We start from the raw sequence: 144,179 nt of genomic DNA, 5'->3' as shown, positions 1-144,179 counted from the left end.
TAGGAAAGAAGGAGAAGGGCGAGAGAGCCAGAGTGAGGGCGAGAACGAGAGAGCCAGGGCGAGGGTGAGGGCGAATGGTGGGAAAAAGAGAGATCGAGGGAGACGCAGAGAGAAGGGTTTTTTGTGGGGCTGGGAAAAAAGGAAGAGGACGAGCTAGAGAGCTAGAGAGGGGGGACTTGGGGATTTGGGGGAGGTTTGGGGACTTAGAGATTTTGGGGAGGGGGCGAGCAAAGAGGCGGGGGAGATTCCCGCCTCTTCAATTTATTTAGTTTGTTTAATATTTAATAATTAAATAAAAATAATATAATTTATAAAAATAATATTAATAATTATTTAATTAATAAAAATAAAATAATTTAAATAAAATCTTATTATTAAATAATTTAAATTATTGTATTTCAAATTAATATTTATTTAAAAATATAATTATATTATAAATCTAATAATTATAATAAATTAGTTTGATATATTAAATTATTTATTAATAATTTGTTATCTCAAATAATTAATTTGTTTTCTATAAATAAAATTATATTAAACGAAATCTGCAGATCATCTACAAATTATTAGGGTAAATCTCGAGTTTCATGAAAACAATTTAAAAAATAAAAATTCAAAACTTTCATCGCACTTAGGGTAAATCTCGAGAGAGGGATCTGGAATATACATAACACTTAAATTTCAAAAATAAAAATTAACCCCCTATAATTTTTTTATAGTATAACTATTAAAGGAGAAAATCATTCCATATTTTCGTTCGAAAACCATTCCGAACTTATATTGATATTATCTTATTCTGCTAATTTTAACAAACACTACCTAAATATATTAAATAAATATTTTTTTTATTTTTTAACAAGAATAACACATGTCACTTCTCTAATTGTTTATTATGAATGACTTAATTGTACATTTAATTGTGTTACAATGTCTATATATATTAGATAGTGATATATGATATTGTTATCAAATATAAGATAAAATATCATCCATATATTATGGTTTTTAAATTTTTTAGCTTAGCAAAAAATTCTCCTATTTATAGAGAAAAATAGATTGACAAGATAGTTCCTAGACTTCATTCTATATAATGTAATCCCTCGATATTGTTTCATTTTATGATTTCTAAAATTTAAAATAATAAAATTTTTAATAATATTATGATTTTTAAACTTTTTATTTATTTTTCAAATGTAGTGTTTAATTTCATGCCCGATAATTTTTATTTTATTTTATGATTTGAATTAAAAATTTTAGTCATTAACGACGGGAAAATGATATATTAACGACGATTTATTTTTTCTGTTGTTAAAAATTATCTTATAACAACGAGATTTATATTTAGTCGTTAATAATACTACATTAATTACCAAAACTAATATCATCGTTAATTTTTTATTGTTAATGCCTGTTTTTGTTATAGTGCAAATTGCATCTAGGTTCCACAGAGGAACCTACATAGGAACCTACATTTAGGATTTAAGGTTCCATATTAGATTAGCTCCATGGAGGAACCCTAATTTCATGAGTTCCTTAATTATAGCCAATACTAGTGGGTTCCATATCTGGTTGTGTTCTTTAATTTTATATTTTTATTTTTTGTTTTAACAAAGAGAAGGAAAGTAGAGGAGGATTGCATTTTCAAAATTTAAAAAAAAAATTAACCATTGTTATTATACGACAAGGGCAGGGCCAACTCAAGGGTTGGTGGGGCCCTAGGCGATAAATAATAAAAATTATAAAAATTTTATTTTTTTTATGTTTTGATATATAAAATCACTAATTAAATTTGTGTATTCTAATTTAGAAAATATTTTTTTTAATATTTCTTATGAACATAAATAAGATTTTATTAATTTTAATTTTAAAAAAATTCTTTTTGCTGAAACTACAGTAATATGAATGGTTAATAATATTATGTAACCTATCTATGCATTTGGAAAAGAATTTATTTATTTTTTTGTAAAATTTAATCCTAACAGGTGGTTGGGCTGCTGCAATTTTTACCTGTGAAGCAACGAAGCTTCTGATTGATATTATTTTATGAAATTGAAATAAAAAGGCCTTTCCTTTATTATGGAGTCCGTTTGATAAAAAAACTGCCAAATATAAGATATAATTAAGTGTTAGAACTTAGAAAGGAGAGGGAAGGGGAAAGGGATGGGGGTTGTATTAATGCTTTCTCATGCACATTTCCTTTCATTTTTGTCCTTTTGATATTGATATTTTTCTAACGCCCTCTCATTGAGAAAAACATTTATAAATGTTTTTCTCAATGAGAGGGCGTTAGAAAAATATAATAAATTTTTTTTTCAACGTATTCATACTTTTTGCCTTTCATTATCTAATTTAAAATTGTTAGCCAATACGGAATAAAATATAGTATTTTAATTGTTAGCGAAATAATAAAATAAAATACAACACAATGCAAAAGAAAATAAATGCATAATAGTATATGAAAATAAACAAAATTAGTGCAAGGGTGAAAAAATCAAGTCTTGTGTGACAATTTTTTTAAAACAGATTCAGCGCCGCCTCACTAAATGTGCTAGAGGCTAGTTGGCATTTGTTTATCAGTGTACAACGGTTTACAGACTGATAAATTAGCACAAATTTTAGAGTATAATAGCGAAGTAGAATAATAGTTGAACACTAATAAAACTAGAAGAGTATGAGAATTTTTAGAAAATAATTCCACAGTGAATTTTGTTGTTCCTTTTCAATGGAGTAAGCCCACTACTTATAGAGAAGAAAGTAGAGAAGAAGAAGAAGAAGGAAGGAAGAAGCCGGAAGAAGGGAAGAGGCGAGTGAGGCTGCTCTTCTTTATTAAAAAATACAATATATTATTTATATAATATTATATCTTTATTGTTGATTTGTGTGATTCAAAATTACTTAAATGATTTTTCATTTATATTTTGATTTATCAAATCTGATTGCATAATTTTCATTACAAGAAAGTTGCTATTTAGCTACGGAATTAATGACGAGAAAAAATCCTTCCCTAATTTGTAGGACCCCGACCCAGGTCCCCCAGACTAGCCACAGAACCCGAGCAGGTGTCCCAAATAATGAATACAAAACATATCATGCATGCAACTCACATTCAAATATACTTGATCGTGAATATGAAAAATTTGAAACAAAATCCAAAACACCCCATGCATAACAAAACACCACAGGCCTGACAAGGTTACATTTACAATCCCTGGCCAAAGACAAATCCAAACCACAACCCTCCACAGAAGACGTTGTAATCCCCAAAGTCTCAAAGTACAAAAAGCCATAAGATCAAGCTAACTCGACCTGCCCTGTACACCATCTACGAAGAAGTTAAACTTCACTGGGACCATCCCCGATCTTGTCCTTGCCCTTACCTGGAATGAAGAGAAGCAAATGAGTGAGTCATAAGACTTAGCAAGCTCATACAAAAGGACCGGACAACAAGAATAAGCACTACAGATACCCTGCACCTAACATGCAGTATCCATGCAAAGCATGTCCATGTCAACAAACAAATGCCAGGTATCTCGTGCATAAAAGAAATGCGCACCTACAGGGTCTTGGGGCCCACAAAAGAAAACATTGGCGCCCAAACCCATGATATATACTTGAGTGAGCCAGTGCAAACTGAACCTGCAACTTGTAAAGAAAACCTCAAGTGGGAGCGACCTCACCGAGTCACAACACGCCAACCCAAAAGAACTCGCGTGTGTGGAAATATAACTAGCGCGGTGTACCCGACATTGTCACAGTTGTGGTCTCAATCTCAATCAAAAGCCGGCATCAAGCAACAAGTAAATGCACACATATAAAATACAGTGGCACATGGGCAGAAACCTGATACAAGGCCCCCATAAAACCAAGCATCAAGTCACGCCCGCCCACATAGGAAAATACACTCAATGCAGTGCTCATGACTAGCTAACTATTGGATAAAATAAACAGCAATGTATGCACGTGGCCAAACATTCAGTCACATGAGTCCCCCAATGGATGCAGCCCAAATCCCGGCACACAATACCCTGATATGCAAGATGTCAAAAAGGTGGGTTACTGACAGTATTAGCTGTCATGACTCGTCTGTGGCCAGTCATGATAGTCGATAGTTGGGCCCATATCACCAACCATCATCTACCAGGATGCAGCGGTCAACAACCAGTAGCTTAATACTCATCACCAAAATAGACCGCTCTCTCGAAGGGAGAACATGACCACACCTAAAGACTTGGCTAACCCTGAAACCAAACTCGGCCCTAGGTTGGATACTACCCCGAGGATAACCTAACTTCATTCTGCTTAGGAAGTAAAGAGTGAACAAACTTGTAATACCTCATGTTCGTATGAGGTTGCCACGTAATTTCGATAAGTGTAAAATACCGAAAAATTGATTTTATAGCAATTTTAAGTACCGAATCAACTGCAGGGAATGCCTCAGAGTAAAATTGTCTGAGGAAAATTATATGGTCTTGACGAGCGTATCGAGATAGGATTTATGGTATCGAAAGAAATTGAATTCGGAACGATTTTCGGTACAGCTAAAATACAGCTGCCATTTAAGCTGTGAAACCGAATCGTTGTATGAGACTCCCGAAAAATCAACGGAACCCTAGGGGGGGTTCGATTTTACGTAATGAGCAACCCTTTAATGGTTTTAGGATGAATCGACAGTCCGGTAAGGACATTGGGGCAAAATCATCTATATCAAGTAAAATTTATTAAGTTATTAATTGTGAATTTTTGGTATTAAAATGCAAGTTTAATCGGTGTTTGAGGGCATGGCTGCAATAAGAAAATTACCCAAGTAATATTATGATAAAATTGGGTTTTAATATATAATTTCTCTTGATTTAAAGTATAATATATAATTATATATATATATGTATTTATATGTATGTGTGGCTGTGGGCGTGGATGGCCAAGCCTCTGTGAAGCTGCAATGGCCAATATTGGAAGCTAGATTTGAGGAAGAGAAAAGATTTGAGAAGGAAGCATTAAATGTGATCTATGTGAGCGTAATGAGGCCATGCCTCTGCAAAAAATTTATGGCCGAGATTCACGCAAATTGGAAGTAAATGGCAGCAAGATTTGAGGCGAGATTTGTGGATTCTTTCTGATATGCGTGGCAGGCAAGCATGCAACAGTATATATATATATATATATATATTGGAGAGCAAGAGGATAAAGGGCCGAGTGGGAGGCAGTAGCTTGCGGCAGCCATGGCTGCAAGCTCGAGCAGAGCAGCAACACGCGAAGCAGTGGAAGCTGGTCGCGAAGGTTTGCGGCGAGGGGCGGCTTGCTGATGGTGGCGCGAATGTCGGCGGGGTCGTTGAAGGCTTGGGAGGCGACCCGAAGCAGTGGAGCCGCGGCCATGGCAGCCATGGCCGCGAGCTCCAGCAAGCTGGACGCGAGGCTGAGGAGCTGCCGCGATGGCAGCTTGCGGTGGCAGGCTGCGGTGCGACCGGTGCAGTGGCTGGGAGAGGCAGAAGCCGCTGGCGGTGGAGGCGTGCGGAGGCGTTGGCAGCAGCGGCGGCCGCGGGCAGTGCTGGTTCGGCCATGGAGGAAAGAAGAGAAAGGAAAGAAGAAGAAGAAGAAGAAGAAGAAGAAGAAGAGAAGGAAGAAGAAAAAGAAGAAAGGAGGAAGAAGAAGAAGAAGTTGCAGGCGCAGGAGGCGGGAAGAGGAGGAAGAAGAAGAAGAAAGGAGGAGAAAGAAAAGAAAAAAGAAATAAAAGGAAGAAAAAGAAAAGAAAATTGGAAAAATGTCAAAAAATCCTAGAAAAATTCTAGAAAATAGGGAATTATATTTCGGTAATATCCTGGATATTTTGGAGAAGAAAACAGCCTGGGCACGCATTTCAAGGAGATGACACGCATATCGAGGAAATCGGAGATACTAAGTTAAGGTGAGTAAAATTTCCTAGAAAATTCCAGAAATTTCATAATATTATTTTATGAATTATCGTAGTGAAGTATTTGAGAAAATATTTTTAGAAATATTTAATTTGGAATTATTGAGGAAAATAGGAAGAAATAGAGAGAAAATTATAGAAAATGCCAGAAATTATGGAAAAATAGGTTTTAATGTTTATTTAAATAATTATGGTGAATAGGATACTTTGAGGCTTAAGTTGAAGTGACTCGTGCAAATTTTGAGGTTGGCACGCAAATCGAGGTGGGACACGAATATCGAGGTAGTCCGATAAGCTCTAGAAGGTAAGTGGTACTTCCTCGATAATGATTTCATCATATTGACATGCCCTGATATGTATCCATCATGTAGACTGCATACATGACTATGAAATGCATAAATACACGTTGATATCATCGATCACACGAATATGAGGCCGTAGGGGGTACGAACTGGCATCGCTGCCTTACCAAGGGTGCACCCATACACTCCGGCTTCGAAAGAGGTGGCCGCTAAAATGGTAGGTAGCATGAGAGGTGCAGTTGACACCTACGATGAAAGACATTGCATACACTCATGACATAGCATTATGTACCCTTACTTAGATGGTTCATCATCTAACTTGGGTTCGCTCCTGGAACATTCAACGTTCTAGTCGGGACTTGCAGAGATGATTCCGAGATTGGTGAGATGTAGTGACGCGAGACATCGAGAGGCGAGTAAATGTACCATGTTATGTTGTAATATGAGTAGTTTAAGAATTATGTACATTGTATTTATTGTCAGACGCTTATGAATTAACTTTGTAATGAATGTCATGTCCAGTATGAGCAGGTTCGATTCAGCTTCCGCTTTGTATTTATTTTTAGTGTAGATATCTCGCACTAGATAAGGTCTTAGGGAATTTCGGGATAATGTAAAGATAAAAAAAAAAAAAAAATATATAGACCAAATTTCCTAAGGCATAACACGCCCTAAGGAGTGGGCTGTTACAAAACTCTCTAGAAATGCAGTCAAGACACGCTGGGTATATTTACAACTTCTATGGTTTTATTAAACTATACCTTTATTTTATAATATCTCAATAAGTTATTACATAGAATACATAACTATTAAAAATATATTATAATATATATATATATATATAATTTAATGAATTATGTCACACAATACTTGTTATTTACTAATATTATTTTATTATTATTTTTAAGAAAGAAAGATAATAATAAAAATAATCTTTACTAATATTATCTATTACTATTATTATTTATTTAGATAACTCATATTATGCTTATAATCTTTAAGCAACATTTACATAAATGTATAAATATATATATATATAAACACACTTTATACTCCCAAAGACATAAGGACGCTGCTGCCTACCACTTTCATCTTTCATCCTTCAACATTATATATATATATATATATATTTATCACTCCAATGTCTCATTTTTATATAAGAACCTTCACATCACAGTGAGCAATTCACTCCTCCCACTCACGGCCAAAGGCCACTCAGCTTTGCTCACACACACACTCAAACACTCACTGCACCTGCACATATATACACACACTGGACACGTTCAATATTATGCCAATATTAATAAAAATCATAATATTATTTGCTCATATTATACTAACAATAGTAAAACCAATAAATATATATACATATAAAAACTATGCCTACATCCCACAATCGCCCCAGCACGATACAAAGCAGCACCCCCTGCTCGCTGCACACACACACACACACACCTGCACCTACATGAACACACACACACACACACACAGATATATATATATATATATATATAAATCAGCACCCACACTTAAAACACTCACAGCGAACACCCCTTGGAAAATAACAGTAAAATTCCTCATAAAGGCCTACCCGAGAGCTGCTATACAGAGAATAACCATATATATATATATATATCTACATACCGCACCCATACGCACACACCCTCACTGCAGTGGCCATTCTCTTTAACATAATTTGGACTCACTCTCACACATAGCGAACTCACATTGGCTCCCAGCAAGCTTACCCACAGACTGCACACACACACACACACACACACAGCAAACTACACGCTCGCGGCCAACAGTTCACCCGCCAACACACACCCTTACATATATATAATAAACTCCTCTGTTGCACAGCCCGCATGCTACAGTTTATATATATATATATATATAGTCAAGACAACTATTTACAGCATTGCTCACAATCACACTGCTGGATGACAGAGATTTAAGGAGGAGAAAAAGAGGAAGAGCTTGCCTATTTGCAGAATCGAAAGCAACAGCAATGCACCCGAACCCTCTCTGTTATGCAATTCTTTCTTCCTCCTCTGCTTCTTCTTCGCTTTTCTTCCCCAGTTTTCTGCTTAGCCGAGATCCTCTCTTCTTCTACCCACTCTCTCTCTCTCTTTCCACTCACTTATCCACTAAACTCACCACCTCAATTTGCATAACGTAGTGGCTTAGAAACTTGGGAGCAAATGGCGGTGGGCAACAAAATCTGCTGGGAATGTTCTCCGACTAATAATAATAATAATAATATCTATATTTACAATAATAGTAATAAATAAATTTGGGTTATTACATAATTAGCGATGGATTAGTGACGAATTTCAGTTACTACAATTTTTAAATATTTTTTTATAATTTAGTGACGGAATTAGTGATGGAAGGTCATCACTAAAGTTAGCGATGGGTTATTCTATCACTAAATAATTTTTTTTATTTTTTATAAATTTAAAAATTTAGCTATGGTAATATCCGTCACTAAAAAGGGAAAAAAATAAATTAAAAATTAAAAATTTAGCGACGGAGGTACTTGTCACTAAAAAAGAAAAAAAAAATTTAAATACAAAAGCCGCCAAAAAAGAAATAAAATAACTAAAAAATAAAAACTTTAGCGACGAGGTTTACTTGTCACTAAAACATGGGGAAAAATAATATGAAAATTAATAATTTAGTGACGGGTGATTCTCGTCGCTAAAAATTGGGAAACAAATAATTTTAAAATTAAAAGTTTAGCAACGTGAAAACCCGTTGCTAAAAAATAAGAAAAAAAATAAATGTAAAATACAAAAGCCGCTAAATATATATATATATAAAATTAAAAAACCTTAGCGACGGGAGTTGCATGTCATTAAAAAATGGGAAATAATAATTTTAAAATTAGAAGTTTGGCGACGGGAGGGCTGTCGGAAAAATGGGAAAAAATTAAAATACAAAATTTAGGGACGGGAAATGCCTGTCACTAAAAGAAATTAAATTTAAATTTAGTGACGAATGCATCTGTCGCAAAAAAAAATTAAAATACAAAATTAACTTAAAAAAGAATTAAAATAAAAAAATAAGAATTTTAATTTTAAAATTAGAAGTTTAGTGACCAGTTATACCTGTCGCTAAAAAAATAAATTATTTAAATTTAGCGATGGGATAAGCTCAACGCTAAAGTTAAGAAATTAAATTAAAAGTTATTGTAAATTAAAATTATTTTTCATTAATTCAACAAAATTATTAAAATATGACATTGAAATTTAATTTCAAAATAAGAACAAAATTTTTTGCTGCAAATATAATAATTTATAAATTTATATTTAAATTAGTAATCAAATAAAATTAATAAATATTAATATTAAAATTAAATTTAATATTTATTTTCCTTTACTAACATTAATATTAATTAAATAAGTTTTGAAAATTTTGAAGTATAAATATAATTTTTGAAAATTTGAAAGAAAATGTTATAAATATAATTTATACAGGTTCATAACTAAAGAGGCCTTTTAGATCGGCTAATTTGTGCGCACGTATAGAGATTCTTGGTGCTTGGAGGTTGGGGGTTTGATTCCAAGGTGCAACACTTGGAATTATTGCTGGAATTAATATCCCAGCGCTGCCACTCAACGCGTGAATGAGAGGAAGGTGGAGGCTGGTGCGCGTTCAATTTTGGGGCATGCGCTGAATTTAGTGATGAAATTCGTTGTTAAAAAAAAAGAAAATAATAAAAAATTAGTAATTAAATTTATATTTTTGACTAATTTAATTAAATATATATTTTTTAATTTTAATAACTCAAAATTGTCGTTATTTTGATTATATCTATGTACTTGTATTTATCTTTTTTTTTAAACGTTAAAGTAAAGTGGTTAAATTAAATTAAAAATACAGACATATATAAAAATAAATTTAACTTTAAAATATAAATAAATAAACGTAATTAAAAAACAAAAAATTCAAATGACTATACAAAAAAAAACTTAGTAGTACATAAATAAAAATAGTATATGTGCCCCATATACGCATACATTTATTAAAGATATTTATTTTCATTATTGAGTAATATGTTATTCTTTAGTGGATACTCATTTTTTTTAAATCAATAATATGCAGATAGAATAAAAATAATATCCACAATATTTAGATGATACATTTTACTTATTTTAAATTTCATCATTAACTATATAATGTCATGCTATATAATTCATGAACTTAGTAATGTTGTTAAAATTAACCTTTAACAAAACATTAATCAAAATTTAATGTGAAATTCATAAAATATTTAAATTAAATTTAAAATTTGATTTGAACATGAATAAATAAGACATTCAGATTAGCTCATGTACGTTAAGTTTTTGGAGATTGGGAGGTATAGGGTTCAATTCTTGAAAAAGGCACGAATGACTCACTCGCTAGGAAAATAATAATTCCCGGGAGTAAGACATATTTTTATTAAAAATGGAATAAGACGTGCACATTAACGGATACATAATTTTAATTATAATATCATATATATTAAAAAATTATATTTAATTAGGTAACTATATTTTTGACTATGCTACACTCCAATTAATTGTATAATTGAGATGAATAATAATTTTTGATAATATTTTAAGTATTTTTAGTAAAAAATATAAAAGCAAAACTACAAAGTCTTTTTTGTTACTATATTATATCTATATTGTTTTACTCATTTGAATAATAATACAAAAATTTATTCTTTAATCAATGAAATGATATTCAACTTTATTTCAAAGAGAACACTTTTAAGTAGATTATTATTTATTTTATTTTTCTCTTAAGAGACTTATTCTATCCAGAAAATAGGTTTTCTAGCAATAATGCTAGATGATACAATCTCCTATAATACATATAGGGCCTATATATAGCACTTGTGTAATATCCTCAAATTTTTGGAAATAATAATAAAAGAATAAATTAAATTAATTTAATTAATTTGTGTGGTAGTGCGCGTGTGTTGGAGAACAAGCATAAAAAAAAATGATATTTTTTTCTCACATTGAGAGTTGTGGTCGTGAAGCAGAGGAGAGAAAGAGAGAGTGAGAGTTGGAAATGGAGAGCTCGGGAGAGAGCTTCAGGCCAAGAGTTGATGCGAGAGGGATAAAGAGATAGAGAGAAGGAGATCGAGATTGAGAAGGAGAGAGAGAGAGAGCTCAGCCGAGAGGGAGAAAGGGAGCGGCGGCCATGGAAGCTGGCCGAGCTTTGCTTGGCCATGGCAGCCGAGCACCCAGCAGCGACGGTGACGCGGAGCAACGGCGACGGTGACGATGCGAAGCAGTAGCAGCGGTGGCGGCGTGTGCGGCTGTGGGAGGCGGAGCTGGAGGCGGCGGCGGTTGGAGGAAGGAGGCCGAGGCGGTGCTGGTTCAGTCGCGAGAAGAAGAAGAAGAAAGGAAAGAAGAAGAGAAGAAGAAGAAGAAGAAGAAGAATGGCGCGCAGAGCAGAGTCGGGGAAGAAAGAAGAAGAAGGAATGAGAAGAAAGAAAAGAAAAGAAAAGAAAAGAAATGAAAGAAAATAAAAAGAAGGAAAAATAAGAGAAAAATAATAGAATTTTGGGATTTTTCAGCAAAGGAAGTGATCAGGTACGTGGGTAAAAATTAATAGAAGCGTGATATGTTTAAATTATAAATTTTACGTGATTAGAATTAATTAATTTAAGTCTCGGTTGTGTTATTTGCTAGGAAATGATTTAATTTGCACCAGGAATACAAGAGAGCCTGAAAGCAGCTAATTTCAAGCAAGCTCCTAACCCTCGCCTTATGATCTTTAATTTTCGTGAAAGACCCCCTGATTTCCTATATTTTATCACGTCCCTTACGTTAATTCGGCGTTTAGCCTTATTTGTTGAATTATTATTCATTTGTTTTAATTTAAATTAAATCCAAGGCTTCTAGAATTCTATTCGTTGTGAGTCTATGGGGGTTTGTACCAACCCCACTCCTTTTGGGAATGATGCTGAACCAGTCTGGGGACTAGGTTCCTAGACATGCGGGTTTATTTACGATTTTTCTCAGAATTATTTATAGTTCGATTAGAGCTATCGAGCAGTAGGGCAGGGGTCGGTTGTTAGTGACGTTGGGGTAGACTATTGTACGGCCCTGAAGTGGACCGTAGGGTGGACACTCCTAGTCACTGGCCGTTGACCGGTGCCGGGCACTGCTGACTAGCTCTACTAGTATGTGATTTACTGCACGTTTAGATTCATTATATTACTGTTCATGATTTGATATGCACATGGGTACGAGTTGCATGTTGGGATATTCATTTATTGAGTATGCTTGGATACGGACATGCTAGCTTGGTCAGGTTGCATCCAGCACGGGCATATGCATCGCGTGTGGTTTACTATATGGGCGGAGCATGGCCTGATGCCTGAATGTATGGGCGTCATGTATCATGTTGATGCTCACTACGCCATTGTATTTTTATGTGCATTGCATGGTTACTGGTAGTATATAGTTCTCGGACGGGAGTACCGTTCCGAGGGAGCTTATGGCTCGAGTGTCGGGAGTACCGACATAGACGGGTGACGAGAGTACCGCCCCGGGACAGCGCGCGCAGCTTTGTTGGAGATACATGTTGCCTTTCAGGGCAGCGACAGGTTAGTATGGGATTTGGGTGTCGTGTGTCTTGTGTGGGCCCCAAGGACCGATATGTGTTTTTATTGTGCTATGCTATTGTGTTGTAGCGTCTCATGACTTGTGTGTACCTGGGATTTTATTCTGGGGAGAGTTTATTGGATCTATACAGCCTCCAGCCTTTATTTCTTTATGCTTGCTGAGTCTCTTGACTCACTTTGCTTTCCATCATTCCAAGTAGTGGCAGCGTGGGTCATGGCAAGGGAGTTATCTTTTAGTGGCAGAGTCGGTATGGTGTACAGGCAATCCCGTCAATCCCTGTCAACTCTGATGTTTGAGTATGATTTACTCTATTAATTTGTACTATGCCAGGTCTTTCCTCGAGTCTCGTGTATGTCAGTATAGGAGTCTGTGTTTATTTATTTATCATGTGATCGCTGTAATAGCGGGGTACCCGTAGTGCATGCATACGTTTAGCTTCGTTTCCACTGTTTTTATTTTTGCATATGCATGCTAGAGTGGTTTTCGATCTTGTGTTCATTCTTTTTCTCCTTCCGTAGGCGCTCCCGTTCGGATAGATCGGGTGGTTGGGATGTCCGGGCGGGGGTGCTTACAACTTGCTATTGCTAAGTAATACAAAAAAATTTGCTTCATTCAAAAGAGATAATATGAGAATTCAACTTCTCAGTTATAATATTTTTCAATTGATATAAGACTTAGAAAATAAATAATAATAATGAATGCAATAATAGCATGGGAAAAATTGTGTCAATTTAAAGCATAAGAGATAAAATATAAGAACTCGTAATTTAGAACACTTGAACACTTATAACGAATGTTCTCTAACTCCATAATTAATGCTACGCTATCTAAGTATTTACAGTTGACGGTTGAGCTGCATTAAATGCACTTGTTAAAAATATTTTTTTGTTTAAATAATATATATAATTTAAAACAAAAAATTAATTAGTCAAGTAATTTATATAATTATTATTATTTATAATATAAAACTATTGAACATTTAAAAAATAAAAGATTAATCTTCACCTCCCATTTTAAAATTAAGAATAAACTTACATACTATTAAAAAATATTTTAATTAAAAAATAATTTATTTTCTTCTTAGGCATTGTACTTCAAGTACACTTCAATGTTTTATTTCTATTACTTTTTTTTCCTTATTTCTTTATCTCTTATACTTATTTTTTTAATTAATGTGAAGTTGTAAAATCAAATATCTATAAAAGAACTATATTAATTTTATTATCATTTTTAGTTTCCTCTCAAAAGACTTATCATTTTTAGTCTACAAAATATATGTAATTTAAAATTATAAATTAATTAGTAAAATATTTTATGAAATTATTATTATTTATAACATAAACATTATTAATCATTTAAAGAATATAAAATAAATTTTTATCTCTTCTTCTAGAATTAATAATAAATTTACAAATTATTAAAAAATATTTTATTTATTTTTCAGTTATTGTTCTTTATATATTTTTATTAATTTTGCTTCTCTCTTGATTGTAAATTTTTTTTCTAATTACTTTAAAGTTATAAAATTAAATATCTATAAATGAATTATATTTTAAAGTAGTTAAAAAATATATATTTATTTTAAAAATAATATATTGATTTAAATTAATTAATTCAATTCAATTTAGTTTAATGTTGTAAAATTAAAATAATATTTTATTTTGATATATATTTAAATAATATATCATTATTATTCAGCGATGGGCACGTGCCCGTCGCTAGAGGTGTCAAAAGGATTAGGCGACTTGTGCTCGTCACTGTTCAAACGGGCTGGGTCGAGCCTGGCCCCTATAGGGGGCCGGGAAGGGCCAAAGAAATTTGGCCCACGGCCCGGCCTAGCCCGTGGCCCACTGGGCCCAGCCCGTTGGGACCCTATGGGTCGAGCCTGTGAGGCCTTTATGGGCCCAGTCAGTTAGGCCCTTACTTATTCATTTTTTTAATTATGTTATTCTTTATTAATTATTGATATTAGATGCTAAAAAATTTACATTTCGCAATATATATAAATAATAACCACCAATATATTTAAAATTTTCATGCTAAATCTTTTATATATTTAAATTATAAATAAACATTCTCCTTTTTATATGTGCATTGTTTTTCATATCAATTCATAAGAAAATTTATAAGGCATATAGAATTTTGAAATATAAAATGATGAAATAATATTTAAAACTTAAGATAGAAAATTGTTTTAAAAGGAAAGAAAGAAAAAAAATAGTTTTTATATATGCATTATTTTGATATTTATATATGTATATATTATATGCATTATTTAAAAAAAAAAAAGAAAAAAAGGGTCGAGCCCACCGAGTATGACCCGCTAGGCCCTGTGGGTTAAGGGCCAGACTCGGCCCTCTAGCCCACGGGTTGGCCCGGCCCGATAGGGAGCCGTGGGCTAGGCCAGGCCTTATCCAGGGCAAAAGGGGCCGGGCCCAGCCCAACCCTTTTATTCCCAGCCTGGCCCTTTAATAAAAGGGTCGGCTCGACCCATTGAAAAAGCCCGTGGGCCGACTCGGGTCGGGTCGGGCCAGGTCAGACTTTTTGACATCTCTACTCTTCGCTGAATCAAGGGCACTGCCACCGCTTCATTGGGCAGAGGGGGCTGTTAGTGCCCCAGAACCAGCGACGAGTATGTACCCGTCGCTGGTTTTTGCTTGGGAGGGGGGGGGCTCCTTCCCTCATGACACTTGCCTCCCTCCCCAACGCCCCCCTCCCTCCTCTTTAAAGCCTTCCCTCCCCCGCGTTCGCCTCAATCTCTACTCTTCTTTGATTTTTTCCTCACTGTTTTGCTACTAAGTTCATTCTTCTTCATGCTGTTTTGGTATGATTTAGTCTTGACTACGAAGGTACCAATCTCATCAAGAATTGAAGGTATTTTTTATTTTTAGTTGTTAATTATTTAAATTTTAAATTACAGTATTAAATGTTTCTTACATAATAGATATTATTTGATTTATTGTTAAGTAGTAAATAGTTGCTTATTACTTGATTAATATATTTGTTAAATTATTAATTGTTAATCTTAATAGTTTTGTCATTTATATTTATTATATGTTTATTATTATTTATTTCATATTTATATTGTTATATATTATTATTAAATATTCTATATAAATTATTATTATGTATTATGTGACTTAAATAAAAATTTTAAATTCAAAATAATAAGTAGTTAAAAGAATTAAAAAAGTGTATTCAGTGGGAGGCGGCAGTTCACATGTAAGGGTTTTTTTTTTATTTAAATTATAAAAAATAAAAACTAAATACAAAGGGGGAGTTCAAATTAATTTTTTTATTTAATTTAAATTATAAAAAATTAGAATTAAATAATGTTAAATGTAAAATTTAAAATTTAAACTCCACCCGTTGGGGGGGGGGGGTGTTCACAGTGGGTGGTGGGGTAATTAATGTTAAATTTTAATTATTAAAAATTAAAATTAAATAATGTAATGCCCCGTTTTTCAGGGCGCATTATAACTTAAGACAATTTCGAGATAATAAAATTTTTTTTTTAGACACTAAAGTTAAATCATATCATCCCTCGAATCTGTCCCAGAATTCTCATTCATTTATCTTGAATGAGAATTATTATACACAACAAATGCAAAAGCAAGGATCGAACCTGATATCTTAACATTAATCGAAATTCAGATTTTACATTATCGTACCTCAATATAACTTAATACAAAGCATAAGTTTTCAACATTAACCCTAAATAGAATTATACATCATCATTCTTTAAAACGTTTAGATTTAAAAGTAGAAGAACTTAAATACATGGACTACATAACATACATTTTATTCTTCATGCACTCTGCTAAGTGCTATTTCATGCCTCATTTATTCTTGTATCTGCTACAATCTCTATCTGGAACGTTTGAATATTTTAGGGACAAAACCCAAGTTAGATGATGAATCATCTAAGTAAGGATACAGAAAACATATTTTGTGCATGAATGCAATGTCTTACTCATCGTAAGGGTCAACTGCACTTTTCATGCTACTCACCATTTTTGCAGCCACTTCTTTCGAAGCCGGGGTGTATGGGTGCACCCTTGGTAAAACAGCAGTATTAGTTCGTACTCCTTACGACCACAATGTGAGTGAACAATGATATCAACATGTATTTATGCATTTCATAGTCATGTCATGCATGCAATCTACGTGATGGATACATATCAGAGCATGTCAATATAATGAAAGCATTCCCGATGATTGAGTTTTTAAACATAAATCACTTACGAACCAAGCATTTTTCATAAAACTAAATCCAGTTGGGAAGTATCACTTACCTTCTCAACCTTATTGGACTACCTCGATATTTACGCATGTCTCGAAATTCGTACATCGCCTCGATTTGCGTATCAACCTCAAAATTTGCACGAGTCACTTCAACTTAAGCCTCAAAGAATCCTAATCACCATAATTATTTAAATAAGCATTAAAACCTATTTTTCTATAATTTCTTGCATTGTTTTTATTTTTCTCTCTATTTCTTCCTATTTTTTCTCAATAAATCCAAACTAAATATTTCTAAAATATTTTCTCAAATATTTCACTACGAAAATTCATAAAATAATATTCTTGAATTTTTTAAATTTTCTAGAAAATTTTACTTACCTTGACTTAGCCTTTCAGGCTTCCTCGGTATGCGTGTCATATCCTTGAAATGCGTGCCCGGACCATTTTCTTGTCCAAAATCTCTGAAATATTAATAAATCTCCAAATCCTATTTTTCTAGGATTTTCAGCATTTTTCTCCAATTTTTTTTCCATTCCTTTCGTTTTCTTTTTCTTCTTCTACTATTCATCATCTCACTCTTCTGGCTCCTGCGTGCACACCACCTGCCCAGCTCCCTTCTTCTTCATTTCTTTTCTTTATTTCTTTCTTCTTTCTTCTTTTTCTTCTTTTCTCTTCTTCTTCTTCTTCTTTCTCTTCTCTTCTTCTTCTTCCTCTCCTCTGCTTTATTCTAACGCACGAACAGCCATGGCCACGTGCATAGCCCACCTTTGCCGATCGCTTCTGCCCACGTTGGCCGCTGCCTCCGCTAGTAGCCTCACCGAGCTTCCAGCCGCCCATGCTCGCTGCCCGTGGCTCCTGCGCGCTACTGCCGTGCCGCCAAGCTGCTACAATGGCAGCTCAACGGCTGCCATGGTTGCTTTTTCCCACGCCGGAAGCCTTTCGCACCTCCACCGAGCTCGCCCGTGCTGCCTCAGAACCGCTGGGGGAGCTGCTCCATTCTTGCTGACCAGCCGTTGAGCTCGCGGTTGCTCTCTCTCCTTCTCTGCAACTTTCTGTTGCTCTTCTTCCTTTGCTCAAATCTCTCAATCTCTCATCTATTTATAGGCAATTTTCACCCCTCTTGCCCCATCCCTCCTAGCGAATAACTCATGCAATTTTCAGCCAACATGTTTGCAAAGCATGGAGATTGCAGAAGCGTAGCTTCAAATTTGCAACGCATGGGTGAAAGTTGCAGGGCATGGCCAATGAATGGCCTCACGCACGCCCATATTTATATATATATACACACTATATATCATACTAATATATATATATATATAAAGAAAATTGCACATTAGTCCCTAATTTTATCATAATATCACTTAGAAATTTCCTTTATTACAACTATGCCTTTAAACCTCAAATTAATTTGCATTTGTAATACCCCATTTTCATATGAGGTTGCCACGTAATTTTAATAAGTTTATAATACTGAAAAATTGATTTGATAGCAATTATAAGTACCGAATCGACTGCACGGAATGCCTCGAAGTGAAATTGTTTATGAAAAATTATATGGCTCTGATGAGCGAATCAAGATAGGATTTATGGTATCGAAAGAAATCAAATCCGGAACAGTTTTCGGTACAACTAAAATACAACTGACATTTAGGCTGTAAAACCGAATTATTGTAGGAGACTCCCGAAAAATCAACGGAACCCTAGGGGGGTTTCGATTTTGCGTAATGAGCAACCCTTAAGTGGTTTTGAGATGAATCGATAGCTCGGTAAGGTCATTGGGGCAAAAATCATCTATATCGAGTAAAATTTAAGTTATTAATTGTGGATTTTCGGTATTAAAATGTAAGTTTAATCGGTGTTTGAGGGCATGGTTGCAATAAAAAAATTACCTAAGTGATAAAATTGGGGTTTAATATATAATTTCTCTTAATTTAAAGTGTAATAAATAGTTATATATATGTATATATATATATATGCTTGTGTGCGTGGCCAGCTTCTGAGAAGCTTTAAATGGCCGAGATTTGCTGCAATGGGAGAGATATTGGGAGCATGAATTGAGGAAAAAAAATCTCCAAGAGACATGGTGTAGGTAGGACAGGATGATTTGATTAAATGTATCATGCAAAATATATAAATATATATACGCATCCGTGCGCGTGTGTGCGTGAAAGAGAGCTTCTGTGAAGCTTCATTTTGCTGCATTCAAATGATTAAGTGATGGACCCTCTGCAAGATTTTCATGGCCAAGCGAGATTTGTGCAAAATGACAGCGGGATTTAAGGAGATATAGTAGCCGAATGTGAGAGATTTTGTTATTAATGTAATGTACTATATATATTTATATATATATGAACGTTGGAGAGCAAGCCATGGCTGCCTATAAATAGGTAAGAGAATCGGCCGATTGAGAAGCAAGCAAATGAGATCGAGAGAGAGAGAGGGGGAGAGATTGTGAGAGAGTTGGAAGCAACCAGCTCGCGGCAGCCATGACCGACGGGCAACAAGCAGGGCAGCAGCAAGGAAGGCGGTTGCGGAGGCTAGCGGCGGTGTGGCAGCGAGATGAGAGCTCGATGGAGGCTCGGGAAGCGGCAACTCGCGGCCATGGCAGCCATGGCCGCGAGCTCACCATGCTGGGTGCAAGGCAGGGGGCGGCCGCGGGCTTGTGCAGCTTGGCGGCGGTGGTTCGACGAGGTCGAGGCGGCCGGCGGAAGGTCGGGTGGAGGTCGGCAAAGGGCGAGGTGGCGGCGGCCGCGGGCGCTGGGCGCGGGAAGTTGCAGGTTGCGCAAGAAGAAAAGAAGAAAAGGAGGAGAAGAAGAGGAAGAAGAAGAAAAAGAAGAAGAAGAAGAAGGAAAGAAGAAAAGGAGAAGAAGAAGAAGAAGAAGAAGAAGAAGAAGAAGAAGAAGAAGAAGAAGAGAAGGAAGAAGAAGAAGAAGAAAAGAAAGAAAAAAGAAAAGAAAAGGATGAAGCATGGGAGTTGCAGGTCGTGCAGGCAGGAAGCAGGGGAGAGAAGAAGAAGAAGAATAAGAAGAAAAGAAAAAAAGAAAGAAAAGAAAAGAAATATATATATATATATAAATGGGAAAAATGTCAAAAAATCACAGGAAAATTCTAGAAAATAGGGAATTATGTTTTGATGATATCCCAGAGATTTTGGTGAGAAAAATAGTCAGGGCACGCGTTTCAAAGATAAGGCACGCATATCGAGGAAATTCGAGATGCTAGGTTAAGGTGAGTAAAATTCCTTAAAAAATTTCATAAATTCAAGAATATTATTTTATGAATTATTGTAGTGAAATATTTGAGAAAATATTTTAGAAATATTTAATTTGGATTTATTGAGGAAAAATAGGAAGAAATAGAGAGAAAATTATAGAAAATGCCAGAAATTATGGAAAAATAGGTTTTAATGTTTATTTAAATAATTATGGTGATTTGGATACTTTGAGGCTAAAGTTGAAGAGACTCGTGAAAATTTTGAGGTTGACACGCAAATTGAGGCGATGCAAGAGGCAAGAGGCAAGGCACGGATATTGAGGTAGCCCGATAAGCTTGAGAAGGTAAGTGGTACTCCCCAATTAAAGTTAGTTTTATGGAAAATGCTTGGTTTATGTTCCTCGAAAATGTTTTCACTATAGTGACATGCCCTGATATGTATCTATCACTTAGACTACATACATGACATGACTATGAAATGCATGAATACACGTTGATATCATTGATCACTCGCATTTGAGACCGTAGGGAGTATGAACTGGCACCGCTACTTTACCAAGGGTGCACCCATACACCTCGGCTTCGAAAGAGGGGGCCGCAAAAATGGTAGGTAGCATGAGGGGTGCAGTTGACACCTACGAGGTAAGACATTGCATTCATACACGAAATATGTTTTCTATACCCTTACTTAGATGATTCATCATCTAACTTGGGTTTTGTCCTTAGAATATTCAAACGTTCCAGATGGAGATTGTAGCAGATAACGATGATGAATGAGGCATGAAATGACACTTAGCAGAGTGCATGAGAAATGAAATGTATATAACGTAGCCCCTGTATTTAAGTTTTGTTACTTTAGATTTTGAAGGTTTTGAGGAATGTTGAAGATGTAAGAATTTATTTATAATTAATGTTAAGATATCAAGTTTCGATCTTGCTTCCGCATTTGATGTGTATAGTGATTCTCTTTCGAGATCAATGTATGGGAATTCTGGGATAGATTCGAGATATGATGTGATTTAGAATTAAGTTTGAAGAAAAAAATTTATTGTCTCGGAATTGTCCTAATTTATAACGCGCCCGGAAAAGCGGGGCGTTACAGCATTACAATACCGAAAACGCAAAATTAATAAGTTCAAAGTTACTCGATAATGTCGATTTTACCCTAGTGTCCTTACTGGGCTATCGTTTCATCCCGAAACCACTGAAGGGTTACTCATTACACAAAATCGGAGCCCCTATAGGGTTCCGTTGATTTTTCAGGAGTCTCCTACGACGATTTGGTTTTGCAGCCTAAATGACAGCTGTATTTTAGCTGTACCAAAAACCGTTCCCGATTCGATTTCTTTTGATACCATAAATCTTATCTCGGAAAGTTCATCGAGACCATATCATTTTTCTTAGATAATTTCACCTCGAGGCATTCCCTACAATCGATTTGGTACTTATAATTACTATCAAACCAATTTTTCGGTATTCTAAACTTATCGAAATTACGTGACAATCTTATATGAACATGGGTAACAGACTTCCCATTCATTACAAAAGAGTATTTGTCAGTGTATCCATCATGCTTGACCCACCTATCAAACTACCATGTCCTCCCTAAGAGGATATGACCAGCTTGCATTGGCACAACATCACAAAGAACCTCGTCACAATACCTACCAATGGAAAATGAAACTAGCACTTGTTTATTTACCTTAATCTCACCACAATCATTCAGTCATTGTAGCTTGTATGGCCGGGGATGTGTTTGAGTTGACAAATTCAGCTTCTCCACCAATTCCGTGCTAGCTACATTGGTGCAACTTCCTCCAACAATAATAATTCTACACACTTTTTCTTTGATGTGGCACCTTGTGTGAAAAATGTTAACACGTTTGAGAACTTGTGAGTGCTTTGTATGTTCAAAATGTACAATTGATGATCTTCAAAACGAGCTTGGGGCATTTATAGGCATTTGTTGAAAAATACTCTAGTGTGCTATAGCAAACGGTCGAAATACTGTTGCAATCGTCAAAGTATTGTAGTAACTGTCAAAATACTATAGTAATAGTCAAAACTTAATTAGTAGTTAAATGGAGCAAGTTGGCTCAACAGTTCATGTTAAAAGGGATTAATATTCTTCTTATGTTTGACTCCCTAAATTAAAACAACATTTTATACTAGAAAATAAACAAAACACCAATCCATGATGTGCTTGTGCGATGGTAAGGTAACTGGAAAAATAAGGATGAAAATCGTTTCTATACATTAGGGCATGCTAGAAAGAAAATGGTGACATTTAAATTAATGTTTTCTTATCTTCAAAATATGTTTGAATTTCTTTCAAATGCACAAAAATCTCTTGGTGTTGGCACACATAGTTCTCATGTTGGATATAGCTGGCCTAAATTTAAGCTTTGGAAAGACAAGTAGGAGGGGATTGACTCATTCACTGTTACCTACCATAATTATTGACTGAACAACTTCTGTGGAACATATTTGATACTCACTAAGCTGTCTGCTAAAATCTGCACACTCTGGTCCATCTACCTACCTTTTCTTTCTGTTAATTCTTTCTTGGAAATAGTGTATTTTACAGTCTTCTTTCCCCAATACCTAGAATTTATGCTTTACAATTGTGATAAGCCATCTATCAGCACCATGTGACAATATCTAATATGACCAATCAGGCCAGGTGTCAGTCTTGTGGAGTAATGCCCCCTTAGAATGTCACCAACTCAAAAGTGTCATGATATCCGTCAAGCACATGTATAATGTGGAATACCTCAGCCACTCGTTTGGCTTAGATAGATAAATCACATTTTGCATGCACTTTCCCCGCTCGGCTGGGTCACTTGTGCTCTAAGGCATAATTGCATCTCCTTACAGCTTCGTATCATTGGGCAGATTGAGCAACCCCACTTTCCATGACTTGTAGCAACTGCCTAACTATTCTGAGGATCCACTATCACCTCAAAGCGAAGGGTCAATGATCCGTACCAGACCAAGAGAGTGAGTTACCTAGCCCATGTCACCGCACAAGCAAAAGTACTTCTAATGCGAATTAACCTTTGAGGTCCAGTTTCCATATAAATGGCTTTGCAGTTTGGAATGTCATTCACAGATTATTCCCATTATCCACTTATTCTCATATAAGACACACTGGGACTCTCTCTCTCTCTCTAGGCTCCCATCCTTCCCATCTCTAACAATCTTCTGGTGGTCTCAGATCCCATCATAGCTTCTTAGAAGATGTTTTTTCACCCTCTGTTGCTTGCCCCTCCAAAATAATCCTTTGACCAAGAAGTAGAATCCACAACTAATTTCTTACAAGATGTTCTAATTTGAATTGTACAGAGGATATATGTAATACCTCGTATTGGTATAAGGTTGCCATGCAATTTTGAGGAGTTTGGAATATCGAAAAGTAGGTTTGATAGTAAAATAAATCACCGAATCAATTGTAGGGAATGTCCCGAGACTGAGATTCCAAAGGAAAATGATATGTCATTGCTAAGCATCACAAGATAGGATTTTTAGTATCAAAAGAAATCGGATCGGAGTTAATTTTCGATACAATTTCAGTTCGGGTTGAAAATTGAATTGCCGTTATGGAACACCTCGGAATTTAGAAGTTTAAAAGAAATGATATATTAGATTATAGTTGTTTTTAATAAAAAATATTATAGTTTATCATGTTAAAAAAAAAAAAATAGAATTACAACGAGAGGTATGGCCGCCATAGCTGCCACCGTCCATCAAATCAGCAAGTAAAGGTATGGTCGAGAGTTTGCATCAAAGATTTTACTTCGGATTTCTTACATTTGGGAGCGAATCAGAGGTCGAGGATAAGGGGCTTTTGTTCCCTAGGTTGTGAGAAGCAATTCTGGAAATTTTGAGAGTTTTTGGAGTAGTATAGGGGGTGTTTTCGCATATATATATTTGGCCGCCTATATATATATACTTATTGTGTGAGTGTTTAAATCAGGTTGTAGAGTGATCAATCGAATGATTCAATAAGGGGCTTTTGGTCGCAAAGCTATAGGCAACTAGTTTGAAAATTTTCGTGTCAATCGAAATTCGAATCGGAGGTCAATTTGGATCACCGGAGTTCGGTGGCGGGCGATTTGGGCCGACAATTTTTGGCCAAATCGGAGAGCTTCCAGTGGTGTTTTCTAACCAAGAGGGTACCATTGGGATCGACTATGGGAGAGGAGCAGCCTGGTGTCGTCGGTTCGATTTCTCGGTGTGCCGTCGCCAGAGAAGATGATTAGAGATAATTTCTGTATTTTTTTAAATATTGAAAATATAGGAAATTCAAGAAAAAATAGAATTAAAGGAAATAAAATTCTGAAAAAATATTCAAAAATTTAAGAAAAAGGAATATTTTATTTTATGAATTGTTATCTTGAAAATTTCTCGAGGAGATAATTATTTTGGACTTTTGAAAAAAAAGGTAAATTTAAAATAAATATGAGGGATTTTTATAAAATTACGATAAAATTCCAGAAGGATAAGGAATTTATTTTATGAGTTTTGGTGATTTTTTATGGAGGAGATTCGAATGAAATCAAGGAAAAATAAATTTTTTGAAGGAAAAGTAATTATGGAAATTTGAGAAAATAGGAGAAAAATCTGAAAAATTTCCAGAAAATTTCAGAGGCTTATAAATATTTTTTTAATAATTCTTGTGGAGAAAAATTTGGAAAAAAATGCTTAAATAGGTATTTATTTGGAATTACCAAGAGAAAATTAGGAAGAAATTAGAGAAAATTAGAAAAATAGATATTGATTTTCCTTTGAATACATATGATATCTAAGGTATCGTTGATGCTCGAAGTTGAATTATAGAGCGCCTGACACAAGAATCAACGTTGGGCACGTATTTTGAGGAATCTTGAATTTAGCCCAAGGTGAGTGGTTCTACCGAAAAAACTTGTTTGTGGCATGTGAATGGTTTCCTGTGAGTTGTTCAATTCAATTCCTGTGCATATTCTTGTTACTTTTGATCACTTTTGATTTATCATGAGTGGTTGGTTTCGTGCGATGGTTCGTCCAAACGATTATTTACACATGCATTGAATTTCGTATGGTAAATTGCATACATTGAAATGTTGATTTTATGTTATGCATGATATGATTTTTGGCATTGGCATGTTATGTGTTTTCCATGTGGGAAGTGGGTTGTTAACCTATGACGTGACCCTTGAGTGACAGCACTCGGGATGCGTGCCGAGGATTGATGCTATGTGACCCACTTGGGATGGGGCTGAGACAGACTTCACCCTACAGTACTCAAGTGGCGGGGCTGAGAGTGGACACCACCTCGGTTGTTGGCTCAAATGGCGGGGTTGAGAGTGGGCACCACCCTAGGTTCCTTTGAGCGATAGCATTAATACCGATGTGTCATTGATTCCGGGGATAGTGCTGATGTGATACTCTTGGGACTAGGGTTGCTTTGGATTTTGGAATACTTTTGAGTAGGAGCGTAATGCCTAACAATGATAATGGGGTGATTCCCGAGTTTATATGTCGAGGTTATCCCTCTTAAGCAAGATTGTGTTTGCCAATGGGTCGATGTGATCGTGTCGCCTTTAGAGAGATTGCATTTTTCCCGATTAGGGCTAAGTGCTTTGTGGGATTCTCTTAGGCTGGGGCATGTCAGGATTTGTTGGTTTTATATATGATTTTACATATATTTATGAAAATGTTTTTGAACTCTCACTTAGATGATTCAGTATCTAATTTGGACTGTGTCCCTGGAATATTCAAATGTTCCAGGTGAAAGTAGTGACGCCAAGGGAAAGGATGTCGTTGAGATGTAGCTGTTATGTTTAGTTTTCATAGGTGTTTGTCTATGATTACGATGTTCAGAGCTTATGTAATATTTTGATATTTTCATGTGAAACATCGATTTGGTTATTTAACTGTAAAAGAAATTTGTTGGTTATATATCATTGAGGTTTCGATCTTGCTTCTGCTGATGTGATTGATAATACTTGTCTTAGTCTATTAATTTTTTTAAATTTTGATATGCTCAGAAGGTATAATCGAGATTGTCGGGAAATGATTATGATGAGGGTATTTATATCGAGAGACTTATGTTATGTGTATGATGTTAAAAAAAAATATTTCAAAAATCTTGAGATAATGCGCGTTCTGAGAAGACGGGCGTTAAAATATATTTGATAATTTGGAGATACTTGAACTTGAGTTTCCTTATCAGGAAAAATATTTGAGCAAATATGTCAACCATATATATGAGTCAAACCAATTAACCTTTTTGCCCTTTCTTTGGGAGGACTTTTCACTATGTTGGAGGGATCTATTCTGCTTGACTGACGTGCATGATTTCTTTTCATTATTATTATTATTTTTTATTTCCTTGATGATCAAAAAACTAAATTTATTCAAATTTTGGTCAGATCATGGTTAGAACTCATTTCTGCCTTGGTGTTATTTCCCCTGCAAACGACTGTCGACGCAATATCAATAAGATAGGAATTTGGGTGCTGGCCAAAATCAATTTTTCACTTTATTCCTTGTATGCAATTCCATGGTTCTTTTGTCTAGTATTACAGTATCAGGGTTTATTTGTGAGGCATTTGGATATATCCCTGTTGTAAGTGAAGCTTAAAAAACGACACCGTTTCTGGCAGGGGCAGGAGGGTCTTTTTGGTAACCCCTATGACTGTCCAAAACGGCAGTGTTTTGGGCCCAAGGTGGAGGGCCAAAACGGCAACCTCCCTGCAGTTTCATTTGGTGTGTTGGTTCTTGTCTTTTAGCTTGCCTATCTCTCGATCGTCCATGCTCTGCTATTTCCTTTATACGACTCAATCTCCATCGCTTTAGTCGCCTTTATATCAGCTACAGTCTCCTCAGGATCAGAAGGACGACGGCCTCCGATTATCTACTGCATTAGGGTTTGTTCTGATTATTCTTCTGTTCTCATTCTCTTAGTTTTTGGATGTTCTCTGTTTTTGCTCTATTCTCTAAGTTGTAAGCCTCTAACCTTAGATTGTGGTTATGGGGTCGAGCTAATTTTCAGAGGGTGTTTTTCTTTGTATAGTGAAATCAGAGAGTTGTTGTTTTGGTTTTGTAATCGGTGGCTCGCTGGCTGTAAATTTTTATCCCTGTAGTGCAGTGAACTCCTTTTGTCGGAGCTCAACGTGGACGTAGCCCTCTTTAATGGGTGAACCACGGTAAATCTCTTGTGTTTATATTGTGTTCATTATTTTATGCTTGTTTATGGTTCTCTGTCCATTCTTTTGTATATGTTTTTGGTCGTTGCTATTTGAGTATTAAGGGGGTTGATTATGGTTGAGCTTTCAACTCCTCCCAACAGTGGTATCAGAGCCTTTTATACTCACTGTACATTCGACTAAGTTTTTTTTGTCTCGGTTAGGGTTTATTGGTGTTGTGTTGTCTTTTTGGGATTCCTAGGGTTTACTGTAAGTCTCTCGTCGGTCTATTATTTTTACTGAGTGAGTTTGGTCAGTGTCTAGGGTTTCCTAGGGTACCTTCGTGCAAAGCGAAGATGACATCAACCCGATTTGAAATCGGTACATTCGATGGAAAAAGCGATTTCTGTAGTTGAAAGAAAAAGATGAGAGTCCTGCTCTCTCATCATAAAGTGCTTATTGCACTTGAATCCAACGAAGAGAAATGGACAGCAGAACAGCTCTCAAGAGCTGATGAGGTAAGGGAAGAAGCATTCAATCTTATTTTCTTGCATCTTGGTGATAGTGTTATACGTAAAGTAGATGGCATGAATACCCCCCTTAAACTGTGGAATAAACTTGATTCATTATACTCTGTTTTATCTGCTCCAAATTTAGTTTATTTAAAAGGTATGCTATTTAACTTTAAGATGAATGTTTCTAAATCTATGGATGAAAACATAGATGAGTTTACCAAACTTAGCTTATTGTTAAGAGGAACTGATCAAGCCCTTGGTGATACCAGTGAGGCTATGATCCTTTTAAATTCTCTGCCTGATGAATACAATGTGGTTAAACATGCTTTACAGTATATTGATATATATTGTGCCTAGCTTAGATCTTGTTATATCAAGAATTAAGGCAAGAGAATTAGAATTAAATGCATCTAAGAAACCAGCTAACATTCTGTTTGTTAAAGGTAAATCTGATAAGAGAAATAACATAGGAAACAATAACCAAACTGTAGGTTCAGGTTTTAAGGGTAAGGGTAAAAAGGGTAAGCAAAAGCCTAAATGGAAATGCTACCATTGTGGGAAAGCGGGTCACATAAAGAAATATTGTTATGACTTGCTAAAGAAATAAAAACAAGGGGGGGATGCATTGGTAGCTACAAGCAGCTCCAATAACCTAGCTGAAGTTCTTACTGTTTCTAGCTCAACTATTGATAATGAATGGATAATGGACTCGGGTTGTTCATTTCACATGTGTCCAAACATTGAGTGGTTTCAAAATTTTAGTAACAAAGAAATAAGAACTGTTTATATGGGTAACAATCAAACTTGTTGTGTTCAAGGCATGAGTGATATATCTTTGAAAATGCATGATAACAAGATTAAGATTCTTACAAATGTTAGATATGTGCCTGGGTTAAAAAGAAATCTTATATCTCTTGGAACCTTAGATGAATTAGGTTATTCTTATAAAGCAGAAAAATGGAATATACATGTCTTTAAGAATAAACAACTAATTCTCACTGGTACTAAAAAACATGGCCTATATGTTTTAAATGGTTATTCATTACCCTCTGTTAATTTTTCAACTGCATGCATGGCTAAAGCTGATAATACAGATCTCTGGCACTTGAGACTTGGTCACATGAGCCAGAAAGGTCTAAAGGCTCTATCAAACCAAGGTTACCTTAGTTCAGTGCCTACATATCCTTTGAACTTTTGTGAGTTATGTATCCTAAGCAAGCAACACAGGATGAGTTTCCATTCAGGAACTCACTTGGCGAAGGTATGCTTAGAGTATGTGCATGCTGATCTGTGGGGTCCCTCTCAAAAGCCTACTATCGGTGGGAACAAATATTTTCTATCCATTGTGGATGATTTTACAAGGAATGTTTGGGTTTTTCCTCTTAGAACTAAGGATCAGACTTTAGACAAATTTAAAACTTGGAAAGCCTTAGTAGAAAACCAATCAGACAAAAGGGTTAAAACCCTAAGAACTGACAATGGCTTAGAGTTCTGTAATAGAGACTTTGATGAGTTTTGTGACTCACATGGCATTGTTAGGCATAAAACCGTGAGGAATACACCCCAACAAAATGGGGTGGCTGAGAGAATGAACAGGATCTTGTTAGAAAAGGTTAGATGCCTCCTCTTTACAGTTAGCTTACCTAAAACCTTTTGGGGAGAGGCTCTCTCCACTGATGCCCATTTGATAAATCGTAGCCCTTCCACTGTTTTGAACTTCAAGTGTCTAGAAGAAAAATGGACAGGCAGAAAATTAAATCTCAATTATCTTAAGGTTTTTGGTTGAGGCATATGCCCACCAATCAGTGGGAAAATTGGATCCTAGATCCATAAAATGTGTTTTTGTGGGGTACCAAGATGGAACAAAAGGATATAGATTGTGGGATAGGAGTTTAGGTGGAGTCAAGATAATAATTAGCAGAGATGTTATATTTAATGAATCTATCTTCCCTTGTAAATCAGAAAATTTGGAAGACTATCCCACACCTGGCACCCTAGATAACTTCCCTATAACTGGTAATACCCAGAATGAGGTGGAGCAGCCGGCAGATGTTCCTGATCTGCCAGCTACTTCCTCCTCCGATGTTTAAAACCCTGAAGTTGACTTACCCTCTGATCATGAGGAGCCATTTGTAACTCCTGAAGGTGAGGAAGAGCAATATGACTCTCCACACCAGAACCTAAGGGACTACCAGCTGGCAAGAGACAGAAGCAGGAGGACTATAAGGCCTCTTACAAGATATTCTCACTCAGATTTAGTTTATTGTGCCTTAGTGGCAGGTTTGGAGATGAGGAGTAGTGAGCCTACCTCCTATGAGGAGGCTGTCAACTCCTATGATTGTTTGAAATGGCAGCTAGCTATGGACGAAGAGATGAACTCTTTGATGACAAACAACACTTGGGAACTGGTCCCAAGACCTCAGAAGCAGAAGCTGATAAAATGTAAGTGGCTGTTCAAAGTTAAAGAAGGTATGTTACCCTCTGATCCCTTAAGGTTTAAAGCTAGATTAGTAGCTAAAGGGTTTACCCAGAGGGAAGGTATTGATTATACTGAAATATTTTCTCCTGTTGTTAATTTAAAACTATTCGAATGATGCTTGCAATAGTTGTTCAGTATAATTTAGAATTAGAACAGCTGGATGTTAAAACTGTTTTCTTACATAGGGACTTAGAAGAATTAATTTATATGGATCGGCCAGTAGGCTATGTTAACAAAAAACATCCTGATCATGTTTGTTTGTTAAAGAAGTCCTTGTATGGGTTAAAACAATCTCCACGTCAATGGTATAAAAAATTTGACAATTTTGTATTTGGAATTGGTTTTAACAGAAGTGAATATGATAACTGTTTCTACTTCATCTTATCTGAGACTCCTGTTTATTTACTACTGTATGTTGATGACATTCTATTAATTAGCAAGTCTAAGTCTAAAATTTGTGAGTTAAAATCCTTGTTAAATACCAACTTTGATATGAAAGACTTAGGACCTGCTAGAAGAATTTTAGGAATGATTATCGAAAGAGATAGGAATAACTCTTGTCTGAAAATTCATCAACATGATTATTTGTTAAAAGCTGTTCAAAAGTTTGGCATGTCTGGTTGTAAACCAGTAAATGTTCCATTGGCTGGTCACTTCATCTTATCTAAAAAATAGTGTCCAATGTCTGACTCTGAAATGCTTAAAATGGAAAACATCCCATATGCTAATGTCATTGAAACCATAATGTACTCAATGATTAGTACCAGGCCTGATTTAGCTTTTTCAATTTCTCTACTTAGTAGATTCGTGTCTAATCCTGGTAAAATTCATTGGGAAGCTTTAAAGTATGTGTTAAGGTACATTAATGGCTCTGCTGATATTGGGTTAATTTATAAAAAGAATTGTGATGTTTCTAATTTTGTTGGATATGTGGACTCTGACTTTGCTAGTGACAGGGACTCTCGAAAATCTACAACTTCTTTTTTCTTTACCCTATGAGGGAACTGCATCAGCTGGAAGTCTCAGTTGCGGCCTTTGGTTGCACTGTCTTCCACTGAGGCAGAATATGTGGCTGTCACTGATGCCTTCAAAGAATCCATCTGGCTCCAAGGTTTGTTAAAGGAAATTCATATGTTACAAGGTAAGGTTGTAGTATTTTCTGATAGTCAGAGTGCCATACATTTATGTAAAAACCCTGTATATCATGAGAGAACCAAACATGTAAATGTAAAGTTTCATTTTGTAAGGGACCAAGTAGCCAAAGAGAATGTAATTATTCAAAAGGTCCCAACAGAAAACAACCCAGCTGATATGGGGATAAAGATTGTGATTGCAGCCAAGTTCAAACACTGTTTGGACTTGCTGCATGTCATAGCTGGTTGAAAGACCAAACATCCTGAGTGATGATGACATAGGTTGTAGCTTGCTGCACTTTTAGTGGATTGTCCCTTAATGTTTGAAGCTTCAAGGCGGAGATTGTTGTGAGTGAAGCTTCAAAAACGGCACCGTTTCTGGCAGGGGCTGGAAGGTCTTTTTGGAAACCCCTATAGTTGCCCAAAACGGCAGCGTTTTGGGCCCAAGGTGGAGGGCCAAAATGGCAATCTCCCTGCCATTTCATTTGGCATGCTGGTTCTTGTCTTTTAGCCTGCCTCTCTCCCGATCGTCGATGCTCTGCTCTTTCCCTTATACGACTCGATCTCCACCGTTTGAGTCGCCTTTATATCAGCTATAGTCTCCTCGGGATCAGAAGAGCGACGGCCTCTGATTATCTTCTGCATTAGGGTTTGTTCTGATTATTCTTCTGTTCTCATTCTCTTAGTTTTTGGATGTTCTCTGTTTTTGCTCTATTCTCTAAGTTGTAAGCCTCTAACCTTAGATTGTGGTTATGGGGTCGAGCTAATTTTCAGAGGGTGTTTTTCTTTGTACAGTGAGATCAGAGAGGTGTTGTTTTGGTTTTGTAATTGATGGCTCGCTGGCTGTAAATTTTTATCCCTATAGTGCAGTGAACTCCCTTTGTCGGAGCTCAACATGAACGTAGCCCTCTTTAATGGGTGAACCACGGTAAATCTCTTGTGTTTATATTGTGTTCATTATTTTATGCTTGTTTATGGTTCTCTGTCCATTCTTTTGTATATGTTTTTGGTCGCTGCTATTTGAGTATTAGGGGGGTTGATTAGGGTTGAGCTTTCGACTCCTCCCAACAATCCCCAAGACTGGTGAAACCATAAAAGTAATACTTGAAAAGGAAAACCAAGAAGAGCCTGATGAAAATACTGAAGCACCAAGATCATTAAGAAAAACACCAAATTTTTAAAGTTGAGGTATGCCGTTCAGCCTTTTTCTTGCAGTTCTCGGGTAGTTTCTTCACCTGGTGCAGTATTTTATGATATTTTCTAAGAGCTTTTCTCCACACATTAGGTTTACATGATATCTTGTTATTGAAGTCATTGGTAGTGATTTCCATTAAATGTTTTCCGTTTACAACATTGTGAGATTTCCATTAAAAATTTTGGCATTGAGTTTTTGGTTAATAAATTAGGTAGAATTTTTTTTATTTGCTTCAGAATTTTGTTTTACCCCACCTAGGAGGATTAAGGGTTGATATGTTGTCAAAATTTTGTTTCAATTAAACTACACTTGTGATCTGTAAATTTAACAGGCTGCCATTTTCAAGCAGTTCATAGTTGTTTGTTCGGTTTTGATTAGTTGTTTTGTCAATTATTGATTCAACACAAGTTGAATAGCATGAATTTATATTATTGTCACCTAAATTTTATTTATGCCATAATGAGCTTCTTGCTTGGGCTGTTTATGTGCCTGTGGAGAGAGAGTGTGATTCCTGGGTTATGTATCTCTATGATAAGTTTTCTGTGCATTCAAGGATGATAATGGCTGATTTGCAACACAGAAAACAGAACAACTCTTCCATTTTATTTGAGTTCCTGAAAAGAACCCTAGAAAACAGGTGGGCATGTAAGAATAAATTGAGAATTAGCTTTCTAGTTTCAAGGAATGAAAGGTTGAAAAATAGGGGAAAAAAAAGAAGAAGAAGAAATTGGAAGATGATGGGAGAACGCTAGAAGGAAGCAGGTTTTGCTATATGGTCTGTCGAAAGTTGCGCAAAATAGTTCTTATTAGTATAGCTACTGTGCAAGATATTAAGAAACCTGGTTTTTTGTGCATATTCTTCCTATAATATGTTGATATAGATCAATGTTTAATTGCTCCATATGAAAGGCATAAAAAGATGACTTCCTATAATAGCACATTTTTTATTTTCTTAATTTTTTAAATCAAAGGAAGCATGAAAATTTGTTGCTTTGGCAAGAGGATTGTCCCCCCCCCCCCCCCCCCCCCCCCCTTTCTTTTTTTCTCCTTTTTTAGGTAAATTATAGCTGGTACCCTTGAGGCTTGACTAAACTACAGCGAGTACCCCTCACATTTGGAAAATTACACTGACCACCCAATAGTCAAAAATTGTTAAGAGATCTGTGTAATTTTATAAAACATTAGGGCCGCCCTGAGTAAATTTAACCTAAGGGAGTAATCTGATAAAACTTTTTAATGGTTGGGGAATTTAGTGTAATGTTTGAAAAGTGAGGGATCTCTCTCTCTCTCTACACACACGCACACGCACACGCACATGCACATGCACATGCACACTCACGCACACACGTATAATTGTATCCCACCTAGTGAGATTTAAGCCATGGTGGTGTTTTTCTTTATAATTGCTCAGTAATTTGGCAGAGCGCAAAGACAACAGATACACAACTGTAATTGGTCATTCAGTTACTTTACTGGTTGTCATGTTGTTTCTACTGCAGATATTAGCGGGAAATGCTAGAAAGGTTAGTGCAGTTCGGTTTGAGCGTGTATACGGTGCCGATGTGGCATTGGAGTCAAAAGACATAGCGAACTTGGTTCCCAAAATCATGAAAAGGCAATGGAATAGCGATCAAGACTTTGACAAGACAGAGTACCATGAAGTTCCATACCAGAACAGAGATGACGGCGACTCTTCTGTTGGCTTTGCAATCAGTGAACATGATCATGAACATCCCAGTGAACAGTAGTTACATTGTTCACATGTCATTCCTTTCATACAGCACCAAAAAAGAAGGTAGAGTGAGACGGTAAAACATCATTAAGGCGGGAATAACAATAAGACAACATGTATAAATGCTTTTTTCAATGAAGAGAGAGTATAGATTTCTGAGTTGTCATTGTTACTTGATCCGTACATGACTGTCTGTATGCAGTAAATTTGCTAAAGGTGGAAGTCTTGATGATTGACACTATGGAGATCAGAACACTTTATCTGAAAGATTTGTTGGACCGTGGGAGGACCTTGACGTGGCAGCCTTGTCGTGGAGCGTGGCAAATAATCTGGATGGGTCATAGCACGCAGTTGAATTGGCATTTTGGGATTCAGTAAGTTCTCGCTTCTCTCCCATCTCCATTGCCTAGCGCAACTGTGTGACCGTTCCTAGGAGACTAGCAATGGTGGAGTGGCAGAGAAGGACACTTTGGTTTTCTGCACTTGTTAGAGGAATCCAACTGACAATGTTGGCTTAAGACTTGGTGTGTTGGCTGCTGCTAGGGGTTCTTAAAAAAGATTGTAACCCTATTTTATATAGGAAGAGACGGATGTCATTTAGGGCTATGCAAATAGTATTTGAAATAGGGGAATCAGCAACTATTGTGCAAACATCCAAGAAGAAAGTTACTACGTACATCAAAATCTGTTCACGCCAGCTACCATGGAAGAATTAGAATGATCAATGGTTGTTAGGTTGAGATAAACAAATTGCGTCATCCTTGCGTAAGACAGATAAAAAGATTTGTCTTCTTGTCGGGTAATCATTTTCTCTAACCAGCTAATATATTTTGCCGCGTAAGACATTTTTGTCCTCTTGTTGGGCCTTTGATTAGGACTTGGTCCTATTTTAAGGCAGACTTGCGAAGAAAGGGAGGAAAATTACAAAAAAATAAAGAAACAGAGAGAAGCAGGAGAATGGGGATGAATGAGGTGTCGGCCACAGCTCATATACTGACAAATTAATTAATCATTGTCTTGTCAGATATACCCTATTATTTAATATTTAAAATAATATAAATATATATATATATATAAATTAAAAGAGGATCTAGGTCATAGAAATATTAATTTTTATAGATATTTGAATTTTTTTTTTTACTTGAACTGTCGATAGACATTGTTGGGATTGAATCAATAATAGAAAATTTATACATTCTGACTTAAGTATTCCTTTTTGCTCTTCAATAACTACATAAAAGTTATCAATAAGGGCAAATAAGCACAGCTTTTTATTTAAATAAAAAATTGAATTCTAGATGAAAGAATAGATGTAATCCTAAGATCTTTTTTTAATAGAACTTCTCATTAAACAGCTCAATAATTTATAGTCTCTACATCTTTTAATATCACACAAAATTAAATATTGAAAAATACTACTTGGCCCAAATTAGTTGAAGCACGGGATGGCTAAAAGTATTAAAAGACGAAAACACCCTTATCTTGAATTTCATCTTAGATGAAGTCTGTCGAACCTTGGCCAAGCGGGCTTCATTCTGTTCGGTCATTCCGTGCGTCAACCATTTGGGCACTGTAGCACGGCTCTTAAATATTAAGATGAATTTAAATATAAAAACTTAATTAAATCACATTATTGAGTTTTACGAGTCTTGTCAACTTATTTTTTCACAACTCAAAAGAAATATCTAATCTAGACAAATATTAATTAAAGTGAATATATCGTCTAATATTTTCTATCAATTAAATAAGATTTCGAATAATAATAACGTTAAAAGAAAACAAAAATAGAGTTAGAAGTAACCTGATTGTAAAGTGAGTCTTTTTTTCACCTTCTTTCAAGTGAATTATTTTTTTTTTTTTTGTTGCCCTCCTTCTTAAGTAACTAAAAAATTGCTCAGTAGCAATTGGTGTAGATTCAATAGATTGATTTTGCCTATTAAGAATTGAATTTTTATTAGTTTAATGATCTCTCTTTCTAAAAAATGATAACAATTACACATATTATACATAGAATTATTATTAGTTTAAGATCAATTAAAGAAAGTAGGAAACATAAAAAATTGGTCAAATAAAGGACAAAAATTCAGAGTGATGGCTGACGAGCCAATTAAGAGAATCATAGAAGAGAAAACATGCTAGTTGTACTTATTTGGGCTCGGATGAAGTAGATTTGGAAGTTCTAAGGGGCCAAAACCTTAGGAGATAAAGATCAAAGGCGACGAGAAAGAAATAAGAGAGAATTAATGGGGGGTTCTACCAGGCAGGGTGTTAGCTGAAGTAAGCGAGAACGAGAAAGAAGCAACAAGCCAAAGCGAGGGCAAGCAAGTGAGCGAGCAAAAGCAAGAGAGAGGTAGCGAGGGTAGGAGAGAGGCAACGAGTGCGAGCGATGGAGCAAGAGAGAGAGAGAAAGGTTTGCTTTGTAGAAAGGTTTGCAAAGGGGGTGGGTTGCAAAAAAAGATATTATTTTATTAGGTTGATGAGCCCATTTTTTAAAAAAAATTGGTGGGCTTAGCCTACCCTGCCCATTGGTTAGATTCACCCATATGGGTTAGGTTGGGCTATTATTAAAAAATAATTTTTTATCATAAAAATTTAAATGTGATAGTAAATTGTCTTGGGCTTTAGTCCAGGACAATTCATATGCAGATTCGCCTAGGACAATTCATATGTAGATTCGCCCCGCTTGACTTCTTCTTCTAAATTTATTTTATTTTAAAAGCTATATAAACTAAGTCAATCTAATGTTAATCAAACATTAAATTTGTTAACCAAGATATAGGTGGAAAAAAGTATAATATGAAAAGTATTTCAGACAAAAGTATTTTCTAATGTATTTATTAAATTTGTCTACCGATCCTTATAATAGAAATTACGTGATTTCTTATCTAAAATTTTTCAAATAAATTTATTTCTCTTCATTCTAGATAAACTTATTTTAGACCTTTCAGATAAAAAAAAATAACCCATACATTTTTAGTGTATTTAAAAAAATTAATTTAATAAAAATTTTAGAATATTATCCAATATGATTATTTTATATATTTGTTTGAAAAATATTACAATCTTATCTTGATATAAATTTATATTACTTATTTTAACAAGATTAATACCATTTATCTAGATTAAAAATTTATTTTTAATTTAAATAAATAATATTATTCTTTTAATGAATACTACCTTAGTCAAATGAGCTGGGGGAGATAATTTAGCGATTTATTTAATATTTACTATTTTATATAAATACAAGTCAAACCAACGATAACATCAAGCTTTGATTAGAGAGAACTAGGAACGTAAAGCGCAGCTTCAGTGTAATTCTTGAGCTAAATCAAAAAGGTGTAATTCTTCAGCTAAATCGAAAAGGTGGTTGGACCAAGCAAGTGAGAGCACTTGGTCCAACCACCTTTCTCCAAATGGAAGTCTACTTTCCAGGAAGAAAATCATCGGTTTGTCACCCTAATTTTCAATGTGAAATTGCGCCGAAGCAGCTGCTTTGATTAGACAGCACTTTCATATGGTTGACGAAGAAAATCGATTCTTTACGCACTATTCTATGCATGTGAGTGAGGTAAATCATGGTATATGACGACTCCTTAAATAGAAGACATAATATATGGTGTCCATAAAAAATCATTCTTACAGGAGATGAAACTTCACACTGCAATTATCATGATTTGAACTTGTATTCTTGTATGTAATCTATTACTCGAGTACTAATCGTGCTACGCCTGTGGAAGCGACCAAGTTTAAAGAGCTGCTCGTAGGGGCTGGTTGATGCATTAGTGTACTTTTCATAGCTAAAATATTGGTGAAGAATTGAATTGATTCTTACCCAAATTTTGTGCATACAAATGCACCTAATTAGCAGGGGATGATGGGACCGATCACTCGAATTTATCTTGATCCGAGTTCTTTAGAGAAGATAAAAGATTGGATTCCTCGATTAATTTAGCCTCTAACATGTAAGTTAATATATATAGGTATATAAAAAGCAAGACGAGTTAGTTTGTGCTCTACGATTTCTGCTCCTTATGTAGCTATAGGTTGGATGAGACAAGGTTCTCAATGTTATTTTCGAGATTTTTAAATTGACAAATATGAGCTAGCTAGTGAAGGATTTCTCGAACTGGATAAAGAAGTTGTAAATTGGGCAGATGTGGAGCTAGAATATTTTAATAAATAAGTTTATTATTATATTTTAGTAACAACAGTACTAAAAAATGTAAGAATCAAAACATAAAATAATTTATATTTAATTGATGATCATAAAAAACATAAGATATTTTAATCATTTACATCAAACTCAAACTTCTTTTTGTTTTTTTTTTTTTTTGGATACGTACACCTGGGAATCACATATTATAAGTTCAGCTTAATTTTGATATATTATGGTTCCACCATTAATCACTAGGATTGGGTTGTCGCTGTAATGTCCCGTCTTCCCATAACGCACGTTATCTTGAGATTTTAAGAATATTTTTTTTTTCAATATCATACACACAACATAAGTCTCTCGATATACATACCCTCATCATAATTATTTTCCGACAATCTCGATTATACCTTCTCAGCATATTAAAATTTAAGAAAATAATAGACTAAAACAGGTATTATCAATCATATCAGCGGAAGCAAGATCGAAACCTCAATGATATATAACCGACCAATTCCTCTTACAATTGAATATCCAGATCGATATTTCATATGAAAATATCAAAATATTATATAACCTCTGAACATCGTAATCATAGACAAAAACCTACGAAAACTAAACATAGTAGCTACATCTCGATGACATTCTTTCCCTTGGCGCCACTATTTTCACCTGAAACATTTGAATATTCTAGGGGCATAGTCCAAATTAGATGCTGAATCATCTAAGTGAGAGGTCAAAAATATTTTTATGAATATATGCAAACTTATATATAAAACTGATAAATCCTGACATGCCCCAACCTAAGAGAATTCCACATAGCACTTAGCCCTAACCGGGGAAAATACAATCTCTCTAAAGGCGACATGACCACATCGACCCATTGACAAACACAATTCTGCTTAAGAGGGACAACCTTGACATATGAACTCGGGAATCACCCCATTATCATTGTTAGGCATTACACTCCTACTCAAAAGCATTCCAAAATCTAACGCAACCCTAGCCCCAAGAGTATCACTTCAGCACTATCCCCGAAATCAACAATACCTCGGTATTAATGCTATTGCTCAAAGGAAGTTGGGGTGGTGTCCACTCTCAGCCCCGCCACTTGAGTACCGTAGGGTGAAGTCCGTCTCAGTCCCGTCCCAAGTAGGTCACATAGCATTAATTCCTAGTGTGCATCCCGAGTGCTGTCACTCGAGGCTACGTCACAAGTTAACAACCCACGCCCCACATGGACAATACATAACATGCATATAAAATCAACATTTCAATGTATGCAATTTATCGTACGAAATTCAATGCATGTGTAAATAATCGTTTGGACAAACCATCACAATAAATCAAGCCATAGGGGTGAACACTCACAATAAACCACTCACATGCCACAAAGTGTGATATGCCTCGATTTGCGTGCCCACCTTAACTTCGCACGAGTCACTCCACCTTAGCTTCAAGGCACCCTGAGCATCATATTTGTTCATAAAAGCATATCAATATCTATTTTTTCCAATTTTCTTCTTATTTCCTCTATATTTCTCTTCCAAAAATTCAAATAAATACCTACTCAAGGTTTTTCCTTGATTTTTCTTCACAATAATTCATAAATCAATATTCCCTATCTTCTATAATTTTCTGAAAATTTTCCTATACTTCCTTCTATTTTCCATAAGCCTCATTTTCTTTGAAAATTACAAAATGACCATTTCCTCCATCATTCTTCAAAAATTTCTTCCACCATAATTTCTAATTTATTTTTCTTAAAATAATAAAAAAATTCCAAAAATACCTGAACCTTCACGCACCCTCACGCACGGGTGAGTAGTGCTGCGCGTGGCAGCTACGCGTGCAGTGCACGCGCGTTGTCTTCTCCAGCGAGCAGTTCGCCGGCCGGCATCAGAATCTGACCCCGATCACACCTCCTGGAAGCCCTCTTCTAGTTGATCACGATGGCACCAACCCCCGGCCAAAACCACACTAGAAAACCCCCCGATCAAGTAGTTTCAAGCATGGCGCGGCGGTCCGCCTCGCTTTTCCGATCAGCCCTCGAAACACTCTTAAAACACCTGAAAACTCACAAAACTTACCAGAAACGCTCCTCTCGCCTCAAGGATCGAAAGCCCCTTATTGGCTTCCTTCGATTCACCCTCAAACTCGAGCAATTTGCTGCTCCAAATTCGGCCAAAAACCCTCGCCATTTATAAGCCAAAACCGACCCCCACGTGGTCAATCTCGGGCCATATCTTCTCCCACACGCCTCCTAGACCACCATTGGCCTTGCCCTGACGAAGCTAGACAGCCAAATCTCTGGATTTTTTGGCCAAATCCGCGGCCAGATCTGCCATGCATGTGTAGATTTTTCGAAAATTGCATTTTGGCCCCCTTGAAAGTTTCTTTTGCATTTTGGACCTTATCCTCAAGCCCATGATTTTCCCAGCACCATCACTAAGACCCACAAGATTAGTACTTCTCATTTCTTCCTTGAAATTTCTGAAAAATTACCATTTTGACCTCCCTCGGGCAAATTTAGAAAATTGCACTTAGTCTCGACTGATCGTTTTGACCCTAAATCCACTTGATTCAACCCGAAATCACTTAAGGGTTGTTCTATACATAAAATATTAGTCCTTGACATGCTCTGTTGACTTTTCGATGTCTTGTAAGTCGATTCAGTTTTCTCAGCCTGGTCGACAGTTGTACTGAAAGTTATTCCCGATCCAATTTCTTTCATCACCAAAAATCATAACTTATATTGCTTGATGATACCATACCATTTTTCTTAATTGTTTAGGGTCCGAGATACTCCCTTCTGTCGATTCGGTGATCTATTTTACTATTAAACCTATTTTTTAGTATTTTAAATTCATCTAAATTACACGGTCACCTCACATAGATATGGGGTATATATTACAGTCGCCACCCCACCAAATGATGGCTCTAATTTATTAGCTTAAAGTATCTAACTATAAGTGTACACATATTAATTAATTAATTTTAACTCCAAACCATAAAATTAATTCTTTAAAGAAGATGGCTCATCTTCTTTCAGGAATTAGGTCCAAGTCTGTGTGGAAGAAGATGGTTCATCATCCCCCTCATTTCCTAGAAACTACAGTCTTGTGGACTAGATCTATTATCATATTATTTATTATAAAGAGACCTAATAAAATCTTGCAACAGACAGCTTAACTATATATATATATATATATATATATGAGATGTGTGTCATTAAGTCGTGGCAGCGGGTCTTTCATATGATTTTATAATCATATATTGTGAATGAGAAACCCCAAAATGTATAACCGACGTTCATGGGATGCACCAACTTCCAAAGGGACTTTTTGTTTTTTTGTTTTTTCTTCGGACTAAAAAGGAAAAGTTTTGATGAGCATTAGGAACGTATGACGTCCTTTGATTATTGATTTAAGGAGTATGTTTTCTATGTTTAATATTAGGAGAGTGTATAGACCCAGAGCACTAATTCAATAACATTATGATTCTTATATTGGTTGATCTAATAATATACTATTATTATTTATTATTACTGTTGACTAGTTGTAGTGGTCTGTTGTCATTGTTGTCTTCGCCATTGGAGTTGTCACTTGGGATGGACAACTTTTTTGACTCAAGCAAGGAAAAATAAAACTTGCTAGTTTTAATAAATTTATGAACGAGGGACTTTATGCACAAATTAACTCAACTCTTCGAGCATTTCATATATTTGATATAAACTTATTCATCCAAAATTACAGAGGTAAGTAGACATTCAAATGCATGGTTTGTGCATATCATATTTGAAAACCCTATATCTTCATCACTATCATCTCTAAAATAATATTACACAACATCATATAGACTTACATTATATATCCATAATGACAAAGGGAAGAAAGATGACATGCATGGTTCAGTACATATCATATTTGGAAACCCTATATCATCATCATCATCATCATCTATCTATGGCATGCACTAGCTTTTAAATAGACTTTTCACATTATCATCTGGACTTCTTTACCTATAACTAATTGGACTTCTTTACCTATAATTACAAAGGTGCATCACGAAAGATCCCATGGATGGTCATATACATATTATATTTAGAAACCCACATCGTCATTGTACGTCATCATCTGCTGCAGATGATGAAGCCTTCTATTTGGCAACCCGTCCAAGGGGGAAAGAGAACCCTGCAATTCCCACACATAGGGCCCATTGTTTGAGATCCAGCCTTCCCATATGAGAGAAAACTGGCATAATCTCCATGAATGCTATTTGCAGGATAACAATGGCCGCAAGAAGGACCCAAAACATGTTATTCTCCATTCTTCCATATTGGATTCCTCTAGCATTGATCAACACCATGACCTGGCAACTCACGTAACAATTGAAGATCATGGCTTCCAAGACCTTTTGATTTGTGCCCAGAATCCATTTCCCCTTAAAGTAAAGGATCAATACAACAGCGATTTGGTAGCAAGCTTGAACAACTATGTTTCTCCACACCCTCTTGGTTAAATATTGAAATCCTTTTTCACCAAATTTTGGTGGGTCCATTGCAATCTCTGTAATTGCTGGTGGCTGTGCTAGAGCCAAGGCACCAAAAATGTCCATAATTAGGTTAACCCACAAGAGCTCCAAAAGCCCAATTGGCTCCCGCATGTTGGAAAGTAGGAGAATGTAGTTTATGGTGAAGGAAGAAATATTGAGAGTGAGCTGCAACTGCACAAACTTTTGGATGTTGTTGCAGACACACCTTCCAAACCCTAAAATGGGGAAGATATCAGTGACAGATTTCTGGCCCATTATGATGACATCCGAGGCCTCCTTGGCCAATTCTCCAACATTTTCATCCACTGAAAACCCTAAATCTGCTTCTTCAAGCACCGGAGAGTCCCTCGAAGAGGCTCCGGCAACAGCAACGATTTGGCCTTTCTTCTTTAGGCGCTGCAACAACAGCAGCTTATCGGACGGGGAGGAGCCGGCCATTACATGGATCCGATCTGCCATGTTTAATTGGTCTTTTTGGGAGAGGTTTCGAAATTCTGAAGCTCTTTCAATCACTATTCCGTATTCCATGTGAATTCGAGACTTGTTGGCCATGAAAGTTTCAGTGTTCAGATCATCATCTACAACCAGCTTGATATCTATGCCATATTCTTTACATGCTTTCATATTCAAGTTCACTAAATCGCTGGTTTTTCCCAAGAAAATGGTGGTGATCAAGCCCAGTGTTGCAGAGGCTGCAACTTTTTGGACTTTGGCTTGATACAGCTCCATTAGTTTACCTGCTGCATAAGCTAGAGAGAGAGAGATTCCCCAAGGCAACCCATCTCTCGAAGAAAAGATCAATAAGCAAATCATTGCAACCAAGCGATAAAACCTGAACCCTTGCTTCATCATTAGTTTTGTGAACTCCTCCATTATCTCCTCGACTGTGTCCTTCACCCCTATGGGATCGGGATTATGATCTTTATCGCATTCGATAGATCCACAGACAAAGCATTTCATCGCTTGCACTGCGAGATAAAGCAGTAAGGCAATCAACCAGACCATTTCCAAGCGAGAGTTCATCTTCCGAATGGAAATCTCCAGTTTGGATGGCTCGTTTTGGTGGCCAAAACTCTGTGATTTTGTCAGCTTGCTCTTTTCTGTGTTCTTCCCAACTGATGTCACCAGCATCCGGCAGTTCCCTTCCACCACCTTGAAACGATAAATAAAATAAATTGGTCATCACCTCAAAATCAGAAAATTATCTGCTTCAAAATAAATATGATCTTATGGCTGTGAATACTGAGTGTGTGGGGATGTCTCCATGCCCAATGACACTTTCTGAATTCTGATTTAACAATTCTGTTATTGCTACTCACCTTTGCACCCGCGAACAAAGTTGGCTGATTCCGGTACCCATCACACCGATCATCATCCAGCTTTAAAGAATCGCAGGCGTCGATCAGCAGCCCGTCGGCCGGGACACAATCGCCGGGCTCCAGACATATTACATCACCAACTACCACTTCAGGAACTGGTAGCAGATGAACTTTCCCACTTCTAAAAATCTTCACAATTTTTTTCGCTTTCCTGGGCAACCTCCTCGTCCTTCTAGCCTTCGCAAACCTTAAAATGGCCCCAAAGTTGACCGCTATGAATATGGGAAGAAGTACGATGGCCCCATCAAGAAACCCTTCTCGAAGCCCATTCCTTTTGATCCCAATCACAGTAGAGAGCGCTGCACAGCACAGCAAGAGGATGACTGGTGAATCTTTGAGAGCTTCGAGAATGAGTTGGTGGAATCCTTTGGCGTCGACAAGAGAAGACCGATATTCCAAAGTGTTGGATCCGAATACTAGGGTTCTTCGGATGAGGTCTGCAGAGGTTCCAGATATTCCAGAATCAATGTTGGTGTCTAAAGCAGCAACAATTTCAGTGATGTTGTTGTCTTGAACCAGCTCTTCCAGTCTTTTTGGGCTTATTGTGAAGGAATTGGAGGCATCTTCCATTGTTTCAGCAACTCGGGATTGGCTAAACTTGGGCCCAAGAACCGAACAAGAATGGATCGAAGATAATGGAGCGGCCATGAAATGAGAAACTGAGAGACAATTGTTGGTTAGGGCAGAGAGAGGTAATTGGAAGCACCTGGTCTGAAGAGAGGCTTGAATGGTGCCTTAAATAAGAAGTGGATAATGAATCCGGGGCCAAGTGTGAATGAAAGCGCTTCATCACAAAAAGAATAGATGAGAAAATGACAAAAGTACACCTAGTAGTGCCCTATTTTCCTCCCTCCTTCTTCCTTTCCTTTCTATTTTCATTTCCTTTGCCCCCTAAAGTACTCCCTATTAGTGCCTAGCTTCACCTTCTCTCTCTTATTTAATATTTGCTTTTGTCACCTTAACCTTTTCTCTCTTAATTAATATTTTCAAGTTTCCTCCATTTACACGTAAATCTAGGTAAAAAGCGACGACCTTTTTACAAATGGAATGCGAAAGGGATAATCCTGGCGAGAGGAAAGGCCGTTAGGTATTTTCATGGAAGGGGGAAAGATGATGTGACTTAATTTAACGTAAATCTATGGGACTATTAACGTAGGTGCTGGTGGGGAGAGACAGAGAGCTCCTGTCCTCCCCTCAACAAATGAAAGATTATTTAGTTTTGTTTCCAATCACTAGAGGTGGTCGATAATGATGTTCGTCTGTTCATTCTTGACGTTGAAAGGACAAATCACCCGTCTTGGAGGATAAGCATCAAATGCTGACACGTTGAAGGAATAGCCACATCTCCTTTTGACTTTAAGGATGTATTTGATAATATGAAAAATATATAAAAATATTTTAAAAATTAAATTTTATATTTATTATTTAATATATTATTTTTTTTCATAAAATTAAATTTTATGATATAATTATTAAAGTATCATTTATTCTTTTTTCATGAAAAAGTTCATCTAGTGAGGGTAGTTTTTATTTTTTATTCAAATTAAAAAATATATTTTTTTCAACTAAATACTATAAAACACATCCTTAAATTAAGTTCTTAACATAAATAAATTATTAGAAACACAATAAGAACCCATTCAGAAATACTTATATAGATTAAAACTATCATAAGTACTATAATCTATTTTTCTTTCCTAATAAATTAATAAAAAAGTCAATATATATTAAATTAAATTATTAATATAATTAAAATCTTATATATACAATGAAATATAGAATAATTTAGAATATCAATGTAATTAAAATCTTACATATACAATTGAAGTTCTACAATTTTAATTAGTCCAACAATCAAAATCTTGCATTTTTAATCATTGCAATCGAAATCTTATTTATACAATTGAAATCCTGTTTATACAATCAAATACAAAATATCATTTATCATACAAAGTCACTATATTTCTGAATTTAATGTGGTGTATCATAAACATTCGTTCCTCTACCATTATGAAACTGATTCTGCTGGATATGAAGCATCAAATGTCGTCATCCCTCTTAGCTGGATTGGAGGGCCACGTGTTGCAACCGCAGCTTGCCAATTGGCAGCTGTTGGATGGCAGCACGTGGCAACCATCCGCAGCCTCAGTTGGCGCCCGGTTGATTTCTCCCATGTCCGATCTTATTCCCTGCTATTTCTGTTGGAATATTCAACCGTGCTTGCATGATTGAATCTCAGTCATCCTTCAGTGCTTTATGAGAGTCAATCCCAGCCATTCCTTATAGCTTTTAATCTCGCATCGGGATGTGTTCAATTAAGACGAAAGATCGAGAAAAAGGTGAGAAGAAGAAGAAGAAGGATAGGTCGGGTTCTGTGTGGTTGGCTCTCGCCCTTGGGCTAGGGTTTGAATTGATTTTCTCTCTGTTTCTTTTCTTCTGTAAATGCTTTGTATAGAGCATGTTTATAGGGTTCGATTAGGTTGCCTTTTAATCTGTATTAAGTGATTTTAGGGCAAGTTTCGTTTCATCGAACCATTATATGTACAGAGCGATCGGGAGGTTTTATATGTGGGTGTAATCTCTGATTTTTCCTCATAGTTCAGTGAGCTCTCCTCACTAGAGCTCAACGTGGACGTAGCCTCGGTTTTGAGGTGAACCACGGTAAAATCTCGTGTGTCTCTTTTTCGTTTTGGTTTCAGTTTCGTGTATGTTTTATTTCTGCTTCTAGTTTTTGTCCATCAATAGTCTGAGATTAAAAGTTGTAAAACCCTAAGGTTTTCAATCATTTTTGTTAGCTCTCAACAGTGGTATCAGAGCCGTGTTAAGTTCGGCTCTTAGGGTTTTCTGTAAGGTCAATCGTTTTTCGAACCTAGGGTTCTCTAAGAAAGTCCGTGTCAGCGGGTGTTTGCTGCATTGATTATTTTCAGTGTCTAGAGCCCTCTAGGTTACCTTCGTACAAGACGAAGATGAATTCTACCCGATTTGAAATCGGTATATTTGATGAATTCATAAAATATTATGAATTTTATATAATAATTTTTTTTTATTCATATCAATTTTATTTTTAAATATAGTCTTAAAGGGCTACTTAACAAATTTCGCTTGGGACTCCTAAACGGCGGTCATGGAAGACTACTGTTAAAGTTCCAGATTATGATCGACCCCTTAATCCTGTGTTGGAGGTGTTCAAGCATTCTGATGCTTCTTACCTGATTGCAATCGAGTCCTTTGATGCTCCTCTTCCATTACAACAACTTGCGGAGGAAAAAAAAAAAATCCTCGACCCAACGTTTGGGCTCGAATCATGCTGTGTCAGTGAAGATGGATCACGCGCAGGTGACCTCGGGGTCTAGTGTGACTGGAAACATTCCTCCATCCTTGTTGCCACCGTCCCCTTCGATTTCATTATCGGTTTGTCTCCCTCCGGTGCCGTCATCACCTCCGTCACCTCACTCGCAGCCATCGACGGCCTTAACGGTGCTGATACTGGATTCTGGTACGTCGGTTATTCCTTCGCATGACGCTGTTGTGGAGGTCCCCTTTCACCCTTCATCATGCTCTTCTCCTCCATCTCGTACATCCGCTCTTGTGAATGCTTCATTGCACCCCCCCTGCCTATCTGGAAGATCATCCGGCGGAGCCACCGTCGTTGTCATCGAATAGTTTTCCCCCGCTGCCTTCTCGGGCTTCTACAGTTGTCCCTAGTACCAGCTTCTCCTCCAGGTACTAAGCAGCCATTTTGTGCTCCTGACAATGGCATGGATCGGGTTCAGCTTCCCTGTAGCCGTGGGGCTTTTTCTCGTGGATTGAGAGGTGCTTATCAACGTAGGCCTTCTCCACGTGGGCTTAGTTTGGATCCTCGCCCTAATGCAGGTGGCAGTGAACCCATTCCTGAGTCTGCCCCAGCTTTAGGCCATGATCTCCCTTTAAATATTGAAGTTACTCCTTCTCATCAAGTCAAAGCCAATCCAGTTCTTTTAACTAATATGAATTCTAGTTTGCTTGTGAATTTCTATAGGCAAATAGCCTCAAATTCTAGTGAAAAAAGTGTTGCATTAGATAGTCGATAGTTGGCTTAAAACTTATTATAGATCAAATGATGATAAGAATTTTATAAAAAAAAGTTCAATTATAAATAAAATTGATCAGCGAGATAAAATATGTGTAATGAGATAAGATTAAAATTTTATATGTTTTTGTTGTACTAATTACAACTTTGGCACATCCATCGCACTTGTAAATTAACTCGTGAAGCAATTAATCTTCACACCATATTGCATTAGGTAGCGGAAAATTAATTGAAAATGATCATTTTACCATTAATATTTAAGATATTTTTTATTTCTCTCTCATCTATTCACTCTTTTCCTTTCTATTCTCCTTATCTTTATCTTTGAGACCAAAAGGTAAAATCCTTCATCTTAAGGGCTCCCCCAGTTCAGCCCCAAGATTTCTGCAAGAGAGGTAAATCACAGAACCTAACAGTGAGATTTGAACATGGGATCTGTGACTGACTATATAACAGATAGAATCCAAAACTCTTTGGGACCGACACATGTACGGTCTCAATCACTAGACAATGCCCGTGGGGGCTCCTTATGTTTATCTTTCCACTTTGTCATGTTGTCAACGGTCAGTAATGGGAAGAAACCCTTTTGCACATTTCTCTCTATACATATATGCGCGTGCACACACATACATCTTGATCACCAGTTATTGTCAGCATGAATTTTCTATTTTTCTCTATGTCAACCTATTGCCAATGGTCTTTCTCTCTCTCGATATACCCATCGTTGTTAATCTTTCTGTCTCTGTCTCTCTTTCTTTCTCTCTCTCTCTCTCTCCATATATATATATATATATACATATATGTCGTTTAAACTTAGACGGATTTAGGTTTATAACCCAACACTACAAAAAAATAGGTTTTAATGACGAGAAAATCAGTCGTTGAAAGTTGATTTTCGGTTGTTAAAAAGTTGTAACGATAGGAATTTCCTATCGTCGGTCGTCGTTATTGCCTCCGAGGATCAAAGTCTTTAACGACGAGAATGATAAACCCGTCGTTAATTGTATTAGCGATCGTATGATTCCCGTCATTAAAAATAATTATTAACTACCAAATTATAACCCAGTAACGACAATATTTCCCGTCGTTAATTGTATTAATGACTGTATGATTCCCGTCGTTAAAAATAATTATTAACTACCAAATTATAACCCAGTAACGACAATATTTCCCATCGTTAATAGTCTAAACAATTAACGACCGTATGATTCTTGTCGTTAAAAATAATTTTTTGTTATCAAAACATAAACTAATAATGACAATATTTCCTCTCGTTAATAATGTGAACAATCAGTGACAATATGATTCATGTAGTTAAAAAAATATTTTTTTTTATTTTTTTTAATAGTATGAAAACAATTGCTAGTCATCCTTGACAAAAACATCTTGTTTTGATATAAGCCACAAAACCTATATATCATTATCCATATCAAATTGGAATAACACTCATAAAATTAAACATGTCATTCAAACAACACCAAAGTAATCATTATCCATTAGCATTTTCACACCAAAAGTAGTATATATATAAGTATTAATTGCCAACAAATTATACCAAAAAATATGTTCAACTAAAAATAACACTTTGACAATTGTATATACTATTAAAAAATGTACACAAAAAAAAATATTCAACTAAAAGTAACACTTTAACAATGATATATACTATTCAAAACTAATATACAACAAAACACCATATAGTCATAAAACTGTTCATGTATTCCAAGACAACAGTTGCTTCCTTTAGAGTCTTGTTGTCTCATTGACCTACAAAAAAATAAAATAAAATATAAAATTAGAGTCAAAGAAGTGTTCATGTTTTCTTTATAAAATGTTAGAAATAGAATTAACAAAGCCCAAAATGTCTCCATCACAAACTACATAGCATACAATCACTAAAATGTATCAAAACATAGAAACCCTTAAATATAAGTAGATTGAGATGTAGATTAACAAAAATACCAAGCCTTAGTTCTATAGAATGGGGCCATCTATATGAATTCTAATTTGTGAATTATCTTTATCCATGACCATATCTTCTATAAGATCATTAGTCCTATGACCCAACATAAAATATTTGGAAGATGACAAGTATATCATTTTTGAATTCATGGCTAATCTCACAAATCAAAAAGCCACTTTCTCTTCGTGCAACTTTCAAACATAAAATCTCCTTCCAGCAATCCATGAATCCATATTGGAAGGATTCAGATTCTATATTTCAAAATTCTCTCTTTTTTTTTTTTTACAGCATTAGAAATCACTAAATTAGATCCTATATATATTAAAGTTTTAAAGGTTTTTTAGGTTTTATGTAGATATATATGTATGAATCATAATTGATACATTAATTCTATATCTACGAAGACTCAAAATCTGCACACATGTTAGCTTCCCTAGCATCTATATAATAGCCTTTGTAAGAAAGTAGAGGAAACATCCAATAGCCATTAAGCATGGACATTCCAAAATAGATGCTGTAAATGTATTCAACACGTATGCCCATGTGACACGCTAAATATGCGTTCTACAAGCACAAGCTGACATTATATATAAATATCAGATACATAATATAGTTATTGTCTTATATAAATAAGTGTTAATGGTATTGCTTGCGACTTTTGCCAGCTTCAATTTTAGGAATGCGCAAGTGAGGGTTGCTCTATTACATTCACAATTCTTCAAAAAACATTATTAAGATCTCCTAGCTTTGTGTTGATAGGTATAAGAGCCTTTATTCCCATATCTTAACTTACCTAGGGAGTAAAAATTATGTGTTTTGTGTCACTAGTTTTGATCAATTTGAACGGTTATTTACATATTTAGTTTTCTTCAAAATTCTTACAAATTAGGGAGATTTTGTGAAATTGGTAAAATTTTATTCTAGAAGTTTTGGTAAATTTGTTCCATTTTTCCTAATAGTTGTGACTGCTGTGTATCTTTATCACAAATTCAACAAAACTAGCTCTATTTGGCGATGCAATTCTAAACGACCTTCCATTGTCTACAACCACCCATTTTTTGCATTCATGGCAATTCTAAATTTCTTTTAGTTTAAAAAGAAAAATAAAGATTTCTAAAAACTAATTTAATTTCATGCCCGATATGTCATCAACGAAAGCTATACTTGCAAAAATCTAAAAAAAGGTTGGGGGGTAAACAGAATTATTTATATATGATGTTTATAGGCATGGAAAAAAAACCTATAACAAAATCTTTAAAGGAATCTTATGAAATTTTTTAGAAAAGAATGGAGCATGAGTTGTTTATTAAAGACATACCCTATGTAATATAATTAATCATTTGACAACAATTTATGTTAGGATTTATGAAGAAGAATTTGAAACTTTTTTCAATTATAAGTGGATTACATCAATTATAAGTGGATTATATTATAAATACAAATATAATAAAGCAAACACCCTTCAAGTGTAGTATACCTGAAACTTAGGTGAGCTCAACCAATGCACGAAATCTCTACATTACTCTCTCTCAATGTGTGCTGGACCCACTTGATTTCTCTCATCTGTGGTGTACACGTCGTAGTATTTTGCGCCATTTAACCTCTTATTCACTCATAACTTACTTTTGACATCTAACAAGCCCACATACAACACATTATATAAAAATATAATTAACATCTAAGGCTCACTAGACGAATCGTTACATATTAAATCTTATCACTCACAGGATACATATAGTATTAAGCATTAAAAATTTTAAAAAATGGGTGATCGCCCACAACTCGGAGGGAGTGATTAAATCCTCTCACTCACAGAATATATATAATACTAAGCATTAATAATAAAAATAATGGGTGATCACCTACCACCCGGAGGGAGTGATTAAATCTTATCACTTACAGGATACATATAATACTAACCATTCAAAATTTAAAAAAATTGGTGATCACCCACTACTTAGAGGGAGTGATTAAATCATATCACTTACAAAATACATACCTCGAACAATGTTGGTATCACAAATAATTATCAACTCCATTAACATACTGGTCAGAAAGTCTATCATCCAATTACATCCACTTCATATCCATCGTACTAGATACAACAAAAATTGATAGTATTAGAAATAGATTAAATTACAGAGCATGAGAATATGGTATAAAAGCACTACCAGTATTCATGTACATATATATATACATATACATATATATATATATATCTATCAACCTAAAAGAAACAAAGCTCTTATATTAGTATTCTTTACATATATATTAATAATTCAAAAAAGTTAAAACTTTTGGTAGATAGCAGTTCAAGCAAAAGTATATGTATAGAATTCAACAAGCTGAGAGTAAATAATTATCCCTAACCTAAACAGTTGAGACAGAGCACTATAAATTTAAAATGCCTTCCACAGTAACACAATCTAACAAAATAAATAAAAATAAAAATAGCCAAGGAGCTTAGATTCAAATTTAAGTAAAAAAGAAACATTAATTATTACGGTACTTAAGTGTGGTCATTTGCATTTGCAGAAGCTGAGAGCATATTATCTTAATAAAAAACATATTATGGGTGTTTGATGGAAATATTAATGAAGAAAACAACCTAATCCAACTCTTTACTTTACAAGAACTTAAATTTGTGATTAAAAAAAATAATAAAAATATCCCTAACTGTAATTGTGAGTAAATACAACTAAAATAAATTACTTACAACACTTCTTCAATAAATTAAAGATGAACATAGAAAAGATTTTGAGCACCAATGCTTCTCTTATTTTCTTTAACACGTGAGATTAATATATTTAAACAATACTTGAAATTGATAGATTACAAAATGTAGCTGATAAGTGTCTTTTATACACTTATTTTGGTCTATAAACTTAGCATTTATACATTCAATGAGCATGATTTCTACTTGATTTGGTTCTATATATGGTTATGTAGATGTGGAGCATGTGTTAAAGCGGACATGGAGCAAAAAGAGTGATTTTTGGTGCATGATGGGAGTGAAATAAAGTTTGGAGGCATGGTCAGGTTTCGAATTAAAAAAAGAAGCAAAAGAGTATCGAGAACAAGAAGTTGAAGATGATAAAGCAAGAGGCCAAAGAAGAAAGCTAGCGGGCTTAGAGCGGTATGCATACCGTTGTAGCACCGCTATAAGACTTATTTTCTGGAGCTCACAATTTTACAGCGGTATGCATACCGCTGTAGGACCGCTTTAGAAATTATTTTCTGGAGCTCACGGGTCTGCAGCAACAAGCATACCGCGGTAGGACCGCGGTAGGACCACGGTAGGGTTCAAAGCTTCGTGACAAGGCCGTTTTAAGCCCGTTTTAATCCAAATAAAAGGGAAATAGACTCCTTCAAGGTGAAGGAATTTGATAACCTAAAGAGGGCTATATAAAGGCTTATTTTTGGGAGATTGGGGAGTTTTTGGAAGGAGGAGAAGACGGCAAGTCGAGGCAAAAAGAGGAGATTTTCTTGAAGAGCTTCGGTTTTGGTTTTATTTTTCTGTTCTTTATTCTTTGCAACATCATGAACTCCGTTTTTATTACTTTTTTGTTGGTTGAAACTATGTTAGGCTAAGTACTTTGTGGCTAGGGTGATTGATGAAACCTAGTTCAATGATGGTTTAATTAAAAGTATTTGGGTTTTATTTTATTCTTGTCTTTTGAGTTGATCGTTTGCTATGCATTAATTCCGTTTTGATGCTTGGTCGCCATTAGAACGTGTTTGTGATTTATATTGCTTTCGAGAGATTCAATATAGATTAGCACTTGATAATAAATGACATAAGGTTCGATAATAGGTAGAGATACCGTTATGTCTTGTGAAATCTTATTTTGATGATCATTGTGGATAAATGCATGTTTTTATATTTGCAGATTAATTAGAGATAATTAATCTCATATGTGAGCATAGATTCTATTGACCATCGAGAGAGGCTTTTGATTAACTTAGGATCATCGATTTTCAGCTCAAAGCAAGAATTATAAAACTCAATCACTGAGAGATTAAACCAAATATAGAACTACGGTGGATTCATGAACCCTAGCGCATTAGATTTCCATATTTAAAACCTAAAGAATTATTGTGTGTTTTCCTTTGGTGAGTTAGTTTTAATTTATATAAAACTTCCATTGAGTATTCTTTGAATTGTGTGTGGCTTATTAAAGTTAATAGTGGTTAAAGTAGGGACCAAAAACCAATCCTCGTGGGAACGATACTTGATTCATCATTATATTACTTGTTACGATTCCATACACTTGCGGGAAGAAAAAGTCTAACAAGTTTTTGGCGCCGTTGCCGGGGATTGGTTATTTTGATTACTACTTTAATTAAGATTAGCTTTAACACTTGTGTTGCTTTCCTTATTCTTGACGCTGAATTATTTCAATTTTTGCTGTGTTAGGATTGAAATAGTGCATGCGGCGTTCAGAATGTCTTGATCTTGTCGAGTTTGATCCAGAGATTGAACAAACCTTTCATCAAAGATGTCGTGAACAAAGAGCAAAAAGGGAACAACAACAAAGCACAATGGCCGACAATGAAAATCAGCTTGTTCAAGTAGAGCGTACTGTTGAGATCAATGAGAGAGATATCTTGATGGGGGATTTCATGATGCTTCCAGTCGTTGAGAACCGGTCGAGCATAGTTTATCCTCCATATGGGCACGATAACTTCCAGTTGAGACCGGATGTGATAAATTTGTTCTCCAACAACATTCCATTCTATGGGAGAAGTGATGAAAATCCACACTACCATCTCTCTCGGGAACATAAATCAGCTCTTGGATGGACTATAGCTGATATAAAAGGTATTAACCCATCTCTTTGCATGCACAAGATATTAATGGAAGACACTTACAAGCCGGTAGTGCAACATCAGCGACGGCTAAATCCTCATCTGCAAGAAGTGGTTAGAGCTGAAGTACTGAAGTTACTAGATGCTGGAATTATCTATTCTATCTCAGATAGTGCTTAGGTTAGTCCGGTTCAAGTGGTGCCTAAGAAGGGAGGTATTACAGTGGAAAAGAACGAAAATAATAAGCTCATTCCAGTTCGACCTATTACAGGATGGCGGGTTTGCATCGACTATCGTAAGTTGAATGATACAACGCGAAAAGATCATTTTCCCCTACCATTCATTGATCAAATGTTGGAGCGCTTAGCAGGTCATTCCCACTATTGTTTCCTTGATGGCTATTCGGGATACAATCAAATTCCAATAGCTCCAGAAGACCAAGAGAAGACAACGTTCACTTGTCCATATGGTACATTCGCCTACCGATGGATGCCGTTTGGTTTGTGCAATGCCCCTGCCACTTTTCAGCGGTGTATGATGTCAATCTTCTCCGATATGGTAGAAAGATTTATTGAAGTGTTCATGGATGATTTTTCGGTCTTTGGTTCTTCATATGACGAATGCTTAAAAAACTTGACACTTGTTTTGAAGCGTTGTGAAGAAACAAACTTGGTGCTCAATTGGGAGAAATGTCACTTCATGGTCCAAGAAGGAATTGTATTGGGACACCGAATTTCAGTTAGGGGTATTGAAGTTGACAAGGCAAAAATTCAAGTGATTGAGAAACTTCCTCCGCCAACATCAGTCAAGGGTATCCGCAGCTTCTTGGGACATGCCAGATTTTATAGACGATTTATTAAGGATTTCTCCAAGATTACAAAACCTTTATGCAACTTGTTGGAGAAGGATGCAAAATTTGAATTTTCTGAGGAGTGCTTAAAGTCATTTACCACTCTAAAGGAAAAGTTAATTTCAGCACCTGTTATTGTGGCACCAGATTGGAATATGCCGTTCGAAGTAATGTGCGATGCTAGTGACTATGCAGTTGGGGCAGTTTTGGGACAACGAAGGGACAAAGTCTTATATGTAATTTACTATGCTAGTAGGACTCTCAATGATTCCCAAATGAACTACGCCATAACAGAAAAAGAGCTCTTAGCAGTGGTCTTTGCTTTTGAAAAATTTCGATCATATCTCATAGGTTCAAAGGTGATTGTTTATACGGATCATGCCGCACTGAAATATCTATTTTCAAAAAAATAGGCAAAACCAAGGCTAATCCGTTGGGTCCTACTTCTCCAAGAGTTTGACTTGGAAATTCAAGATAAGAGAGGATGTGAGAATGTGGTAGCCGACCACCTCTCAAGATTGGAGCAACAAAATCAATCCGAAACAGGGGATATTAATGAAAAATTTCCAGATGAGCAGCTTCTAAGAGTGGAACGAGCAAGCAGCGAAACAGAGGTACCATGGTATGCCGACTATGTCAATTACCTTGCAAGTAACATTGTACCTCCTGATTATGATTACCATCAAAGAAAAAAATTCTTCTTGGAGCTCAAATTCTACTTTTGGGAAGATCCCATCCTTTATCGGAGAGGAGCAGATCAAGTAATCCGGAGGTGTGTTCCAGAAGATGAGATTGAGATGATCTTAGAGCAATGCCATGCCTCCCCCTATGGTGGACATTTCGGAGCAACAAAAACAGCAGGTAAGGTACTCCAATCTGGGTTTTATTGGCCAACTCTATTTAAGGATGCTCATACCTTGGTAAAAAAATGTGATAAATGCCAAAGAATGGGGAACATCTCCAGGAAGCATGAGATGCCATTACATGGCATTCTTGAGGTGGAATTATTTGATGGTTGGGGCATTGACTTTATGGGGCTGTTTCCATCCTCGTTCTCCAATTTATACATCCTAGTGGCAGTGGATTATGTCTCCAAGTGGGTCGAAGCAGTAGCGCTACCAACTAACGATGGCCGAGCTGTGGTAAGTTTTCTGAAAATGAACATCTTTACTCGTTTTGGAACTCCTAGGGCCATTATCAGTGATGGGGGGAAGCATTTTTGTAACCGGCATTTTGAATCTCTATTGGCGAAGTACGGGGTAAGGCATAAAGTTGCTACACCATACCACCCCCAGACGAGTGGCCAAGTGGAAATTTCAAATCGAGAGATAAAGAAGATCCTTGAGCTTACCGTGAGTACTTCTCGAGAAGATTGGTCTAAGAAGTTGGACGATGCATTATGGGCATACAGAACGGCTTTCAAAACTCCGATTGGTATGTACCCATATCGCCTTGTTTTTGGCAAAGCACGTCACTTACCTGTTGAGCTAGAGCACCGAGCGTATTGGGCAATGAAGAAGCTGAACTTTGATCTCAAGCAAGATGGTGAGAAAAGGTTGGTACAGCTAAATGAAATGGATGAGTTCCGATTGGAGGCCTATGAGAATGCCAAATTTTATAAGGAGAAAACCAAGAAATGGCATGATCAGCATGTACACCGAAAACAGTTCCAGGTAGGGAAAAGAGTGTTGTTGTTCAACTCGCGTCTCAAGTTGTTTCCAGGCAAACTACGTTCGAGATGGTCAGGCCCGTTCACCGTGGTCCAAGTATACCCATATGGTGCAGTTGAAGTGACGCATAACACCAAGGGCACGTTCAAAGTGAATAGGCAGAGGCTCAAACCTTATCTTGGCGGTGATTTTACAAAAGACAAGGTTTCCACCGTGCTGAGCAATCCGAAATGAGCAGCAGCACAGTCAAGGTAATGACTCTAAACAAGCGCTTTTTGGGAGGCAACCCAATTTTCTATCCTTTCATTTCTTTTTATTTATTTGTGTTGGTTCTTTTATTTTCTTTATTTTGCATGTGTTAGAGAGTGCCTTGGTTAGGAAAATTCATCCTTTAGAGCCTAGGCTATAATAATAAAAAAAAAAAAAAATTTCAAAGGGGGTAGCTCGTAGGCGAGTCGTGGCATGCATGTCTCGGCCGCCAGCGCGAGCCAGCAGCTTCTCTGCTGCTCGCGGGCGAGCCGCGGCATCCATGCTGCGGCCATCCTGCGCCACAGCATCCTTGCTGTGGCTCGCGGGCCAGCCACGGCATGCATGCCGCGGCCGCACCGCGGTCCGGGTCGGCCTTAATAGGCCGACCCCCCCTCATTTTATTTCCCCTTTGCTCTTCCCTTTTCTTCTCCCTCTACACTCTTTCCTCACCCCTCTCTCTCCTAACACTCCCAGCTTGCTTCCTCCCCATTCTTCCCTACTTCTCCCTCAAGGCCCTCCTTTCTACTATCTCCTACTTCAATATCAAAGGTATGTTTGGAATTATTTGAATTTTTTTTGTTTATGCAATTTGTTCCTTTTTTGTGGAAATGGGTGGTGAGTTGCTTGTGAATGGGAGTAATGAAGTTATGGTTGGTGATGTTGGGGTTGAATTATTGCTTGTTTATATGCTTTTATTTGGGAAAATTTCATGGATCCTAAGCCCTATTTTCTGTTTGTCCTCTCAGCATGCCCACCAAGTGTTCGCTCAAATGCCCCACCCACACATCTCCACACATTTGCACGCACATTGCATTAGAAATTGAGGGAATGGAATGAATTCAGTTTTGGGGGGATCTTGTGGCATCTTTGGCTTCTCCAACACATTTAAGTCTTATAAAATAAATAAATCAAAACAAAATCAATAAATCAACAAATAAATTAACGGAAAAAAATAAATGAAAAACAAAAAAAAAACAAACAAGCCACGAATTAATTGATTCTTTCTTCTATTCATTCTCATGTTTGATTTTGTGCTTTCAGGACCGAGCCTAAGCAACAATGGCACCCAAAACCCGCTACACTCCGGCCTCAAATAAGGGTAAAGCAGTTGCAACCAGTTCAAACACCTCCAAGCGGTCGCGAGTTGATCCGCCAACCTATTCCATCTACCTCACTGCCAAAGCGGAAGAACGAGCTCGAGTGATAGAGTCATGGCCTCTCCACTGAGAGCGGGAAGTTGACTTGGCTAGCATTGAGGTTACTGGGGTTTTTGAGGTTATTCATGCCAAGCAGTGGCTCAAATTTTGTGCCAAGCCTCCCAAGATATATCCCTCCGTGGTTCGAGAATTCCTCGCCAACTTCAATGACAACATCCTTGGAGGTGACGATGACGATGAGGAAGTTCATGCCTTCCATACCTATGTGCGCGGAGTATGGGTACCATTTAGTCCCGACATCATTCAAAACTTCTATCAAGTGCCATCGGGGGCAGATCTCGCGGACATAGAAGATTGGAATCAAGTGGCTCGCCTTTGCTTTAATGAAGACATCCCACCGGTGTGGCCAAGCCACAATGTGGTGCTCCATAATGAGCTTAACCTCAAGGCGAAGATGTTCCATTACATCTTATCTTCTAACATCGCTCCATCTTCACACATGACAGAGATATACCCTCTATGGATGCAACTTCTTTATGCCTTGACTGCTGGATATGAAGTGAATTTTGGTGAGCGTATTTTCCAACAAATCGGAAGCCTCGCCTTGACCAAAGGTAATAAGAAAAGGATTTACTTCCCAGCTCTCATCTCAGCATTATGCAAGCAAGCCAAAGTCCCTACATCTGCATCTGAGCTTGACAAGACGAAGCCCGCACCGATCAATTTATACACTATTCAGCAGTCACGTACTCAGATTGCCTAACACCGACATGCAGCTCGCATGAGAGTCACAGCAGCAGAGGCCAAGGAGGAAGATGAAGCCGATGAGTACATGGAACCCGAAGCACCACCAGCAGTGAGACCACCACCCCGACGCCGACCTGGAGAGGTCAACTTTGGCCCCACATTGGAGGCAATGCAAGCACAAATCCAAGAAAATCGAGCAGAACAGGATCGACAATTTCACATACTGCAAGCAGGCTTGGATGTTCTCAGGGCCGACCTTCATACCCAGCATGAGGAGATGCGATCCATGTTTGCCCAGCTACTCCGGTCACAGTCGCCGCCACCTCTCAAAGACCATTGATTCACTTCGGCCATCCATGCACTGACTCTTCTGCCCAGGTACCTTCCTTCTTTTTTAATGCCTTTCGAGCCCTTGGGACAATGGCTCATTTTAAGTTTGGGGGGGAGGGTTTTGATGATCCAATCATGCATTATATGTTAATCTACTTGGTCGTCTATAAAAAAATATATATATATAAAAAAAAATTATTTTGTTGGGTAGACATGCCATCAATGATGAATCTTATTTGGTACTATTTTGATGAAACGAGTAAAGATAGTGATGCTACTCATTTTGGTTTTGTGATTCACTATCCATGTTGGACGACTATTTGAGCACAAGTGTCAGGAGGTTAAATGCATAGGTTTCCATATAGACTTTCGCCCTTAAACCCACTCTGTGAGCAATTCAATCATCAAAAATTATGAAAAGAAGAGTTTGGGGAAGATTGAGCCATGGTGGTAAATGTTGAGGAATGTGTCGACTCCGTGCATGTTAAAATTTGTGTGGAATGTGTTAGGCATACTAAGAGAAGCTAGGCAATGACCATAGGCTAGTGATCTCATCCCTATGTCACTATGTCGTGCATCAAATTAAATTTGAGCCTGCATATATCTTATACCTTTCTTCGTAGCCTGAATGACTTGAGTGATTTTGCCCGTAGAGGTATCTTAAAACCTGGTGCCCCGTGGTCATCTGGCTTGGGAGTCATCGGCTGAAAACTCGTTACAAGGGTCATTTAGAAAGCTTAATGGAGTGAAGGCTTGCACATAAGATATCAAAAAAAAAAAAAAAAAACGAGATGGAGCATAAAATGCACTCGTTTAGCAAAAAAAAAATCTCAATAATGGTGCCGATATTTGTAACTCTTAGGGATTGAGAAAACTGGTGGGTTTGACTGTCTAGTGGATGTTAGCATGACAAAACATTCAAAATAAAAGAGAGTCTTCACAAACCAAGACAATGCCATTTTTAGCTGAGTCCAACCAAACTTGAACAAGAAAGAAAAGAGTGATTGAGAGCACCTAGGGACTGAATGAAAAGACCAAGTTTGGGGGTGGAGTGAATATTATAAGCGAGAAAGTGTACAGGACCATCGAAGGGTCGGGATACCAACAACCTTATGCATGATATTGTACCTGACAGGATTCGCACACACACACGTCAAAACATGGAATAGGTCCAAAACATTTGTGTAGCATTACTAGAAAACTTTGTGTGAATTATGAATGATACCAAAATCTGAGGCTACCTGGAAGGCTATCCAACTTGTAAATTGATTTTGAAATATTAACTATTTTCTACTTGAGGGGTGATTTATTTGAGTCAATAATCTTGCTCGGGACGATCAAGAGTCTAAGTTTGGGGGTATTTGATAAGTGTCTTTTATACACTTATTTTGGCCTATAAACTTAGCATTTATACATTCAATGAGCATGATTTCTACTTGATTTGGTTCTATATATGGTTATGTAGATGTGGAGCATGTGTTAAAGCGGACATGGAGCAAAAAGAGTGATTTTTGGTGCATGATGGGAGTGAAATGAAGCTTGGAGGCATGGTCAGGTTTCGAATTAAAAAAAGAAGCAAAAGAGTATCGAGAACAAGAAGTTGAAGATGATAAAGCAAGAGGCCAAAGAAGAAAGCTAGCGGGCTTAGAGCGGTATGCATACCGCTGTAGCACCGCTATAAGACTTATTTTCTGGAGCTCACGGTCTTACAGCGGTATGCATACAGCTGTAGGACCGCTTTAGGAATTATTTTCTAGAGCTCACGGGTCTGCAGCAACAAGCATACCGCGGTAGGATCGCGGTAGGGTTCAAAGCTTCGTGACAAGGCCGTTTTAAGCCTGTTTTAATCCAAATAAAAGGGAAATAGACTCTTTCAAGGTGAAGGACTTTGATAACCTAAAGAGGGCTATATAAAGGCTTATTTTTGAGAGATTGGGGAGTTTTTGGAAGGAGGAGAAGACGGCAAGTCGAGGCAAAAAGAGGAGATTTTCTTGAAGAGCTTCGGTTTTGGTTTTATTTTTCTGTTCTTTATTCTTTGCAACATCATGAACTCCGTTTTTATTACTTTTTCGTTGGTTGAAACTATGTTAGGCTAAGTACTTTGTGGCTAGGGTGATTGATGAAACCTAGTTCAATGATGGTTTAATTAAAAGTATTTGAGTTTTATTTTATTCTTGTCTTTTGAGTTGATCGTTTGTTATGCATTAATTCCATTTTGATGCTTGGCCGCCATTAGAACGTGTTTGTGATTTATATTGCTTTCGAGAGATTCAATATAGATTAGCACTTGATAATATATGACATAAGGTTCGATGATAGGTAGAGATACCGTTATGCCTTGTGAAATCTTATTTTGATGATCATTGTGGATAAATGCATGTTTTTATATTTGCAGATTAATTAGAGATAATTAATCTCATATGTGAGCATAGATTCGATTGACCATCGAGAGAGGCTTTTGATTAGCTTAGGATCATCGATTTTCAGCTCAAAGCAAGAATTATAAAACTCAATCACTGAGAGATTAAACCAAATATAGAACTACGGTGGATTCATGAACCCTAGCGCATTAGATTTCCATATTTAAAACCTAAAGAATTATTGTGTGTTTTCCTTTGGTGAGTTAGTTTTAATTTATATAAAACTTTCATTGAGTATTCTTTGAATTGTGTGTGGCTTATTAAAGTTAATAGTGGTTAAAGTAGGGACCAAAAACCAATCCTCGTGGGAACGATACTTGATTCTGTTGAGTGTAGATTTTGATGATTGATGATTGGCATGTGTGAATGTGAATTTATATTTTATGTTCTAACAAAGCATGAAGCCTTCATAAGGCTACAAAGCTATTCTTTAGTGATTTCATGACACAGGTTATATATGGAAACTTCTTATACTTATATAGAGATTTCATTATATATGGAAACAAGTTTTTAGAGAGCTTTCTAGAAATTTGAGTATTTGAGCTATGAATGGAAAGTTCTTCTTAGAATGGAAAGTCTAGAAGATATATTGAATCCTTGTTCATATATGGGAAGTTCAAAAGATATATATGGAAGTTTTTGAGGAGATTGGAGTAGTCCACTATATGGAGTTGCCATATATGTAACTTGGCGACATGGCATTGTTAATGTGGCATTTTGATGACATGGCAGCCACATGGAGCACACTCATCAAGGTTACATCTTCTCGTTTGTCTAAATATGGTAAGAGAATCATGGAGTAAATTTAAAGGTTCTTAGAAGCTTCTTTACTTAGTTAAATATGGAAGAATTTTTGAATTGCATTCAAATGGAGAAGTTAAAGATTCAGCATTATTGTTCATCATTAATGGAGGAAATTAAGGTTTGAAAGTTAAACCTTGATTGATATTACTTTCCTTTATTGTTGATTCTATCTCATTAAAAGGATCCTCTACTCAAATCATGGAATCAATTATCCTACTCATTATGACTAATTGATATCTTCATTATGGGAGAATATTCTAAGGATATCTTGCATATATTCAGCTACACAAATTGATTCTCTTCTTGTTGTCAACATTTTTAGTATGGAAACTTGATCAATTAAGGGCTTTTAAAGTTATGATTGATATATTCATTGTTGGACAAATTTGCTTCATTATTTGAGAATATTTGGATGGATTTTCCACCATTTGGAGGTTTAAATTCAAATTTCAAATTAGCTATACTTGTTATGGAAGCTAAGGAGCCAATTACACAATCAAAGGTGATTGAAGATTCAACTAGAAGTCAGAATTTATTATTTCTTATTTATGGTCGATTTTTCACGAATTATGAAGGATTTTGTTGATATTTTAATCCTTAAAGTCAACCATGCATTATTGGAATTGATTTGCTCATTCAAGGCTGATTGGAGATCAACAAAAGTCAAAGATCTTGATGATCAATCAAGTTAGCTGATTATAGAAGGTAAATCAAGAATTCAAATGAAGGGCTGAGATTGGCTTGAAGACTTGACACATGGAGGGCTGAGATTGATCAAGGAAAGCCTTCTCTAGCACTATATAAAAGGGTCTCTTGAAGACTTTGGAACAACTTTTGGAAGCCCTATCATTTTCTACATCATTAGCCAAGATTCTCATTCTCTCCAAGTCTTTCTTTTCCTCTATCTTCTTGAGAGAAAACTAAGAGAGTTCTCTACACTTCATTGTATTATTTTTGAGAGAACCCTATTTTTCAATCTCTTCTATCTTGTAAAGAGCGTACAAAATCCAAACTAGTGAGTGTGAGACTCCAGAAATAGTTTGGTGGTGGTGAAGCCAAGTGAAGGCTTTGGTGGTTGTAAGAAAAGTTTCATATAGTGGATTTGATTGAAAATCCTAAGGAAGGGAATCCTTAGGTAGTGGATGTAAGCCATAAGGGCCGAACCACTATAAATCGTTGTGTCCTTCTTCTCTTCACTCTTTACTTATTCTTGCTTGATTATACTTGTTTGTTTTTGTTTTTTGTGTGGCCAAATCCTAAGGCCTACATTCTTGTTGGCTATTATATTCTGATTTGCTTTAATTGATCATTCTTTGTACTCATTCAATATTCCATTTGGTTTATTTAAAGTCTTGTTATTGTGTGCATTCAAATCACATGTTTTTCACCAAGTTGTAATTTGAAGAGTATATTGGATCTAAGCACATACTAGCACAGCTGGCGGATATCATATTATCCGTCTAGTATTTAAGTGCTCCCGTACTCTCAACTACAATTTTGGTTTATATTAAATTTGTTTTCTCATATATATACGTGCATAAGTTTTGCATTAAAGTTTTTGAAAGGTGTCAATTCACCCCCCCTCTTGACTAAGTTAGAACTCAACAGATTCATCATTATATTACTTGTTACAATTCCGTACACTTGCGGGAAGAAAAAGTCTAACAGTAGCCAAAGTTTAAAATGCAAAGGAAAAACTGTCAACTGCTCATCAATTCCAATAGATAATTGTCTGTCGGGGATGTAAAAGGCTATATAAATACAAGACCCTTGACTTAGACTTGTGACCTTTTGATCCCAGAGCAACCATACTGTTGCAACCAAGGCTCTCCCTCTCACATAAAATATATTAACAAAAAGTAATTAATTGGCTACTAAAATTCTTTTAAAGGTTGTTATCAATAATATACTTTATAATTATATTAAAATAACCTACTATTACAAGTGAACAATAGGGAGGTCAAAGCAACTAAAAAGGTAGTAAAACCAACAGTTTTGCAATGTTAGTCAAGAAAATATAAAAGCCATAATGGACTTGCCAACTTATATATCAAACATAAAAAATTCACTTGTTTTACATAAACTTGTTCCAGTATGAGGTAATAACAAAAGGCATACATAGATGGGATCATGGGACTACAACAGATACATATGTATCATTTATCTAAATATAGTTTGACCTAGAAGCCAATAATTGAGACATAACTCATTTGCCCAGCTCCCTCTGCCACACAGACAACAACTGATCCCTTTGTCTCAATTAGGTACTTCAGATGCCTTTGGACACCATGTGGTCCATGTAAATTAAAAGGTACCTGAAGTGCATGCAAACATCAAATAAATATCTAAGCTCAGGTAAAAGAAATTTTATTAAATATCCTGATTAAGTACCTCTGGGATCAAACATATATCCCCATATATCAATTTGTCCACTAGCAAACACGACATGAATGGCTATAAATCCACTACTACACCCCATCAATTTGACTATGCCAATACCATGATAAGCACTATGTGCCTGTTGGAAGATTGAAAGAAAACTCAGAAATCAAGGTACTAATACCAGGAAGGATTGTAAACTACAGGTACATAACTCCAAGAAATGAAGAATGATTTAATAATTACACCAAATTCATAACAAACAAAATAAGGGCAACAGTAAGAATTAAAAGCAACTTGCACCAATGCACAACAAACAAAATAAGAACTAAATGAAACTTGCACCTTATTGTATGCTGAATTTATTACACGCTGTGCTTCTTCAACAGCAGTATCAAAACCAAAAGTTTTATCCATTAGCAGAATATCATTATCTATGGTTTTTGGCACACCAACTACTGCCACTTTCAGTCGTCATTTCCGGCACTAAAAATCATAATGAAGAAATCAGATTATGTAAACAGAACAAATAATGAAGAATGTAATACTAGCAGCGGCAAACGAGGGCAGATCCGGCAGCGGCGACGATAGGAGGAGGAAACGGCGGCAAGGCTGATGGCGAGGACGAGCCACGAGGCCGAGCCAATGAGCGAGAGCGGTGGCGAGGCAGCGGGCGAGCCGCGAGAGTGAGGTCGAAGGCGAGCCTGTGAGGGAGAGCAAGGGCGATGGTGAGGCAGCGGGCGAGCCACGAGAGCGAGGCTGAGGGTGAGCTGCGAGAGGCGAGAGCGAGAGCGAGGGCGAGGGCGAGGGCGAAGGGTGGGAAAAAGAGAGATCGAGGGAGATGCAGAGATAAGGGTTTTTTGGGGGGGCTGGGAAATAAGGAGGAGGGCGAGAGAGCCAGAACGAGGGCGAGAGAGAGAGAGCCAGGGCGAGGGTAAGGGCAAAGGGTGGGAAATAGGGAGATCGAGGGAGACGCAGAGAAAAGGGTTGTTTGGGGGGCTGGGAAAGAAGGAAGAGGGCGAGTTAGAGAGCTAAAGAAGGGGGACTTGGGGATTTGGGGGAGGTTTGGGGACTTAGGGATTTTGGGAGGGGGGGAGGAAAGAGGCGGAGGAGATTCCCGCCTCTTCAATTTATTTAGTTTTTTTAATATTTAATAATTAAATAAAAATAATATTAATAATTATTTAATTAATAAAAATAAAATAATTTAAATAAAATCTTATTATTAAATAATTTAAATTATTGTATTTCAAATTAATATTTATTTAAAAATATAATTATATTATAAATCTAATAATTATAATAAATTAGTTTGATATATTAAATTATTTATTAATAATTTGTTATCTCAAATAATTAATTTATTTTCTATAAATAAATTATATTAAACGAAATCTGCAGAACATCTACAAATTATTAGGGTAAATCTCGAGTTTCATGAAAATAATTTAAAAAATAAAAATTCAAAACTTCCACCGCACTTAGGGTAAATCTCGAGAGAGGGATCTGGAATATACATAACACTTAAATTTTAAAAATAAAAATTAACCCCCTATAATTTTTTTATAATATAACTATTAAGGGAGAATATCATTCCATATTTTCATCCGAAAACCATTCCGAACTTATATTGATATTATCTTATTCTGCTAATTTTAACAAACACTACCTAAATATATTAAATAAATATTTTTTTTATTTTTTAACAAGAATAACACATGTCACTTCTCTAATTGTTTATTATGAATGACTTAATTGTACATTTAATTGTGTTACAATGTCTATATATTAGATAGTGATATATGATATTGTTGTCAAATATAAGATAAAATATCATCCATATATTATGGTTTTTAAACTTTTTAGCTTAGTAAAAATTCTCCTATTTATAGAGAAAAATAGATTAACAAGATAGTTCCTAGACTCAATTCTATATAATGTAATCCCTCGATATTATTTCATTTTATGATTTTTAAAATTTAAAATAATAATTTTTTTAATAATATTATGATTTTTAAACTTTTTATTTATTTTTCAAATGTAGTGTTTAATTTCATGCCCGATGATTTTTTTTATTATTTTATGGTTCGAATTAAAAATTTTAGTCATTAACGACGGGATTTATATTTAATCGTTAATAGTACTACATTAACGACCAAAACTAATATCGTCGCTAATTTTTGATCGTTAATGCATGTTTTTGTTATAGTGCAAATTGCATCTAGGTTCCACGAAGGAACCTACATTTAGGATTTAAGGTTCCACATTTGACTAGGTTCCATGGAGGAACCCTAATTTCATGAGTTCCTTAATTACAGCCAATACTAGTGGGTTCCATATCTGGTTGTGTTCTTTAATTTTATTTTTTTATTTTTTGTTTTAACAAAGAGAAGGAAAGTAGAGGAGGATTGCATTTTCAAAATTTAAAAAAAATTAACCATTGTTATTATACGACAAGGGCAGGGCCAACTCAAGGGTTGGTGGGGTCCTAGGCGATAAATAATAAAAATTATAAAAATTTTATTTTTTTATATTTTGATATATAAAATCACTAATTAAATTTGTGTATTCTAATTTAGAAAATAATTTTTTTTAATATTTCTTATGACATTGTTGAACATAAATAAGATTTTATTAATTTTAATTTAAAAAAATTTCTTTTTACTGAAACTACAGTAATATGAATGGTCAATAATATTCTATAACCTATCTATGCATTTGAAAAAGAATTTTTTTTTTTATAAAATTTAATCCTAACAGGTGGTTGGGGCTGCTGCAATTTTTACCTGTGAAGCAATGAAGCTTCTGATTGATATTATTTTATGAAATTGAAATAAAAAGGCGTTTCCTTTATTGTGGAGTCTGTTTGATAAAAAAACTGCCAAATATAAGATACAATTAAGTGTTAGAACTTAGAAAGGAGAGGGAAGGGGAAAGGGATGGGGGTTGTATTAATGCTTTCTCATGCACATTTCCTTTCATTTTTGTCCTTTTGATATTGATATTTCCACCATTTTTCAAATGAATAAATTTTATAAATTTTTATTATAGATAAAGATTTATAATAAAATTTGTAATGTTAAAGAATTTAGACAATCAAATATCTTATGGACAAAACTATCCCTCATATTTTAAGTTTATTTATAATAAAAATTTGTGAAATTCATTCATTTGAAAGATGGTGGAAATATCAATATCAAAAGGGTAAAAGCGGAAGGGAATGTGGAATGTGGACATGAAGGCGCTCAATTTCTAATTTCTAATTCTAACACTCAATTGTATCCTATATAAAATTTACCTATGAAGCAATGAACTTTTGGGAAATTGCGGTAATTAATCTCGATGAAAGTTAATGCTATTTTTGAAAACATAGAGATGATTGGTGCAATTTAGACAAACTTCAAGGGTAATTCATGAAATTTACCTTATACTATCATGCTTCCTTTTCCAGGGTCATCAGTATAAGACAGTATGTAACGGCCCGCCTCTCGGAGCCGCCGCTAGCATAGGGGATCCGTGAGATAGTTGTTACTAAAATAATATCGAACAATAACACAACTACATCTCATATACAACCCTTATTAAAATCATATTCTTTTTTATTTTTATTTTATAACATCTCAAAATCATCTTTACAAAACCATTCATTACTTGAGCCCACCTGGGCTTATATAACATACGTCAATCTCAAAAACGTAAACATTAACCTTAACAAAGGCACAATGACACCCAAGATCTAGTTTCGGGAGAACTCTGCACTTGCTATCCTGACCAGACGATATGGACCCAACTCTAATGTACGTACCTGCGACCTCGGGATATGCTAACCTGGAATGATGTAAAACAAACGTGAGTCGCGAGACTCAACAAGCTCATGAAAGGAAGGTTATAGGTTAAAGATTGGACTCTTCCCATGACACCTCATGCAATTCATGCCAATGCAATCACGCCATGTCATGAGCCATAAGTGCTTTACTTCTAAATGCATAACATAAAATTAACTACACATAAGGAACCAGGGGCCCACATAAGTCACATATTGGCACCCAGGTTCTGCATACAAACCTGTTGCAGCCTAACATAGGCTATCATTTCATTATCCATAAAGACCCGCATTTTCCTGACCATGGTCGGCTTTTCCTGACATTCAACATTTGGCTTTTCCTGATACTCGTTACATGTTCTTCCTATTACCCATCATACCCTCATGTGCTCTTCTTGTCATCATCACATTATCATATACTTCCGCGATCTTGGTCTTCCCTCGGGCCAACCCCGAGCTAATATCTAAGCCGAGCCGAAGCTCATTCGGGCCAACCCTGAGCTAATTTCTAAGCTGAGTCGAAGCTCCCTCGGGCCAACCCCGAGCTAATATCTAAAGTCTTTCCTCGAGCTTGCATCCTCACCATGCAATGCAACAAATAGGAAATGCAATGGCTTTTGTAGCATAAACGTGATGACAAGGCCCCCATAAACCAAGCATCAAGCCCTACTACGCCCACATAGAAATACACACATACGACATGCTCTAAATGCATATACTCACCTAGGATACCCAAGTTGGCTCTTAGACCAATCGGGTCATGCAAATGATCACACATCCCATCACACACAAGGCATGTTCCCACATGAATGCAACCCAGCCCCCTGTAGCACATACATCATGATATGCACAAACCAAGGCGGGAATCTGTCAGTACCAGCTCTTCTGGCTCGTCTAGCGCTTATCGTAACAGACGATGACTGGCACCCATACATGCAGCCATCAACTGTCATGACCCACAGTCGATAGTCAGTGGCTTTGTATGTAACACCCCAATTCCTGGGAGCGTTAACGTAACGTAAGATTCCGGGGATAAATTTTTTTTTCAAACAAAAACTCATCACAAAAACCATTTCCCGAAGATCTCGTTACACCTTCTCAGTATATCAACTATGAACCATTAATAAACCAAGATAGGTTCACCAACACAAATGCGGAAGCTAGATCGAAACCTCAACAGGTCATAACCGAAACCACTTTATTTATATATAAAGTTGCACCAACGTTTACATGACGTTTTCAAAAGTAAATAACATAACTGAAAAAACATAATGTAAACTATCCGCTAATCGCCTTCACTCCTCGATGATTCCTTTCCCTTTTGCACCGCTGCCTTCACCTGGAACGTTTGAATATTCCAGGGACAAAGTCTAAATTAGATGATGAATCATCTAAGTGAGAGTTCAAAACACATTTTTCATGAATAATGCAAGACATGAAATAAACCAATACACCCGGTAAGCCCTAACTCAAGAGAATTTCCACGCGCTTAACCCTACCATGGGGAAAGAGCAATCTCTCTAAAAGCTATGCCACCACACCGACTCGTTGACACGACGACGCGAAGCGATTCTAGCTTAAATGGGGCTGCCAACGCATCTCACCAGAATACGTTCCCACTTTAAGCATCCAGGAACCACCATACAATCCCAACTCCAAAATTTCACATGGACCACCTAGTCGTCCTAGTGCAACTTCCCTGGCCAAACGGCCTGGCACGGAAATCAAGGCGGCTATCCTGACATGCACACCTAGCATCAGATACCCCTATTATTCCGTCATGCCCTTGGAGAATTACGGCTACACTATCCAGACAACATCCTAGACTGACATCCCACATGAACAACACAGTATGAACCACCTAGTCGTCCTAGTGCAACTTCCCTGACCAAACGGTCTGGCACGGAAATCAAGGCGGCTATCCTGACATGCACACCAGCATCAGATACCCCTATTATTCCGTCACGCCCTTGGAGAATTATGGCTACACTATCCAGACAACATCTGAGGCTAACATTCTATACGTACACATAAAACTCAAGACAATGCCACAATTCACAATTCAATGCATCGTATAAACAACATTTATAAAATGCAATGCACAGTTCAAAACGTTTAGGGACAAACCTCTCTCATAAATCCAACCGTCACCGGTTACCATTTTAATGCACAAAACCATTTTGCATGAAATCACCATATGTTCAGATAGAACAAGCACAATAAATCAAGTTTTGGGGGCAAACACTCACAACTTAAAACCAATTTTTTCGGTAGAACACTCACAATAAATCAAGTTTTGGAGGAGAACCACTCACAACTTAAAACCAAGTTTTTCGGTAGAACACTCACAATAAATCAAGTTTTGGAGGAGAACCACTCACAACTTAAAACCAAGTTTTTCGATAGAACACTCACAATAAATCAAGTTTTGGAGGAGAACCACTCACCTTGAACGAAACTCAGAACACCTCGAATCTTGTGCTCAACCTCAATTTTCGTGCAACTCCTCAAGTCTTTTAACCAAACCACCTCCTTACAGGTCCTCACGCGCTGCCCAAGTGTTCTACGCGTGTGATGCCTCGCGTATGCTTTAAAAACCCTCTATCCACTAAACCCGAAGCACTATCGTCTAGCACAAATGTATCACAACTTCGAATGAGAGAATTCTTAGCCTTGAGCCCTTATTTATATGTTTAGGAAACTTATCCACCAAGAAATATATATTCTGCAATCATTTTAAATCTTTCAAAATCTTTTCCAATCATTCCAAATCTTCTAATATTTTCTATAATCATTCCAAATCTTTTGATATCTTTTGCAATCATTCCAAACTCTTCTAAGATTCTCTGCAATCATTGTAAATCTTCTATAATCATTCCAAATCTTCTAATATCTTTTGTAATCATTCTAAAATCTTTTAAGATTCTCTGCAATCATTGTAAATTTTCTATAATCATTCCAAACCTTCTAATATCTTTTGTAATCATTCCAAAATCTTCTAAGATTCTCTGCAATCATTGTAAATTTTCTATAATCATTCCAAATCTTCTAATATCTTTTATATAATCATTCCAAAATCTTGTAAGATCTTCTGCAATCATTGTTATCCAAATCAAATCTTTTCTTATCCAATCAAATCTTATACAAATCTTATCCTTAAAGTCATCATGAACCTTCATCTTATCTCTAACGTCATCATAAGACTTCATCCTTATCTCTAAAGTCATTTATGGAGCTTTTTCCTGAATCTCCCAAATGCCCCTAGTAAAAAGATTTCAAGAATTACACTTTGGCCCGAACTTTTGGATAATTGCACTTAGACCCTTTTCAACATGGTCCCCGGGCTAACTTTTAATTGCATTTTAGTCCCTGAAAATGGACTAATTGTGCTAATGCCCCTAATTTTTATGTAAATTACACTTTTACCCCAACCTCAAAAATTACGATTTTGCCCCTAGCTCAAAAACTGAACTTCTCTTTAAAGACCTTTATAACCCTTTGAAACATCCCAAAACACTCTCTTTAAAATTCTGAAAAAATATTGTTTCGATCTCCCTCTGTCAATTTCGAAAAAAAAGCTGCACTTAAGCCCGACTCTTCGTTTTAACTACAAACCCTTTTGTTTTTTTCCAAAAACTACTGAAGGGTTACTCTATATGCCAAATATGAACTTCCTTAGGGTTCCATTGACTTCCCGGATGCCCCGTACGATAATTCGGTATTTTAGCCTAAATCACAATTGCCTTTTTTTAGCTGTACCGGGAACCGTTCCCTATCCAACTTCTTTTGATGCCTAAAATCATAACTCGTATTACTTGTCGATACTATACCATTTTCCTTAGCTATCTAGGGTCCATGGTACTCCCTCTGACTAATTCGATCGTCCAAAGTTGCGTTAGTGTACCCTATAGTCTTATTTTCCACAAAATCCATTTATGCCCTTCATCAAATATTATTTATGACCTCAAATCATTCTCGGGTATTACATTGTACCTCATACCCTTAGACGCACTTGACACCATTTGTTGTATATCGTCTAGGCTTAGCATTACATAACATTTCTCCATAACTCTTCATGTACATAACCGTATAACATCGTGATATCATTCTCATTCCTTTTCATTCACATAAAACCATCACAACATACATAATAGTCTTTTAATATATTTCCATAATCCTATATCATTTTCTAAGAACCTAGCCTCAGTGGGTTCCGCATCATTCCCAAGGGAAGCGGAGCGATACGAAACTCCGTAATGGTCGAAATGAAAGACACCAAAACATCATTTACTTATTTAATCACCAATAGACCCGTTATTAAAATAAAAGTCATAAAGTGATTATTACGCGGATTATTGTTATTAATGCGTAGAACTGAGTCACGGTGAGAGAGGGTTTAAAATATCAAAAATAACGAAGACTCTCGCAGAAAATTAAGAACATGAGGAGAGGGTTAGGACCTTGCCTTTATTTAGCTAATTCTTGCCCTTTTTGCGCTCCCGATGTGAAGTAAAATGTTTGTTGTGATTAATAGAATCATAGCCTAAATTAATTAAATCTAACCACATAATCTGCATAATCTAACCGTAAAAAATTTATAATTTAAATATTCAACACTCAACACTAATTTTACCCACTTACCTGATCACTTTATTCGCGAATTAATTTCAAAAATCTTTAAATTTCCTCGTTTCATCGCTGACATGCGCCTCTCCCATCTTTCTCCCTTATTTCTCTCATTCTTCTCCCTTTTCCTCTTCTATTTTCTGCCTTTACTTTGCCTGAATTGGGCTTCTGGAATGGCCGAATTAGCCTTAAAAATTACACAGTGAAGGAGCTCGGAGGCCAAGGCAATTTCAGCGACCCTCGGCACGCCACGCGTCTCACACACACACGCCATATCACATTTATATATATATATATATATATAATATTTGAGTTCCCTCTCTCTGTCCTCTGATTTTAACAAAAGAAATGGCCACTGTGCATTCCTTAATCTCCAACACACGCGCACATAGCCACTCATTTATAAACATATTATTTAATTAAATTTAATTTGATTAACTTTTTTATTATTATTATTATTATTATTATTATTATTATTATTTCTATTGTTATTGTTATCACTTTTACTATATTTTGTTTTATTATTTTCATAAATATTTTCAATTAATTTAATTAATCATCTTAATTTCGTATTTTTTCAAAACAACATAACTCATTATTTTTTCTTAAATCTTCAATTAATTTAATATTTTCTTTAAACTCACAATTAACCAATAATCTTCATAAATAAAAAAAATATTAATTATCCTATTTACCCATTTTTTTTAAAATAACATAATTAAACATTTTCTCTTAATTCCTCAAATATACCACAAATAAATATTTTCTCCAAAATTTCTAAATACTCCAAAATATCCTCAAAGACTAAAATTAATAATTATTTCTTATCTCTAATTTTTTTTTGAGATATTACACAGTATCAGGGTTTATTTGTGAGGCATTTGGATATATCCCCAAGACTGGTGAAGTCATAAAAGTAATACTTGAAAAGGCAAACCAAGAAAAGCCTGATGAATATACTGAAGCAGAACCTGACCACCAAGATCATAAAGAAAATCTATCAAGGGAAATGTTCTCTTCCATCGGAGTATAAAAACATCCTATTGCCGGCCAGTCATTTTCCAGCCAGATGCTGGACTCTTAGCCCAACCTCCGACCAATATTAGTTTTCTGTTGTATTTATCACACTAGAGTCTAGAGAAATGAAGTTGAAATTAGATGTGTATATATAAGGTTAAATAAATTTTGTCCTAATTCCATTTGATTTAGGAATGTGAATTTCGATTTCATTACCTAATTTTGTGCTTGAAAGATCACTCAAGAGGTGAGTGAATTGGGTGTTTTGAATATTTTTTGTAATATTAAAATATTATGCATAAAAACTTATTTGAAATAATATTTTTCATAACATAAAAAAGTTGTAGCGGATTGATATAAGTTTATATGCATTAAATTTTTTTTCATAAACATTAATCTAAACATATTTCAATCATAGAATATATCTGTATATAAAAGTGTTTGCATTTGAAAAGAAGAATGGACCATTTTGCTTTTCTAAAATTTATCCTTCAAATCTCACTGAAAACATATGTAATCGAAAAGTATATATGAAAGTAGTGATATTAAAAAATCTTTTATAATTGTAATGAAATCTAAAACAATTATGCGTGATACTGATGAGCTGAAATTCTCCAAAGTCTCAATGCAATATCCAAATGTATTCTTCCCTAGAGAGTCTCATGGACGAAAATCTCTCGGACACCCGATGGGTTCCCCAAGATCAATGTATCATTTTTGCTTAAGTCCAAGGACACCCTTTAGGGTCTCCACATCCCAAGCTAGCTGGTGGCCCAAAACTCTCTTCGAAACCACCTGAAGATAGCCATCGGAGTGTCTTACCCTGAAGACCAAACCAGACCCTTCGATCGACCTCCTTAAGGCCCTATCCAGAAGAGTCTTCCAACTTAACCGTGGCTCCCGTAATTTTTCCTATAAATAGGCATCTCTTTAAAGGTAAAAGATCATTTTTCAAGATTTCTCAGACTAATTGGTCATCACTTAATCTCACTCTCTAGAATCCATCCAGGAAGATAAATACCCCTTCACACCTAAAAAAAAAAAAAAACACATTTTAGTGATGGATTTAGTGACAAAATATTTTCGTCACTAATTAGAGACAGCTCACCGACGGATATTCCGTCGTTAATTTTTCTTAATTTTTTTAAATTTATTGACGAAATATTCCATTACTAAATAATTTTTAATATTTTTTATTAAAATTTTAAATTTAGCAATGGAATATTCCTTCACTAAATAATTAAAAAAAATTAAATAAAATTAAATTTATTTAGCAATGGAATATTCTCATCGTTAAATAATTAAAAAAATTAAATTAAAATTAAAATAATTTTCCATTGCTAAATAATTTTAAGAAAATAAATTAAAATAAACATAATTTAACGACGAAATATTCCGTCACTAAATAATTAAAAACAATTAAATTTATTTGGGGAAAAAATATTCTCATCACTAAATAATTTAAAAAAATTAAATTTATGTAGCGACAAAATACTTTTGTTGCTAAATAATTTTAAAAAAATAATTTTAAAATTAAATTTTAAATTTTAAATTTCATTGCAACGGGCACTTGCTCGTCGCTAAAGCCTTTAGTTAATTCTAGTTTATTTTCCTCATCTGACCCTAGGTCAATATTCTCGATAAAGTTCCCAATATTATTCTAAAATATTCTCTTCGTTTGCTCACATATGAAGAATATACCAATAAGTCATCAATACTACTAGCACATCGACCAAATCAGAGATCATTACCAAAGATACCCATAATCGCTATCTTTTGCTATTGAGAAAATCATAATATCTGTGTATCTCTAGATATTGTCATTTCAAGCATACAAACTTGCTAGTTTCATTAAACCTCTTAGTCTCAACCTCAAAATCTACAATGGCTTCCTATAACAAATCATTCCTATTTTCCCACATCATTTGGCAAGTTCTTCTAGCAATCTCAGTCTTTTACTTAAGTCGTCAAAGTATGACACAACCATTATTATCAACACATCCCAATCGAAAAGCAACTAAGACAATTCACTAAAATTCTTTCAAAGAGATTATACTATGTTTCAAATCATACCAAAATCAAAAAATATTCATCCTTCTAACATTGCACTACGTCATTTCAACGTCCCTAGTTACTGGCTCTTTCATTTCCAACTGGTGTGCCCAATGTGTGAATATAACTTGTTCGGCCATTCTTGTCACCAAAAATAGATTCTAGTTAGAAAACTCAAATTTCATATTTCTCGAGTTAGCATCTTAGATTTACTAGGATTCCACAATCCTATTCTAAGTTCTCTAATCGATAATTCTACTTAATTCTCAATCAACCGAGTATCTCCAACACATCTTAGGTAACTTAATCAACCTAGAGCTCTAATACCAATTGTAACATCCAGCCTCGCCACGCGTGTCACTATAAGGGAATTCTCAGGAATCTTTTCTTTTTTTTTTTTAAGTTCATCACACGCGGTGCTTCAAGAACAATCTTCATATGCCTTAACATGCTTGACACATACGATGATTCAAAGAACAATCTTCGCATGCTCACACAGGCTCAACATACACGGTGATTCCAAAAACAATCTTCACATGCTCATAAGATCCTGAAAATCCTAATCTTGCCCGTTTAACCAACAAGATTAATAAACTAAACAGAACATAACATTACGCAGCAGAAAGTAATAACATAACAATACCGTGGACTACCATGATTGTTCATACATATGTCAAAATAAGTATTACAACTCCAAAATGATACAACAACCATTGTTGTTAAAATCAGGAGTCAACTCGTACTATTTTACCAGTTTACGAGTCATGAGGTATAAAACGAGTCAACTCGCTTGTAGGATACAGTTTTTTAGAATCAGACCTAAGTCTACGAGTTTATTGATCCGAGTTTACGAGTTTAGTGGGTTCGAGTTTACCATGTTTAGTCTTGCCCACAATTTTGAGGTTAGAAACAAAAATATTTTCGTCCTTAACCAACACACACACATATATATATATATATATACAATTGATGATGGTTTTTGGGACCGACCACCACGTGCCACCTCTGCGACGGGACCTCGGGAATGGAACCTCGGACTTGGGGATGTCGGACCTCGGGTGTAGAACCAGCAAGACAATGGAGGGCCGGGGCTAGGATCCCCCGGGGTGGACTCCGACGCTCAAATCAGTAGAGTAAATGCGAGTAGAAGTAAATGAGAGAGCTGTAGAGCTTGAATATACCTGGCGAGAGTCCTTGTCTTTTATAGGCGAACTCGTTTTGGGGTACCCAAGATGAGCGGGCACGACCTCCGATAATCCCGGTCAGGCTGGAACGGGTCTTGCGGTTCGGCCTGGATTTCTCGGGCTCCGCTCCGGAGTGTTGACTTGCCACGTGTCGGTCTCTCAGGTGATCCGTGTGGCAGGTGAGACTATCAGCGCGTAGGGGTATTCTAGTAATTTCAGTTAGTGCCACATCACTTGCCCCCCACTCCTTGAGCCGAGCTGAAAACCATGCTGGGTCGAGGAGTAGGTTACCTGACTGTTGATTTTTACCAAGACGCACGAGAGTGTTTTTAAAGTTGAGATTAGCGCTTGAAAACCCCATTTACTACCTTGAGGTTATAGGGATGGGTTTTGGTTGGAGGGAAAAACTCGTTTGGAGGGAAACATTGTCATTTTGAATCTTTTCCCCCCTTGGGTCCCCTCTATATAAGCCCTAAGGCCCCACCCCACAATTATTATTTCAAGACAAGCATTCATCTCCTTGAGGTTAGTCTTTCCCAGCCTCCTTTGCTTTTATTTTTCCTTATCTGTTATTTATTTAGTTTTTATCTTTTCTTGCCCTTAATATCTTGTTTGCACATTTGCAGCTGAGATGGTGAGCACAGCTTTCATCTGGGAGAAGAACAAACGGAGACCCGTGGAGGACGAGGGCGCCCCAGCTCTTACGGGGGGAAAGGCTGCCTTGAATGCTCCTCCTGCTGAGGAAGGAGAGCCTAGTCGTGCTAAGAGGAAGAGGACTTCCCATCCTCCGAGAGAGCTCATGCCAGCCCCGGAGTCTCCTCCCCACAGTCCAGACCATGTTCCCGATTGGGGAGTGAAGGCAAGCGACCTCAGCCGGAACACTCAGGTGGCCAGACGTATGATTCACCACTTTGCCACTCCCGCCGATCGTCAGGTGTTGGCCGAGCAGTCCTCGGAGGCCATAGAAGCCACATTGTGCAAGTATCTGGCCCAGGTAATCACCTATACTTTATCAACATCTTCCAGTCTCATCTATGTTGTCCTCCCAGCGGCAGGCTTCAGACCTACGTATTCAGGGGCTAGAGGCAGAGCTATCTTGGACGAGCTCTAAGCTATCTCGGGCAAACTCAGTCATTTGCCAATACGAGCGCAAGTATGCCGAGCCCATCAAGCTTCCTGAGGTAGAGGAGTTTCTCCAGAAGAACCTGCAGGACGCTTGGACAAAGGGATTCCAAGCTTATGAGACAGAGGTATTACGAGCTCATCCAGACTTGGACATGTCCACTGTTCGGTCTGTTGCAGAGATTGTGGCTGGGATGGAGGACTCGGAGATGGCTGACGATGGTGATGCGCCTCCTGATGCTTGAGCTCTTCTTTTTTTTTTTTTTTTTTTTAGCTAGGGCCTTTTGTACTTCCTCTATTATCATGTATTGGATCATCTCGTTTTTATACAATGCTGTTTCACTTTGACTGTTCATCTTTTGCTTGCGAACATATGGACTGAGACTAGTTGAACCTCGATCCCTTCCATAGTTGACGAGGGTGAATTTGACCCTTGGTTCTCCCTAGGTCAGCAATCAGGGGGGTGCTGTGTTGTAATTTTTCCTTGGCCATTAGTCCACCGTTGGGGACAGCCTAGGGCTCGTGACCCTTGGGTTCTAGCGACTCCCACGCGAAGGAGGGTGTTAGCCAGAGTTTTTCCATGGCCCTTAGTCCACTTTTAAGGACGGCCTAGGGCTCGTGACCCTTGAGTTTTAGCCATTCCCACGCGAAGGTGGGTGTTAGCTAGGGTTTTTTCCGTGGCCATTAGTCCTTTTTTGAGAACGGCCTAGGGCTCGTAACCCTTGGTTTTAGCCACTCCCACGCAAATAAGGGTGTTGGCTAGGGTTTTTTTTTTTGTGGCCTTTAGTCCTCTTTTGAGAATGGCCTAGGGCTCGTGACCCTTGGGTTTTAGCCACTCCCACGCGAAGGAGGGTGTTAGCTAGGGTTTTTTCCGTGGCCTTTAGTCCACTTTTGAGGACGGCCTAGGGCTCGTGACCCTTGGATTTTTCTTCGACGAAGTATGATCCTTTGGACAATTGCTATTAGATGAAGAGAAGCCTTGCCATTAGTCGTAAAGAAAAAGAGTACAAAGAGATTCAGGGAATTCCCCTACTCATTGATAAAACTTCCTTAACTTCTGCACATTCCAAGTATGCTTTAGGGGCTTGCCTTCCATGTCTTCTAGTCGATATGCCCCCTGACTTAGGGATTCCACCACCCGGTACGGCCCTTCCCAATTCGGAGTTAGTTTATTCATGTCCCGAGGATGGCTCACGTCGAACCGTCATAGAATAAGATCTCCTGGCATGAAGCTCCTAGCGTGGACTCGTCGATTGTAGTACCTAGCAATGCGCCGGTTATATGCGGCTTGTCGAATTCGTGCCAGGTCTCGGAGCTCATCCATCAAATCCAAGTTGCACCTTAGCCCTTGCTCGTTAATCTCCGGATCGAAATGCTCCACTCGGTAGCTCCTCACCCCAATCTCGACAGGGATGAGAGCCTCCGAGCCATAACACAATGTGAAAGGGCATTATCCTGTAGCCGTTCACGGTGTGGTTCGATAAGACCATAGTATACTGGGGAGCTCATCTACCCATTGACCGTCTGCCTTCTCAACCAGAGCTCGGAGTCCTTGTAGAATGGTCCTGTTCATAAGCTCTACCTGCCCATTAGCTTGAGGATGGGCGACCGAGGTAAAATGTTGCTTAATCCCCAACTCTCGGGACCATTCTTGCACTGATCGGTCTTCGAATTGGGTGCCGTTGTCAGTTATTAGCACCCTTGGAATACCAAACCGACAGACGATGGATTTCCAAAGGAATTGTTTTACCCTCCGACCTGTAATAGTTGCCACAGGCTCGGCCTCCACCCACTTAGTGAAGTAGTCGATGGCTGCTATCAAGTATTTGTTCTGTCCAGCCGCTAGTGGAAAAGGCCCGAGGATATCGACTCCCCACCTGGCAAACGGACAAGGCGAAGCTAGGTGGGTGAGTTCGGCTGCTGGGGTGTGAACCAGGTTGGAAGTTTTTTGGCATCTCTCACAAGTTTGGACTAAATGCCCAGCGTCGCTCATCATTGTCGGCCAGTAATACCCCTGCCGAAGTGTCTTCTGGGAGAGAGACCGAGCTCCGATGTGACTGCCGCAAATCCCTTCGTGGATTTCCCTTAGGATGTAGTCGGCCTCGACCGGTCCCACACACTTCAGTAGCAGCTGAGTGAAGGATTTCTTATAAAGGTCTGATCCCACCAGTAGAAACTTGGCAGCCTGGCGCTTGAGTTTTCGACTTTCCAGTTCCTCCTCGAGTAGCCATCCCTTGGTCAGATGTGCTACAATGGGATCCATCCAACTTTCAACCCCTTCCACGCAAAGCTGCTCTGCCTCAGTCTCTATGCTCTTCTGGGGCAACGACTCCATGTAAACAGCTCAGGAATTCCTAGGGAAGGAAGAAGCAGCTATCCTCTAGAGAGCATCCGCCACTGCATTCTGCGCTTGTGGGACATGATTGATTTTCACTGTCCGAAATCGTGCCATAAGATCCTTGGCTATCGCCAAGTATTGGGCCATGACGTCCTCTCGGGCCTCGAACTCTCCTGTGACCTGCTGCACAATTAAATTCGAGTCAGAATATATCTCCAGATCCCTGACTCCCATCTGTTCCGCTAGTCTGAGCCCGGCAATGAGCGCCTCATACTCAGTCTCATTGTTAGAGGCATTGAACTCGAAGTGGAGGGCATACGGCCAAGCCTGGCCATCGGGGCCCTGCAGTAGTAATCCAGCGCCACTGCCTCCGACACTGGAGCTGCCATCTACAGAGAGAGTCCAAGTCTAGGAAATCCCTTCGTCTGCTTCCTCTGGTAGGGTGCCTTCCACGATGAAGTCGGCAAGAGCCTGTGCCTTGATGGCCGGCCAAGGTCGATAGTCGATGTCGAAAGCACTCAGCTCTACTGCCCATTTGAGCATCCTCCCCGACAAGTCCGGCTTTCCCAGCACATGCCTCAGCGGCTGACTTGATAGGACGATAATGTGGTGTGCCTCAAAGTAAGGCCTCAACTTTCGAGCGGAGATGACTAGGGCATAGGCCAACTTTTCTGTTAGAGTGTAACGAATCTCAGCACCAGCCAACCTTTTGCTCACATAATAGACCGGCTTTTGGATTTTGTCCTCCTCCCGTACCAAAATCGAACTGACAGCCTCATCCGAGGCAGCTAGATAAATATATAGTGACTCTCCTGGCTACGGTTTTGCCAGGACTGGGGGGGAGACTAGACATTGTTTCAGCTGCTCAAATGCCTCATGGCATTCCTCTTTCCATGCAAAATTCTGGACTCGAGTCAAGGCCTTAAAGAATGGCAACTGTCTTTCTGCAGATCTTGACAAGAACCTCCCTAATGCTGCTATCCTCCCGGTTAGCCTCTGCACTTCCTTGATACTTCGAGGGGGAGGCATCTCGAGTATGGCCTTTATCTTCGAAGGGTTAGCCTCAATTCCCCGGTAATGCACCATAAACCCCAAGAATTTACCAGCTGTAACCCCGAAGGCACACTTGGCCAGGTTGAGCTTCATCTGATACTGGCGTAAGGTTTTGAGGCACTCCTCCAAGTCGTCCAGATGCTGTTCAGCCAATAGACTCTTGACTAACATGTCATCCACGTAAGCCTTCATGTTTTGACCGAGTTGAGCTTTGAACAGTTTGTTGACTAACCTCTGATATGTAGCTCTAGCGTTCTTCAGCCCAAAGGGCATAACTCGGTAACAATAGGTAGCCTTATCCGTGATGAAGGCGGTCTTTTCCTGATCTTCAGGGTGTAGTGGGATTTGGTGGTACCCCCGGAATGCATCCAGGAAGCTCATTAGCTGACACTCCGCTGTTCCGTCAATCAACGCATCAATCCTGGGCAGAGGGTAACTGTCTTTCGGGCAAGCCTTGTTAAGATCTTTAAAATCAATATAAAGCCTCCATTTTCCCGATCCCTTGGAGACAAGAACCACGTTGGCTAACCACTCTGGGTAGTTGACTTCCCGAATATGATTAGCCTCCATAAGCTTTTCCACCTCCGCTTCTATAGCTTTAGCCCGCTCCGAGGCAAACTTCCTCTTCCTTTGTCTTACTGGCACACAATCCGGGTAGAGCCCCAAGCGATGTGTCATGATCGCTGGGTCTATCCCCAACATATCTAGGGTAGACCATGCAAACACATCTTGATATCGGCGTAGGACTGAAAGGATCTCGGACCTCAAGGGCTCCTGTAACTTGGCACCGATTTGCACTGTCCGATCGAGCTCTTCCCCCAGTGGGACTTCCTCGAGCTCATCCACTGGTTCTGAAGTCTTAGGCTCTTCCGGACCTTCCAAGATGAAACTAGTAACCACAGTGGGAGGGGCAGCGGAATTCTATCCCTCCTCCCTTACTGACCTCTGACCTGCTCCTATACTTGGGTCTCTCACCTGTTCCGTCTCCATCTAACCCTGACCAGCTTGAGGGATCGCCTCCTGATTCAATCCTGAGTCTAACTCTGACCCCTTGGCCATAGTGGCACTCAAAGAGGCCACGTAGCATTCCCTAGCCTGCCTCTGGTCTCCTCTTACCTTGCCAATCCCTCCCGAAGTAGGGAATTTCAACACCATGTGATACGTACTCGGTACTGCCCTCAGAGCACTAAGCCCAGACCTACCAAGGATCATATTGTACGCCGAGGGCACATCTGCCACCAAAAAATCCAACGTCACTCGGGATTTATGAGGACCACTACCGACCGTCAGGGGCAACCGGATCAAACCTTCAGAATGGATCACCATTCCATCAAAACCCACCAATGGGACACGGACTGGCCTCAGCTGATCGAGCGTGAACCCCATCCCTAGGAATGCCCTCTTGTAGAGAATCTCTGAAGAGCTACCTGGGTCCACGAGGATTCGCCTCATCTCCCACTCTCCAACTTGAGCAGTGATCACCAGAGGGTCCGAATAGCTGGGATAACTCGGAAGATCCTCCTCAGAGAAAGTGATGACCACCCCTTCCTTTACCGTGCTCTTGGGAGCAGTTGAGTGGGACCTTGGAACTGTCCCTGCCGCCAGCGTGTACAAGATAAACTTCTGCCCCCCTCCTCGGCGGGCTGCTTTCCTTCTCTCCGGGGCGGTGTTCGGCTTCGCTCTCGAAAGCGATCTCGAGTAGGAGACCTCCCTCGATGCTCCGACTTGGATTCTACCTTGCCCGAGCTCGTACCTCCTCGACCCACGAAATCCCGAAGGTATCCTCGGTTGATAAGCTCTTGTATTTCTTCTTTCAGTTGGATGCAATCCTTAGTATCATGGTCGTGGTCGCGGTGAAAACGACAATACTTCTTTTTGCTTCGAGTGTTGGGTGGAGATTTTAGCGGGGGAGGACGCCGTAAATAATTCTTATCCTCCAATGCTAGGAGAATCTCTTCTCGACTTGTATTGAGGGGAGTGTAAGTCACCGGGCTTCCATGTACACCCCCAAAACTCGGGCGATCGAGAGCTCGGGAGGGGCGATAGTCCGTCTTCTGCTCTGGGGCCAGTTTTTTCTTCTCATTTTCTCTTTCTTTCCTGTCAGGTTGTTCCGCCTGCTTCACCTTCATCACCTCTTCGGCGTTGATGTACTTATTAGCCCGGGCTAAGGCCTCTGTGAAAGTACGAGGTGGAGTCTTGGCTAAGGACTGAGCAAATGGCCCAGCTCTCAAGCCATTCTGAAAAGCCACCATTGCTATTCGCTGGTCAAACTCATCGATACTTAATGCCTCTTCATTGAACCTAGCCACGAAATCTCTTAGGGATTCACCCTGGTTCTGCTTGATGTTCACCAGAGCCATGGAAGACTTTCGGTGGCGCTTCAAGGGAGCGTAGTGGGCTAAGAAACAGGTCTTCAGCTCTTCCCAGCGGTTGATGGAACGATGGGGAAGGCAGGAGTACCAGGTCCGAGCATGTCCTCCCAAAGTGGCCGAAAATGCCCGGCACCACATCACGTCCGACCCCGATTGCACCAGCATGTGAGAGGAGAAAAGCTCGACGTGATCATAGGGATCTGTGCTTCCATCATAGAGCTTGATGGAGGGGATACGAAACCTTTCCGGTGGAACCTCAGCCATGATGCCCTTACTCAAGGGTTGGTTAGAGCCGAGGTGGAGCAACTCTTCCTTTCCCTTCTTGAGTTCCTGGACTTGCTTCTCTAAGAAACTCAATCGTCTCTCCTGCGAAGTCCCTCTTTCTCGCGAGGGGGCAGAAGTGGATCCTGCCGCCTCAGAGGAGTGGATTTCCTGACCCGTCTGGCGGGATTGACGAGGCTCCCGAGCAGGAGGAGGTGACTGATGCTCCGCCCGCTGAGAGGGCACATGCGAACGATGCTATTCAGTCTGGTGTAGATAACCAGTCAACAACTCAGTTAGCTGTTGGACCTGGTTTTCCAACCTGGTGAGTCGGTCCTCCGACATGGGATTGGCTGGAGGTGGTGGATTCTCTCCTTGTTGCGGGGCTTCTAGATTGGCTCCAACCTGGTTGCGAGTCACGTCTCTTCGGGGAGCCATGTGGTACACTCGCGGAAAAACCGAGGTCCGAGGTGAGGAGTTGAAGTCTGAAGCGCGAGGTAGGGAATGAAGAGGCTAGCGAGTATGGACGTCGGCCCCACGGTGGGTGCCAAATGATGATGGTTTTTGGGACCGACCACCACGTGCCACCTCTGCGACTGGACCTCGGGAATGGAACCTCGGACTTGGGGATGTCGGACCTCGGGTGTAGAACCAGCAAGACAATGGAGGGCCGGGGCTAGGATCTCCCGGGGTGGACTCCGACGCTCAAATCAGTAGAGTAAATGCGAGTAGAAGTAAATGAGAGAGCTGTAGAGCTTGAATATACCTGGCGAGAGTCCTTGTCTTTTATAGGCGAACTCGTTTTTGGGTACCCGAGATGAGCGGGCACGACCTCCGATAATCTCGGTCAGGCTGGAACGGGTCTTGCGGTTCGGCCCGGATTTCTCGGGCTCCGCTCTGGAGTGTTGACTTGCCACGTGTCGGTCTCTCAGGTGATCCGTGTGGCAGGTGAGACTATCAACGCGTAGGGGTATTCTAGTAATTTCAGTTGGTGCCACATCAACAATCATTGTCAATCTCCTATTTTGGTTCTTCTACAAACCCTAAATGACGTTGTGTCTAAGTGCTTGCTGCATTCACTTCTTGTGTCCTTTTGCAAACCCTAATTGTTGTCGATCTTGTTTTAGCCTTTCTTCTTTGTTCGTTCACCTTGAAAGTTCAAAGAATCAAACCCAACCTAGGTATGTGAGTGAGTTGTGAGTGAGAGTGACTATGTTTTCTAAGTCTGGTAATCAAATGCCGTTGTGTGTATTTTACTGAGTTTTGTGTTGCGTCCAATTGATGTGCTAAGTGAGTATGTTGTGCGACTGTGCTTATCTGTGTACATTATCATTTGTGATGTTGTTATCTACACGTACAAGTAAGTGTAGATTTAAAGAATTAATCTTAAATGTCACAATCATATTATGTGTGGGTCTAATTTTATATTAAGATTGATGATTAATAAGAAACAAATATACATTTTTGGTATTGGTAACTTAATTAGTGTAAGTAGAAGTTTAACAATATTTGTTGTTTTTATGACTTAGTATTTTTATTTATTTTTAATAATGTTTGCTGATGATAATGGTGATGTTTGTTGTTTGAAATTTTGATTATGGATGGATGAATGATGAATTTAATATTTAGAAATTTCATATTATTTAGTATTTTTGAAATTGATAGACGAAGTAATTAATTTTGAAATAGGTACATCTATTTCATTTATAATAAGGAATATGTCATTATAAATATATATTTACATAAATTAAAAAGGTATTTTTAATTTTCTTTAAAATCTTACGATTTTATGATTTGATTTGATTTTATGAACCCCCTTACGATCCCACTTAAAATCTCAATTTTAATAACCTTGACAACAGCTATCACGCTAAATACCTTCAGCCCTCAACTGGTCATGTCCTCGCCTTTGCGGTAGTCCTTGGTTAGAACGTTGAATGTTCTAGAGGCATAACCCAGATTAGATGTGAAACATCTAAGTGATGGCATGATACAATTTACTGAATGCATGAATGATTATGAGCATAGCATATACAGACAACGATAACACGCAACACATCTAACTTGAGAAATCTCCCTAGCATACTCAATCTCCTGTGGAAATCGTTCCACATCACCTCGTTGGGATTGATCTTGCCACGACATACTTAATCCCCAGGTGCCCATGCACGTCACCCAATCACGAGAATTAACCTTACCTCATTCTCAAGAAGACCCCATCCAGTCCCCACTGACATAACGACGACATGAATTCAACATATCAACAGTATGAAAATCACACGCCATGCACTTACTCTTTTATAAGTAAAACCAATTGATGAAATACACCACATGTTCAATATGTATACGATGCCAAAATCCTTAAGTAAAATGCTTACAAGAAATAACCTAAGTTCTGAAGGGTATAACCGCTTGCTAGAACTGGTTTAAATAAGTGCAATGTAACACCCCGCCTTCCTAGGGCGTTAGGTAATGTAAGATTCGAGGGAATATATTTTTCCTTCCAACGGAAACTCAACACAAAAATTGATCCCCAAAGATCCCATTACACATTCTCAGTATATTAACTTAAAAACATTAATAAACTAAAATAGGTACATCACCTCAAATGCAGAAACTAGATTGAAACCTCAATAGAACATAACTGAATCCACTTTATTCATAATATAAAGTTAAACCAACGATTTACATGACGTCACCAAAATAAATAACATAATTTAACACAACATACTATATACTATCCACTAATCATTGTCACTCCTCGGCAATCCCTTTCCCTTTCGCACCGTTGCTTCATTTGGAATGTTTGAATATTCCAGGGACAAAGTCTATATTAGATGATGAATCATCTAAGTGAGAGTTCAAAAACACGTTTCCATGAATGTATGCAAGACATTAAATAAACCAACACATCCTGGTAAGCCCTAGCCTAAGAGAATCCCACAGTCTTTAACCCTACCAGGAGGAAAGAGCAATCTCTCTAAAAGCCATGCCACCATACCAACACATCAATATGACGAGATTCTAGCTTAAAAGAGGCAAGATCAACACATCTCCCCAACATCTCGGGAACAATCGTTACCAACTCTCGGCCTAGGAGGGTCACATCAACGCAGGAACCCGACTCATTATATTTACGTCGGGAATTACGTTCCCACTCTAAGCATCCAGAAACCATTACACAGTCCCAACTCAAATCACGTATGAACCACCTAGTCATCCTAGTGCAATTTCTCTGACCAAATAGCCCAGCACGAAAACCAAGGCGGCAATCCCGGCATGAACACTAGCACAAGATACCCCTATTATTTCGTCACATCTTTGGATAATTATGACTACACTATTAAGACAATAATTTAGGCTGACATTCCATATGAACAACACAAACGTAAGATTATACCACATTTCACAAATCAATGTATCATATAAATAACATTTTATAAAATGCAATGCACCAGTACAAAATGTAAGAACTCATATTTTTTTTAGGTTGCCACGTAATTTAAGCAAGTTTAGAATACCGAAAAATTGGTTTGATAGTAGTTACAAGTACCGAATCAACTGTAGGGAATTCCTCAGAATGAAATTGTTTAAGGAAAATGATATGATCTCGATGAGCATTCCGAGATAAGATTTATGGTATCGAAAGAAATTGGATCGGGAACGATTTTCTGTACAACTAAAATGCAGCTGCTATTTAGGCTACAAAATCGAATTATCATAGGCGACTCTCGAGAAGTCAGCGGAAGCCTGATGGGGCTCCGATGTTTTGTAATGAGCAACCCTTCAGTGGTTTTAAGATGAAATAATAGCCCGGTGAGAACACTGGGGCAAAATCGTCATTATCGAGTAACTTTGAAGTTATTAATTTTGCGTTTTCGGTATTGTAATGCAAATTAATTTGAGGTTTAAGGGCATAATTGCAATAAAGAAATTGCTCAAGTGAAATTAAGAAGAAAATTAAGGTTTATGTGTAATTTTCTTTAGTTTAAATATTAATGTAATATATAGTTATATATATAAATATGTATGCATGCTGTGTGCGCGTGGGATGACAGCCATCCCTATGCAACTCGCCCATGCCCTGCAACCTTCAAGCCATGCCCTGCGAATCGAACGTGAGTTGAGGTGTTCTTCACATAAGGAAGAATGGCCGAGGCAGGCGTGAGGTTGTGGTGGAGGTCGCCTATAAATAGATAGAGAAATTTATGGAAAATGAAGAAGAAATGGAATGAGAGTTGTAGAGAGTTGTGGCCGAGAGCATCAAAGAGAAGAGAGATGTCAAGAGAGAGAGTTTACGAGAGAGAGAAAGGGAGAGGAGATGGCGTCGCTGGCGGCCATAGCCGCAAGCTCCAAGCAGTCGAGGCAACGGCCATGGTTGATGCAGAGCAGCAGCGCTGGAGCTACAAGTGCGCGGTGGTTACGTCGGTTCGGTAGAGGCTGGTGCGGTGGCTGAAAACGAACCGAAGCGATTTCAGAGGTTGGGCAAAGGTACTGGAAGCTCGAACAGGGGCTTCCATGGCGGTGCGTTGCAGCTAGCAGGGTTGCGGGCAGCAAGCACGACGAGCATGGAAGCGACGGAGCTGCGACGGTGTGTGATGGCAGCTGCGTTGCAACTTGCGGCGGCGGCTGGTGAGGCAGGTAGCAGCCGACGAAGGCAGGCAGCGGACGGCTGCAAGCCTGGTTCGGCGTTGCAGGTCGCTGGAAGGAAGAAGCGAGGAGGAAGAAGATGAATAAGAAGAAGAAAAGAAAAAAAAAAAGAAAAAAAGAAAAGGAAAAGAAAAGAAAAGAAAATGAAAGAAAATGGAGAAAAAATAGAGAAAATGTGGGAAAAATTATAGAAAATGGAATATAGAGATTTATTAATATTTCAGAGATTTTGAAAAGAAAAATGGCTCGGGCATGCGTTTCGAGGATATGACACACATTCCGAGGAAGCTTGAGAGGCTAAGTTAAAGTAAGTAAAATTCTTTAAAAATTTTAAAAATTCAGGAATATTATTTTATAAATTGTTATAGTGAAATATTTGAGAAATATTTAATTTGGATTTATTGAGAAAAAATAGGAAGAAATATAGAGAAAAATAAAGAAAATGTAAAAAATTGTGGAAAAATAGGTTTTAATCGTTATTTAAATAAATATGGTGATTATGATGCTTTGAGGCTTAGAGTTGAAATGATTTGTGCGAATTTTGAGGTTAGCACGCAAATCGAGGAGATGCATGAATTTCGAGGCAAGGCGCAAATATCAAGGTAGCTCGATAAGCTTGAGAATATAAGTGGTACTTCCAACTGGATTTAGTTTTATGGAAAATGCTTGGTTTGTAAGTGGTTCCACCCAAAAACCCAATTTTAAGTAAATGATTTTATTATGTTGTCATGCCTTGATATGAATATACCATATAGATTACATTTACATGTATTGATGATGAAATGTGCATATGTTCACGGTGATATTATTGATCATGCATCGCATAAGGGTTTGGGATTATGAACTGGCACCGCTTCTCTGCCAAGGGTGCACCCATACACCTTAGGCTAGTAAGGAGACTGTAAAAATATGGAGTAGCACTTGGGTGCGGTCGACTCAAACCGAAATGATATGGAAAGGACATTTTGCATTCATGTAGGAAATATGTTTATTGTTCCCTTACTTAGATGATTCATCATCTAACTTGGGTTATGTCCCTAGAATATTTAAACATTTCAAATGAAGATTGTAGTAGAAATGAGAATGAACGAGGCATGAAATGGCACTTAGCAAAGTGCATGATGAATTAAATGATGAATTATATATATGTTATGTAGACCGTGTGTTTAAGTTCTGCTACTTTAAATTCTGAACATTTTAAGGAATTATGATGTATAATCTTATTTATGGTTAATGAGGATATAAGAATTGATTTATGATTAATGTTAAGATATCATGTTCGATTCTTGCTTCCGCATTTATAATAATATATGTTGGGAGATTTCTCTTTGAAATACGGTATTTGAGGTTTAAGAAATGTATTTAAGAAAGAAGATATGTATTTATGTGATGGGTCCCAACATAGTGACACCTTTTGGAAAGACGTGGTGTTATAGTTGGTATCAGAGTTTAAGTTTAATATCGGAAAGGGCCCCGATCGGGCTGTTGCAGGTGCGGCAGAGGCGTCCGCCTCGAGCTTTCCGACTAAGCTTCAAACGGCCACCAAACGTAACCTAAACGCTTCCAAAAAGCTCTAGATTTGATCCTTGATGCCTGGAGACCAAAAGCCCTCCTATCCCTTACCTTTGATTCACTCCCAAACGTGAGTAATTTTTGTATAAAGTTTTAGCCAAACCCTAACTATTTATAGCAAAATTTCGGCTACCCTTCGACTAATCACCAGCCAAGGCTTGGCCCCTAAGCCATCCCATGCCATATACGACCTTTCCCAGGTCTTTCTCGGCCATCCCATTGTTGAAAACGGTGACCGCGTGCTGTGGAAGGCGGCGGCCGACTTCCTTGTGCGTTCACACTACATTTTCCTTTTAATACACTTTGACCCCATTGTTTCTTCCAATCTCGATTTTGCCTTTTTCCTTAAGCCCCTGATCTTTCTAACAATACCGCGAATACCCACAAGTTTTGTTCTCTTCATATCAGTCTCGAAATTCCCGAAAAACTATCGTTTTGAATTTTCTCAGGCAAAATTGGAAAATTGTACTTAGGCCCAGTTGATCAATTTGACCCTAATTCCTTTCGTTTCAACCCGAATTTGCTCAAGGGTTGCTTTATATATAAAATATTGGTGCTTAGCACATTCTGGTCCAATTTCTTTTATCACCTAAAATCATGCCTTGAATCACTCATCAATACTATTCTATTTTCTTTAAAAATCTAGGGTCCGGAGTACTCCCTTCGGCCAATTCGGTTACTTAAAACTGCAATAGTATACCCTATAGCCTCTTTATTTCAAAAATTCTAGTTATACCCTTCATCAAATACCATTTATACCCTTATGGATTTCCCAAGTATTACATGCAACTTAAGCTTGAGAGAGTAGAATCGCTAACCTGAACCCATTACACTCACACCAAACCACTTACAAGACAAAGGGTAAGTCTGGAATCGAACCACTCACCTTCTTCGAAAAGTCAATTTGCTCGTTGTAATGCATGCTAAGCCTCAATAGTTGTGCAATCCTTTCTTCTAACGGTCAAATTGTCTCCTGTTTACCGTCATATCTATAGAAATCAATATTTCTATTTTTCTCATAATTTCCTCAATTTTTCTTATTTTTTTCTATTTTCTATAACCTTTCTTTTCTTGAAAAATTCATAATAAATACCTAACACCTAATTTCTCAAAATATTTTCACACGGATATTCCTAAAATATTTTTAGGAAAATAAAAAAATTAATTTTGGACCAAGGACGTACCTTACGCGCCAAGCGTGTGAATGAAGGTGGAGTCTGCTTGTGCACACGCGCGGGGTGTCTTCTCCGGTCGTCTTCTCCTCCGATGGCCAACTAATTACACAACCTTGTAGCTCTTCTCGAGGCGATCCTAGGGGTGCCCCTAAACGTTGAAAAACACACCGGAAAGGCCCTTAGTGGCCAGTTGCAAGTCGCGGTTCCAGCGAGCCTGATTTTCAGGCAAATTTGTTAAAACCACATGAAACCTATACCATTCCTCTCCAAACTCTCCAGAAATTCTCCTTAGAACTCAAAGAACAAAAGTCCTCTATCCTTGAGGCTCAATTCAAGCTAAAAACACGATAATTTCTCTCAATTTAGAATGAAACCCTTGGCTTCGATTGGGCTATTTATATGCAAAATCCCTTCGCTAGCTGCCAAATCCCGAGCTTGCTTAAACCCAAGGCTTAGATATAGCCACTAAGTGGCTTGAATAGCCCTAAATCATGAGAAGAATCCTTCATAAAATCTTACCAAACCCTCGGCCACTTTAGCCATTAATTCTGGTTACATCGCTGCCGTGCTCGGCCAATGGCCACCTCGAAATGATCCATCATAACCTGGAGGCTATTCTGGAGCATCCAGGCGAGCTTCCCAACTGTCAAAGGCGGCTGGCAGGCAGCCACAGTGCGACCGGTCAGTTTCCCACTATTTTTTGCAATTTTGCACTTTTACCCCTCAATTAATTTCCAACTACAAAATTTCCCTATCCTTGATACCCCTAAACTCTCATTCAATTCCACTATGGCCTACAAGTTCCTAACTCTTCATTTCCTCCCAGAGTTTTTGAAAAATTCTTCTTTTCGACCTTCCTCGAGCAGTTTACGCATTTTACACTTTGGCTCAGATGCCCTTAATCACATATTTTTGCTCCCAAACCTCAGTGAATCTCTTGGTTTTGACACTACAAAAAAATCAGCATTTAGCGGCGGCTTCTTTTGCATTTTGCAGCAATTTTTTTGCATTTTAAGGTGGTTCACGTAATTTTAAAACCGCCACTAAATCAAGCGTCGTGAAGCATTTAGCGGCGGTTTTCAACAACCACTGGAATAACTGCCGCTAAGTAACATTTTTTGCGGCGGTTTAAAAATCACTGCTAAATATGTGATTTAGCGGTGGTTTTTAAAATATTTAGCGGCGGTTTCAAAACCGCAGCTAAAATTAAAAAAAAATTAATTTTAATTTTTTAATTTTAGTGAAAAAAAAATTTAATTTTAGCGGCGGTTTTAAAACTGCCGCTAAAATAAAAATATTATTTTTTAAATTTTAGCTGGCTCAGTCGCGCACTGGCCCAGCCCTCCTTGCGCACCACGTGGCCACCTCTCCGCGCACCACATGACGTTGCTGCTGGAAATTAATTCCAGCCCTTCCCCTCCCCAAGTTTTGATACCCAGACCTCCCCTGCGCGCATGCATCCGCAAACTGCTTGATCTACGAAGCACCCTTGTTTTATGTGCAAACATATAATTTATATACTAATACAATCATTATTTTATAGAATTATATTTTATATATTTTAATATAAGATAAAAAGCATTAATTAATTCATTATTTTTTTAAAATAATAAAGGAATAAATTAAAAATAAATTAATTGAGTTAAATTAAGCAAATTAATTCATTAAAAATAAAAAGAAGATTTTATATATTTTTTAAAAATTATTAAAATTTTGCTAAATTTATTTTTATTTTTTAAATTAAATTTTTTAATGAATTTTGTGATTAATTTAAATTCATTTTTAAGATTTTATGTTTTTATTAATTTAATTTTTAATTATTTTTTTAAGGAATTTTTAATTTTTTAATGAATTTACGATAAATGTTAATTTAATTTTAATATTAAACTATTTAATTATTCTTTGAATTTAGCTACGGTTCTTAAAAATCGCCGCAATTATTAATTTAATTTTAATTTTTAATTTTATTCTTTAATTTTTTGCATTTTATTATTTTATTATTTTTGAATTTAGCGACGATTTTTAAAAGTTGCCGTGAATATTGATTTAATTTTAATTTTTTAATTTTAATTATTTTATTATTTAATTATTTTTGAATTTAGCGACAATTTTTGAAAATCGTCACCAATATTGATTTAATTTTAATTTTTTAATTTCATTCTTTTAATTTTAATTATTTTATTATTTAATTATTTTTGAATTTAGCGACGATTTTTGAAAACGCTGCGAATATTGATTTAATTTTAATTTTAAATTATTTAATTATTTTTGAATTTAGCGGCGATTTCTCAAAAATCGCCGCTAAATTAAAATTTTTAACGAATTTTGCAGCGGTATTAAAAAACTGCCGTGAAATTTAATTTAATTTTTTAATTATTTTGTTAATTTAGCGACGATTTTAAAAAACCGCCGCAAAATTAAATATCTTAGTGAATTTTGCGACGGTTTTTGGAAACCACCGCAAAATGTAAAAAAAACTGCCGCAAAATACGATGTTTTGTGGCGATTTTCTGAACCGCGCAGAAAATCATTTTTTTTGTAGTGTGACAAACCCTAATTCCTTGAGCATTTTTATCGTCCTTGTTTTGCTCTAACGGGGTCGCTTACCTCTTTCATTCATGTTTGAAAATTACACATTGTCCTGAAACTATAATAAACTTCATTTTGACTCCTCAAATTCTAAAATTCCTTTGATATAAAATAATGGGTATTACAGAAAAGTAAATTAAAACAACGATATATAGGATCCTATCCGATCATAGGACGAATTGGGCCTCTAGCTTACCGCCTGGAACTTCCATTTAACTTGTCCAACATCCACGATGTCTTTTATGTGTCTCAATTTTGGAAACATATACACGATCTTACTTAAGAAATTCGAGTGGAGAAATTGAGTTGAGAGATAATTTGACCTATTCGGAGTCACCTGAATGAATCTTGGATCATCGTGATCAAGTCATAAGGAATAAGGTAATCCCCTTAGTGAAAATTCAGTGGAGAAATCACACGAAAGAAGACTCAACATGGGAGCTCAAGGATACTGTTAAGAAAGAATATCTCTATCTGTTTAGAGAAATAGAAGTAAAACAGATTTTTTTTTTGAAAATTGTACTAAAGATTCTTTTGAATATAGAGATATTTTAGATAATATGACAAGATTTTACGAAAATTTCGAGTATTAGGCCAAGAAATTTTTTGAGGAAAAAATTATTTTAAGGAGGGGTGGATGTAATACCCAAAAATTTTTATACTTAGGTGTAATTTTTATTGGGGCAAAAATATATATTTTTCAAAGTTATTGGGGGTAAAAGTATAATTTTTCAAAGTCATGGGGACTATGTATAATTTTTTTGTTTTTGAAAATTAAGGACTTGAGGGAAAGGAGCCAAAGTGAAATAAGGCTAAAGTTGAGGGACCAAAATGCAATAAGCAGTGTGAACACACTGTAAGTTGCCGGCAACTGCACTATGGCCGTCGACAAGGAACATTAAATCGACATTTAGAAGCAGGCTTGTGCCATTATGGCTTAAGGTAAGGTTGTTGGTGCAAGGGGGCAACCTGATTAGCCGATGGGTCGGTCAAAATTGACTATAAATAGTGGCTTCTTGGCCAAAGGTTTCACCAAGTTTTCAACCAAAAATTCCAAGAATTCGAGAAAAAACTGGGAAAAATGGATAGAGGGTTTTTGTTCTTCATGTGAGGGGAGAAAATTTATGGAGAATTTGAGGGATTTTGGTGTAAGTTTAAGGATGTTTTGAAACTTCGTCGGGAAAATCAGGCTTTGCTGGAGACATATTGTAATCGACCAATTTGGGGGTGTTTTGGCCAAATTTTCAAGCTACCAGTAAGCCTATCATGTTCGGAAAGAAGAATAAAGTAAGAGATAAGAAGAAAAACTAAGAAATCAGAGCAAAACTAGTGGTCGACAGTGAGAAGAAGGCCAAAAATGATGACCAATTTTGGGCGCATGGGAGCACACACAAGGCACGTGGGTGTGGGTGGGTGTAAGCGCGTGAGGTAAGGAGAAAAATAGAAAAAAAAAAAGAAAAAATAGAGAAAGAAATGAAAAAATGGGAAAAAATATGAAAAAATTCTAAACATTTTGGGAATTTAATTTGATTAACTTTTCTAAAATTTAGTCAGGAAAAATATCAAGGCACGTGTTTCGAGGCAAGACATGAGTTTCAAGAAAGTTTAAATAATTAGATCAAGGTAAGTGGTTTGTTCCAAAAATTTACACGTTAAATGGTTTACTTAAATTGAGTGTGAATTTCATGAGGGTTGCCAAAATCTATAAAATTTATGTGCATCTTGTCATATCTGTGCGTGTTATATTGCCTTGAAAATTGTGATATTGCATTTGGCATGAATTTATTCGCATATCGTTATTTGTGACATTTATGTTGACCATGATACGATGGGATGTTGTCATAATTATAGCGTGACTTGTATTTTCCCATGTGAGTTTTGTTGGAATGACTGTAAAAGTATCATGTGCCACATGTGATTGCTGAGATGACTATCGAGGGTTTCGTGCTGGAGCTAGAATGCTAGCAAAAAGGTACCCTAGGGTGTCGGTTGATTTTATGTTTATGCATCATACATTCATGACAATTGTTTTAAACTCTCATTTAGAAGATTCATCTTCTATTTTAGAGTTTGTCCCTGAAATATTCAACATTCCATGTGAGATGAGTAGTGAGAAAAGAAAAGAGATTGCTGAGATGTGATTATATTGGTAGTCGTGTAATAAATCCTACACTTGTGCTAGGACAAGATGTGAGAATCTCGATAGGTGGCATGTTATAGCTATTATTATGTTAAATTTGTTTGGTGGATATTCTAATTTTTATAGTTATTGAGAACAATATTGCACGGATTAATTACCTTTGCGATTATAATATTCCTTTAGGTTTTGATTATGCTTCTACAAGTATTTAATTTACCATTCCTTAGCTTATCATTTGGAATGCTAAATATATATGTTTAGGGGTTTTGTGAGAAAAATATATATATATTTAAAAAAATATATATACATTTAAAAAAATTATGCAATAGTGATATGCCTTGAAAAAACGGGTTGTTACAAAAGATATGCATATTATAAAGATAGACATTTTGCACATTCTATATAGGAATATTTATCATCTTGTTACATTTGTTGCAGCTTAATTAAAGAAATTATAGTTTCTACCTTTTTAAATTATAGCTTCTAAAACTTAGAATAAGTTGTGAACCTGTTTGTTGTAGTTTCTTAGAAGTTGTAGTTAAGTAGTTGTGGTGTTTGATATCATAAGTTGTAAAATAACTTATTTTTGTATAATTGTCCATAATACCCTTAGTAGTTATAGAATGATAATTTAAAAATTAATTAGTATATATGTATAAGTTTCAAGTGTTACAAAAAAAATAATTAGAGTATAGAGAAAGAGGAAAATGGTGAGAGAAAGGAATATATCTGAAAATGGAGATGGTGGTGGAGAAGAAAAATCCATGATTGCGTAGACAAGAGGGTAATTCTTTGTTAAAAATAAGGGCAAAATTGTCACAAAAATGTAATTATTTAAGCAGAAGTTATAAAAGCTAGGGTACCCCAGCTTTGAAAAAATCAGTTTCTACCCCTTCTAAAAGCTAGTAGAAACTATAAGTTAGAATTCTATAAGTTAAAACAAACACTACATCCCAACTTTTTGGAAACTAGAAGCTAAAAGTTGTAGCTTTTAAGTTACAACAAACAGGCCTAAAGAGATAAAGCTCAAACAGTCAAAAAATTGTCCTCTTTGACATCTCTTAGAACGATTATATTTTTTAAAATCTATCAGTTAATACTTAACTAACCTTAGGCTTACTCAACTAATATAGAATCTTACTTTATTGGATATAGTATGTAATCGATTATATGAAGTATAATTAAGTCATTACTCGACTAACATAGAAATCACAAAATACTTGCATTAATCACATGATTACAAGGCTAAGATTACTTGACTAATAGAGATCTTTACTCGATTATCCTTAAAGACTAGTAACTTAGCTAGCATTCAACCTATCTTTACTCAATTAAAATGATTATACACTCGAGTATAAAATTACATTAGCTGATTATCAAGAAAGCTTTACTCGATTAAAAGGTCACATAAATACTCGTTTATCAAAAGGATTTACTTGAGTACAAAGGATTGATACTCGATTAGAAAAATTCCTTACACGATTAATGTTTTGAAAATACAGAAAAATGCAAAACTTACTCGAGTAGAAGATTATGATAGTCGTTTATAAAACATCTTTACTCGATTCTATACATACATGTAATCGAGTAATTTGTAAATAAACTAAGCATTACTCGATTGGATTCAAAGCATACTTGATTGAATTTTCACAAAATATTTTCAAAAGCTTTATTCGACTAACACAAAGAGGTTATTCAATTGGCTCTTACAAGTTTTATGAAATACTCGATTAACATGATTATATACTCGACTATTTTGAAAATATACTTAAGTATAAAATTATCAATTTTAACAATACTTCAAAATATTTTGAAAATCATCAATAAACTAAATTTAATTACTAAAAATATATATTTTTAAAAATTATTTTCTCAGTAAATCAAAACAAAAATTTCTCAATAATGTGGATGGTGTACGAGACACGTCGTTAACAAAAAAATATTTAGAATTTGAGATTTAGAGAGTAAAGTATATAATTATGTAATTAGTCATCATTGGTTATTCATAGAATTAGTTGCGTGATTGGGTTTTACATGTGTTTTCTAAACCCAAACGTGGATAATATTTTATCTAAATTATTATGATATTCCTAATGTTACGTTAACAAAATTGAAATATTTTCTTATACAAGAATATACAAAATCTATTGGGAGCTTACACATAATACTTGTAAAATAAAAATAAAAAAATGAAGTTCTCTAACCTTAGTAAAGAGAGAAAACAAAAAACCTCACCCCTACTAAGATATGTTGTAATAATTTTAAGGATCATAGAAGAGATGTAATAAATAAAATGACATTTTCAGTGTATGAGATTTTTCATTTCATGATATAATTAAGGGTCAACGTTCGGTCAATTTAGTATGCTGAAACTGAAATAATCAAACTTGTATAAAAAATCTAACAAATAGAACATAAAAAAATGAACAAATATGAAAAAAATCTAGCTGATTTAAAAAATTTAAAATAAATATTACTCCAATAAGAGTAAGTGTTATTCGAGTAAAAATGATATTAATCAATTAAAAAACGAACCTCAATATTCGGGGGTTCGAGAAACCGCCGAAGCACTACAAGAAAAACGAAATTTAGTAATGAAAAAATCCGTCGCTAAAAAATTTAGTGACAGGCAACTTCCTGTCGCTAAAAATGGCGTCTCTGAAATTCAGCGGGGAAAATCAGCGACGGAATCAGCGACGAAAATTTTCGTCGCTGATTAAAAAATAAAAAACAAAATTTATTTAAAAAATTAAATATTATTTTAGCGACGGAAAAAGTTTCGTCACTGAATAGCGATGGAAAACTTTTCGTCGCTAATACATAATAAAAATTAGAATATTTAAAAAATTAAAATAAATTATAATTAGTGACAGAAACAAATCAGCGACGGAACTGTTTCCGTCGCTGACTTTAATTTAAAAAAGTTATAGCCTGCTCTGGAAGGCCGTGCGCGCTGCCTTAATCTGTCACGTGTAGCCCTTGGATAATTTCCGAGTGTACTCCTTTCTTCACTTCCTCAATTTTGATCCCTGGTCGCCCGTGCGCGTGAGCGTGTGAACGCAACCGCTTCCTTATCATATACACTCCACATATTAACTATATACTATACTTAGCTGTCGGCCATTTTAATTTTATTTTAAATTATGTTTTTAAATTTTAAATCTTTTAAATTCATAAATTAATACTTAAAAAAATAAATATTGTAAATTTTAACTCAACTAATATACCACTTAAATATTGTAATTAATTTATCTCTTAAATATTTAAGTTTTATTTGATTAAAAATTAGTTTAATACATATTTATTATTATAAATTTTACAATATCATATCAATTTACATATTTTTGGTTTGTAAATAAAATACATAAAATATGCATTTAATACATTTTAATATTTATTTAATATTTGATAAATACATAATTAATAAATTTTATTTTTTCATTTTTAACCATTGGCTAAATTTTTAATTATTAATATAATTTTTTTAATTATTTAGCAATTTTATATTTAATTTAAATTTAATTATTTTATTATTTATTTAATTTTTTATTAATATATTTAATTTAATTAAATAAAAAATATAAAATTTAGTGACGGGATTAGTCCCGTTGCAAAAAAATAAAAAAAAATTAATTAAAAAATACCAAATTTAGGGACAGGCAACCCCGTCGCTAAAAAATAAAAAGTAAATAAAACAAAAATCCAAAATTCAGCAACGGGGCAACTCCCACAGCTAAAAAATAAAAATAAAATAAATAAAAAATATAAAAGTCAACGACGTGGCCACACCTGTCACAAAAAAATAAAAAATAAAAAAAATTCAGCAACGGGGCAACGCCCGTCGCTAAAAAATAAAAATAAAATAAATAAAAAATACAAAATTTAGCTACGGGGTCACACCCGTCGCTAAAAAATAACAAATAAAAATAAAAAATTCAGCAATGGGGCAACGCTCGTCACTAAAAAATAAAAATAAAATAAATAAAAAAATACAAAATTTAGCGACAGGATCACACCCGTCGCTAAAAAATAAAAAATAAAAAAAATAAAAATCCAAAATTCAGCGACCGGGCAACCCCGTCGTTAAAAAATAAAAATAAAAAAATAAAAAATGCAAAATTTAGCAACAGGGCAACAGCATCGCTAAAAAATAAAAATAAAATAAATAAAAAATATAAAATTTAGCGATAGAGTCACATCGTCGCTAAAAAAAAAAAAAACAATTAACGACGGGGCAACCCCGTGGCTAAAAAAAAATTAAATTAAATAAAAATGCAAAAATTTAGCGACGGGTGACCCCGTCGCTAATTTCGTCGCTTAATTTAAAAAAATAAATAAATTTTGCAACGGAATATTCCATCGCAAATCCAAATTTTCGTCTCTAATTAGAGACGAAAAATTTCCGTCACCAAATTACGGATTTTTTATAGTGAACCTCCAGGTTCGGGGTGATTTAATAATTATTTTTTATTTTTTTTAGTTTTGGGCGTTTTAAATTTTTAATAAATTTAATATAAATTTTTAATTTTTTTTTTCTAAAAATTATCATTGGTTTTATATTCTTGTCACACATATTTTTGTTATTTTTCATATTAATTATATTTTTACACTTCATGTTTTTAATAAATCCAATTGTTGTTAATCTTATTATACATTTAATATAACATTCTTATATCAATTAAATTAATTTTGTAATAGATTATTATTATTTTAAAAATTCAAAATTATTTACCAACATATTTATGTATTTTTTAAATTACTAATATGGTACATTCATTTATAAGTATGGCACGTACTCGAGGCGGAGGAGTAGAAGGAACTCGCCCATCTTCATCTCGTCAGCATCTGACAGCTTTCACAAGGAGAAGAAGGGTGGAGGGTCATGATGGTCATTCTGTAGCTGATACTTTGGCCAAGTACTTTGGCCTCATCATCTCCTAGTGCTCCGAAGCAGCCATCTACTAGTGCTCTAGAGCGATAGCTAGGAAACGTACTAAACCAATTTTGGGAGGCCTTAAAGATTTATCAATTTTAAAGAGTTTTAAAAATCATGTTGTTAGCATATGGGCTGGAAAGGTAAGTTTCATTAAAAAATAGATTATGAAAATAATTTTACATTTAAATTAGTTATTATAATTTTATTAATTATTTTATTAATTTTTGTAATAAGAAAAATGTGTAGTGAAGTGCAATAGCCATGGACAAAGAATTCCAGATTAGCCATTGGCAAATCAATAATGTATTCGTGATGTTGTTTTAAGATCTTGGTTGACACCTTTGATAGAATGCATGTATCGGTTTGTGAATTCTATAGTCGTGTCAGCATTTTCAGAGAGATGACAACCAGAGACTCTTACTTTTCATCTACCATTTGGTGAGATGACAGTCACGCTAGATGACATTGCTACTATTCTAAGGATACCAATTGCTGGCAGCCCTATATCAGTCCCCCATTTGACAGGTAATTAATAAAATTCGTGACTTACTATGTCGTTTACTTGAAAGACTTAAGTATATCTGGTACGTATGCATAGGGGCTACTTGTTTGACATATTTATATAGACAGTTGAGCTGCTTGTTTGGCATAATTAAGTGCGCTTCATATGCATGGTACTCAAGTGTTAACTCATACAGATGATGTTCATACTCATCCTCAGTCGACGTAAAAACAACGAGGTTCCAACTTAACATAAATTTTCTCATGTCTCATTTCTATCAAATAACTTCTTACATTTGGTGAGCACATTTTTTGATATATGCCACCTACACAACAAGGTGTTTGTGGTTGGAAACACTTTTTGTATTGCATTCATCAATCCCAATTCTTTGTCAGTTACAATTACTCCTGAAAACGTATTAGGAGTCATTAGACTCTTTAATTTCTCCATTGCCCATATGTAGTTATCCTTATATTCATGATCCATAAATGCTAATGTAATAGAAAAAGTTAGCTTAGTTGACATCATACCAACAATCTCTGGCAGTGGATACTTATATTTATTAGTTTTGTATGTATAGTCCATTATTAACACATGTGGAAATATTTTAAATAACTCTATAGCCATCAAATGAGCCCAAAATAAGTCTATGATACAATCTGATAATCTATCACATCTATGCCACTCCACATAATTACAATTTTTCAACTTTTTCATCAACTGTTGTATTTGTGATCGACCACCTTTGTCCATGATTCTATATATTTGCTGTGCATTATATATAATTTTGATGGTACTCACATTTGTTCATCTTTTGCTTTTAATGTCATCAAAATATTTTTAGACTTCACAAGATTGTTAGACATTGTTATCATAATTTTTTTCTCTTTCTCTGTAAGTCGGCCAGCATATGAATGACCCTCAAGTTGAGTTACTAGTAAATGGTTGTGTAATCCACATACAACCTTCAACATCCAGTGTTCATTTGAAAATTGAACACCAAAAAACTCAAATGGACTACCACACTTTTTAGAACATGTCGCCCTACGTTTTGTTTCTCCTATTGCCTCATCTCATTTTTTTGATGGTTTATTATAACAACCCGTGAAACGTAATTTAATTTAATTATTAGTTATTGGGCTAATATAATTTAAGGGGAATAATAATATATATTGTTGGTATTAATAATAATAATTTATATAGTTTTCAGGAAATAGGAAATTAGGTTAATTAATTATTTTATTCTGAAATATTTAAGGAAATAGGGAAAATTGAAATAAATTAAATTTTGAGATTTTTGGAAGTTTCGAGTGTTAATGTAAATATTAAAGGGGGGCTGGAGTGTGAATTTCAAAAGATAGGGGGGGTGGTGCAATTTCAGAAAAGGGACCAAAGGTCCCATTAAATTTAATGGGTCGCGTTATATGTTTGAAGGAGCTGGCTGGCGCGGGTGGCTCGCGGGCGTGTGGGCGAGGTTGGGGGTTCGATCCGCGAGATGCGCGCGCAAGGTTGAGAATTTGTTGATTTTTAATCAGCCATGGTTGTCCAAAAACGACGCCGTTTCAATAAGAAGCGGTGGCCTCCAGCGCTGGTCCTAGCGGCTGCCACGTGGCCCTTTTCCAGCCGCTCATTTTTGCTCAATTTAAAGCCCAATTCGAGCGCCTCCGAGTAGTGATTTCAGTGAGCAAAAATTGGGAAAAAGGAACAGCACACGCGGACGAAAATTGGGAGATTTTGGAGTTGAAAGCAAGATTAAATCAAGTTTTAACGAAGATTTAATCAGCCAGATAAGTAGAGAAGCTAGTAATAATTATTCTGTACGGTTGGAATTTCGTTTAGAGCTTAATTTTATTGATTTTGGCAAATTATTGGGGTGTTACAGTTTGTATAATTTTTACCGCTTTAGGACAGAACAAGTCGAAGGATATCTTCGTTAAGGCAAGTTCTTTATTCCCTCTGCGTCGTTTCGTTCGTTGTTAATTTATTTGACCTCCTTTCATTTGTTTCGGTCGTTTAATTAATTATGAAATTTTGAGTGGTTTGATTTAAATTTAATCTAATAAGCTGACTTCGAGGATTTTATTTATTGATTGGCTATAGGGGTTTGTGTCACCCCCATGCCTGTGGGAATGATGTTGTACTCACCCGGGGATTAGGTTTTTAGATTATGGACTCGTGGCTGTTAATAGGCTAGAGCTGTTAGGCAGTGGGGGCAAAAGTCGGCTGTTTAGTGACATTGGAGTGGCTACAATACGGTCTTTCTTAGGCCGTCGGCCATGCACTCATAGTCACTGACCGTCGACCGATGCCAGGCACTGCTGACTAGCTCTACCATTATGTGGTTATAGTATGACTGGTTATATATTTTTTTTTCTGTTGCATGGTTTGATATGCACATGGGTATGGGCTGCATGTTGGGGTTTTCATGTTCTGGTTATGCTTGGCCACAGGCATCCTAGTATTGTTAGTTGCATTTGGCACGGGCATATGCATCGAGTGTGGTTTACTATGTGGGCGAAGCATCTACCTGATGCCTGGATGTATAGGCACCAGTGTATCTAGTTGATGCTTACTACGCCTTGCATTTTATGTGCGCATTGCATGGTTATGATATGTATAGTGGTCTAGGACAGGAGTACCATATCGAGAGAGCCTAGGGCTCGGTTATTCAGTGGCTCGGGTGTCGGGAGTACTGACCCGAGGAGTGTGCACAGGTTTGTTGAAGACATTTGTTGCCTTGCAGGGTAGTAGCAGGTTGGTATGAGACTTGGGTGCCGGGTGTCTTGTATGGGGCCCAAGGACCGGTATGTGCTTTGCTTATGGTTTACTGATGTGTTGTAGCATCTCATGACTTGTGTGTATGTGTAGGGGCTATGTTTGGAGAGTTCACTCCTACTATTTAATTTATAGCCTTTATTTTCTATAAACTTGCTGAGTCTTGCGACTCACTTTGTTTTCTATCATTCCAGATAAGGGTAAAACGAAAGTCGAGGGCGAGGATAGTGCCTAGTAGCCAGCCATGTCTGTATGGTGTACAGTCGGCCTTCCCCATTGTCTCTGATGTTTTGATGGGATGTTTATCCCTTTATTTTTTACTGTGCCGGGACGTTTCTTATATTTTCTTTTGTTGGCACAGGGGTCTGTATGTATTTTTATGTTATGAGACTACTGTTCCAGCGAGGTACTCGTGTGCGTGCATGTATATAGTTTTGCTTCCACTATTTTATTTCTTATATATATGCATGCCAAGGTAATTTATCGTTTGGTGTTCCATTCTTCCCATTCCATAAGTGCTTCCGTTCGGGTAGTTCGTGTGGTTAGGATATCCGGGCGGGAGTGCTTACATTTATACTCTCCACTCCGTTCATAAGCAAGATAAACTCTAGGTTTTCTTCGTGTACTCTCAAATTCAGAACTCTTTATCACAATAACCATTCAATTTTCTTTTCCAACTGTTTTAAGCCATTCAATAAGTGCTTCCCTATTATTGAAAATCTCATTATTAACAAAAGTTTGACTAGTATCAAACAACAAAGCATTCTCATTCTCTAAATTCTTTAAATTTTGATGATCAAATCTCTATTATCAAAACAGAAATAAGATATGTAAATTAAAAAATTAAAATTAACAAGATATAAACAAAACATAAATAAAATATATAAATTAAAAATAACAAGATATAAATAAATCAGAATGAAGAAATATAAATTTAAAAACAATCGCAGGACCGAATGGAATTATGGGTCGAGAAACCCAAGGGTTCTCGACCCGACCCGACCCCTTGCAATCAGGGAACCCAAGGGTTCCCGATCACGAGGCGTCGGGGAACCCTCTGGTTCTAGACCCCTGCCAGTCGGGGAACTTGGGGTTCCCCGACTAAGAGGGGTCAGGGAACCCAGGCTTCCCCGACCCCTTCCAGTCGGGGAAACCCAAGTTCCCCAAACTGGGAAGGGTCGGGGACCCTCAAGTTCCCTGATTGCAAGTGATCGGGGAAACCTTGTGTTCCCCGACTCCAACCCACTATTAATCCGCTCCGACGAGTCTGATCATTCCGATTCCCAGCATTTTCTTGCAAAGTATTTAATGGCATGGACGAATCTAAAATTACAAATAAAATGACTTACCAAAACATTGACGTGCTACTATTGCCGTTCATTGTCTTCCACGAGTTGGTCATTGTCATCTTCTCAATAATTTCCTCCATAAAACTCTTCCCATCTCATCAATTTTTGGATATAATCATCCATTGTATATAGAGAAAAGTAGAATAATAGAACGAAAACAAGCAGAAAGAGAATATAATGGCTGTAAGTGAGGAAAAGTTTGCAAAAAATTGGTGTAAGTGATTAGAGATTGGGTTGGGAAGAGTAAATAAGGAAGGAGAAAAAGTGTTTGGGTAAGGATTATAAAGGCTTTTTAATTGAGGGTAGTTGAGGAATATTAATATGGGCTGTGAAGAGTAATTTTGTGGGCTGCGGATAGAACTTCCCAATACCTTTTGCTCCGTAAGACATTTGTGTCCTCTTGTTGGGTCTTTGATTAGGACTTAATTCTATTTTAATGATAATTAATTAACCAAGACTTCAGAAGAAAGGGAAGAAAATTAAAAAAAAAGAAAAAAAAAAAACAAAGAGAAGGAAAAGTGGGTAATTAAAGAGGAGATTGGGGACGAGGTGTCGGCCATAGCTCATATGCTTACAAATTAATCTGTCTTTGTCTTTGTATTTTTCTTTGGCTAAACTTGGACCCAAGAACTGGAAATGAATCAATTGAAGATAATGGAGCGGCCAGCGGTCATGGAATGAGAAACTGAGAGACGATTGGCTAGTTGAGTCAGAACCAACTACCGATCCTTAAAGTTTCCTCCATTTACACGTAAATATATGGGAATATTAACTTAGGAGATATGCACTTGGGTGTTGTTGTCACGCGGATTTTCTTTCATTTTCAATTCCTAGCTCTGGGGTGCTGGTGGGGCTGGGATTTGTGAGGACCACCAGCTGGGGATCAAAAAGATTCGTGTGAAATGTCCTACTCCTGCCTGACTTTTGTCTTTGTTATCAAACTTGATTGGAAGTTACTAAGCTTCTTCGTGAACAAGTTATAGACTTATTTATGAACAAACTTTTTCTTGTTCATAAATAAGCATTATAGATGAACTACTTTTAAATGAATAATTTTATACAATTATATTTGTTGTTGTCAAAATATAATAATAGATTTATAGGTGTGAAAGAGTCGTCTTTAGGGTTTTAGAAGATTGTAAGACACAACACAGTTAGGGATGCAATGGCAAGAGGTGAGTCGGTTGTTGAAAGATGCAGCGATAAGGAGGCAAGGTGGCAAGGCGGCCAGGTTGCAGCGACGAGAGAAGGCCAAACAGCAAGGCGACAGCTGCGAGGAGATGAGGTTGCAGCAGCGAGAGGAGGTGAGGCGGCTGAGGCGAAGAACGGTGGCGGGTGATCGATTGCAGCGACGAGAGAGAGAGAGAGAGAGAGAGAGAGAGAGAGAGAGGAGGTGAACAAAAATCGTGATATATCAAAATATTTTGATGTCAAAATATCGCGATATATTACCTTATAATTAAAGCATTATGTAAATCCCTTTATCTACAAATAGCACAACCTAAGGCATAATTGCATCTCCTTACAGCTTCATATCATTGGGCAGATTGAGCAACCCCACTTTCCATGACTTGCGGCAACTGCCTAACTATTCTGAGGATCCACCGTCACCTCAAAGCGAAGGGTCAATGCTCCGTACCAGACCAAGAGAGTGAGTTACCTAGCCCATGTCATCGCACAAGCAGAAGTACTTCTAATGTGAATTGACCTTTGAGGTCCAGTTTACTTATAAATGGCGTTGCAGGAGTTCATACAGGGGCGGAGCCAAAAGATATTTTCAGTGAGGGCAAAATTTATTTAAAGAAAAAAATAATAAATAATATAAATATATTAAAAATTAGTATAAACCACAAAGCCGATCAAAATTTTCTCATCATTAATGGAGGGCCAAAGCCCAGTGAGGGCCAAATTAATGGAGGGCCAAGGTCCAGTATGGGCCAAATTAATGGAGGGCAAAGGCCCAGTGAGGGCCATGGCCTGCACTGGGCCTATGCTGGCTCCGCCCCTGAGTTCATAGTCGTCTGTTCGGTTTTGAGTAGTTGTTGTATTGTCAATTATTGATTCAACACATGTTGAATAGCCTGAATTTATATTATTCTCACCAACATTTTATTTATGCCATACAATGTGCTTTTCTTGCTTGGGCTGTTTATGTGCCTGTGGAGAGAGTGTGTGATTCCTGGGTTATGTATCTCTATGATAATTTTTCTGTGCATTCAAGGATGGAAATGGCTGATTTGCATCACAGCAAACAGAACAACTCTTCCATTTTATTTGAGTTCCTGAAAAGAACCCTAGAAAACTGGTGGGCATGGAAGAATAAATTGAGAATTAGCTTTCTTGTTTCAAAGAATGAGAGGTTGAAAAATAGGGAAAAAAGAAGAAGAAGAAGAAATTGCAAGATGATGGGAGAACGCTAGAAGGAAGCAGGTTTTGCGATATGGTCTGTCGAAAGTCGCGCAAAATAGTTCTTATTAGTATAGCTATTGTGCAAAGATATTAAGAAGCACATCTATCTGACATTGTTATTAATCTATTAACAGACTGTTAAGAAACCCTGTTTTTTGTGCTCTTTCTTCTTATAATCTATATAATAAAGCAATAAGGTTTTTGAATTGTTAACACAAATGTGAGGGAGATATTTTTTCAACGGATGGGATGAGTTTTCAAAAAAATTAATGGCTGAGATCAACACATTTTTCCTCCCAAAACCATCCCATCCTCCACTCTCACGTGTTCTTCCCTCTTTGCCCAACGCACATTCATACAACCAAGTTTCTACAGTGGCCTTCAAAATTTAAAAACCTTTAGGCATTGGGATTGTGGCCGAGAGAAGAAGAGAGAGCAAATGAAGAGAGAGAGAAAAGAAATAGCAGGTGGCCGAGAGCAATCACGAGAGAGAGACGGCCGATCGGTGGCAGCGGCGAGTCGCGGAGGAGGCGTCGGTGACCGACGATGGCGGCTAAGGCAGCAGCAGCGGTGGAGGCAGCCGAAGGCGGTGGCGGTGCAGCGAGTAGGGCGGCAGCAGTGATCGACCAATGGCCGGCGGAGTAGCGGCGGTTGGTGGAGGCTGCCAGTGGTGGTCGCGGCAAGCAGGCGACGGCGTCGGAGGCCGGTTGGGGGTCCGCCATGGCAGCAGTGGCTGCGCGCAGGCGGTCGCGTGAGGTGCGGCCGTGATGGCTCGCCGCGGAATCGACCGGTGATGGCGGTGGCGCAGCAGCTTCGGGCGGTCGCAACTGTATGTATATCCATCACCACTCTATGTATATAGTTCCTTTATGTTTAGTTCCTGTGGTGCTGTTGCTGCTTCCAATTTGGTTGCTAAGTCTTTTCGCTCCACTCAGTCACGACTTTAGATTTTGTGTTTGTATGTGCATTTATGTTATGTTATATTCTTTGCTTTTTTGTTATTCTATTTCGAAAGTCCTTTTCCTCTCTTTCTGTATCTGTTTGTTGGAAATTCCTTATCTAGATTTCTTTTCTTTTTTTTCCTGTTCGTTTTGCTCTAAGAGGTTGCTGATCTTCATTTCTGTCTGCCGCCGCACATGAAGCTCTAAGTCACAGTGTATGTATCTCTCATCCCTTTATTTCTGTGTGTATGTATCTCTCATTCTCTCTCTCCTGAGTGTATGTATATCGCGACTGTGTGTATGTATATATATTCCTGTAGTTTTAAAATTAATTTTTAAAGTATTTAATACTTAAATATTCTTCTTCTTCTAGAAAATATAATGTGGGTCTGTATTTGTTATATTCATACACACAGTTGTGTTAAATAATTAAAACTACAGGAATATATACATACATACACACAGTCGCGATATACATACACTCAGGAGAGAGAGAATGAGAGATACATACACACAGTTGAAAAAATTATTTTCTCAGCCATTAATTTTTTTGAAAACTCATCCCAACCGTTGAAAAAATATCTCCCTCACATTTGTGTTAACAATTCAAAAACCTTATTGCTTTATTATATAGATATTTATATAAATAAATTGCCATTTGGTCTTAGGTAGATGGAGAGCGTAGTGGGTTTTTTGTGCAGCATAGTTTCTGGGTTTTGTTCTCTTGCGGGAATGTTGGACATATGTCGCTACATGCAAGCTGATTCAGATTTCTGGGTCTCTCTCTCCTTCATATTTTCTCCATGCGTCCAAGACTGCATCTGATTGTGGTGAGTTTACTGCAAATTTGCCTTTACGCATTTTCCTTCGGTGCAGTTGGATTTTATTTGATCTGTGTTTTGTTTTGATTTCATGTGCCTAGCATCCAAGTATAAATTTTAAATCAACAGTAAAAAAAATAGTATAATTTTTAAGTTTTAAATAAAAAAACACAATTGTGTGTAAATTTAAAAAAAAAAAGTATAAAAAACATCACTGTTTTTTAATTTTTTTAAGAATTTGACATTTAGAATTGTTTTTTATTAAATCATGGATGATCAAATATTATTTTTAGTGTGTTGAATATTTTTATCAAAAATAGAAAACATAATTCAAAATTTAATATTTTTATCTTTAGGTGTTGAATTTTTGGTACTTAAAGAAATATAAAATTGGTTACGGTGTAAATATGAATTCATTTTTAAATTTATAGATGATTCGATCATAAATCTGTCATATCTTATATATTGGGATGACTACCAATTGATTGAGAATGAGATTTTGAATTTAACTTTATGAATTTAGAAATGTAGTTCTTTTATTTTTTGCTAACTTGAACTATACCTTTTTTATTGCATGTAAAGCAGAAGTAATACTAATTTTTAAATGTATTTACTACTGTTGTTGATTTATTTTATCATAATTTTCCTGCAACCAATATTTAAACATTTATCTTTTGCAGAGTTTTATTATTCATTTTATTTCTGTTACTAATGCAGGATGAAAATTTCATATACCCTACTTGAAAGTTTCTTGAAGAAGCTTATAGTTGAAATTGAATCTAATGGTTATGAAGTATTGGATGAATTATATGGATGGTTTGCCTGTTATATGACTTCATTGAAGGCAAATTTTTTATTATTAATATTCACTTTGGAATAATTAATTCTTTTTGAACAAACATCTGGTTTAACAGGGCTATGGTTCTATAGAACGAAATTCAAGAGTCTTAAAATGCATATCGTTTCTTTTACCTGATAGTATGACTTTTTGTTTCATGGGTTGTTTGCATTTGCCATTTGAGTTTTCTAATACACAGAGAGTTGGGCTGTGCTTAACATTATTTGGGTAAATATATTCAGTGCACTTGAGGTTAGTCAAAATAAACATGGCACTTTTCTTGATTTTTATAGATAATAGGTATCTCCGTTGGTAGAGTTTGTGCTAATCTTATATGGTAGAGAAGGAGAAAGTTGTCAGAAACGTAGATCTAGGTTTGCTCTAGGCAAACTACCCTGATCCTCTTACTTTTTGTTCTTTTTTTCTTTCTTCTTCCTTTTTGTTGTTCCTTTTCTCAATTGTTGACAAACCTAGAGCAATTGGATTCTATGACCAAAATACAGGCAAACTTTTATCTAGATTTGCACAGATTGAGTTGAAATCCTAATATAAGTTTGAGTCCAAATCCAGATAGGGTTGACAAATTCAAAATTGGTTTGGGCTCATTGGTAAAGAATAAAGAAAAAAATTTGATACATTTTTGTTAATTGATCGGCGATAATCCAATGATACGAGTTTTTTGTTACAGAAATTAGAACTAAGTGATCATCAATGTAATCTTTTAAAATCAAGTGGTACCATGTGTATTTTGGCCTTACCTCATGGGTATAGCATGTAAAGTTTTAACTCACTCTTTTAGTGTATGACGATATAATATTTGTTTTTCTTATATAGTTACAATTTGATGTCAGTAACACTAATTGGTGTGTATTTTAATTTTAATTTTATTTTAGATTGTAAAGTACTGGTTGTTGTGCAGAGTACTATGCACTAATTGGTGTGCATAGTACTGATATGTTTTATTATATGGATTAGAAATTTTTTATTATTATTATAAAACGTTAACAAGTATATAATAACTTTAATTTCTATTTTTTGTTCAGTGTTTACAATTTTTTTTTTTACTTGCTCTTATATTTTGATTTGTAATATTAGTGAACATTATAAATCTTATATGTTTGTTTCTTATTTGAGTTTTGTAGAGCATTTAATACAAGTAAAATTATTAGAACATAATACGTATAAATTATAAATGCATTTTAATTTTAATATTATTTACATCGTGCCTTTAGGCATGGGTATACGCTAAATTAAAGAATGATCCATTTTGCAAATGTACTATATATAATTATGTTTTGTGGTCATTCTTTAATCTTATTTATGTTTAGCCACAACTATGAGTTTATTTTGAAATGGTGAATATATAGTTCAAAATAGGCAGAACAATGGTTATTATTGTTTTGATGCTTAAAGCAATTGGTAAATAGTCATGTTTAAGCATGACGATGGTTAATATTATGATGTTTTGTGGTAATCAGCATGCATATGACATGGTTTGGTTATGATTATAAAATTTATAAGTTTTGTAGACAAATTGATATATTTGTGGTATCATATTTTTAAAGGATATTTTGTCGAAAAATTGAAAATTTCTTACATTAATTTCAATTTACATTTTCAAAGCATATCCTCTCATTACATGGTTTTTGAATTAAGCAAATTTTTTAGTGAGCCAAAATATAATTCAATACCTCTCTCTTGATTTTTGTTCATTCATGGAGATAGCGATTGATTTATAAGTAGTTTATGTCATTTTGTTTTGTGATTAATGTAGTTTGTATAGGTTTATTTTGTTTGTCACTTTTACAAGCATTGATATAAGTGTTTGTCTAGGAAGAATGATGTTGTTGCATCATATTTTCAAAGGATACCCTCTCAAATTTTTGACAGAATATCCACATTTTGATTATTTTTATTTCACTAAAGCCATGACATTAAAATTGAACAAACAATTTTAACTTAATGCATGTTTATATTCATGTTTAAAAATTATATCATTATCTTCAAACACGTGATATATGGCGAGTTTAGGTTTTCAATTTAGTACGTGTACGAGTTCAGTGTTTGATTATTTTGTATTCAAATTTAATGGTTTTTTTTTTAGTTGCACCGTGTCTTCAGGCACGGGTTATCCCTAGTCTATATAACAAAGCAATAAGGTTTTTGAATTGTTAACACAAATGTGAGGGAGATATTTTTTCAACGGTTGGGATGAGTTTTCAAAAAAATTAATGGCTGAGAAAATAATTTTTTCAACTGTGTGTATGTATCTCTTATTCTCTCTCTCCTGAGTGTATGTATATCGCGACTGTGTGTATGTATGTATATATTCCTATAGTTTTAATTATTTAACACAACTGTGTGTATGAATATAACAAATACAGACCCACATTATATTTTCTAGAAGAAGAAGAATATTTAAGTATTAAATACTTTAAAAATTAATTTTAAAACTACAGGAATATATATACATACACACAGTCGCGATATACATACACTCAGGAGAGAGAGAATGAGAGATACATACACACAGAAATAAAGGGATGAGAGATACATACACTGTGACTTAGAGCTTCATGTGCGGCGGCAGACAGAAATGAAGATCAGCAACCTCTTAGAGCAAAACGAACAGGAAAAAAAAAGAAAAGAAATCTAGATAAGGAATTTCCAACAAACAGATACAGAAAGAGAGGAAAAGGACTTTCGAAATAGAATAACAAAAAAGCAAAGAATATAACATAACATAAATGCACATACAAACACAAAATCTAAAGTCGTGACTGAGTGGAGCGAAAAGACTTAGCAACCAAATTGGAAGCAGCAACAGCACCACAGGAACTAAACATAAAGGAACTATATACATAGAGTGGTGATGGATATACATACAGTTGCGACCGCCCGAAGCTGCTGCGCCACCGCCATCACCGGTTGATTCCGCGGCGAGCCATCACGGCCGCACCTCACGCGACCGCCTGCGCGCAGCCACTGCTGCCATGGCGGACCCCCAACCGGCCTCCGACGCCGTCGCCTGCTTGCCGCGACCACCACTGGCAGCCTCCACCAACCGCCGCTACTCCGCCGGCCATTGGTCGATCACTGCTGCCGCCCTACTCACTGCACCGCCACCGCCTTCGGCTGCCTCCACCGCTGCTGCTGCCTTAGCCGCCATCGTCGGTCACCGACGCCTCCTCCGCGACTCGCCGCTGCCACCGATCGGCCGTCTCTCTCTCGCGATTGCTCTCGGCCACCTGCTATTTCTTTTCTCTCTCTCTTCATTTGCTCTCTCTTCTTCTCTCGGCCACAATCCCAATGCCTAAAGGTTTTTAAATTTTGAAGGCCACTGTAGAAACTTGGTTGTATGAATGTGCGTTGGGCAAAGAGGGAAGAACACGTGAGAGTGGAGGATGGGATGGTTTTGGGAGGGAAAATGTGTTGATCTCAGCCATTAATTTTTTTGAAAACTCATCCCATCCGTTGAAAAAATATCTCCCTCACATTTGTGTTAACAATTCAAAAACCTTATTGCTTTATTATATAGATATTTATATAAATAAATTGCCATTTGGTCTTAGGTAGATGGAGAGCACAGTGGGTTTTTTGTGCAGCATAGTTTATGGGTTTTGTTCTCTTGTGGGAATGTTGGACATATGTCGCTACATGCAATCTGATTCAGATTTCTGGGTCTCTCTCTCCTTCATATTTTCTCCGTGCGTCCAAGACTGCATCTGATTGTGGTGAGTTTACTGCAAATTTGCCTTTACGCATTTTCCTTCGGTGCAGTTGGATTTGATTTGATCTGTGTTTTGTTTTGATTTCATGTGCCTAGCATCCAAGTATAAATTTTAAATCAACAGTAAAAAAAAATAGTATAATTTTTAAATTTTAAATAAAAAAACACAATTGTGTGTAAATTTAAAAAAAAAGTATAAAAAACATCACTGTTTTTTAATTTTTTTAAGAATTTGACATTTAGAATTGTTTTTTATTAAATCATGGATGATCAAATATTATTTTTAGTGTGTTGAATATTTTTATCAAAAATAGAAAACATAATTCAAAATTTAATATTTTTATCTTTAGGTGTTAAATTTTTGGTACTTAAAGAAATGTAAAATTGGTTACGGTGTAAATATGAATTCATTTTTAAATTTATAGATGATTCGAACATAAATTTGTCATATCTTATATATTGGGATGACTACCAATTGATTGAGAATGAGATTTTGAATTTAACTTTATGAATTTAGAAATGTAGTTCTTTTATTTTTTGCTAACTAGAACTATACCTTTTTTATTGCATGTAAAGCAGAAGTAATACTAATTTTTAAATGTATTTACTACTGTTGTTGATTTATTTTATCATAATTTTCCTGCAACCAATATTTAAACATTTATCTTTTGCAGAGTTTTATTATTCATTTTATTTCTGTTACTAATGCAGGATGAAAATTTCATATACCCTACTTGAAAGTTTCTTGAAGAAGCTTATAGTTGAAATTGAATCTAATGGTTATGAAGTATTGGATGAATTATATGGATGGTTTGCCTGTTATATGACTTCATTGAAGGCAAATTTTTTATTATTAATATTCACTTTGGAATAATTAATTCTTTTTGAACAAACATCTGGTTTAACAGGGCTATGGTTCTATAGAACGAAATTCAAGGGTCTTAAAATGCATATCGTTTCTTTTACCTGATAGTATGACTTTTTGTTTCATGGGTTGTTTGCATTTGCCATTTGAGTTTTCTAATACACAGAGAGTTGGGCTGTGCTTAACATTATTTGGGTAAATATATTCAGTGCACTTGAGGTTAGTCAAAATAAACATGGCACTTTTCTTGATTTTTATAGATAATAGGTATCTCCGTTGGTAGAGTTTGTGCTAATCTTATATGGTAGAGAAGGAGAAAGTTGTTAGAAACCTAGATCTAGGTTTGCTCTAGGCAAACTACCCTGATCCTCTTACTTTTTGTTCTTCTTTTTTTTTCTTTCTTCTTCCTTTTTGTTGTTCCTTTTCTCAATTGTTGACAAACCTAGAGCAATTGGATTATGTGACCAAAATACAGGCAAACTTTTATCTGGATTTGCACAGATTGCGTTGAAATCCTGATATAAGTTTGAGTCCAAATCTAGATAGGGTTGACAAATTCAAAATTGGTTTGGGCTCATTGGTAAAGGATAAAGAAAAAAAATTGATACATTTTTGTTAATTGATCGGGGATAATCCAATGATTCGAGTTTTTTTTTACAGAAATTAGAAATAAGTGATCATCAATGTAATCTTTTAAAATCAAGTGGTACCATGTGTATTTTGGCCTTACCTCATGGGTATAGCACGTAAAGTTTTAACTCACTCTTTTAGTGTATGACGATATAATATTTGTTTTTCTTATATAGTTACAATTTGATGTCAGTAACACTAATTGGTGTCTATTTTAATTTTAATTTTCTTTTAGATTGTAAAGTACTGGTTGTTGTGCAGAGTACTATGCACTAATTGGTGTGCATAGTACTAATATGTTTTATTATATGGATTATAAATTTTTTTTTATTGTAAAACGTTAACAAGTATATAATAACTTTAATTTCTATTTTTTGTTCAGTGTTTATAATTTTTTTTTTTTTACTTGCTCTTATATTTTGATTTGTAATATTAGTGAACATTATAAATCTTATATGTTTGTTTCTTATTTGAGTTTTGTAGAGCATTTAATACAAGTAAAATTATTAGAACATAATACGTATAAATTATAAATGTATTTTAATTTTAATATTATTTACACCATGCCTTTAGGCACGGGCATACGCTAAATTAAAAAATGACCTATTTTGCAAATGTACTATATATAATTACGTTTTGTGGTCATTCTTTAATCTTATTTATGTTTAGCCACAACTATGGGTTTATTTTGAAATGGTGAATAGTTCGAAATAGGCAGAACAATGGTTATTATTATTTTGATGCTTAAAGCAATTGGTAAATAGTCATGTTTAAGCATGACGATGGTTAATATTATGATGTTTTGTGGTAATCAGCATGCATATGACATGGTTTGGTTATGATTATAAAATTTATAAGTTTTGTAGACAAATTGATATATTTGTGGTATCATATTTTTAAAGGATATTTTGCCGAAAAATTGAAAATTTCTTACATTAATTTCAATTTACATTTTCAAAGCATACCCTCTCATTACATGGTTTTTGAATTAGGCAAATTTTTTAGTGACCCAAAATGTAATTCAATACCTCTCTCTTGATTTTTGTTCATTCATGGAGATAGCGATTGATTTATAAGTAGTTTATGTCATTTTGTTTTGTGATTAATGTAGTTTGTATAGGTTTATTTTGTTTGTCACTTTTACAAGCATTGATATAAGTGTTTGTTTAGGAAGAATGATGTTGTTGCATCATATTTTCAGAGGATACCCTCTCAAATTTTTGACAGAATATCCACATTTTGATTATTTTTATTTCACTAATGTCATGACATTAAAATTGAACAAACAATTTTAGCTTAATGCATGTTTATATTCATGTTTAAAAATTATATCATTATCTTTAGACACGTGATATATGGTGAGTTTAGGTTTTCAATTTAGTACGTGTACGAGTTTAGTGTTTGATTATTTTGTATTCAAATTTAATGGTTTTTTTTTTAGTTGCACCGTGCCTGAAGGCACAGGTTATCCCTACTCTATATAATAAGGGAGGATGGTTTTTGAAATTGAGAGACAAATGTGAGGGGGATATTTTTTGGATGGTTGAGATGAATGGCTGAGATCAATTATCTTTCCCCCCCGGAAACCATCCCATCCTCCCTCACCTCACGCACACTCTGCCCAACCCACTAACACACGCACACACGCCCAACCCGCTAACACACCTACTCACTGCCTCTCTCTTTCTCTCTCTCACAGTCACCCACCCACGCCATTGTCGCCCCCTGTCGCGCCCCACCGGCAGCCGCTCACTAGCCGTCGCCCCTCACCGCGCCGCCGCTCAGCCCCATCGTCGTCGCCCCCCATCGGCCATACTGCCTCTCCCAATTTGAGATCTGGGTTTGCTGTGAAGTCTTCATGGCAAACCGCTGGAAGCAATCGACGAAGGCTTGCAGCGATGGACGACGAAGACGTTTACTCGGTGAAGGCAAAGTAGCAGCACGCAAGAGAAGAACAACAGTGAGAGCAGGGGCCGATGATTGAGAAATCATGGTGGCGACCGACGGGTGAGTTGCAGGAAGAAGACCGAGCAGCCACGATGCAGGAAGGCCTGACGGAGAAGAAGAATGGAAGACGGACGGCAGTGACGAGGAGCGCCTTCGCCATAGCTGGATATCCGCCATGGTCGTGGGCCTGCACCTTGCCGCTTCCAGTCTGTAACCTTTCATTAAAGCTTCCTTCTCCAAGAAGCTTATGCCGACAACACTCATATCTCATTCTCTGAAATATATATATCACATATGCCCAGCGCAGAAGAAGAAGAAGACGCACAGGGGCTGAATCGGAACACGCATGCCCAGCGCACGGACCAAAGAAGAAATCAGGAATGAAGAGAGAGAGATACAGAGAGAGAGAGAGCTGGAGAGAGGGCTTCCCATGCTGGGCATTGAACACACTGAAGAAGACGGGAGGAAGGAACCCATTGGCATCCAATGGCTGAAGTCTGCACTGCTATGATTTGCAGGGAGAATCCATACAGAGAACTGAGAAACTGCATTTCAGATGAGGAGATTGAGAAGAGTTTGTTTTGTTTTCGGAGGAGGATAATCGATAGAGAGATAGAAAGGGAGTGGGAGAGTGAGGAGTTTGTTTTGTTTTCATAATTCCAATCGAGTCCTTCCCCTGTCTTCCTGTTCAATTCGTAAGTTCATTGTATCATTACTCCTTTTGATGTTTGTTGGGTTTTCTTTTGCTTTTTTTTTTTCTATTGGAAAAATAAAATTGGTGGGGATGTTTATGATTTCTTCGAACAGATCTAATCTAATTATTGTTGTTGAATCGCTTGAGATTAAATTTTTTCTATTTCAAAAAAAGTACCAATAAGTTTATTAAGATCTTGATATGTTTTAATTTGATAGAAAATTGATATGTATAATCTAACAATCTAAGTTTATTAAATATTTGATTCAATAAGTTTATTAAGATTTTTTAAAATATTTGTAATTTTTATGAGCCCTTATAATATTTGTAATTTTTAAAATAAATAAACACTAATGGTGTAAGTTTTATTTTTTTTTAAATATATAAAATTTAAGAATTTGATTCAATTCCATTTGTTTTAATTTTTTAAATATTTGATTCAATAAAAAAACATCATCAGTGTAATCTATCACGTTGAATCTTTCATTTTCACTGACTTTTTCCCTATCAGCTATTTTTATTTTCTAAACTAAAAACAACGAATATTCATACACCCTAAATATCATATTTTCTAAGCTATTTTTTTTTTTCTGATTCAAGAGACCACAATTTTTGTCTTGAATTGAAGAATGTTTACCCTAAATATCATATTTCAATATCCTCCATCAAAAAGCACAAACTCATCAACACCATTAGGCCTAACTGATAGGGTGTTTAAAAAATGTCTCAAATTAGAATTTGCTTGTGAGCCCTTATAATAGCCTACTTAGTTACAGGCTAATAGAACAAATTATGAATCCATCTAACAAGACAAAAAGAATTAGAGTTTAAATCTATCAACATCCCTCTTCACTTGAAATAGCAATGCATAAGATTAAAAGGTAGGCTTAATTAGGTGTCCAAGTGTATGTAATTTTCAACTAACGTACCTAACAACACAAAGAAAGTGCATAAAAAAATGGCACATGGTGGATTTAGCATAGACCAGTTGACCTTTAATTTGAAAGCTACCAGACCAATTTTTGCAATTTTTGCAAATCACGTAGAATCTTTGATATTTAAAAAAATATGAAATTAATTAATTTATCTTATCGATTTACTTAAAAGAAATGTAAAATTTATTCATTTATTCGTATTATTATTTTTAATTAAAATAATATAAAAATTAAAAAATTCTCAACCACGCATAGTCAAAAAATTCAAGGTTCTGGAACACAAGGATTTCTTACCACTCAAGGTTCTTCAACCTTGAACCGGGATTCCCCCGTTGATGGTTGCAACCATTGCAGCCAATGATGGCTAGCATGGCTACAGCCACGTGTGTTTGTGTGTGTATATGTATATTCAGTGTGTTTGTGTGTATATATATATTGGGTGTATTTGTGTATCTATGTATATATTACTTGCATATATAATTGTTATATACATGTGTTTTAACAAATTATTATATAAATGTATAGATGTATATGTATATAGGGTTTTGACATAATTGTATGTGTCTCTCTTTGTGTCTCTTTACAGATTATTATTATTATTATTATTATTATTATTATTATTATTAACTTTTTTTGAGTAGCTGATTTGTTGTGGAGTTATTTAAAAAGAAAGTGAAAATTTAAGTACATTGAAAGTGAAAATTTAGCTGATCTTTCTGCAACAAAAAAATGTACCATTCAAAAAAATATATTTAAGTGGTGTGTAATTTAATTTTAGTTTATTTTAAATTACAGAGTAATTGCTGTTGCATATTATTTAATATTTAAACTTTTTTATATTTGATTTGTTTAGAATTAACTTATACCCGTGCTTAAAGACACGGTGTAAATAATATTAACAATATGTGTGAGAACATGTAAATGTCTGCATGTGTGTTCGCGACCATCAATGGTTTGGACAGGAAGGTGGGGTGGCGGGCGCTATGGCCGTTATTGATTTTGTATGTATATATTAATTATGTTTGTGTGATTCAATATCTTATTGATATTGTTTATTATATGTAATATATGTATAGATTATTTTTGTTTATTATAATGTTATTTGAGAAATCATAGTAAACTGTCAACTAAATTTTTGTATGGATTATTTTTTTATTAATTAAATGTTATTATAATGTTTTGTGTGTAAGTAAGTAGAATGAGCTATCATTGACAGAGGTGTTAAATTTTTTTATATTTAATTTATAATTTTAATGTAATATAGCTTTAGTTTTAATTGATGTTGATGTTCTTAATTAAATTTAGTTTTAATTAATTTTAAATAAATTTACATGCTGATGCTCTTAATTGTAAACAAGTAAAAATAGTTTTTCATAAAATAAAAATAAAATAAAATTTATATAATAAAAGTATGATGGTTTTTGAAAATTATTAGTAAACATTTGATTTTAATGGCTAAGATTAATTTCTAGTGTATATGAATGGTTGAGATTAGCCGAGATGAGTGGATCTTCTCGCCCACTCACTCTTTTTGTCTCTCTTTCTCCCCATGTCTTTCACTCTCTCACAGACCCATCCTTCACTCACTGCCCCTCTCTCTCTCAGACCCACCCACCTATGCCGATAGTGGGAGGGGCAACCTGCGGGGGGTGACAACAGGCGATGTGAATAACAGGGGCCAAAGGGTAGGGGCGATTGGCTGTGGGGTGATGGTGAAAGGAAGGGTGCAAAGCGCCGGGGGGGGGGGAGCGGTTGATGGCCCATGATGCTAGCAGCAGTGGTGGGGCGTGGGGGGTGATGGTAGTGCTTTTTGCGGTGGTAGGGACGAGGCGGTGCGAGCACAGAAGAAGAGGCGACAGGCCAGTGCTCGTAGCGCGGGAGGGGGGCGACGATGGACGATGCTCGCGTCGGTGGCGGGGTGAAGGGAGCGACGATCAACAATTGCTACTCTTTGGGCGGTGGGTTGTTTTAGAGAGAGATAGAGAGAGTGGAGGATGGGAGGAGATGAAAAGACAGGCGTGATGGCGGATCTAGTCCGGTAGTGTGGCGAGGGGGTGCAACAGTAAGCGGTGCGAACGGCAAGAGGCCGGCTAGTGGGGGCGGCCGGTGGGAGGGGTGCAAATTAGGACCGACGGTGGTAGGACGAGGGGGGACAACATCAGACGGCAGTGTTCTTTGCGGTAGAGAAGTGCGAATCTGAGTTTAGTACTTGATTATTTTGCGTTCAAATTTAATGTTTGATTTCTTTTAGTTGTATCGTGCCTTCAGGCACGAGTTATCCATAGTATGTTGATATAGATCAATGTTTAATTGCTCCATATGAAAAACATAAAAAGATGACTTCCTATAATAGCACATATTTTATTTTTTTAAATCAAAGGAAGCATGAAAATTTGTTGCTTTGGCAAGAAGATTGTCTTGGCTATTGTTTTACATTTTGGATATTTTTTCTTTGTCGATTGTTGGTTTTCTGTCTCCCTCCTTTTTTTCTCCTTTTTTAGGTAAATTATAGTTGGTACCCTTGAGGCTTGAATAAACTACAGTGGGTACCCTCTCACATTTGTAAAATTACACTGACCACCCAATAGTCAAAAATTGTTAAGAGATCTGTGTAATTTTATAAAACTTTAGGGGTGCCCTGAGTAACGTAAATTTAACCTAAGGGAGTAATTAATCTGATAAAGCTTTTGAATGGTTTGGGTATTTAGTGTAATGTTCAAAGTGTGGGATACTCTCTCTCTCTCTCTCTCTCTCTCTCTCTCTCTCTCTCCACACACACACACATATACACACACACACATATGTATAATTGCATCCCACCTAGTGAGATTTAAGCCATGGTGGTGTTTTTTTTTATAATTGCTCAGTAATTTGGCAGAGCGCAAAGACAGCAGATACACAAGTGTAATTGGTCATTCAGTTTCTTTACTGGTCACGTTGTTTCTACTGCAGATATTAGCGGTAAATGCTAGAAAGGTTAGTGCAGTTCGGTTTGAGCGTGTATACGGTGCCGATGTGGCATTGGAGTCAAAAGACATAGCGAACTTGGTTCCCAAAATCATGAAAAGGCAATGGAATAGCGATCAAGACTTAGACAAGACTGAGTACCATGAAGTTCCATACCAGAACAGAGATGATGACGACTCTTCTGATGGCTTTGCAATCAGTGAACATGATCATGAACATCCCAATGAACAGTAGTTACATTGTTCACATGTCTTCCCTTTTATACAGCACCAAAAAAGAAGGTAGAGTGAGACAGTAAAACATCATTAAGGCAGGAATAACAATATGACAACATGTACTTGATCCGTACATGACTCAGCCTGTATGCAGTAAATGTGCCAAAGGTGGAAGTCTTGATGATGGACTCTATGGAGATCAGAACACTTTGTCTGAAAGATTTGTTGGACGGTGGAAGGACCTTGACGTGGCAGCCTTGTTGTGGAGTGGCAAATAATCTGGATGGGTCATAGCGCGCAGTTGAATTGGCATTTTGGGATTCGGTAAGTTCTCGCTTCTCTCCCATCTCCATTGCCTCGCGCAACTGTCTGAACGTTCCTAGGAGACGAGCAAGGTATGGTAGAGAGGGACACTTGGTTTTCTGCACTTGTTAGAGGAATCCAACTGAGAATGTTGGCTTAAGACTTGGTGTGTTGGCTGCTGCTAGAGCTTCTTAAAACCGATTGTAACCCTATTTTATATAGGAAGAGGCGGATGTCATTTAGGGCTATGCAAATATGTCTTGTTGGTATTTGAAGTGGGGGGGGAATCAGCAACTGTTGTGCAAACATTCAAGAAGAAAGTTACTGTTGGGAAATAAACTTGAAATTCTGCTGTGTTTTGACTTGGTCAGTTATCTTTGATTCTGTTTCGTTTGGTTAGTTATTAGAGATTGATGTGGTGCTGCTCTTTAGCAAGAAGTAGTCAACTAAATGTGAAGCAAAATAAGTGGACTGGTAATCGTGGACCAAGAAAATAGGAAACAGATCATGTGTTGGTTTATTTAAATTAGTGTGTGCGTAAGATGTAAAGTGTGGGTTTTTCAGAAAATAAAATAGAGAAACAGGGGTTACCTTGTTAGCAATATTTTTGAGTCTCCCAGGAATACTTTCTGTATTTTCGTGTGATTCCCCACCACTCTTTCAGTGCACTCTGTTTAAAAGTGTGTTCATCCCAACAGTTACTACATTAATGTCAGGAGCTCTCTTTAGGTGAAGGAGAAACTGACGGAAAAGGAAATCCGATATAGTTTCTGGTTCTTTCTGGAAGGCCCCCTGGTGGAATAAGAGGTATGCATGCATGTTTATCATTGTTTTGTTTTGGCTATTTTTTTGGGTTTTTTATTTTTTGAAAGAGGGAGGGGGGTTGTTCTGACCCGACTACTCTATGGATGATGTAATATTTTGGTAATTTGGGATTAATTAATAATTAATAATTATTAGATTTGAGGTGATTATTGAATATTTGTGTATTTAAGGAGATATATTAATTTAATTGTTTTAAAAGAAATGAGAATTTATGTCATTTTGTGGGTGTAAAAAAAGAACTGGGATGGTTAATTGGAATAAACGGTTGAGTGTGCAAGTGGCAGGGAGCAGTTTAAGGGATTGAAGCTTGATGAGTGCAACACTGGAAATGCCTATTTTTTTTTAGGAATCGTTTTACAGAGTCTAACGGGAGTCGTTCTTTTTGGAAGGCCCCCTTCTCTCCCCTCTCGCTCTGTGCGTCTTCCCTGCCGTGCTCGCTGTCACGCCTCATTGCCGTTGCCTCACCTCGCCTCTGTCACCTTTTTGTCATCACCATCTCGCCTCGCTACCGTTGCCTCGCCTCGTCTCTATCGCCTTTTTGCCATCGCTGCCTCGCCTTGCCTCGCTTCGCTTTCGCTGACTGTCAGCGAGGGCAGGGCGAGGCGGCGGCCATGGTAGGGGAAACACACAGAGCAGAGAAGGAATCCATTGGAGGGGGAAGGAGAGAGCAGGACATGGGGACAAAATCGTCTTTTTGCCCCTTTTCAGTAAAGCCGTTGGTAAGTCCGTTGGGCTTTCTAGTATTTTCTTTTTTTTAGTTGCGCAACCTCAAAGTGACACCATAAAATTAATGGAAGCAGCTTGAGTTCTGCACGTGGGGGAGCTAGCAATACAAAAAATCAACCTTTTAGCAATGGAAAATTCTATCGCTAAAATATAAAAATTCGTCGCTAAAAAATTTAGTGACGGATTTAGTAATAGGTACCTTTCCCTCGCTAAAAATAGCGTCGCTGAAATTTAGCGATGGGGTTAGCGACGGAATCAGCGACAGGGTTGACCCTGTCGCTAAATTTTAATTTATTTATTTATTTATTTTTTTAGCCACGGGATTAACCCCGTCGCTAAATTAAATTTTTTTTTAATTTTTTAGTGACGGGGTCAACCATGTCGTTAAATTTTGATTAATTAATTTTTTATTTTTTAGCCACGGCATTGACGCCATCACTAAATTCAACCCCAAAATTCAAAATTCAACGCGCGTCAGGCCCAGCCACCCCTCATGTGCGTCATGGCCGCTCCTCTACTCGCCACGTGGTAGCGCTGGGGGATAATACTCAGCCATTATCTCATGTTCTCAACTAGATTCAAACTCCCAACATCTCATGAATAAGTTTCGCGCCTGAGCCAACTAATCTGGAAGCCTCCTTCCTCATTGATGTATATAAAATATATTTATACTATTCTCTTTCAAATATTTCAAAATTATATTTATACACCAAAATTTCTCAAACTTATTTAATGATATTAATTTTAATATTTAATGTTAGTAAAGGGAAATGAATATTAATTTTAATTTTATTTTATTATTAATTTAAATAAAACTTTATTAATTATAATATTAGCAGTGAAAATTTTGTTTTTATTTTGATTTTAATTTTAATATATTTAAAAATTAAACTAATAATTTTTACTAATATTAATGTTAGTAAAAATTATTGTGATATGTTTAAATGTAAAATGTTTAGTTTTTTATTTAATTTTTTTCTTTTTTAGTGACGGGTTGACTCGTCGCTAAATTTTAATTTATTATTTAATTTTTTTTATTTTTTAGCGATAGGGTTGACCTATCACTAAATTTGAATTTTTTTATTTATTTATTTTTTTAATTTTTAGTGATGGGAAATAGCTCGTAGCTAAATTTTAATTTTTTATTTATTTATTTTTTACTTTTTAGTGACACGAGTGTCCCCTTCACTAAATCTTAATTTTTTATTTATTTTTTTACTTTTTAGCAATGGAAAATTTCCCATCGGTAAATTTTAATTTTTTATTTAATTTTTTTATTTAATTATTTAATTTTTTTATTTTTTAGTGAAAATTAAACAAATTTAGCGACGGGTCACTCCCATCGCTAAAAAATAAAAAAAAATTAAAATTTAGTGACGGTGTTAACCCCATCGCTAAAGAATAAAAAAAATTTAAATAAAAATTAAAATTTAGTGACGGAATTATTCCCGTGGCTCAAAAATAAAAGAAAATTAAATAAAAAAATTCAAATTCTCTAAAAAATAAAAAAAATTAAAATTTAGCGACAAGGTCATCCCCATAGCTAAAAAATAAAAAAAATTAAATAAATAAATTAAAATTTAGCGACGAGTCAACCTAGTCGCTAAAAAATAAAAAAAATTAAATAAAAATTAAAATTTAGCGATGGGATACTCCCGTCGCTAAAAAATAAAAAACATTAAGTAAAAATAATTCAAATTCATTAAAAAATAAAAAATTAAAATTTAGCGAGAGGGTTACACCCGTCACTAAAAAATAAAAAAAATTGAATAAAAAAATTCAAATTCTCTAAAAATTAAAAAAAATTAAAATTTAGCGACGGGGTCATCCCCGTTGCTAAAAAATAAAAAAAATTAAAATTTAGCGATGAGGTCAGCCCCATCACTGAAAAATAAAAAAAATTAAATAAAAAACTAAAATTTAGCGGCAGGGTTACTCCCGTCGCTAAAAAATAAAATTAAATTAAAAAAAATTCAAATTAGCTAAAATATAAAAAAAAATTAAAATTTAGCGACAGGATTTTTGTTGCGAATTCCGTCGCTAAATTTAGTGACAGGTATTCCGTCGCTAAATTAAAAAAATTAGCGACAAAAATTCCGTCGCTATCCGTCACTAATTAGCGATAGAATAATTCCATCTCTAAATTTTGTCACTAAATACGATTTTTCTTGTAGTGTAGGATCGATTCCAAGGGGGAGCAAGCGCTAGGTCCAAAACGGGGCGCGATTTGGTTTTGATTGTGGTTTACTACATGTGTAAGTCATGGTAACAGGATGTATGAGCTATCGTCCGGTAAGGTGATGTGCTGACCATTTGGTGACATTGGAGCGAATCGTCGACCGAGCCAAAAACGACTGTCGACCGATTATTCCTAGTCATGGATTGTCAACCGGTACTTGGTCACTACTGACCAGCTCTTCCATTATGTGACATATTGCTTAATATTACAGTGCATGGGATTGGGTTTGCATTCATTGGGGAGTTATGCTTGTATGTGTTGGGAGTGTGAGCATTGGCATGACACGGTTGGCCTATTGAGTACTGACTTGTGTATGTCAGATGAGCATATGTATTTAGAGCATTCGCTTGTGTATTTCTATGTGGACGTAGTATAGCCTGATGCTTGGCTTATGGGGGTCTTGCCATCATGTTAATGTTGCAAAAGCCATTACATTTATTATTTATTGCATTGCATGGTTATCGTTTGATATGGATTGTGGTATGGAATTGGCCCTCGATAGTTATGAGTAGGAGCTGGGCACTAGATAGCTATGACTCGGGAACTCCGGTATGTATCTGTGATGGGACCCTCAGGCTCGTGTGGATTGTGTTGTGGGAGCCTTGGACTCGTGTGGATTTTGTTGTGGGAGCCTCGGGCTCATGTGCCTTAATATTATCTATTTTGTGGTTGCGGCAGGTTTGTATGCCGGGATTTGGGTGCCAGGTTATGCATATCTTATGTGAGTCTCAAGAACCATTACGCACATTGGTATTTGTGTTATGCACTGGATATCTTCGTGCATGGTATGATGTGACATTATCATTTGTGGCATTGCATTGTGTGGGATATATTCTGGGTGAGAGGTTTATTCCCAGACCAATCTTATTTTCTATTATGTTTGTTGAGCTTTGTGGCTCACATTGTCTTTTACATAATTTCAGGTGTGGAAGCTGATGTCATGATTGGATCACTTGGCGTGTCGATTTTAAGTGGCTATTTGTACAAGGCAATCCTGATCGAAAATTTTTTTGGAGTGTGAGTTGTGTTCAGGGGCTCGGATATTATAATTATTGTATAGATTTGATTGATGCTAGCTATGTAAGGAAACAAACCTATAATTTGTATTTATATTTAACTTGCTTCTGCTGTTGTATAATCATGGGGTGAAATGTCAACTCATATTTGAGATATTAGCTGGTTGTAAATTAAAATTGAGAGAATTTTTAGGTCGTCACAGATGAAAGGGTGGTTGTAATTGTGTTGAAATATTTGCCTAAAGAGCTGTTGATGCCCTACATGTCCTTGGTTTTGGAAACCTATACCGAAATGCATTCATTTAGATGCAGTAAAAACTGAATAAGCCATGATGATTTACTTTTGCCCCAATATTTCTTTCTTTTGTTATGTAAGAATAGGTTTTCAGTTTGATCCCAAAGGGAAGAAATTCCCATCTATCAAGGGCAATGTTCCTTTTCATCGGAGTAGGGTAGGCTGAAGGCATAGGCCAGTCTATGCCTAGGGCCCCTAAAAGTGGGTTCCAATAATTTTTTTTTGTCAAGTTTAATAGTAAAAATATTTAAATATTTTAATATTAAAAATACTTTTTACCCAAAAGGGACCTAATAAATTTCTAATGATAAATATTTTAATATTAAAACGAACCCAATAAAATTTTTATATTTTTTATTATTTTTTAAAAAAATTCCAAATTTTAAATGGCCTAAGCCCCAACTCGCATCGACCAGCCCTGCATCCGTGTATTAAACATGCATCCTGTTGCTGGCTGGTCATTTTTCGGTCAGATGTTGGACTTTTAGCCCAACCTGTGGCCAATATTAGTTTTTTTTGTTGTATTTATCAAACTGAATCTAAAGAAATGAAGTTGAAATTAGATGTGTCCTAATCCCATTTGACTTAGAAATGTGTATGAGACACATCATCGACACAAAAAGATTTAGAATTTAAAATTTAGAGAATGAATTATATAACTATGCAATTAGTCATCATCCGTAACTAGATGCACGATATGGTTTTATATGTGTTTTCTAAACCCAACCTAACGTGATTAATATTTTATCTAAATTATTATGATATCCCTAATGTTCGGTTAACAAAATAGAAATATTTTTTTATATGAGAATATGCAAAACCTATTGGGAGCTTACACATAATACTTGTAAAATAAAAATAAATTTACGTTCCAAAAATGAAAATCTCTAACCTTAGTAAAGGAAAAAAGAAACTCCACCCCTGCTAAGATATGTTGTAATCATTTTAAGGATCATAGAAAAGATGTAATAAAAAAAATGACATTTTTAATTAGTGCATGGGATTTTTCATTTCTTGATATATATGATTAGGGGTTAACATTCGGTTTGGCATGCTGAAACTGAAATAATCTAACTTGTGTAAAAAATTAAACTAAAACAACCAAACAAATACAAAAATTGAACAAATATGAAAAAAACCAAATTGATCAAAAAATTAAATAAATACAAAAAAATCAAATCAATTGAAAAATTTTGAAAATAAATGTTACTCAAGTAAAAATAAGTGTGCCTCGAATAATAATGATATTACTCGATTAAAAAATTTTCTTATTCCAGTAAAAATGATATTATTTGATTAAAAAATTTCTCTTTCTTATGTAAAAAATGATGTTTTGGTTAGTTAGGTTGTTTTGATTTTTGTTTTTTTCCAGTATGAGAATCGAACAAAATTGAAATAATTAAAATTGCTAAACTTAAAAATCGAACCGAATCAACCCTTAGATTGAACTGAACCGAATTAGTAATTTTGGCCATAAAGCGATTTAGACTTGGGGTTTTATAGTCGCCCATAGAGAAGGAAGCCAGACTTGCTCGGAAGTAACATCTCTAGTAAACTCAAGCCAACAATTGGGGGAGAATAAGCGATCCACATACATCGCAACCTCGTCATGGGAGAAGGTTGGCCTTGAAGATTAGGGACCTAAGAGAGTATAAAAATAAGAAAGAAGCATTTGGCACAACTCTTCCTGAAACAAAGTGGGAGAACCATTCGAAAACACAATTGTATGTATAGATAGGTGGCTAAATTTTATTGTCATAAATTCATAAATTAAATTTGTTAATTTGGTGACAAAAACAAGTCGTCACCCAAAATTGCACAATCTAATAAGTGACAAAATTATTTTTGTAGCAAATTGTATAAACCTGTAAATGTTTTCTTTGACAAATATTATACTCACTATCAATTGATCCAAAATTTGAAATTAAAAATACTAAAATCATATTACACACACAAAATGAATTGATATATAATGATCAAATCTCTGTCACAAAATAAATCTCATTATGACATCCAAAAATATAAAAGTAATTAACATCTAATTAATGTCTCAGTAAAAATTATTAATTAAAGAAGTAGATTTCATAAAACTTGTTCAAATATGATGATACAAATACCACCACAATGTACTTCAACCTCTTCTCTCCAACCCTTCAATTGATTCTGCGTGCGATTCATTTGAACATGAAATAAATCACATTTGTAATTGTATTATGGTCATAGTGGTAATTGTGTTAGAAGGATAGAAACATGCAATGTAAGATGGAAATTTGATCAAGTTGGACACATGTAAAGTTTATTTAACAATTAAGTAAATAGAAAACTAGTTATTTTATTCTTACCTTGATTTGGGGTTAAAGGACACATCTGTCTTGGAAGGTAGTATTTCTTTATCTTTTTACATCACTATTAAAACATGTCATGGTAAGGTAACAAACTCACCAGATATAAAATCTCCTATTTTCCAAAAAAATAAAAATAATGTTAATGCCTACTATATTCAGTATGTCTTAAATTTTTGGCTCTGTACATATCTGAAATGTGAAGGGTGAAGGAGAGCTTGTGAAAGGGTCACAAGAGAGCTTGCTCTCACAACTTTTGCATGATTTTTCTGTTGTGACACTTTTGTTGCTGCATGGTAATTATGGTAGCTAATTCTTGGTGCTAGATGTATCAAAGTCAGAGAAACGCTACCAATGCTTAAGAAATTGGAAGTAGAGGTTTATAGATTTAGTGGTGTAATGAGTATCAGATCACCTTTTCTGGGTACAACTGCAGATATGCACCCTACTCAAAATAATAAATAAATAAACCGAAGTCATTTTCCATGAGGACCAAATATGAACTGATTTTACATATCAGCTATAGTCAATATTCATTTAAACTTGCTTAAGATTTAGTCTCGTACTCCTGTTCAAATTTCTTGCTAGTTAGAATGTCGATTTATCAATCTTTTTCATGCAAATGGATAATACTTGTACTTTTGGATAATACACTTGTTTACATACATAGCATGCATAGCTACCAATGGCTAAATCACTGGACCATCAACTAGCCCCTGTAACAAACCAATGAATGGAAAAAGTATTCTCAAAGCATACAGTACAAGGTAAAATAGAGAAGATGCAGTGCACACATTAAAATAATTTTTGTATTTTCCCTTGCATACTCCGAAGGAAGGGAAATGGGAAAACTTTTTGACAAATAAGAATCATAGCTACAGATAAAAGAATGGGACATGATCACACAGCAACTCCAAAAACTCATACCAAAAAAAGGGTATAAAAGTGACCAAATATATATATATATATGTGTGTGTGTGTGTTATAAGTTCTCTTTTTTCACATTAAAATAAGTTTCACATTTTACTATCTCAAAATGGTAAGAGAACTTTTCCACTTTTATAACAATGGAAAAGAAGTGTGAACAAGAACTGTAATATCTGTCATAAATACTCTATTCAAGCATAGAAAGGATAGAGAAAAATAAATATCAAGACTAACATTCCTAAAATTCCTAGAGGAGGAACAACTAACAAGTGTATTTACATATGTATTGATTTAAATCATTGCTCCGGGATATTGTCTATAAATTTACATGCGTACAGTTTGTCCTTGAAGTGTCAAATATTTCTAGTTAACACACCTTTGGCTACATGTTGAGGTATACTTGGCATACCTCTCACTCGCAAAGGCATAGGCTGCTGCACAACTTGAATATAAATAACCTGCATACATTAGAAATGAATGCAATCACCCCCCACACATCATAAATACATTAGAAATGTTGATTATAAAATAGCAGTTCAAGGTCCATGATAACTTACAGTGCCATCACCCGCCGCACATCAGGAGATTTCAGTAAGCCAGATGCTCTTAGCCACCCATCAAGCTCTTCTTCTAGTTCTTTTACTAAGAACAAAATGACAAAGCATTAGGAATCTTATTTTCTAAGAATACATAAAATATTTACTAATTTATCTTTTCCATCAATCATTGCATCATTTAAATATTTAACAGATAAATGACAAACAGAGAAATCTAAAACAAAAAATCAAACAGGAAAGTCATATATTATATAATAGCAACTTAAAACAATAATAACTCTATCCTTCTAGGGATTAGGCTAAGCTTGCATTCTCAAGTCAGCTGAAGAAATAAGAGCACTGAAAGGGGAAATAAGAGATCTGTAATGATAGATAAAATCAATCATCACAGGTCTAGGCAAATCTGATGAAGAAGAAACATCATCTGTGGCCGGCAGGAGGGAGCTTGAACAAAAGCTTCAGAGCTCAATTGGAGCAGCAGCTGTCTTTGACACAGCAGCTGAAACTCCACCCATGAGAAAATCATTGGCAAAGCCAGTAAAGCCTTTCTCGGAGGGAGCTTGAACAAACACAGGTGAAGCATTTGACACAACTAGTGATAGATCACATGTAGCTTGACACATTGGAGTTATAGAGTAATGCATTGCTGCCCTAAAGTAATTCATGTACTGCCCCCCACAAAGAGCAGGCCGTTGATATCCCCAATAGCACATTTGGGAATTGGAAGTGAGATGTAGATTGTCAGCTACCCTCTGAATGACAGATGGATGCTGGTGCTGATCAGCCATTATGCTTTACAAATGAAAACCCCTGCAATTTTGATGAGAAAATTACAACTAATTAAAGTATCAACTTAAGCATATTAAAATCTAAAGAACCTCGAGCAGTTTCCTTTTAGATAATTGAAATTGTAGGATTTATGCAAAAATATATCTAACAAAGGACAGTGATAGGAAAATAGAAGAGCCAATACAGAAAAATAAAAAAAGAGAACGATTAACCAAAAATAAAAGAATATAAACGTTAAAGCAAAAGGCGAGACAGCGAGCGAGAGGCTAGACCAATGGTGAGGGCGAGGGAGAGCCGCGAGAGGAGATGGTGAGGTAGCGAGCGAGAGTGAGGGCGAGGGCCCTAGAGCCAGAGAGAGGCAAAGAAGGAGAAGGGGGTGACAGAACCAGAGAGAGACAGAAAGGGAGAAGAAGACGAGAGGCAGAGAGGGAGAGGGAAGGGTTGGTTTTGCATAAGGGATTGATTGTGATCGAGGGCAGGAGGAGTTGGCCAGGGAAAGAGGTGAGGAGATTCCCGCCTCTTTAATTCACTTAGATTTTTTTTATATTTAATAACTAAATAAAAATAATATAATTTATAAAAATAATATTAATAATTATTTAATTGATAAAAAATAATATAATTTAAATTATAATAATTATTAAATAATTTAAATAATAATTTATTATAATCATCTAAAATATGATAATAAAATAATTTAAATTATTGTATTTTAAATTAATATTTATTTAAAAATAAAATTATATTATAAATCTAATAATTATAATAAATTAGTTTGATACTTTAGATTATTTATTATTAGTTTGTTATCTTAAATAATTAATTTTTTTCTATAAATAAAAATTATATTAAACGAAAATCACAAAACATCTACAGATTATTAGGATAGATCTCGACTCACAAAAAAATAATGAGGCAAAACTTGTAAACAACGAAAGTAAATTAAATACTAAAAAGAGAATAAATTTTCAAAATTAGCGATATACGACTGTCATACAAATAGGTCAAGCAATAATCAACGAAATAACGAAGAGTCCGACGCACGAAAATGAGCAATAAGAGAGTTTAGAAATGGTTTTGATAATACTTTCATAAAAAATAAGGAGACATTTCGTGAATTTATTTTAAAAATAATTTCTTTCTAATAAAAATTGCATGTTTGAGTTAAGTTTTAAGAATCATTATTAGGATATAAATGAGATTACCTACAAATCTTTTGATGCATATGTTAGTCTTGCATTCGAAATAAAATTATATTTTTACTAAGATTGTAAACATATCTTAACTTAGTGGAAAGTTCTCCTATTTATAAAGAGAAAGAGACTGACAAAATAGCCATATACTCCTTTTATATAATACAATCCCTCGATATTGTTTCATTTTTGTGATTTCTAAAATTTAAAATAATAAAAACTTTAATAATATTATGATTTTTAAACTTTTTATTTATTTTTCAAATGTAGTGTTTGTTTACATTTTGTATATATTTAATAAATATTATCAATAGTTAATTATTATATATTTAATATATTCTTTATTTTTATTTTATGCACATGAAATATATTAATTGATATATTTAGAATTTAACAATATTATGTTTTTTAAACTTAATATATTTATTTAAATTAAAAATTTTAAATTTTACAAATTAATTTTTTTATATTCATCTCATGTTTAAATGTATATTTAATTTTAATTTTTTTTATATTTATACATTAATATATTTAATTTTTTATAAAATTTAAATATTTATATATTTAAATATTCCTCTCAAGTTTAAATATTTATAAATTAATTGACTAAAAATTCATCGCTAAAATCTAAAATTCTTGTTGTGTAGTAACTTGTGCACAACACAAAAATTATCAATAACTATTGATGACAAAACTCAACATCACCCAATGATACTCACAAATGTGACTATTTGTAATATGTCACAAATATGTATTCTTCCATATCTGACGTAAATAAATTGTCACCCAATGCATTCACCTTATATATCAACCTAAAAAATTACTAATAATACATGACGAAACTCACCGTCACCTAATACTATTCACCAATATGACGATATGTAATGTGTCACAAATAGGTATTTTTAAATACGTGATGCAAGAAATCATCACCAAATGTAATACTAATTAGTGGCATTTCTAAAATTGTCATCATATGTATCAAATTAAAATATTACTAACAAAGGGTGACAAAACATAATGTCACCTAATACTACTCACACATGTGACTATATATAATGTATCATAAATATGTACTCTTGCATACATGACGGAAAGAAAACTGTCACCGACTGTAATTTTCATTATTGACATTTCAAAAGTCGTCACCTTATGCATCAAACTACAACATATTAACAATGGATGTCGAAAACTGAACGTCACCTAATATTATTTACAAATGTGACAATCTGTAATGCATCACAAATAGGTTATTCTTGTATACGTGACACATATCATATTGTCCCCAAATGAAACAATCGTTAGTGATATTCCTAAAGTCGTCATCTTATGCAACAAACTAAAATATTATTATCAATGGGTGACCAAAGTTAACGTCACCTAATACTATTTACAGTTGTGACGATATTCAATGCGTCACAGATGGTCATTCATTCATTTGTGACACAAATATATCGTCACCCAATATTATATTAATATGATGATGTTCTATTTTTCGTCACCTACATATACAAAGCGTCACGAAAATCATTTTCTTCAATCGAGTGTTAGCGCTAAAAGTTGGTGTCAACTTATGCATGACATTTGTTTGTGACAAAATCTCAAAATCATCACCAAAAAATAACAGTTCACGAATTTTTGTGACGAAATGTTTATATCGTCACTAAAAAAGTATTTTTTGTGATGAAAATTCATAGTGCCACTAAAAACTTGTCACTAATGACCAAATTTCTTGTAGTGGGCCTCTCTTATCAAGAATGGAGAGTTGTTTGTTCCGGATACTCATTTCATACCATTTTTCCAGCAGCTAACCAATACTTAGCAGGTTACTTTTCATGCCTGGCACATAAAAAACATCAGAGATGTATTTATGATCTCCATTCTTCAAATTTATGAGAATCTTCCCTTTCCCCATTACTGGAATTGTGCTGTCATCGGCAAATTTGACCTTGGATTTTACTGATTCATCAAGGTCAGTAAACAACTCCTTCTTGCCACACATATGATTTGTACATCCGGTGTTAAGAAACCAGGTGTGATAGCTTGGTGCTTCATCAGCTGTTGTAACCATCAAGAGGGCATGACTCTCATCATCTTCACTTCCTTGTACATACTGAGCCCTTTGATCATCTTTTTCGTATATGCACTCACTCGCATAATGTCCAAATCTATGACATGAGTAGCATTCAACATTAGACTTGTCATACTTCCCTTTACCACGTCCTCGACCTCGGCTTCTGGAGTTCAAGTTGCGTTGATGGTGGTTATCTGATCTCTCCTTCTTGTCATTTCCTTGAAAATTGTTCTGACTTCCGCGGCCTCTGTTGTTGTTGTGACCCCTACGTCCTCATCATTTACCACACAAACTACCTTATCCTAAATTGGTGTCACTGCTTCGTTCCGCTTTGGTGGAGACTTGACTTTGAAAGGCATGCTCAATAGGCTTTTCAATTTGCTTCTCATTCATACGTTGCTCATGGGCTTGCAACGTACCTGATAGCGCATTAGTTGTCATCTCGGATAAATTATGAGCTTCTTCTATCGCCACCACTGTATGCTCAAATCTGGGTGTTAGTGTCTGCAAATTTTTTTCAACTTTTAACTGCTCTGTATATTCCTCCCCATAGATTTTCATTTGATTTGTCAAAGCAAGAACTCGACTTACATAATCAGAAACACTTTCAGAAGATTCCATTTGTAAGAGTTCATATTGACGTCTTAGTGTTTGGAGTCTCACCTTCTTAACTTTATCCTCACTTTTAAATGATGTGATCAGGGTATCCCAAGCTTTCTTTGACGTTGTTGCAGCTTCAATCTTCTCAAAGACCTCATCATTCACCCCTTGATGAATGAGATACAGTGTCTTCTTGTCCTTCTTCTTCTGTTCGCGATGAGTGTAACGCCCCGTTTTCCCAAAACGAGCATTATCTCGAGATTTCAGGAATAATTTTTTTTTCAATATTCTCATACACACAACATAAGTCTCTTGATATACATTATTTCCCGACAATCCCGATTATACCTTCTCAGCATATTAAAATTTAAAAAAATAATAGACTAAGACAGGTATTATTAATCACATTAGCGGAAGCAAGATTGAAACCTCAATGATATATAACCGCCAATTCCTTTTACAATTATCCAAATCGATGTTTCACATGAAAATATCAAAATATTACATAACCTCTGAACATCGTGATCATAGACAAAACCTACGAAAACTAAACATAGCAGCTACATCTTGATGACATTCTTTCCCTTGGTGCCATTGCATTCACTTGGAACGTTTGAATATTCCAGGGATATAGTCCAAATTAGATGCTGAATCATCTAAGTGAGAGTTCAAAAACATTTTCATGCAGATATGCAAAATCATACATAAAATCGATAAATCCTGACATGTCCCAGCCTAAGAGAATCCCACATAGTACTTAACCCTAATCGGGGAAAATGCAATTTCTCTAAAGGCGACACGACCACATCGACCCATCGGCAAACACAATCCTGCTTAAGAGAGACAACCTCGACATATGAACTCGGGAATCACCCCATTGTCATTGTTAGGCATTACGCTCCTACCTAAAAGCATTCCAAAACCCAACGCAATCCTAGCCCCAAGAGTGTCACATCAGCACTATCCTTGAAATCCACGACACCTCGACCTTAATGCTATTGCTCAAAGGAACCTAGGGTGGTGTCTACTCTCAGCCCCGCCACTTGAGCCAACAATCGGGGTGGTGTCCACTCTCAGCCCTGCCACTTGAGTACCGTAAGGTAAAGTCCATCTCAGCCCCGTCCCAAGTGGGTCACATAGCATTAACCCTTGGCACCCATTCCGAGTGCTGACACTCGAGAGTTACGTCACAGGTTAACAACTCACGTCTCACATGGACAACACAACATGCCAATGCCGAAAAATCATAACATGCATAAAATCAACATCTCAATGTATGCAATTTACCATACGAAATATAACATAGGTGTAAGTAATCATTTGTAAAACCATCAATAAACCTAGCCATGAGGATGAACACTCATAGTAAACCATTCATGTGCCACAAACGAGTTTTTCAATAGAACCACTCACCTTTAGGCGAAATTTCAAATCCTTCTTGAAAAGCGCGGTACATCTCGATTTGCGTGCCCGCCTCGATTTGTGTGCCCTCTTCAAACTTCGCACGAGTCACTTCACCTCAAGCCGCAAGGTACCCTAATCATCCAATAATCATCAAAATATAATTTTCTCCTTAATTTTTCTCACATTTTCTTATTTTTCTCCTATTTTTCTTCTCTAATAATCCAAAATAAATATCTACACAACTATTTTCTCAAATATTTTTACATAATAATTCATAAAATAATTAAATAAAATTTTTGGAAGTTGAATTACTAAAAAGCCCCTCGTCACGCGCCTTCACGCCCTTGGCACGTGGGTGCAAGCAAAGGCTGGCGCGTGCAGCTCACGCGCCATCGTCTTCAACCTCGAGCCAGTCGCCGGCGGTTGCTCCGATGCCCCCGAAATCGGTACCCCCGAAAGCCCACGAAGAGTCGATCACAACCCCACCAGTTTCAGGCCGAAAGGCCACAGGAAAGCCTACCGGAAGTCGAGTTGCAGGTCGCGATAGGCGGACCGCCTCGACTTTCCGGCCACCCTCGAAATGCCTTCGATTCACCTCCAAAACTCACGAAACTTACCAGAATTGCTCCTCTTGCCTTAAGGATCAAAAGCCCCTTATTGGCTTCCCTCGATTCGCCCTCAAAACCGAGCAATTTGATGCTCCAAATTCGGCCAAAAACCCTTGGTATTTATAGGCTAAATTCGACCCCCACGTAGCCGATTTCGAGCCAAAACTCCTCCCACATGCCTCCTAGACTGTCCTTGGCCATGCCCTGACGAGGCTAGGTTGCCAAATTGCCGGATTTTTAGGCCAAAATTTCGGCCAGATCTGCCATGTGCGTGAAGTTTTTTCAAAAATTGCAGTTTGGCCCTCTTGAAATTTTCTTTTGCATTTTGGCCCTTATCCTCAAGCCCCTGATCTTTCCAACACCATCACCAAGACCCTCAAGATTAGTACTTCTCATTTCTCCCTTGAAACTTCCAAAAAATTATCGTTTTGACCTCCCTCGGGCAAATTCAAAAAAATTGCACTTAGGCCCGATTGATCATTTTGACCTTAAATCCACTCGATTCAACCTGAAACCACTTAAGGGTTGTTCTATATATCAAATATTAGTCCTAGACACACTCCGTTGATTTTTCAGACATCATCTATAACAATTCGGAAATATGACCTAATTGGCAGCTGTATTTTTATTGTACCGAAAACTGTTCCCGTTCTCATTTCTTTTATCACTAAAAATCATAATTTAAATCACTCGTCGATACTACACCATTTTTCTTGGCTATCTAGGGTCCGGGGTACTTCCTCTGACTAATTTGGTCGTCCAAGGCTGTGTTAGTGTACCCCTATAGTTTTATTTTTCCAAAATTTCATTTATGCCCTTTATCAAATATCATTTTTATCCTCAAATTATTCCCAGGTATTACAATGAGCATTTCGCTGTGCTTCAGTTGCTGTTTCAACAATTGCCGAAACTCCAGCCTCTACCACACTTAGCAGTTCGTGGTAGTCAAAAAGCACTCTCATCTGAACACTCCATCGGTGGTAATTTTTCCCAGTCAAAATGGGAACAGAAATCTGAGTTGAGCCGTTCATCAATCTGGCTCTGATACCACTGTTGTAGTTTATTTTAAATTAAACTAAAGGAAGAAGTATAGGGAACAAAGAAGGAGAGGAATATAATCTGAAAGATAGCCTTTTATTAATATGGAAAAAGGAAGAGAGAACAGAAAAAAAATACTTTCGCACCAAAAGCTGATTGCAGCTAGCCTATTTATAATAGGAAAAGACTCCTACTTTCATGCCACTACTAACTAAATAGCTTAAGACTAGAATTTACAAATTAACTGAATTCAATCAGAAAAACTAATAAGTAGATAAGACTAAAGACTTATTCAACTACCTAACTAGCACAGAATCAGGATTACACATCAACATTGATTAGAAAACTAGGAAAGTAAAGCGCAGTTTCAGTGTAATTCTTGAGCTAAATTAAAATGGTGGTTGGACCAAGTGAGAGAAGCTCTTTTCTCCGAACAGAAGATTACTTTCCAGGAAGAAAATAATCAGTTTGTCACCCTAATTTTCAACGTGAAATTGCACCGAAGCAGCTGCTTTGATTAGACAGCACTTTCATGCATGGCTTTAAGTTGACGAAGAAAATCGACTCGTTGAGGTCAAGTTTCAAAGAGCTGCTCGTAGGGGCTGGTTGATGCATTAGTATACTTTTCATCGCTAAGTTAACGAAGAAGAATTGAATTGATTCTTACCCTAATTTTATGAATACAAATGCAGCTAAATAGCAGAGGATGATGGTACCGATCACTCTCGAATTTATCTTGATCCGAGTACCTTAGAGAAGATGCAAGACTGGATTCTTCGGTTTAGCCTCTAACATATAAGTAAATATAAGTATATAAAAAACAAGATGAACTAGTTTGTGCTCTACGGTTCCTGCTCTTTATAGGTTGGATGAGGCAAGGTTCTCAATATTATCTTGGAGATTCCTAAATTGACAGGTATGAGCCGGTGAAGGATTTCTCTGACTGAATAATGAAGTGGTAAGGATATTTTAACAAATAAGTTCATTATTATATTTTAGTAAAAAAATGTAAGGATCAAAACATAAAATAGCTTATATTTAATTGATGATCATAAAAAACACAGAATGCTTTAATCATTGACATCAAATTCAAAGTTCTTTTTTTGGATACGTACAAATAGGGAACCAGATATTTTAAGTATGGTATGCATGAATCTTTCCAAAGTATTGTACAAAAAGTGTGTTCTTTAATAATTGATGTGGTCTGAGGATCTTTCCAAGCTAGTCTGCGCATCCTGCTTTAATTTGGCTTTATTTTGATATCATGGTTCCATCATTATTCACTAGGATTGGGCTGTCGCCAACCACACCAAATGATGGCTCTAATTTAGTAGCTTAAAGTATCTAATTAACTACAAGTGTACACATATTAATTAATTAATTTGAACTCCAAACCATAATATTAATTCTTGATCGACCAGAATACGAGGAAGAATTAAGTCCAAGCCAGTGGAAGAAGATGGCTCATGATCCCCCTCATTTCCTTGAAACTACAGTCTTCATGACTAAATCTATTATCATATTATTATAAAGAGACCTAATAGAATTTTACAACAGATAGCTTAACTATATATATGAGATGTGTGTCATTAAGTCGTACAGAGTGTTGGATCCGAATACTAGGTTCTCCGGATGAGAGGTCTCTAAAGGTTCCAGATATTCCAGAATCAATGTTGGTCTCTAAAGCAGCAACAATGTCATTGATTTTGTTGGCTTGAACGAGTTCTTCCAATCTTTCTGGGCTTATTGTGAAGGAATTGGAGCCATCTTCCCTTGTTTCAGCAACTCGGGATTGGCTAAACTTGGGCCCAAGAACTGGAAATGAATCGATTGAAGATAATGGAGCGGCCATGAAATGAGAAACTGAGAGAAGATTGGCTAGGCTTTTTCGAAGAAGATCCAGTTGAGTCAGTACCTGTTGGGCTGAGACATACATACACACACATACAAATGTCCCAACCACCTCTAACACAGGAAGATAAAGACAAAGATAGTTCCCACAAAATAGATCGAAGCAGCACAAACATAAAAACAGTAAAAGAGGCACGAGGTTTTTACCGTGGTTCACCCTAAAATAGGGCTACGTCCACGTTGAGTTTCGATTTAAGGGAGCTCACTGCACTATAATAATGATGATAGATATACACCCTCAGCTTGTCAACACTCTATACAAATACAGCAAGACAAGTAAGTAAAATGGTAACAGTAATAGCTTACAACCATAAATGAGCCAACACACAAGATTTGTAGGACTCAAACAACACTGAAGGGGAGGATGACAACAGTAGACGGAAGAGATCAGTGAGCGCCAGTATATCGCCATGGATCGCAGCTAGGGTTTAAATAGCCACGTGAGAAGATAGGTTCTGGAGAGAAGATCGGCAGATTTAGGGCTAAGGATGAGATGCGGTTGTAACAAACGAAGACTAGGTCATTTATATGGGAGAGCATTGGATGGGCCACGGAGCTAACAGATCGCGGAGGTTGCTGAATGGGCCAAGCCCAATTGCCATCCATCCAGCAAGGCCGCGGGAGGTTGCTAAATGGGTCAAGCCCACTAACCTTCCATCCCGCGGCCCTCTTTGAGTTGGGGCTTCACTATCAACATTCTCCACCTTGAAGACTCAACACAAACCTGTAGAATAGTGCAGCATGC

General features: G+C 36.3%; 2 protein-coding genes and 1 long non-coding RNA gene across 3 annotated transcripts in view; 1 reads left to right on the top strand and 2 right to left on the bottom strand.

Moving 5' to 3' along the window:
- LOC127792325 (ATP-dependent 6-phosphofructokinase 5, chloroplastic-like) overlaps positions 1 to 5,382 on the bottom strand; it is a 6,474-nt gene extending 1,092 nt beyond the window's left edge. Inside the window, exon 1 of the mRNA XM_052322787.1 lies at positions 5,251 to 5,382. Within this exon, the coding sequence (XP_052178747.1) occupies positions 5,251 to 5,382 (132 nt within the window). The remainder of the gene's footprint in view (positions 1 to 5,250) is intronic.
- A 27,375-nt stretch (positions 5,383 to 32,757) lies between these two features.
- On the top strand, positions 32,758 to 124,684 carry LOC127791908 (uncharacterized). The gene is made up of 3 exons (XR_008021025.1): positions 32,758 to 32,787; positions 34,294 to 34,589; positions 124,654 to 124,684. It is a non-coding gene; the product is annotated as an uncharacterized LOC127791908 (long non-coding RNA).
- Positions 42,428 to 45,299, bottom strand: LOC127791906 (putative calcium-transporting ATPase 13, plasma membrane-type). The gene is made up of 2 exons (XM_052322080.1): positions 44,553 to 45,299; positions 42,428 to 44,385 (listed from the first exon to the last, which is right to left on the bottom strand). Exons 1-2 carry the CDS (start codon positions 45,258 to 45,260, stop codon positions 42,838 to 42,840), a joined length of 2,256 nt encoding a protein of 751 aa, XP_052178040.1. The 5' UTR covers positions 45,261 to 45,299; the 3' UTR covers positions 42,428 to 42,837.
- Positions 124,685 to 144,179: the final 19,495 nt, after the last annotated feature.

This window comes from Diospyros lotus, chromosome 15, assembly GCF_014633365.1.
Source record: "Diospyros lotus cultivar Yz01 chromosome 15, ASM1463336v1, whole genome shotgun sequence".
Taxonomy (NCBI): domain Eukaryota; kingdom Viridiplantae; phylum Streptophyta; class Magnoliopsida; order Ericales; family Ebenaceae; genus Diospyros; species Diospyros lotus.
Note: the sequence above shows the minus strand (reverse complement) of the source record. Positions and strands in the feature narration are given on the sequence as shown.

Bases quoted from the DNA above. Each gene is read 5' to 3' on its own strand.
- LOC127791906 (XM_052322080.1), bottom strand. From the start codon at position 45,260: ATGGCCGCTCCATTATCTTCGATCCATTCTTGTTCGGTTCTTGGGCCC. The intron at 44,386-44,552 runs GTGAGTAGCAAT...TATCGTTTCAAG, and splicing joins CTTTGTTCGCGGGTGCAAAG to GTGGTGGAAGGGAACTGCCG.